Here is a 121,896-nt window from a genome sequence, read left to right as displayed (position 1 = left end):
CAGACTCTCATACACACAAGGGAACATCTCCAAATTCTGCTGTCCTGCTTAGTCTAAAATTAGTGAGTAAGCTGAGCTTTAACTCAAGTGAGCCCCCTCCCCTATAACCTGTGCTAAGCAGCTGTTCCTACCCTTGTCCAGCCCTTGGTCTGTGCAACTCCTCAACCCCCCCTACTCCCCCCCACCCCCCACAGGGTGTCCAATCCCGTTGGGGTACGGATCACATTTCGGTATAATTGCAAGACATAACCAGGCCGGGGGGTGATTGAAAAGTCTCACAACTGCTCCGACCCCCAGTGCTGGTCTCTGCTCTCCTGCCTCAGGTAAGAGAAGGGTGAAGGGGGCCTGAAATATACCCCTCAACCAAAGGAAATCACTTGGATGAAGGAGGGGAGACAGCACCTAAGACACTGCAATATTAGAGAGGCTCCATAGGGTCTCAGGAGCCACTCAGTAAACAGTGTGATAAATGATCTTTTTCTGATCAATATAGACAATTAGAATGTATTTTCTATATACTATTTTGGGAGTTAAAATGCAATGCAGAGATAACTGATGCTAGGATGATACACAGCTGCAACCAATGCCTGAGACAAAGCTATAGACAGTTGCCAAGGTCATGTTTGCAGACAAGTGTCACTCTCACAGCAAGCTGCAGCCTCATGGTCAGAGAACACAGATACAGAGCAGCAGTGTGACCCCTTATTGCTGTACTGTATTAGTAGGATTCGTCGTATAATCCTTTGGCAGATAGCTGTACAGAATTGCAGAGTGTACTGTAGGAATCCAGGCTGAGCCAAAGAATGGCAAGATCGGTGTCATTAACGTGACCCTGACTGGGCAAATCCAGCTACATTTCATCTGTCACCTGAACGTGCTGTCTAATACACGCCTTGTGTATATCTATCCATCTATCTATCCATCTATCTATCTATCTATCTATCTATCTATCTATCTATCTATCTATCTATCTATCTAATCTATCCATCTATCTATCTATCTATCCCAAACAATTATTTCAAATCTCTCTCTCTCTCTCTCTCTCTCTCTCTCTCTCTCTCTCTCTCTCTCTCTCTCTCTCTCTCTCTCTCTCTCTCTCTCTCTCTCTCTCATATTCATCTATATATCCCTATCAACTACTTCATAGCTATCTATCTATCTATCTATCTATCTATCTATCTATCTATCTATCTATCTTTCTTTCTCATATTTATCTACTATACCCCTATCAATTACTTCATATCTATCTGTCTGTCTATTCTCCAGTTTTCATGCCCTAATGACCTTATTATATTAGAACAGGAGGAAGATGTGTTTAAAGTAAACTAACTTGCTCTCATACCTAAATGGTCTGTGTTCATGTCATAAGCTCTTTACCACATACCCTGCTATCGGCAATGAGAAGTTGGAATATGTGATCCTTAATATGACTGTGTCTAAATGTTACCAATTTAATTTCTGTCTGTATATGTATAACACTGAATATATACACAGAAAGTTGGCTAATAACTGTTATCTTTGTGAGCATTAACAGTAAAATTCAGATATGTGATCAGGAGATAAATCCATCTTCCTATATTGAAGTTGAATCCAGCTGGTTCTGGTCTGTGTATTTCTTTGCATTACTTATAGGATAGCCATCAACGTACAGTACATGCTTTGCAGTTGCTATGTATTGCGGGAGGATGCCCTGAAAGGACACAGTGCAAGTGTGTAAATGTTAGCCTGCTAGTGATAGTATGTGTACAGTAGATTAGGGCTGGTGACATTCTTAGTCCTCACATTCTATATATATTGTTGTCTGAGAATTGTATTGTTAGCTGTTTTAGAGATTGACATATGGTGAACAGGTTGAATCTGAGTAGTTGGTGCCAGCTGTTAGCTGTGTTGGACGGGGAGGTGAGAGATGCCACAGTGAACATGTCTAAAGTGTTACCTTCTCTTCTACTCCTTATCTGGGAGATGTAGCAGAAAATGTGATTATACACAGGGATAACAATTATATAGTACCTTCATGGAACTTATATAGTAACCATCAGAGAACTACAGAGACTGGGGCTTAATTAAGTATTTGAAGGCCCCATAGCAAAAGTTTGTTAGGGCCCCTATGTACCACCATATGTTGGAAAATGTATATAACACATGTAACTATGACAAGGAAGATGGGCCCCCTCAGCTCTGGGCCCCATAGCAGCTGCACCCCTTACACCTATAGAAGTTACGCCCATGTACAGGGATAATTCTATATAATAATTTAAGAATCATCTCAATGTTTTGAAACTACGTAATATCTTTTGAAAAAATAATTCTGATTGGAATATCACGGCCTACATATTATCCCCATAATAACTCCACTCCCAGGTCCAAATCACCTTTAAAGGACATTCCCAGGCGTCCTAAAATAGACAAGAATGCCCAGTTGTCCCAGTCTCGTACCAAGCCGCCCCTCTTTGCCATCTCATGTAACATCTGAGTCATGCGCTCTCAAGCGCTGGGTTCCCAAGTTTTCCTTACAGGGTGGAAACTAAATTAAGCCATACAGTGGCATTATTACCCTCCTTGTCTTGTACTGTATTACATAAGTTTTAATGCAAGATTATAGTTATGAGAAAAAATAAAAATAAAAACTGGTCCCATTAAATTTAAAGTGGAGATTTGTATAAGAGCTATGCATATAACATGGGAGAGAGTGGTATTTGTGCAGTTTCTGGCTTGCAGATATTGTTGTTACTTGGAAGACTTTTATGTTAGATTGCTGATGTCAGATACTGTAACAGGAGGCATCAATGTGTGACACTTCTATCTTTACATTACACATAAATAAACTTACACACTATACAATTATTGAGCTGATCTGCCAATAATCAGATGATCGGCCTAATGTATTGGGGCATATTCAGTTGGGTGCGAGAATAGCAAAAAACCTGAATCTGCGAGGTTTTTCCTGCAGGTGTGGGATTTTTGCTATTCAAATAGGTGCAGATTTTTTCTTTTTTACGCTCCTGGAGATTTTTATTCACGTACCTCCAGAACAAGTGTGATTTTTCCTAAAGTCGTTAATTTTAGGAATAATCAGCAGGACTTGCTCTGGCACCCCGGCGGTACCCCCGAGGACTAATTAAGCAATTGGAAGTTTTCAATTATCTTAATTAGTCCGGGTCTTCTGCAGCAGGGTGAGTATGTCAGTGTGTGTGAGTGTTTGTTACTGTTTGTAAGTTGGTATGAGTGAATGTGTGTGCGACCCCCCAGTTTGTGTGCCCCCCCAGTGTCTTCCCCCCCTGGAATGGGTGCTGAGAGAACTACATCTCCAGCAGCTCTTGCCCCTCCCACCAGCCCCTGGAGCTTCCCAGCAGCCCGAGGGGCTCCCAGCAGCCCCCTCTCCAGCGATAGAGGGGAGGCCACCGGGAGCTGCGGAGACCAACGGAGACCCCCAGACAGGTAAGTGCAGAATTTATTATTTTTATGCAGCACAGGGTTTTCGGAGGTGAAAACCCTGTGTCCACTTTTTTTTAATTGGATAGCGTGGGTATCGAGAGCGCGCATTCCTGCGGTAATAAAAAATGTTACCTCTCTAAACCTTGCGCCTAATTGAATTTGCCCCATAGTGTGTATGAACGATCGTTTTAGCAGTTCACCGATAAAATGGTTAGAAACCATCCACAAACACATTCCTTTGATTATTCAATCTGTCGGGCAAGACTGAAAATCTTGGCCACAATGTTACCATATTGTACAGTGTGAGTGCCTTCTCAATAATCTGCCCATATTCCTTATGCTTTTTCGTGATTACCTCATCCTTGTGGGCGTACATATTCAAATTCAGTGTATAATTTTCCAGGTATTTCATTTAAATTGTATAGTGTGTAGCACAGATTTCAAGGCCCTGATTTTGCTGAAAAATCGTCCCAATTATTGGTTTGATTAAAAAACTGCAGTGTGTACCTAGCTTTGTGCTTGCTGCAGTCTCAGCATTTTTCCTATAGTCCTGTCATTCATAATCACACTCTCCTAAATATAGCCTATACATACTATTTGTCCTATTTTGCAGTAGCGCTGCTATTGAAATAACCCTGTGCTGCAATACACCCTATGTATGATCGCCGCTCACAGTGGCATACTGTATACTGTACTGATCTGAATGTCTGTGACTGAGTAATGCCCACTTCTAAGCAGGGTAGTAATAATGCATTGTAATAGAATATAGGCTCTCAAACTCAGTCCTCAGGACCCCAAGCAGTGCATGTTTCCAGGTCTCCTCACAGAGGACGAGATACATGACGAATCACACTCGCGATGAAATGCATTCCCCTAGTTATCGCATGCATGCCGGCATTGGTGATGCCGGTATGCCGATCACCTCAAAGGACCGCTCTGTCGGTAAGAGCGGCCCTTTGCGATGGAGGGACTTCCGGGTCTATGACCCAGAAGCCCCTTCGGCGTCCGTCTATGCATGCGCAGAAGGACGCATGCACTGCGTGGGGTGCTGGGAGGGATCCGATTGGATCCTTCCCACAGCACTCTGCAGAGAGAAGCCCATAGGCTTCTATAGGATAATGCCATCAGGAAGATGGCATTACCCACTGCAACCAATCGGCTTGGTGCATATGAGAATGCAGTTAAACTCGCATTTTCGGGGTTTGACTGCATTTCTCCCCTAGATGCATCCCGCCCAGAATCACAAGTGAGATAATTAGCTCCGGCTGTGGATCTTTTAAAATGTGTCAGTGAGTAATGAGTACACCTGTGCACCTGCTGGGTGACCTGTATAACGTGACCTGTGTGGGGTCCTGAGGCCCGAGATTGAGAACCTTAGAATATCTGTCTGCGATATGGCTAATAAGGCAAGACACATTGCTTCCAACCAGTTCTAACAGTCCTGTTTAATTCTGTTTCCCTCCAGCCGACCAAAAGCCACCATGTCTGACACAGAGGAAGTGTAAGTATGCCAAACAGCAGGGGTTGCATTTATAAATAATGAGGTTGTTGCTAGACAAATATGATTATGATAGACGTATGATTGATAGGAGTTGTAGTTCATAGGGAAGTCACATGTTGCATCATCCTACAATGTAAACATTTACAGTATTTATATGACACATGCAAAAGCATCTACACCTATATATACTGTGTCTATCTATCTATCTATCTATCTATCTATCTATATATATATATATATATATATATATGAAACAATTGTATATTAGTTCAGGCTTTGTACAAGACTTGATGGGAATTGTAGTTCTCCAAGGGGTACACAGAGGCCATTATCCTGCACTACTTGCTTATATGCACTAATCCAGCAGCATAGTGTCCATGGACATTATTCTTTAACATTGGCATCTATGTGAAACTATCCTTCTTTCCTAATAAAGCCAAAGTCATGATAACAGTAGACCAGACACAATACAAGTTGTATGGCACAGGTATGATGTCAGCCATAGCAGCAACTATCCACTAGTCACTTAGAAGGAGGTTTCTTCAGTAGGATGAGTATAATCTGCACACACATATACAGTATATACTCAGTCATGTCAAATATTTATAAAGATGGAGCAATACAATAGAAATGTGTATTGTGTAATTGAAATTGGCCATATATGAAATAACAGTGTCTTTTTATTCTCTTTCTCTTCCCTTTTTTGTTGCTGTTTTTGTATTATGTCATTCTTTGACTGTTCCATTCCCTATTGTTCCCACCTCCTTCTGTACTCTGTCTTTTCTCTGTACGCTCCAATCGTTCTTCCCGTCACCAGTGAACAGGTGGAGGGTGAGTATAGACCTACATGACAGTATGCACATTACATAGCCCTGGTAGCGTGCATCGGAGGTGTGGAAACTGTGGCTATGCCCAGATGATGTGCTATAGTCCCAGAAGAGGACGTATGATTGATAGGAGTTGTAGTTCATAGGGAAGTCACATGTTCCATCATCCTACAATGTAAACATGTTACACTCTTGCTGAAATTATTATAATGAAGTTATTGCCAGTTTGTACAAAGCATGATTATGCCCCAAAAGGCGCATTTTAGTATACACATCTATGCAAGTGAGCCCTTATTATGGGCTTTATATATTCTGTTTTATACTTCTACAGCTCTATTATTTGTCATAATAGATTCCCCACACTTAAAGAAAACCACTGCTGTAATAATGCAAACACTGCTTATATGTGATGAACTGGTAGCTTAGGTCACATCTGCTGCACCTGTACCTATAGCTTCAAACGGACAGCATGGGCGTTTATAGGCCCAGCCTAGCATTATTATCATTATTATCATTTATTTATAGTATTAGAATTAGTATAGTCTGCCATTAGTATAATACCTATAGCAGGAGGAGCACCACACATCTGAATAGCTGAATGCATTTATGTGTATACAAAATGTTTAAAGTAGAAGTGATATTTCCCACTGAGCATATCATAACGTGTTATTAACATTGTCTCTTACTCATTTGTATCTTCTATACTTGATGACAAATATTAAACCTATCTTCAATCTCCAGCCTCTTCCCAAATTCCAGCAGTGCATGTTTTAAGGATTTCCTAAACAGAGCACAAAGAAATCCTGAGCACAGTCTGCTTTTATGGGTGCCCTTGTATACTAAAATTGGAAAACACTATATATTCCCTCATTAATATTTAGATGTCTCAATCACTCCCCCTATGGAGAGAGAAGGGTCTTATTCCTTTATTCGCTTTAGAAGGAATACATAAGTAATTATATTCATTCGAAAAGTCAAAGTACATCAAGTGTCAATAAATGAACCAACACCAAGTATAGGTGTGAATTTTTTTAAGAATAGATATGACTAGATAATCTGTGCTCGAACAAGGATAACTGTAAACCCTGCTCTAACAGCACTTATTTCATTCCTGCACCTAAATTCCAGACTTTCCTTCTGTACTCAATTCCTTATTCTTCCCCCCTCTCTTGTGTGTTTTAGATAACTGGTTTGATTCCATCACCTGTTAACCAATTCCTTCTCTTCTTACCTTATTAATGTGTGCACTTTTATCTCCTTATTACTGATAAGCTTTCTCCAAGCAAGATCGCCAGTGTAGACGTATATTGCAGTTTAATCCACATCTGCATTATTCATATTTGTGTATTTAAAAATCAAAGCTTTGATCTGCATCATGCATCTCTAATATTAACAATGCATAACTCTCAATCCCACTAACAGGGTCTCTGGTAGCACTGCCACCTGCTGGCCAGTCTGTTCTATTTTATTTAACATTTTTTTACAGGACCTCCAAGGAAGCCACAGATTGTTATTGTCCATTTTATGGGATATATGTGTATCATGTCACTTTCAGTGATGCATATAATACTTTTATTTTTGTCAGAGTATTAACCTGCTACTTTACAATACACCACTCATGTAGATTTAGAGAGAGATGTGGTAAGAGGAATTAAAAGGCACCTATTATTTGGGAGATACTATTGATATCACAGAGACACTTACAGAAAGTATCCTCTTTAATTCCTCTTATGAAGCTAGAACTATACTCATTTACACGAGTTCATCTGTTTCCATGTTGTTTTGCTGCAAATAGATGGATAGCAATTCAGCCTCTAAAACAGGGACCTCCTGATAGATTTATGTTGTGAGGGGGCATTAATGTGCAGGTTCTATGTATACTGCATGTCTGCATAGCAGTGGATTCCTATGCAACCATGCACATATATTTCTTAAATTTGCCCAAATTAAATGACTGAGGCTGAAGCAATGGGAATTAGAGATGCTTGAATTATTAGAACAGCTTCAAACTGTTATCAAATTTGGACGGTTCGAGGGCCAGTTTGATTGTGGGTTTATCTGCCATAGCAGAATTCGCTGTTAGAGTTTGCAGCTAGCAATGAAATGTAATGAAATATTTTATTTTAACAACTTATTTCAATTAAGTCCTATATCTGACAAAGAAAAGTCAGCTTTCACAGGTGGTTGGGCGTCTCCCCATCTACCAATTCCCCCCGATCGGACACCTTAGACGATGGCTTTCCCACGTAAGGCATAGGGAAGCTTATCTAAGAAGGATTGTGGTGATACAGGTACTACTGCAAGCCTCTTATCACTATTACTATCTCAGGATGGAGATAGCAGGGGAACGTTACTGGAAAAAAATGCTTCCTTGAGTAAAACTTTTTTTTCCATTTTAATAATCTGAAAATTATTATTACTTCTATTATTATTGTTATTTTAAGCTATAGTTTAAATTTTGATTGTATTTATTTCGAAAGTGGCATTCGATATATGTAGAATGTTTAAGCTTAATTAATTAATTATTAATTAAGTTCATAGTTCACGTGCTCTGCTTCCATGAAAAATCATAAAAAAACCTAGGATGTAAACTTCAACAAGGGCAAACAATTTTCAAACAGACTCTAAAGCTGGGTAAACACTAGACAATCGTCAATCTTGCCGATGATCGGGGCGATTTAATTTCGCCCCAGACCATGCAAGATTGCTGATACACACTAGAAGATTTAACGTACGATGGAACGATCACTCATTCCACCTTCCTTTAAACTACACAGCCCCACATGCGATATCGTGTGATTGGCCGTGCAACACGGCTGATCACACAATATTGCATGCGACCAGTTAAAGTGCGCAATCGGGCATATATACTGCACGATTTACGTTTCAATTTTACTCAAAACGTAACATCTTCCAATTTATCGTGCAGTGTGTACAATGAACCAGTTTGCCTTTTTCCAGTCTACCGAGTTTTAGTTTAAAGCTCGAGAATTTACGAGTATAAAACATATTCAAGCATCTCTAGTGGGACTCGCAGTCTATGTTACTTGTCGCTTTTGTCCTTGTTTACTGTACATCACGTTTTCATTTTCTTTTATATCCACACACAAAAAAGAAGAATACGAAGAAGGTAAATGTATATACTCATCCTAATCTGCGCATAGCTGATAATCAACCCCTAATCTGTAACATGCTATTCCCGGATTGATGTCCCGGGTTTCTCTAATGTTTGCTAGCTCCTTCACTTAAAAAAAAAAATAAAGAAAAAAAATTAACACAGAACACTACTAGAACGTATCGGCAGTGACATTTTTACGTTCTCCAAACTCTGTTTTTCCTATTAACATTTTTAGGCTTCGCCCTCTGAAAAACATGGTTTTTAGCCATACTTGTGAGCGTGCTGTGTCTTTTACCTCATCAAATCCTCACTCCCACTTATTCGTTATAATAAAATCTATGGGTCAGTTCGAGACCCTACTTTCATACCACACCCACAAACAAGATTACAGTGTCATCCATATATAAGTAGATATAAATTAAATGGTACTGTGTCTGAGCACTAGCTAGAAATGTTAGCACCTGGGGCAAGAGGCAAAATTGATGCCTCCTACCCATTAACTATAATCAAATTAACCGGAAATATTCACTTCCACACACACCCATTCAGGTTTACAGCCTGGGTGGTTGCTGATATCACACAGTCCCAGTTATGGCCCTGATAGGTGGAGTATAGTGTTTGGTTAAGGTGTACACAGCTAGCATGCAGAATTCACCTTTCAAGTTTATCATGTACAAATATCGACAATGACAGCCCAATATCACAAGCTTGTACAAAGATTGATACTCCACAGCTGTATCATGAAGATGGTATTTCAAGCACAGCTTTCCTGTGATATGCCTAATCATAAAATAACACACATAGGAACACATTTGTTTGTGACAATGTTCTTAGAGAGATTGCACAAAGCCACATAACCAAAGGCTTCATTAAGGTTTACATATGTAGCCATTTTGTTGAAGCATTATGACATGCTATCTATTAACTTCTTAAGAACCAGAAACATCACCATGACTGGTTATTAGCATTTTGATATGCCTCATTCTCACAATAAATATCTCTGCTGTGTGGTTCAAAAACAGGTTTTCTTAAAATATCCATTCACTTCCATACTGACAATGTCTGAAAAAACCATTATGGGGTGAGTGGGACTGAGGAATTATACAGCATGATGATGTAAATCCAGTAATATTTTCCATAATACCATAATTGCCGTTTCATTCCAATAACGATAATTTTACATTAACCAGCTGAGACTGTTATATGTAGTTGCAGTAAGTCCAGGTCTACTGTGCATGTCAATTGTTGTCTGTCCATATGTTGTCATGTGTAAACCACTGACTTAAGTACATTCAAAACACCTGTGGTTGCGCTGGAAGGAATATTATTATTTTTTTTATTACTGTGAAGGTGGCTGGGATTACATGGACTATTGCAGGTTGTGTAGTTACTTTCTGTGCTGCAGATGTCACCGTAGGTCTGTGTGACTGCTAACGTGTTTTGCTTTGTCTGTCTTCTCGCTTCTCCACCCTGCACTTGTCGCAATATCAAAATATCTGGCAGAAGAAGCCCAAGAAGGTATGTTACTTAGGTCATTAGCTGGGGTAACCTTGGGCTGGGGGGTTGTGTGCACAGAACATTGTGGGTAAAGGTTGTGTTTCTTCTATACTTGTGTGTAGGGAGACTTTCATACATTGCAAAGTAACCTATATAGAGTTAGGAAAATCAAATATTAATTGTGAGAAGTCTACAATTATAGAATTAAGATAACTTGGGGGAATTCAATTATGACCAATGTGCCGTCAGAACAGTCTGGCCAAGACCCTCAATAACCAATATGTTTGTTCATATTTCTTTGCACCCCATAGAGAAAATGACCGAAGATTTCCTACGGTATAAAATGTAGCCAAACAAGTACAACTAACGCTAGTAAATAACATTATGGGTGACCACATTCTTTGGAAAATCTTTGCTGTTGCATACACAGCAGAGGCTGACGTTTTCTCAGCCAAAACACATTCATTTTGAGTATGCAACTTTGAATTCAGAAGGGATAGGCAGAATGCACCTCATTGATGTCCATAGCTTCTGGAGAATTAATCGGATGCATTCTCATAAGCTTTGGTTAAAAAAAAGTCTGCCTCCATTGTGTCTAGGCAGTAGATACACTTTTCAGCACGTTCAACAGGAATGAGGTCCTATCTGATGAGACTAAGGGGGAAATGTATCAAATTTTGGAGAGAGATAAGATGTAGAAGTTGCCCACACCAACCAGTCGGCTTCTAATTATCATTTTACAGACTATGCTAAAAAATTACAGAAGCTATTTGACTGCTATGGACAACTTCTCCAAGATTTTATAAATTCCTCCTAATCACTGAATAACAGGGACATTTATAGTTTCTCAATGTCCAAGTTCCCATGTGCTCTGTGGCTTAGCCCCCATGTGTCCTGTGCCATTTTGGCTTCTTGGCAGCAGAAAGAGGCTCGTCTAGCTTGTTTGGCTTGTTATCTCCTCCATGTTATAATTAATATTCCTCTCCCTAATGCTTTTCCTGCACAGTTGAAGAAACCCAAGAGGAAGGTATGTGATCTGTTTCTCACCCCACCTCCCCATAATCACATCTAAGGTGAATGCACCAGGCATCCCATTTCTACATGATCTGTCAGCATATTCACCTATATACATTTGAATCCAGTCACATTACCTAAGTGCTTGTGCTGATAATGCTTGCTTTGCGCACTAGTACATAGGGAATAAGAGTCTTATATAGCATTTGACAGTTGAGATGTGCTTGCTGGTCTATATGTGGGAGGTGCTGCATGGGGCACGCTTTGGATCCAAGACCATGTGACAGACCCAAAATTTTGCACTTTGTGGCTAGTACATACAAGATCCAGTAACATTAACTAGGCCTAATATGCACTTTCCTGTCATCGTAGACCTAGCCGAGTAATTTTACCTGTTGATTTCAGTGTCAAACACTTTACCAGCATTAGAAATGATGTACATGATATTATTATTATTACCAAATATTTTTATGAGTGCAGCCTGAAAATCTGCAGCTCAAATAAAGCTCTTTCTAAAGTTGACAAAAACATTGACAGTCTGCATCCTCTTATACTGCAAGTACCTATTATTGTGCCTTGGCTTTCATGTTTCCTCTCTCCTTCCTGCCTTGCCTTCTAATATGTCCTTCGCCCCCTACCCCATTCTGGCTGTTGCGTGACTGCTTGAACTATGCTGCCTTGCCAATGCTACCTACTTCAGAAGAAGAACAGCCTGAACAAGTAATGGAAGAGACAGTGCAAGAGGAGGAAGGTTATGAGGGGGCAGAGGAGGAAGGTAAGACTGTTAAGTGACCTTCCTCTGTTGGCGATAACCCACATAGGGCCTCCTAAAGTTCTGTCCGTCCCAAATCATGTGCACAGAACATCCAACCAGGATGTATAATAGATTTATTTATTTATTGCACAATAGATGTATAATAGATTTGGATGTATAATAGATTTATTTATCTGTTATCCTCTAACAGAAGACATATGAGAACCAAATAGTTTACAGTTCTGAGGCTTACCTACATAGCAACTATTTTCCCCGATTTACAGTGAAAAGTAACAAAAGTGATTTTTGTACACACGCAAATATGCGTCCATAAGGTTATGTTTCTGCATTTGAAATCTGACTTGCGCGTATTTTAAGATATCATATAGATAATGTCAACATGAAAGAACTGAAAGAAATTTATGCCTCTTAAAAGTTGTATCTTAAAAGTGTACATGTAAGTTAAAATTAGATGCTAGGGGGCACAGCTGGCTTGTACAGAAATGACATATGAACACCCCTGACCTGTCTTTCCTAGTTCTAGTTGGTACAAGTGTAGGATCCGCTCAACTGAGAATACAAGCCTAAGTTGTGCGCATGAACAAAGTTTACACAAGTCGCATTGTAAGTGGAGAAAAGAAACTGAACATCACATCAGGCCCTATGAGTGCGAGGAAGTTTTAAAGATAGTTCATCTGAGCTAAAAGACATGTAACGTGCTATGCCTCTGCTTGTTCGAATGCTGATTTTGCATGGCATCTGCATTTGTCACACTGGAACATTAAAAAATATAGGTTCTCTTATATAAACAGTGATCTCACTACAGGGAATTATAGCAAACCTGTGTATTACAAAAGTCACTGGTAAGATGTGTCTCAGGCAAAGGCAGTAACTTAAATTTGGATCATGGTGAGTACAGATTTAGTTTGCTGAGAAATCAGAGGAATGAAGGCTAAACTTTATTTTGCTCACAAGAAATAGTTTGTATTTAGTGTATGTAACTCACGTTGGGGAAAAAAACCAACTCGTTACCCCCTGGTAACAGTGTGATGCAACCAGAAGTTCTGTGCATGGGGAGCCTGCTGTTCCGGAATTTAAGGTTGATAAGGTGACGTCATCATGATTTCTCACACAGAACAGTGGGAGCTAAGTGATCTAACAATCTCTTTTCACTTACAGGCTACGGCGAAGAATACGATGGTATTTCAATTGCACATTTTTTTTCTCCTCATTTGCCTTGAAGTCTCTACCTTTTCTTATTAGATGTATCAGGCTGAGCCAAAGACCCATAAAGCAGTGATGAGCAAAAGATTATTTATCAGGGGTCTCATTAGCAGACCATGATCCTACAACGGACACTATACCATAGCAGAGATACTCCTGCTGACATATTGAGATCACAGCACCAACATAAAGTGTTATTAATGCCCAAACAGTTAACCTATAGCTGAATAGTCAATGAACGACACATCACAATCCATTCATGGGCTAACTTGTTATTATGGACCAAAGACCATAAATCACACATGAGATATCTGGGTTCCCTTTTGCCCATCACTGCCCTTAAGCAATCTGGGACTGCAAACATCATTTATTTACTCATGTTTTGAAACTAGCACTAAATCCTTCTCACAAAATTGAATTTAAAATGAATTGTTCCCACTGATACAACATATGGTTGCATCATTGGACATAAAATAATTAGCAATCCATATGACTGAGAAAAGATGTATGTCTGTTCCAGAACACATTATTGAAGTATTGGCTCAGCCTGTTTTCCATATTCTTTACTTATTTACTAAATACATTTTCCCTTATTTCTCATCCTACTTATGAATGAATTGTTGAAGAGATCTGCAGATCATTGGCACGTTCTTTATATGCCTCCTCCCTTCCCTCCTTTTCACCAACAGCCTAATCTCCTGTCTTCCATGGACCTGAAGCCTAATTTAGTAACTCCTAATGACCTACAGCATCTCTCTTTCTCCATGTCCCTCTTCTTCTCTTTCTTTGTCTCTGTTGACAATTTACAAAATACACTTCAGTCTTTCTTATTTACCTGAAATGACCTGAGCTAGTCAGAACATTGGTGAGAGGGTACAAAATATTGTATATAAAAACATCAAAAGAGATTTAAAGGGGATACCTTGCACAGATAACAATATGAGAAATAATAGCAAGCTATTCAGTATAGAGCTACAATTAGCCATTACAGTCAGGTATCACCTGTAATCTTAGTCATTCACCAACTTAGTCTGTTTATTACAATTTGAAGCTCTCTATGATGTGCTTTTATGTACATTACTACTCAACAGCCTTATTTTTACTTTTTCACTAGTGTTACATTCCCATCTTCACACCCGTCTATAATTTTACCAACAGCTTCACTTTCCCATTTACCTATACTGTCCTATCAACCTACAGCTTTGCTTTCATATTTACCTACAACCACATTTTTCCATCTTCCTACAGCTTCAATTTCCATCTATCTATAACTTTAGTTTCACTTTCCATTTGCTTACAACTGCACTTTCCAATCTGCTAACAACTTTTCTATCTACATACAGCTTCATGTTCCCATCTAAATGCATCTTATTTTCCTATTTGCCTTACATTCACTTTTCCATTTACCTCCAGCTTCACATTTCACTTCTCTATCTGCCAATAATGTCACTTTCTAATCTACCTATAACTTCACTTTCTATCTCCTTACCACGTTATCATCTATATGCCTGCAACTTCAGTTTCCCACTTATATGCCTGCAGCTTCACTTTCCAATCTATCTGCCTACAGCATCATTTTACAATTTACCTATATCATGTCTGTATCACTTTTCCATCTGCCTACAGCTTGTCCCATCTATCTACAGTGTCACTTACTATTTACCTATAGCTTCATCTTCTATGTTCTTACAGCTTCACTTTCTACAGTATCTGTTTTATTTTGCTCTTTTCTATTTGCCTACAACTTCACGTTCCTCAAAGTCTATAGCTTCACTTTTCTATTTTCCTAAAATGTTACTTTCCCATCTATATGCCTACGCAACTTTGATTTCCCACCTATATGTGCCTGCAGCTTCACTTTCCCATATATCTGCCTACAGCATTATTTTACAATTTACCTATAGCTTCCATTGTCTCTCTGTCTGTAGTTTCACTTTTCCATCTTCCTACAGCTTTTCCCATCTATCTACAGTGTCACTTACTATTTACCTATAACTTCATCTTCTATGTTCTACAGCTTCACTTTGTACAGTATCTGTTTTATTTTGCACTTTTCTATTTGCCTACAGCTTCACTTTCCTCAAAGTCTATAGCTTCACTTTTCTATTTGCCTAAAATGTTACTTTCCCATCTATATGCCTACACATCATTATCCTATATGCCTAAAGTGTCACTTTCCTACCTACCTACAGCTTTACATAATTTTTGCCTGCAAATGAACTTTCTCTTCTATAAATCTTAACTTCCCTATCAACCTCTAGGTTAATTTTCCATCTGCCTATAGCTTCACTTTTTATCTGCTGGTATCTTCCTACAACTCATCTCAACCTTTCCATCTGCCTACAGCTTCCGTCTAGCTACAAATTCAGTTTACTATATACCTATAGCTTTACTTTCCATCTGCCTGCAGCTTCACTCCTCTATATGTCTGCAGCTTTACTTTTCTATCTGCCTACAGTTTCACTTTCCTAGCTACGTATAGTTATACTTTCCCATCTTTCTGTCACTCATTTTCCTATTTACCTTCAGCTTCACTTTCCTGTATGCCTCATCTTTACTTTCCCATATGCTTACAGCTTCACTATCCAATCCACATATAGCTTAACTTCCTATCTGCTTACAGTTTCACTTTCCCATCTATCTATAGATTAACTTTTCTATCTTCCTGCCTTTTCAAATTCCCATCTACCTATAGTCTCACTTTCCTATCTAGCTTTAGCTTCACTTTCCCATCTATATACAACTTTTCTTCTGTCTAAAGCTTTTGTTTGCCCTTTTCTATCTGCCGACAGCTTCACTGTCCTATCAAGCTATAGATTCACCTTCATATTTTACCACAGCTTCACTTTCCCATCTACGTCCAGCAACACTCTTCTGCCTGCCTAAAGCTTATCTTTCTCATATGCCTAAAGCATCACTTTCCATCTTCCTACAGTTTCATTTCCTAATTTACCTGCATGTACACTTTACCTTATGCCTTCAGATCCATTTTTCCTTCTATAGCTTCACTTTCTCATTTTCTACAACTTCCTATCTACCTACAGCTTCATTTTTCCATCTACCTACAGCTTTACTTTCCCTCTGCCTAAAAGTTCCTATCTACCTACAGCTTCATCTTGCCATCTGCCTACAGCTTTACTTTCCCTCTACCTACAACTTCTGATCAAACTTCAGCTTCATCTTCCCATCTACCTAGAGCTTTCCTTTGCCCACTACCTGCAATTTCCGATCAAACTCCAGCTTCACTCTCCCATCTACCTGCAGCTTTACTTCTCCCTCTACCTACAACTTCCTATCTATCTACAGCTTCATTTTTCCATCTACCTACAACTTTACTTTCCCTCTGCCTAAAACTTCCAATCTACCTACAGCTTCATCTTCCCATCTACCTACAGCTTTACTTTCCCTCTACCTATAACTTCCTATATACCTACAACTTCATTTTCTCATCTACCTACAGCTTTACTTTCCCTCTACCTATAACTTCCTATCTACCTGCAGCTTCGTTTTCTCATCTACCTACAGCTTTACTTTTCCCTCTACCTACAACTTCCTATCTACCTACAACTTAATTTTCTCATCTACCTACAGCTTTACTTTCCCTATACCTATAACTTCCTATCTACCTACAACTTCATTTTCTCATATACCTACAGCTTTACTTTTCCCTCTACTTACAACTTCCTATCTACCTACAGCTTCATCTTCCCATCTATCTACAGCTTTACTTTCCCTCTACCTATAACTTCCTATCTACCTACAACTTAATTTTCTCATCTACCTACAGCTTTACTTTCCCTATACCTATAACTTCCTATCTACCTACAACTTCATTTTCTCATATACCTACAGCTTTACTTTTCCCTCTACTTACAACTTCCTACCTACCTACAGCTTCATCTTCCCATCTATCTACAGCTTTACTTTCCCTCTACCTATAACTTCCTATCTACCTACAACTTAATTTTCTCATCTACCTACAGCTTTACTTTCCCTCTGCCTAAAACTTCATATCCACCTACAGCTTCATCTTCCCATCTACATATAGCTTTACTTTCCCTATACCTACAACTTCCTATCTACCTACAGCTTCATCTTCCCATCTACCTACAGCTTTAATTTTCCCTCTGCCTAGAACGCCCTGTCTACCTACAGCTTGATTTTCCCATCTACCTACAGCTGTACTTTTCAATCTACTAACAACTTCCTATATAACTGCAGCTTAATTTTTCCATCTACCAACAGCTGTAGTTTTCCCTTTACCTACAATTTCCTATCTACCTACAGTTTAATTTTCCCATCTACCTACAGATTTACTTTTACTCTGCCTAAAACTTCCCATCTACCTACAGTTTTAATTTTCCCTCTGCCTAAAACTTCCGATCAAACTCCAGCTTCATTTTCCCATCCTATCTACAGCTTTACTTTTCCCTCTGCCTACAACTTCCTATCTACCTACACATTAATTTTCCCATCTACAGCTTTACTTTTCCTTCTACCTACAGATTAATTTTTTCATTTACCTACAGCTTTACTTTTCCTTCTGCCTACAACATCCTATCTACCTACAGCTTCATTTTCCCATCTACCTACAGCTTTACTTTTCAATCTACTAACAACTTCCTATCTAACTGCAGTTTAATTTTACCATCTACTCACAGATTCACTTTCTTATCTACCTATAGCTTCAGATTCTAACTGCACTTTTCTACCTTTCCACAACTTTAATTTCCTATCAATCTATATCTTTACCAACCCACTTGCCTACAGCTTCACTTTCCATCTATCTTCCTAAAGTTTCACTATGCCAGCTTCATTATGCCATATTCTTAAAGCATCACTTTCCCATCTACCTAGTTTCACTTTAGCTTCTTCTTGCAGATTAATTTTCCCTCCTATAAATCTACCAATAGCTTCAGTTTCTCTTTTACCTACAGCTTTATTTTCTATCTGCCTGTAGCTTCTCTTTACTATGCACATATAGCTTAATTTTTCTTTTTGCCAACAGATTTAATTTTAATTTTTCATCTCTCTACAGCTTAATGGATTTACTTTGCCATTGTTCTACATTTCCATAAGCCTTTAGCCTCACTTTCCCATTTACCTACACCTGCCTGAAGCTAATATTTGCACCTATCAACCTGCCTACAGATTCACATTCCTATCAAAGATACAGCTTCACCTTTTCATTTTCCCACAGCTTCACTTTTCTGTCTGCCTACAGCTTCCCTTTCCCATATACCTACAGAATTAATTTTCTATCTGCCTACAACTTCACTTTCCCATCAACCTACGGCATCACTTTTTTGTCTGCCTACAGCTTTACTTTCCTATATACCTACAGCATCACTTTTCTATCTGCCTACAGCTTCACTTTCCCATGTGCCTGCAGCATCACTTTTCTGTCTGCCTACAGCTTCACTTTCCCATCTACCTGCAGCATCACTTTACTGTCTGCCTAGAGCTTCACTTTCCCATCTACCTACAGCATCACTTTTCTGTCTGCCTACAGCTTCCCTTTCCCATCTACCTGCAGCATCACGTTCCTGTCTGCCTACAGCATCACTTTCCCATCTACCTACAGCATCACTTTTCTGTCTGCCTACAGCTTCACTTTCCCATCTGCCTGCAGCATCACTTTTCTGTCTGCCTAGAGCAGGGATGGGGAACCTCAGGCCCAGGGGCCATATAAGGCCCCAGAATCGTTTGGTGTGGCCCTCTGAGCTTTTCTCTGTTAGCCTCATCTGGCTAGAAGGGTGCCTAGAATGGCACCCTGCAGCCAGAATCTATGCAGTAGTGCCACTTGGGCGTCCTTAGGAAGCTTCAGATGGTCACACCACTGCCCTTACAGCTCCTTGGAGCATCCCCAGGATGCTCCGGGCATTGCTATATTCACCGGCATTTGTGGCTCCACCCCATGTGACATCACATGGAGGGGGCATGGCCTATACCGGGCCCACGAATGATGATATATATATCAAAATGGCCCTCAGCGGACAAAAGGTTTCCCATACATGGCCTAGAGCATCACTTTCCTATCTACCTGCAGCATCACTTTTCTGTCTGCCTGCAGCTTCACTATCCCATATACCAGCAGTATCACTTTCTGTCTGCCTAGAGCTTCACTTTCCTGTCTGCCTGCAGCATCACTTTACTATCTGCCTACAGCTTTCCTTTCCCATCTACCTACAGCATCAATTTACTGTCTGCCTACAGCTTCACTTTCCCATCTACCTACAGCAACAATTTACTGTCTGCCTACAGCTTCACTTTCCCATCTATCCACAGCATGATTTTACTGTCTACCTACAGCATAACATTTCTGTCTGCCTAGAGCTTCCCTTTCCCATCTACCTGCATCATCACTTTTCTGTCTGCCTAGAGCTTCCCTTTCCCATCTACCTGCAGCTTCACTTTTCTGTCTGCCTACAGCTTCACTTTCCCATCTACTTGCAGCATCACATTTCTGTCTGCATAGAGCTTCCCTTTCCCATCTACCTGCATCATCACTTTTCTGTCTGCCTAGAGCTTCCCTTTCCCATCTACCTGCATCATCACTTTTCTGTCTGCCCAGAGCTTCCCTTTCCCATCTACCTGCAGCTTCACTTTTCTGTCTACTTGCAGCATCACTTTTACAACCTGCCTACAGCTTCCCTTTCCCATCTACCTGAAGCATAACGTTCCTGTCTGCCTACAGCTTCCCTTTCCCATCTACCTGCAGCATCACTTTTCTGTCTACCTAGAGCTTAATTTTCCCATCTACCTGCAGCATCACTTTTCTGCCTGCCTACAGCTTAACTTTCCCATCTACCTGCAGCATCACTTTTCTATCTGCCTACAGCTTCACTTTCCCATCTATCTGCAGCATCACTTTTCTCCCTGCTTACAGCTTCAGTTTCCCATATACCTGCAGCATCACTTTTCTGCCTGCCTAGAGCTTCCCCTCCCACCTACCTGCAGTATCACTTTTCTGCCTGCCTAGAGCTTCACTTTCCCATCTAACTGCAGCATCACTTTTCTGTTTGCCTAGAGTTTCACTTTCTCATCTACCTGCAGCATCACCTTTCTCTCTGCCTACAGCTTCCCTTTCCCATCTACCTGCAGAATCACTTTTCTGTCTGCCTACAGCTTCATTTTCCCATCTCCCTGCAGCATCACTTTTCTGCCTGCGTACAGCTTCACTTTCTCATCTACCTGCAGTATCACTTTTCTGCCTGCCAACAGCCTCACTTTCCCATCTATCTGCAGCATCACTTTTCTGCGTGCCTACAGCTTCACTTTCTCATCTACCTGCAGCATCACTTTCCTGTCTGCCTACAGCTTCCCTTTCCCATCTACCTACAGCATCACTTTTCTGTCTGCCTACAGCTTCACTTTCCCATCTACCGACATCACTTTTCTGTCTGCCTACAGCTTCCCTTTCCCATCTACTGTACCTACAGTATCACTTTTCTGTCTGCCTACAGCTTCACTTTCCCATCTACCTACAGCATCATTTTCCTGTCTGCCTAAAGCTTCACTTTCCCATATACCTACAGCATCACTTTCCTGTCTGCCTACAGCTTCCCTTTCCCATCTACTGTACCTACAGCATCACTTTACTGTCTGCCTACAGCTTCCCTTTCCCATCTGCCTGCAGAATCACTTTACTGTCTGCCTACAGCTTTCCCATATACCTACAGCATCACTTTACTGTCTGCCTACAGCTTTCCTTTCCCATCTACCTACAGCATCACTTTACTGTCTGCCTACAGCTTCACATTACCATCTAACTATAGCATCACTTTACTGTCTGCCTACAGCTTCACTTTTCCATCTACCTACAGCATCACTTTACTGTCTGCCTACAGCTTCACATTACCATCTAACTATAGCATCACTTTACTGTCTGCCTACAGCTTCACTTTTCCATCTACCTACAGCATCAATTTACTGTCTGCCTACAGCTTCATATTCCCATCTGTCCACAGCATAACTTTTCTGTCTGCCTAGAGCTTCCCTTTCCCATTTACCTGCAGCATCACTATTCTGTCTGCCTAGAGCTTCACTTTCCTATCTACCTGCAGCATCACTTTTCTGCCTGCCTACAGCTTCACTTTCTCATCTACCTGCAGCATCACTTTTCTGTCTGCCTACAGCATCACTTTCACATCTACCTGAAGCATCACTCTCCTGTCTGCCTACAGCTTCATTTTCTCATCTACCTAAAGCATCACTTTCCTTCTGCCTAGAGTTTCACTTTCCCATCTACTTAAAGCATCAGTTTTAAGTCTGCCTACAGCTTCACTTTCCCATCTACCTACAGCATCACTTTCCTGTCTGCCTACAGCTTCACTTTCCCATCTACCTACAGCATCACTCTTCTGTCTGCCAAGAGCTTTCCTTTCCCATCTACCTACAGCATCACTTTTCTGTCTGCCTACAGCTTCCCTTTCCCATCTACCTGCAGCTTCACTTTTCTGTCTGCCTAGAACTTCCCTTTCCCATCTACCTACCGCATCACTTTTCTGTCTGCCTAGAGCTTCCCTTTCCCATCTACCTACAGCATCACTTTACTGTCTGCCTAAAGCTTCACTTTCCCATCTACCTACAGCATCACTTTTCTGTCTGCCTACAGCTTCCCTTTCCCATCTACTGTACCTACAGCATCACTTTACTGTCTACCTAGAGCTTCCCTTTCCCATCTACCTACAGCATCACTTTACTGTCTGCCTAAAGCTTCACTTTCCCATCTGTCTATAGCTTCACTTTCCCATCTACCTATGGCATCACTTTTTTCCTTGCCTACAGCTTTACCTTCCTACATACCTACAGCATCACTTTTCTGTCTGACTAGAGCTTCACTTTCCCATCTAGCTGCAGCATCACTTTTCCATCTGTCTACAGCTTCGCTTTCCCATATACCTGCAGCATCACTGTTCTGTCTGCCTACAGCTTCCCTTTCCCATCTACCTGCAGCATCACTGTTCTGTCTGCCTACAGCTTCCCTTTCCTGTCTACCTGCAGCATCACTTTTCTGTCTGCCTACAGCTTCCCTTTCCCAGCTACATACAACATCACTTTTCTGTCTGCCTACAGCTTCCCTTTCCCATCTACTTGCAGCATCACTTTTCAGTCTGCCTAGAGCTTCACCTTCCCATCTACCTGCAGCATCATTTTTCTGTCTGCCTAGAGTTTCACTTTGCAATCTTCCTAAAACATCAGATTTCTGTCTGCCTACAGCTTTACTTTCCAATCTACCTGCAGCATCACTTTCCCATCTGTCTACAGTTTCACTTTCCCATATACCAACAGCAACACTGTTCTGTCTGCAAACAGCTTCACTTTCCCATCTACCTACAGCATCACTCTTCTATCTGCCTAGAGCTTCCCTTTCCCATCTACCTGCAGCATCACTTTTCTGTCTGCCTAGAGCTTCCCTTTCCCATCTATCTACAGCATCACTTTACTGTCTGCGTAAAGCTTCACTTTCCCATCTACCTACAGAATCACTCTTCTGTCTGCCTACAGCTTCCCTTTCCCATCCACTGTACCTACAGCATCACTTTACTGTCTACCTAGAGCGTCCCTTTCCCATCTACCTACAGCATCACTTTACTGTCTGCCTAAAGCTTCACTTTCCCATCTACCTACAGCATCACTTTTCTCTCTGTCTACAGCTTCACTTTCCCATCTTCCTACGGCATCACTTTTTTGTCTGCCTACAGCTTTACTTTCCTATATACCTACAGCATCACTTTTCTGTCTGCCTAGAGCTTCACTTTCCCATCTAGCTGCAGCATCACTTTTCCATCTGTCTACGGCTTCGCTTTCCCATATACCTGCAGCATCAGTGTTCTGTCTGTCTGTCTACAGCTTCCTTTTCCCATCTTCCTGCAGCATCACTTTTCTGTCTGCCTATAGCTTCCCTTTCCCATTTAACTGCAGCATCACTGTTCTGTCTGCCTACAGCTTCCCTTTCACAGCAATATACAACTTCACTTTACTGTCTGCCTAAAGCTTCACTTTCCCATCTACCTACAGCATCACTTTTCTGTCTGCCTACAGCTTCCCTTTACCATCTACCTGCAGCAGCACTTTTCAGTCTGCCTAGAGCTTCACTTTCCCATATACCTGCAGCATCATTTTTCTGTCTGCCTAGAGATTCACTTGCCCATCTACCTGCAGCATGACTTTTCTGTCTGCCCAGAGCTTCACTTTCCCATCTAGCTGCAGCATCACTTTTCCATCTGTCTACTGATTCACTTTACCATATACCTGCAGCATCACTGTTCTGCCTGCCTGCAGCTTCCCTTTCCTATCTACCTGCAGTATCACTGTTCTGTCTCCCTACAGCTTCGCTTTCACATCTACCTGCAGCTTCACTTTTCTGTCTGTCTACAGCTTCCCTTTCCCATCTACCTACAGCATCACTTTTCTGTCTGCCTAGAGCTTCACTTTGCCATCTACATAAAGCATCAGTTTTCTGTCTGCCTACATCTTCATTTTCCCATCTACCTGCAGCATCACTTTCCCATCTGTCTACAGCTTCACTTTCCCATATACCAACAGCATCACTGTTCTGTCTGCCTACAGCTTCACTTTCCCATCTATCTGCAGCATCACTTTCCCATCTACCTGCAGCATCACTTTCCCATCTGTCTACAGCTTCACTTTCCCATATACCAACAGCATCACTGTTCTGTCTGCCTACAGTTTCACTTTCCCATCTACCTGCAGCATCTCTGTTCTGTCTGCTTAGAGCTTCCCTTTCCCATCTACCTACAGCATCACTTTACCATCTGCGTAAAGCTTCACTTTCCCATCTACCTACAGCATCACTCTTCTGTCTGCCTACAGCTTCCCTTTCCCATCTACTGTACCTACAGCATCACTTTACTGTCTACCTAGAGCATCCCTTTCCCATCAACCTACAGCATCACTTTTCTGTCTGTCTACAGCTTAACTTTCTCATCTACCTACGGCATCACTTTTTTGTCTACCTACAGCTTTACTTTCCTATATACCTACAGCATCACTTTTCTGTCTGCCTAGAGCTTCACTCTCCCATCTAGCTGCAGCATCACTTTTCCATCTGTCTACAGCTTCGCTTTCCCATATACCTGCAGCATCACTGTTCTGTCTGCCTACAGCTTCCTTTTCCCATCTACCTGCAGCATCACTGTTCTGTCTGCCTACAGCTTCACTTTCCCATCTACCTACAGCATCACTTTTCTGTCTGCCTACAGCTTCCCTTTCCCATCTACCTGCAGCATCACTTTTCAGTCTGCCTAGAGCTTCACTTTCCCATCTACCTGCAGTATCACTTTTCTGTCTGCCCAGAGCTTCGCTTTCACATATACCTGCAGCATCACTGTTCTGTCTGCCTACAGCTTCCCTTTCCCATCTACCTGCAGTATCACTGTTCTGTCTGTCTATAGCTTCCATTTCACATCTACCTGCAGCATCACTTTTCTGTCTGCCTAGAGCTTCACTTTGCCATCTACCTAAAGCATCACTTTTCTGTCTGCCTACAGCTTCACTTTCCTATCTACCTACAGCATCACTTTCCTGTCTGCCTACAGCTTCACTTTCCCATCTACCTACAGCATCACTTTACTGTCTACCTAAAGCTTCACTTTGCTTCTACCTAAAGCATCAGTTTTCTGTCTGCCTACATCTTCACTTTCCCATCTACCTGCAGCATCACTTTCCCATCTGTCTACAGCTTCACTTTCCCATATACCAACAGCATCACCGTTCTGTCTGCCTACAGATTCACTTTCCCATCTACCTGCAGCATCACTTTCACATCTGTCTACAGCTTCACTTTCCCATATACCAACAGCATCACTGTTCTGTAGGCCTACAGCTTCACTTTCCCATCTACCTGCAGCATCACTTTCCCATCTATCTATAGCTTCACTTTCCCATATACAAACAGCATCACTATTCTGTCTGCCTACAGCTTCACTTTCCCATCTACCTGCAGCATCACTGTTCTGTCTGCCTAGAGCTTCCCTTTCCCATCTACCTGCATCATCACTTTTCTGTCTGCCTAGATCTTCCCTTTCCCATCTACCTACAGCATCACTTTACTGTCTGTCTAGAGCTTCCCTTTCCCATCTACCTACAGCATCACTTTACTGTCTGCCTAAAGCTTCACTTTCCCATCTACCTTCAGCATCACTTTTATGTCTGCCTACAGCTTCCCTTTCCCATCTACATACAGCATTTACTGTCTGGGTAATGCTTCACTTTCCCATCTACCTACAGTATCACTTTTCTGTCTGTCTACAGCTTCACTTTCCCATCTAGCAGCAGCATCACTTTTCCATCTGTCTACAGCTTTGCTTTCCTATATACCTGCAGCATCACTGTTCTGTCTGCCTACAGCTTCCCTTTCCCATCTACCTACAGCATCACTTTACTGTCTACCTAGCGCTTCCCTTTCCCATCTACCTACAGCATTTACTGTCTGCCTAAAGCTTCACTTTCCCATCTGCCTACAGCATCACTTTTCTGTCTGTCTACAGCTTCACTTTCCCATCTACCTACGGCATCACTTTTTTGTCTGCCTACAGCTTTACTTTTCTATATACCTACAGCATCACTTTTCTGTCTGCCTAGAGCTTCACTTTCCCATCTAGCTGCAGCATCACTTTTCCATCTGTGAACAGTTTCACTTTCCCATATACCTGCAGCATCACTGTTCTGTCTGCATACAGCTTCCCTTTCCCATATACCTGCAGCATCACTGTTCTGTCTGCCTACAGCTTCCCTTTCCCATCTATCTGCAGCATCACTTTTCTATCTGCCTGCAGCTTCCCTTTTCCATCTACCTGCAGCATCACTGTTCTGTCTGCCTACAGCTTCCCTTTCCCAGCTACATACAACATCACTTTCATGTCTGCCTAGAGTTTTACTTTCCCATCTACCTACAACATCACTTTTTTGTCTGCCTACAGTTTCTCTTTCCCATCTATCCGCAGCATCACTTTTCAGTCTGCCTAGAGCTTCACTTTCCCATCTACCTGCAGCATCACTTTTCTGTCTGCCTAGAGCTTCACTTTGCCATCTACCTAAAGCATCACTTTTCTGTCTGCCTACAGCTTCACTTTCCTATCGACCTACAGCATCACTTTCCTGTCTGCCTACAGCTTCACTTTCCCATATACCTACAGCATCACTTTACTGTCTACCTTCAGCATCACTTTACTGTCAAAGCTTCACTTTGCCATCTACCTAAAGCATCCGTTTTCTGTCTGCCTACATCTTCACTTTCCAATCTACCTGCAGCATCACTTTCCCATAAGTCTACAGCTTCACTTTCCCATATACCAACAGCATCACTATTCTGTCTGCATACAGCTTCAGTTTCCCTTCTACCTGCAGCATCACTGTTCTGTCTGCCTAGAGCTTCCCTTTCCCATCTACCTGCAGCTTCACTTTTCTGTCTGCCTACAGCTTCCCTTTCCCTTCTACCAACAGCATCACTTTTCTGTCTGCCTAGAGCTTCCCTTTACCATCTACCTGCATCATCACTTTTCTGTCTGCCTAGAGCTTCCCTTTCCCATCTACCTACAGCATCACTTTACTGTCTGCCTAGAGCTTCCCTTTCCCATCTACCTACTGCATCTCTTTTATGTCTGCCTACAGCTTCCCTTTCCCATCTACATACAGCATTTACTGTCTGCCTAAAGCTTCACTTTCCCATCTACCTACAGCATCACTTTTCTGTCTGTCTACAGCTTCACTTTGCCATCTACCTACGGCATCACTTTTTTGTCTGCCTACAGCTTTACTTTTCTATATACCTACAGCATCACTTTTCTGTCTGCCTAGAGCTTCACTTTCCCATCTAGCTGCAGCATCACTTTTCCATCTGTGAACAGCTTCGCTTTCCCATATACCTGCAGCATCACTGTTCTGTCTGCCTACAGCTTCCCTTTCCCATCTATCTGCAGCATCACTTTTCTGTCTGCCTACAGCTTCCCTTTCCCATCTATCTGCAGCATCACTTTTCTGTCTGCCTGCAGCTTCCCTTTTCCATCTACCTTCAGCATCACTGTTCTGTCTGCCTACAGCTTCCCTTTCCCAGCTACATACTACATCACTTTCATGTCTGCCTAGAGTTTTACTCTCCCATCTACCTACAACATCACTTTTCTGTCTGCCTACAGCTTCTCTTTCCCATCTACCAGCAGCATCACTTTTCAGTCTGCCTAGAGCTTCACTTTCCCATCTTCCTGCAGCATCACTTTTCTGTCTGCCTAGAGTTTCACTTTGCCATCTACCTAAAGCATCACTTTTTTGTCTGCCTACAGCTTTACTTTTCTATATACCTACAGCATCACTTTTCTGTCTGCCTAGAGCTTCACTTTCCCATCTAGCTGCAGCATCACTTTTCCATCTGTCTACAGCTTCGCTTTCCCATATACCTGCAGCATCACTGTTCTGTCTGCCTACAGCTTCCCTTTCCCATCTACCTACAGCATCACTTTACTGTCTACCTAGAGCTTCCCTTTCCCATCTACCTACAGCATTTACTGTCTGCCTAAAGCTTCACTTTCCCATCTACCTACAGCATCACTTTTCTGTCTGTCTACAGCTTCACTTTCCCATCTACCTATGGCATCACTTTTTTGTCTGCCTTCAGCTTTACTCTTCTATATACCTACAGCATCACTTTTCTGTCTGCCTAGAGCTTCACTTTCCAATCTAGCTGCAGCATCACTTTTCCATCTTTGTACAGCTTTGCTTTTCCATATACCTGCAGCATCACTGTTCTGTCTGCCTATGGCTTCCCTTTCCCATATACCTGCAGCATCACTGTTCTTTCTGCCTACAGCTTCCCTTTCCCATCTATCTGCAGCATCACTTTTCTGTCTGGCTGCAGCTTCCCTTTTCCATCTACCTGCAGCATCACTGTTCTGTCTGCCTACTGCTTCCCTTTCCCAGCTACATACAACATCACTTTCATGTCTGCCTAGAGTTTTACTTTCCCATCTACCCACAACATCACTTTTCTGTCTGCCTACAGCTTCTCTTTCCCATCTACCTGCAGCATCACTTTTCAGTCTGCCTAGAGATTCACTTTCCCATCTACCTGCAGCATCACGTTTCTGTCTGCCTAGAGCTTCACTTTCCCATCTAGCTGCAGCATCTCTTTTCCATCTGTCTACTCCTTCGCTTTCCCATATACCTGCAGCATCACTGTTCTGTCTGCCTACAGCTTCCCTTTCCCATCTACCTGCAGCATCACTGTTCTCTCTGCCTACAGCTTCCCTTTCACATCTACCTGCAGCTTCACTTTTCTGTCTGCCTACAGCTTCCCTTTCCCAGCTACTTGCAACATCACTTTTCTATGTGCCTACAACTCCACTTTCCCATCTATAGAATGCATCACTCTCCATCTACATACATCTTCACCTTTTTACTTTTCTTTATGCCTACAACTTCTTTTTCTTATTAATCCATAGCTTAACATTTCCATTTCCCTAGAGGTTTACTTTTCCAACTACCTACAATCCCTCTTTTCCTGTCCTTCTGAACTAATTAGAGTACTATCTATCTATTCAGAACCTACTTTCCCTTTCATCTGTCTGTAGCTTCTCTTGACAACTTTTATTGCCCACCACTGATCTAGAACTTACTTCAACTGTCATCTTTACTACCTCATTGTTATAACTATTCTAATTAGAACTGACACTATTTGCCTATAGCTTGATGGGTACATCTAATTAGGCGCAGGGTTTACCACTTAGGGAAAAGCTACGGGTTTGATACTGTGTAGAGCTATTCAATTATTCAGCATGCGGTAAACTCTCGGATTACATGTGTTAATGCACAGATTCCATGTGAAATGCTGGAATCTATAGATTTCCCCTCACGTGAAGCCCCAAAGTCCATCTAATTTATATAGAACTAACATCCATTAATAACTGCACTGTCGCTGTATCTCAAACTTGCTAATAGTCCTTATTTGCAACAGAGTTCTGTGTTAAAGCATCCAAAAGGGATGTGGTCTCACCCCAAAAGTATGTGGCTTGGGAGTTTCTGGGCATGAGTTGGGGGTAAAGCAAAAAAGAAAAAAAAAGAGAGTAACTTTGCTCCTTGGTAAAACCATGCTGCACTGCAGGTGGGGCAGATTTAAAATGTACAGAGAGATTTAGATTTGGGTCCAAACTCAAATCTAAATTGCTGTGTAAAAATAAACCTGCCCAGTATTTGTGGGTTATATGCAAAAGCAGCCAGTAATTACCCTGCATACCAAAAAAAAAAAAAATATATATATATATATATATATATATATATATATATATATATTTGCACCCCCTACATTGCTACACGGTTTGTTTTAGATACAAAGTTACTTGTTTTTTTATTTTGCTCCCGACTCGTAATCAGCCCCAGATTGTGCAGATTCTGTATATGCAGATTCTGTCTGTCCTATTCTTTTTTCGATTTACGTACATCATCATATGCTCATAGCTTCACTGTCCATCACATTTTTCTATAAATTACTTCCTTCTCACCTGTCTATAGTTTCACTGTCCATTTTCTCTATCAATGACCTCTCTACAGTACTACTATTGTCAATCTCATCTTTTTAGAACTTGATTGCACTATCTTCATATAACTTGTGTTCACTTAATCTAAAGATTTAGCATGCCCTTTCCTCTCTATTACTACTGTCAATCTAATATTTTAAGAACTTATAATCTTATCAGCAGTACTACTGTCCATCTCATCTTACTAGAAGTTATTTATAATCTTGTCAGCAGTACTATTGTCCATCTCATCTTACTAGAAGTTACTTATAATCTTATCAGCAGTATTACTGTCCATCTCATCTCACTAGAAGTTACTTATAATCTTATCAGCAATACTACTGTCCTTTTCATCTCACTAGAAGTTACTTATAATCTTAGCAGTACTACTGTCCATCTCATCTTACTAGAAGTTACTTATAATCTTGTCAGCAGTACTACTGTCCATCTCATCTTACTAGAAGTTACTTATAATATTGTCAGCAGTACTACTGTCCATCTCATCTCACTAGAAGTTACTTATAATCTTATCAGCAGTACTACTGTCCATCTCATCTCACTAGAAGTTACTTATAATCTTATCAGCAATACTACTGTCCTTCTCATCTCACTAGAAGTTACTTATAATCTTATCAGCAGTACTACTGTCCATCTCATTTTACTAGAAGGTACTTATCATCTTATCAGCAGTACTACTGTCCATCTCTTCTATATAGAAGTGATTTATAATCTTACCAGCAGTACTACCGTCCATCTCATCTTACTAGAAGTAACTTGAGTCTGAGTCTGTGTAATTCTATATAGAACTTACTGTTCTTTCCACTGTTCATCAGTTTACTCCTAGCATTATCTGCCCATGTTCATCTAACTAACTTATATCTAAACTATTCCTCAATTCAACTGAGAACTTCATTCCTCTCTTATCTGCCTGTATTTTCTTTGTCATTATCATATATTTACAAAATACTTTCCCTCGTCTCTCCAGTACTTTCTCTCTCTTCTGCCTGTATCTCTTCTTTCCCGATAATGTGCATAGAACTTACTTCCTTATTTATTTGCTTATATAGCTTCATTGTCCAATACATGTATCTAGAACATACCCTCTCACCTGCACACATCTCATCTCTCCCCATAATGTGTATATAACCTACTTATCTGTCTATGGGGCCTATTTATCAATTAATATTTGCAGAATATCCCCCGAAAATACCCATTTTCAGGGGTACCTGCAAATATTAAGTATCCCCCGCATATATATGCAGAGGACCGCAGCTGATATCGGCTGGGGTCCCCCATTTTTCACTTCCAAATAAATTCTGAATATAAGAAATTATAATTATTGGGTCCTAGACCCAATAATTAATAAATATGCCCCTAAGTGCTTCTACCGCTTTATTGTCCAACACATCCATATCGAACTTACCCACTTACCTGCCTATATCTCCTCTGTCCCAGAAATGTCTATAGAACATACTTCCCTGCCCATATGCTTATATAGTTTCATTGTCCAACTCATTGATCTAGAAATTAGATGCTCACCTGTCTATGGGCCTGATACAGAGGTGGGCGCTGATGCGTTCTCTCTTATGTCTGTTGCCGGAGTCGTGGCTGCGATAATCTACAAATGCTACTTTCTGCTATCCCCTGGCGCGTTAGCCTGTGCCTGAATGAGCAAGCACTGAAACGCCAACTTTCAGTGTCTCTGCACATAGTAAGATGGACGGATATTGCACACACACCAGCATCGGCACACTAACACATGCACCATCGTCACTTGCACCAATCCTATGGCAGGTATAGTTTCTCCATGTGAACATGGCCTCTGCGGCTGTGCGTCTGATTACGCAGCCACTTTCACTGACACTCCCATATCACATGCTCGCAACACCCCCATAACACACCCATCAGACAGGCTTTTTTTGTTCACTTCAGACCACCTCCCAAGAACGCCCATCACTCTGCCGCTTGGTTTGTGATACCATCTGAGCCAATTGCAATAGCGCCTTTGTGTATACACTCAGGGTAGCACATGTGCCGCCTGAGTTTTCAGAATTTTTTTGCACATGCGCAGTAGCAAATAATCGCACAGCTAGGTGAACATCTGCATTGCATGCGGATCGCGTGCATCTCTCAATCAGGCACTTTATCTCTTGTCCCAAAATTGTGTATAGAACCTACTTCCCTGTTAATGTGCTTATTTAGTCTCAGCAGCCTACATCTCCTCTGCCCTAATAAGTATTTGTATAAATCTTACTTCCCAATTTATTCTATAAATGATGTCATCAGGCTGATGTGTCGAATACACATCTGGCTTAACATGTACAACGTTGGTCAGCGTTAAGATATAACTGTTATCACACTGACCATGCCCTGCTCAGTACCCGGACACACACGTGTGGTGCACATTAGTTGGCACGTGCACTGATCTGGTGCAGCAGGGATACAGTTATCACCTATCTATAAACTTCATCCATGTACAGTCTCTTTGTCCAGATCTCCTACCTAAAGCTTCACTGACCAGATAAACTACCTAGAACATTCATGAATGTCAACCGATGCTTTATCTCTCCTTGTCTCCACAATGTCTGTGTCTACCCCACTTTCTCCTCACCTTTACAATTTGCACTTTATCTCCCTCTGTCACATTCCATTTTGTCCCTAGATCAAGGAATGACCTGTTTTTCTGTATTAACGAATCATTTGATTGTCTGTGGGTTGATTTTTCCCTCTAACGTTTTGCACTCTGATCTGGTGGTTTAAGATATTGTCTGTCTGAAGTGAGAGCTCCTGAGAGCATTTCCTGGAATCGATTATTGATACAATAATCCAGACATCAATAATTGGAAACAAAATTATTTCTTTTGATCTAGATTCTTGTGTATATATCCTATAGCACGGATATATACTGTATATATGGGTTTGGTATGAAATGCCGACAGTCGGGATCCCGGCGGTCAGAATCCCGACACCAGGATCCCGACAGGGTTAACATACCGACACTTGTTGGTCTGTATGCTAACCCTTCCCCTCTCCCTACCCTAACCCTCCCTCTTTGGTGCCTAATCCTAACCTCCCCCCTAGTGCCTAATCCTAACTTCCCCCTCCCCGCACCCTAAACCTAACCCTCCCCCCTTAGTACCTAACCCTTGCCCCAACCATGCTATTTACCTTCGGCATCCCAAAAATATAATGTAAGAGTTGGCAATCCAGGCCGCCGGGATGCCGAATGCATCCCGTATATATATCTACTGTATCAAAGGAAAATATTTACAACACAAGTGTAAAAACTACCACATATTTATAATAGAAAAAAAAACAGCTGTTGCACTGAGATACAGTACTTCTCAAAGTCAGCCTGAATTATATGGGGTTCATGTATATGTGTGGTCTATAGTGTTATCTCCAGTTTAATTTCTACTTCTGTTATGCATTTCCTTCCCTACTTACCTCTCTCAATCAAATTTCCAAATTTTATAAAAGTTACAAAAAATTCTGTTAAATTCACAATTCTCTTTTCTCTTTTCTTCCTTTTCAATTTATAAATAAAGAGGAGAAGCCAAAACCCAAGTAAGTGAAAACACTTATGCTTACTCAGTGACACCCGAAGCTTGCACTCTCCCCCCTACACATGTCTAATGTGTCTAATGTCGCACACAGGCCATGATTAACCTGTGGCTAACACTTTACTGTTCCCTATGTCTTATGAAACTGCACAGTGATGGCTGTCTGTTATGTCACATTCTGCAGTGCCTTCACTTCAGTGTATTACAGTGTGTGGTATAGATAGGAAGCTGGGATCTCAAATTGAATGAGACATTAGGGCAAAAGTATAACACCTGACATCTATAGTTTAAATCTCCTACATTCTGTTTACATTGGGTCATCACACTGCTCCTGTAGTCTCTACCTACATTCACAACGCACTGCTCCTGTTGTCACTGCCTACATTCACAATGCACTGCTCCTGTAGTCACTGCCTACATTCACAACGCACTGCTCTTGTAGTCACTGCCTACATTCACAACGCACTGCTCCTGTAGTCACTGCCTACATTCACAATGCACTGCTCCTGTAGTCTCTACCTACATTCACAACGCACTGCTCCTGTAGTCACTGCCTACATTCACAACGCACTGCTCCTGTAGTCACTGCCTACATTCACAACGCACTGCTCCTGTAGTCACTGCCTACATTCACAACGCACTGCTCCTGTAGTCACTGCCTACATTCACAATGCACTGCTCCTGAAGTCACTGCCTACATTCACAACGCACTGCTCCTGTAGTCACTGCCTACATTCACAACGCACTGCTTCTGTAGTCACTGCCTACATTCACAACGCTCTGCTCCTGTAGTCTCTACCTACATTCATAACACACTGCTCCTGTAGTCTCTACCTACATTCATAACACACTGCTCCTGTAGTCTCTACCTACATTCATAACACATTGCTCCTGTAGTTACTACCTACATTCACAATACACTGATTCTGTGCTTACTACCTCCATCTACATCACACTGCTCCTGTAGTTACTACCTACATTCACAACGCACTGCTCCTGAAGTCACTGCCTACATTCACAACGCACTGCTCCTGTAGTCACTACCTACATTCATAACACATTGCTCCTGTAGTTACTACATACATTCACAACACACTGCTCCTGTAGTTTATTATTTATATCAGCAGGGCTCTGAGGGGGTTACCGCTGCTGCTGGTCTGGCCATGTCTGGCCACGTTCTGGCGTCTGTGCAATGAATATGTCAGACGCCGGGACAAGCGCATGCGCATAACACTGGCTTCTGGGGATTGCATTGGTTGCAGCCCCAAGAAGCTCTGTAGGGCTGCCCGAAAGGCAGAGCAGCAGCTTCCATTGGAAGCAGTTCCCTGCTAATCACAGCCCGGACTAGCAGTCCCAGGAGGAGGAGATACATCCCCCTGGGGCTGTCTGTCCTATACGTGACTGGCAAGTAGCACTTCCAATGGGAAGCCACCTCCAGTCACACTGAAGCCAGTGCAACTGGCTAAACAAAGCAGCAGATTTTACTGGGAGGGGCAGCAGCCCTTAGATAAAATCTGCCACTGGTCACTACCTACATTCACAACACCCTGCTCCTGTAGTCACTACATGCATGCACAACACCCTGCTCCTGTAGTCACTACATGCATGCACAACACCCTGCTCCTGTAGTCACTACATGCATGCACAACACCCTGCTCCTGTAGTCACTACATGCATGCACAACACCCTGCTCCTGTAGTCACTACATGCATGCACAACACCCTGCTCCTGTAGTCACTACATGCATGCACAACACCCTGCTCCTGTAGTCACTACATGCATGCACAACGCCCTGCTCCTGTAGTCACTACATGCATGCACAACGCCCTGCTCCTGTAGTCACTACATGCATGCACAACGCCCTGCTCCTGTAGTCACTACATGCATTCACAACGCCCTGCTCCTGTAGTCACTACATGCATTCACAACGCACTGCTTCTGTAGTCACTACATGCATTCACAACGCACTGCTTCTGTAGTCACTACATGCATTCACAACGCCCTGCACCTGTTGTCACTACATGCATTCACAACGCCCTGCTCCTGTATTCACTACATGCATTCACAACGCCCTGCTCCTGTAGTCACTACATGCATGCACAACACCCTGCCCCTGCAGTCACTACATACATTCACAACACCCTGCATCTGTAGTCACTACATGCATTCACACCCTGCTCCTGTAGTCACTACATGCATTCACACCCTGCTCCTGTAGTCACTACATGCATGCACAACACCCTGCTCCTGTAGTGACTACATGCATGCACAACACCCTGCTCCTGTAGTCACTACATGCATGCACAACACCCTGCTCCTGTAGTCACTACATGCATGCACAACACCCTGCTCCTGTAGTCACTACATGCATGCACAACACCCTGCTCCTGTAGTGACTACATGCATGCACAACACCCTGCTCCTGTAGTCACTACATGCATTCACAACTCCTGCTCCTGTAGCCACTACATGCATTCACAACGCCCTGCTCCTGTAGTCACTACATGCATTCACAACGCACTGCTCCTGTAGTCACTACATGCATTCACAACGCCCTGCTCCTGTAGTCACTACATGCATTCACAACGCCCTGCTTCTGTAGTCACTACATGCATTCACAACGCCCTGCACCTGTTGTCACTACATGCATTCACAACGCCCTGCTCCTGTAGTCACTACATGCATTCACAACGCCCTGCTCCTGTAGTCACTACATGCATTCACAACATCCTGCTCCTGTAGTCACTGCATACATTCACATCGCCCTGCTCCTGTAGTCACTGCATGCATTCACAACGCCCTGCTCCTGTAGTCACTGCATGCATTCACACCGCACTGCTCCTGTAGTCACTACTTGCATTCACAAGGCCCTGCTCCTGTAGTCACTACATGCATTCACAAAGCCCTGCTCCTGTAGTCACTACATGCATTCACAACGCCCTGCACCTGTTGTCACTACATGCATTCACAACGCCCTGCTCCTGTAGTCACTACATGCATTCACAACGCCCTGCTTCTGTAGTCACTACATGCATTCACAACGCCCTGCTCCTGTAGTCACTACATGCATTCACAACATCCTGCTCCTGTAGTCACTACATGCATGCACAACGCCTTGCTCCTGTAGTCACTACATGCATTCACAATGCCCTGCTCCTGTAGTCACTGCCTACATTCACAACGCCTTGCTCCTGTAGTCACTACATACATTCACAACACCCTGCTCCTGTAGTCACTACATGCATTCCCAACGCCCTGCTCCTGTAGTCACTACATGCATTCACAAGGGACGCTAGGATGAATCTTCAGTAATTATTATGTTTATGTTCCAGACTTACTGCACCTAAAATCCCAGAAGGAGATAAAGTTGACTTTGATGTAAGTACACTAACTGCTATAAGAAGCTTATACCTGATTACAGTGCTCAAACATCCCACCTGAAGGACACTTACATAAAATACACCCTACACAGTTGTCCTGGATCCATGTCCTGCCTTGTCCTGCATGAATAGTAAGCTTTGACCACCCAACTACTTACCATAATGAGAGGGAAGAATGATGTGGATTCATAACAAGACTGATCAATATGTGTAGATTATGCTATACATGAACCGGCTTGTACTGGCCCACTGTGGTACATGCAAAATCCCCAGTGGGTCCTGCTGCCTGAAGGCCCCATCCCTTCCTCTAATGTCAGGTTCCAGACTGTTCATTCAAATTGATACATTGTTACTCTATTAGAGGGTCAGTTGCATGGTCTCTAATGGCTGGCCAAGCCTCTGTGGGTACTGGCCACACCCCCTATTGTAGCTGACCAAACCGCTTAAGCATGGGATCTAACTACTGCATTCCCTCAATGGGGTCTTCATGCCTCAGTCTGATACTGTACATGAGTCCAGCATACTGTAAATAGGCGTGAATGGTGTTAAAAGTAAACTAAAGCTGAGTACACACTGGGCGATATATCGGCCATTCAATTGAACAGCCGATATATCGCGAGTGCATTGGTAGGTGTGTACCCCTAATATGTCTGTGAACTACGTCTTTCACAGACATATCACGTCGGCTGTGCAGCAAAGCAGATGGCCGATATATCCGCAGATCTGGCGCATCTGGCTGTGTGTAAGGGCGGTCCGCCGAACATCTGTACACTTGCTGCAGAGACTGACGTCACAGCTGGGCGGGCAAATTCAAATGCGACATCAGGACGAGATACGGAGTGTGTATACTTGCCTGAATCTGCCACTCGGTCAAGTTGACCCAGTGTGTACACAGCTTTACTCTAGTCTTAAAACAGCATTATATATTCATAATATTGCATTGTGTTTTATTTAAAGACTAAAAATCTTTATTTACTGCGCATAGTGGTATAAAGTAATCCCATCCAATACTTAAAGTATATCCGTGTTTGCTTTCTATTTAGACACAGGAGGCTTGTGTATAATTACACAAAAATAGGTTTAATCACATAGACATCTAAACAATATAAACATATAAATAAAATCACAATCAGTATAGCAGCATACTTCCTAGGAAACAATGTTAATCCTAGTGTAATGAAATTGCCATATAAAATTAGGATTGAATATGGAGCATTACATACAGAGCTGTTCAAACACCTTTTCTGTGTGGAAATAGACAATGTTCACAGCTCATTTGGTGCTTAATTGCTACAAGTGAATCTTTAAAACGTATAGTTGAAAGCAAGTAACAAATTTGTTGCAATTTCAATATTCTCACAGAGCAAGCCTGAAAAAATGCACTCCATAGCTGTTAGTGATGAACTTGTGTCCCAGTAATAATCACACTGATCCTGCAGCTTGTGTCTTATTTAGTAGTAATGAAAAATATTAAAGAAAAATGTTTTACATATGTAAAAAAGTTGTATGTAAGGTGCAGTTTTAGTAATATTAGCTCACTTTTAAAACAGATTTTTGCCTGTTGCTTTCCTGTGTTGCTTTAAGCATTAATTTAGTTTAAGTTTTCACATCTGTCATTTAATTTATTGTTTTATACAGACGCAACAACTCATAGTTAAACAGACTTGCTGTCTTATACCCCTTTTCCACCTAAATTCCGGGTCTGACCCGGAGTTGGAACAAAGTTCCTATCCGGATCAGACCCGGAATTTTGCCGGCGCCGACTCGGGATATTCCCAAGTCAGCGCCGCTCACACCGCAGTCGGGTCTGCATAGACCCGGCTTTTGCGGAGTGAAAGTGGTCGCTTGGAGATGACGTCATCTCCAAGCGCCACTGAAGCCGGACCAATCGGCCGGCTAGCAGCGCACTCCAGGTCATCGTGACCCGGAGTGCGCTGTTCTCACAGCAGGGTTTCACGGGCTACGCCCGTGTTAAACCCTGCTAGTTACCTGGGTTGGATTGCCGAGTCACTCGACCCGGCGATCCAACTCTCTCCCCTTTGACACCAGGGAGCTGCCCGGGTTAACCCTTCAAAAACCCGGGTTTTAGCTCCGGTGTAAAAGGGGTATGAGTATACTCTATTTTTTTACGGTATTTGTGTGGAGTACACTTTCTATGGCTTCTAACTAAACGTTATATTATTGCTGCTCTGTTCCTAGCCATTATAATCTCATTGTATAACAATAAGATACATAGCTGGTCTTTTCATACACATTATTTATGCTTCGTCTTCAGGATATTCAGAAGAAAAGACAGAACAAGGACTTAATTGAGTTGCAGTCTCTGATCGATCATCACTTTGAAGGCCGCAAGAAAGAGGAAGAAGAGATCATTGCATTGAAAGAAAGAATTGTAAGATGTAATCTTTGTTCTTTGTTTGACCTTTAGTTGTAAATAAAACAAATTAGTAACCAGTCAACTTTAGCAAATTGCTAGGCAAAGGAAAGGAACCAAAGCAAAGACACAGACAGAAGACTAGAAGTTGCCTATTTGCGCTATGTGCTTATATATGTCTGGAGTGCGTGTATATGTTCATAAGAGGTATTAATTCAAAGAGAAAGCCCAAAATAAAATCCAAAATTTTATCTATGTTCTGTAATTCTGTAGGAAAGTTTTAATATTTGTTTGATACACTTCAGTTATATTACAATGTTTATCAGTACCTAGATATCCCCACTAGGTGGCAGAGCTGTCATATTGTATGTAATGCTGAAATAACTTAATGATTGCTTTTTTGCAATAATTTCCCCATGACCACCATTTTATCCAGTTAAAATAGCAAATTACAGATTTATGGTATATTGTATTTTGGTTTAAGATTACTGTATTATCTTTATATTACCTGCAATTTTTGTTACTGGCAGCACAAACTCACTTGGAAAATGAGATTAGCATCAATTTATTACCAGTTATTTATAAAGCGCACACATATTCCGACGCGCTGTACAGAGAATATCTTACCATTCACATCTGTCCCTGCCCCAGTGGAGCTTACAATCAATATTCCCTACCACATGCTCACACACATACTATGGTCAATTTTATGGGGAGCCAATTAGCCTACCAGTATATTTTTGGAGAGTGGGAGGAAACCGGAATACCCGGAGGAAATCCACACAAGTACAGGGAGAATATACAAACTCCACACAGTTAGGGCTGTAGTGGGAACCGAACCCATGACCTCAGTGCTGTGAGGCAGTAACGCTAACCATTACACTCTCTGTGCTGCAATGATCCCTTTTACCCAACATAAATGCTCTGTACCAGTTAAGAAGCTGGCTTTATATCTTCGTGATTTGCAGAATATGGCTGCCTGTGCCGCTTAATATTCTATGTCAGGGGTAGGGAACTGTTGGCTTTAGTGTCACAAGTTGGCACTCAAAGATGCTTAGAGTGGTATCCGAGGGCCAGTCGCTCTCCTAATAGGTGTGCTGCTCCATCAACTTTTCTGGAGTCCTAGACTCTCTCCAAACTGAAGAACCTGCAGACCCAACAATGCCTGGGCCTCTGGCGAGTGAAACCTGCCACACTTAGTCCTGCATGTCTTCATCTGCATACTAAAATAAATAAATTACCAACCTATCCTGAACAATCTAACTTCAAAAAATTAAGGACTGGGAAGTCACTAACATGTTTAGTGCCCATCTATTGCTTTGTAAATGTTTGTATATGTATAATAGTGGTGGCTCTCCGGACATTTGGTTTGTAATGTTGAATGTCTGGCACCCAAAGAAGTTACCTACCCTTGTTCTATAGTAAGGTGTTTCTGAGACGATTAGTATAATGTACTTCTTAGCACTGTTTCACCTAAATAAGTGGTTGGTCCACTCCATTCTTTTCTCATCGCTCTATTTTACTGTAATCCTCAGGAAAAACGTAGAGCTGAGAGATCCGAGCAACAGAGGATCAGAGCAGAGAAAGATAAGGAGCGTCAGACCAGACTTGCTGTGAGTTCTGCCAGAGATGCGTTATCACTACATGATTCCCCGTCTATAGTAATGTCCATGTACTGCTCTATATTGTACAGTCATCTCCTGCAAAGCATGCACATACAGCACTAATCATCCCATTATTTATTATTACCAGTTATTTATGTAGCGCACATATATTCCGCAGCGCTTTACAGAGAATATCTTACCAGGCACATCTGTCCCTGCCCCAGTGGAGCTTACACTCTATATTACCTACCACATGCTCACAAACATACTCACTATGGTTAATTTTGTGGGGAGTATATTTTTGGAGTGTGGGAGGAAACCGGAGTACCCGGAAGAAACCCACGCAGGCACAGGGAGAATATACAAACTCCACACAGTTAGGGCCGTAGTGGGAAACGAACCCATGACCTCAGTGCTGTGAGGCAGTAACGCTAACCATTACACCGTCTGTGCTGCCCATCCCATCAACAGAACATACGATAATACCTCTACTGTGCACCACACATCCTCATAGTCCTTTCTCTGTACAGGAGGAGAAGGTAAGGAGAGAGGAGCAGGATCTCATGAGACGTGCTGAAGATGACATGAAGAAGAAGAAGGCTTTGTCCTCCATGGGGGCCACATACAGCAGCTACCTGGCCAAGGTAAGACAAAGGTCACTGTGTAATACCATGATATGGACCACTTTCTCTATTTCTGTCTATGCAACTCAGAAATGATAAGTTAGATTATTACAGAATGGGTACACTAAAGATGCCCCTTTCTATTAAATAGTGACAAATACCTTTCACAAATATACAGTAAAGAATTTTGTTAGCTTATTAGAATTGAACATATTTGGGATAAAGCTTTCCTCGTTTTTCCTGTGCACACCACACTTTGGTTTGGTTGGCCATCATTGCAGTTCATGTGGTCAACTAAATTATTACTAAATAGGATTTCATTAGACATAATCGAACATCTAGTTGGCCAATCGTCTTTGGTGAGTTTGGGGTTATCAGCCCAGCCAGGAATGATGTGTTTTGCGAGTCAAACTTTGGTTCTAATATATCTGTAGATAAATAGTCACAATTAAGCCCACTTACCAGAGCCAGAGCGTGGGCAGCATAAGACCATTTAAGGGGTTGGGTATGATATCCCGACACTTGGGATGCCAGCTGTCAGTGGCATCACGATGCTTACAATCCCGGCAGGGGTAAGTAGTGTTCCCCTGTCCTATTTACCCCCTAACCCTCCTTTCCTGCACCCTGATACTAACCCTCCCCACCCCGCACCCTAACCCTCCTGGGGAGTGCCTAAACCTAACCCTCTCCCCTTAGTGCCTAACCCTAACCTTCCCCCTCCCGCAGCCTAACCCTTACTCCTCCTGGGACTCCTAAACCTAACCCTCCCCCGGCCCCACTAGACCTACAATCAGGATGTCGGCTGTCGGGATTCCAGCGTCGGCATCTCCAGCCATGTCAGAAATACGTCGCTGGTCTTCCCATGCTGATCGGGTTTCTGGCGCCGGTATCCCGGCAGTTGGCAACCTGGGTGTCAGTATATTTACCGCATGGCAAATACCTCATCTTTTGCATATGGGATGGTTTTGCATAGCTATTTTCCTATGCACACAATGTCTTTTCATATTGGATAAAAATGGCATCATAGAGTTAGCTGCCGTTTTAGTGCTAGAAGTATCACCCTTTCATGACTTCAGTTTGTAACACTTTATGGTTCCTTAAATCCAGAGGCAGTTTACGAGAGGAGAGAGCCCATGTGCAGGCTCCATGCGGGCCCCCTCCTGTCTGGCAGCACAGTAGACTCTGGCTTTGTGCAAGAGTCTACTGCACATGCGCAGGTCTCCAGTAAATTCAGTAAATGCAGTACACGGTCATCCATGCATTTAAGAAATAAGTTCTGTCCTTTTTACTGTTGAGCGTCTCCATTTCCATAGGCCGACCAGAAGAGAGGCAAGAAGCAGACAGCCCGGGAGCAGAAGAAGAAGATTCTGGCAGATCGTCGCAAGCCCCTGAATGTAGACCACATGAATGAGGATAAACTCAGGTAAACATAGGGTTTTACACATAGGTGTTTACAGACTCCTTACAGCATCTTGTTAAGACTGGGTTCTTAAAAAAAAAAAACCACATTTTAAAAGTACATTATCTACAAAATTATGCATTTATTTTTCCTTTTTGTGAAAATAATGTCCGTAAATGGTGGGGGGGGGGGGGGGGGGGGTCCACAGCAGATATGTCCATAAAGTTTTATTTTAACCAAGAGTATTTTTCAACACATGAGACTGTGTACGGCATTGCAGAACATCTCATTCTCACCTATTGTTCTGTAATAGGGACAAGGCTAAGGAGATGTGGGACTGGCTGTACCAACTGGAGTCTGAGAAGTTTGAGATGGGAGAGAAGCTAAAGAAACAGAAATACGAGGTGAGCGCACTGTACACTATTATATTGCACATTACATATCATTAAAGCAGAAAATGTATTAACTCACCTTTTTTATAGTAAGAACCATACATTTATATAATATTGGTTGTAGCACTTAAAGTGGAATAGTCACTGACAGACAGTGGAGGCAGCCATTTTGTGGGCTGGACAAGTATTCATGAGAAACCATAGTGTACCAATACTCCAGGGACCAGTATCTCATGAACATTAGTCAGGTCTCATGAATATTAGTCAGGCTATGCCTTCTAGTAATATAATAGTCATCCTGGGCTACTGGTTAAGCCCACAAAATAAAGGCCTTCAGTGTATGAAGGTGATAGGTCCACTTTAAGCTAACAATGATCAACTCAATTAATCAGTTTCAGATTTTGTTACAGTATGTAAGTATCGATTTTATAGATTTGCCAGGTCGTCTGTGGTCATATCGGAGGTACAAATCATTCTGCTGGTACTGTCTTCAATATAAGGAGAAAATTAATGAAAAATGCTTTATTATTTCAAACATTTAATAAAAAAACAATCAACATTTTTTGTACTATTTTATTATTATTTTTTCTTCACATGTGCACATATTCTTAGAAACTAGCCTGACGGAGCGGTAATTTAAGCCTTATTGTTCCCATATAGTATTGTCAGGCACCTGAGTATCACTTAGCTGCCACAGAGATATATTAATAATAAACTGCGATGATAAGTATCCATTGCTGCTAAAAGTGGTGATAGACAACCAGGTATAGGTCCATAGATTGATAAATAAGTCCATAAGTAAGGTAAGAGCGGATTAGTTCTGTGACCCTATAAAGAGTTTTTCTACAGGACACCACATTAGTTTACTTCAAATATACATAGTATCTAAAGTAGGGAGAGTGTTAAACTGTATGTTAACACTAATTAGATTTTAGTGAAAAATACTTGTTTTGCAAAGACACATGTATTAAAGTGATACCAATAAAACATATTGGGAGGGCTGAATCAAGCAGCGCATTTTGCATGCCATGCATCTCGGTGTTAATAATGCCGGTATGCATGAAGAATATCACAAAGGACAGCTTTCCTGATAAGAGCCGTCCTTTGCGAGAGAGCGACTTCCGGGTTTATGACCCAGTAGTCCCTCAGCTCATGCGCAGAACACGGTGTGCTGCGAAGGATCCAATTGGATTCCTCTCACAGCGCTTTGCAGAAAGAAGCTCATAAGCTGCTTATGGGTAACGCCATCCAAAGATAATGGGATGGCATCCAAAGATGGCATTACCCATTGGGTCCAAGCTGCAGAAAGCTTTGCTCTCCGAAGCTTGGGGCATATCACAAATACAGTCAAACCCCCCAAAACTGCAAAACTCAGCAGAGAAGTGGTCGCTCAGCCCCAAATTCCTGGGCATGAGATTACAATGCGTGCATCAGTAATAGTTATTCTCAACTGAATGAAGCAAAGTTAATTATAATTAATAATGACCATTCTCAGCTTATTCATCAGTGACCATAAGTGAGATAACATCACATATTATCCAGTTAGTGCTCTCTATGTATTGATCTGTATTTGGCAGCTTATTAGTTTTATATATAATTTAATCACAAGTATACAGAGACCATGTTCAATGATTTGACGTTTCCAGTTCTTAACTGAAGTTTGCTTTATTCTGAATGTTTGTATATGGCATATGTGGACTTTTACTGAATATTCAATATACATCAGTGTGTTTATGAAAAACGCCACCATGTGTATTGTACATAGGCTATGCTTTCAGCATTCTGCACCATATATTTATATTTTGTACTTGTAGTTTATGCATTGATCATAGGTTGTAAAGTCAGGTTCACTATCAGGAATGGAAATGCTATTGATAAAATATTTAGGATTTTAATATTTAAAATATTTTAATATATATAATTATAAATATGGTAATTTATTAAAATCACAGTTGGAAAAAAAAACAGACCTATAAACCAGACTTTTTTATAATTATTACTGTATAAAATGAATACACCGTAAGATCATTTTAATTTCTTTTTCAATTCGTGATGTGAAATAAGTCTTCGGTTTTGCTCCAGTAAACCAACCATTGTTTTCTTCAGTTCCGTAGTAATTCTATTAGCATGAGTATGGAAACATTGATGTACATTTTATGATTCCTACAGAGTATATACTACACTAAAAGTATTAACTAACCCAACAACTCTTTTTTTTCTATTTTAGAACTACTTAAATAATAGATCAGTAAAATAACTATACTGGATTTCAAAAATTTTTATAAAATGGTTAGTAAACAACTATTAATAACTGATTTACTATAGTCTTACAAACTTTCTTCAAGGGCCATATATTATCACAAGCAAAAATTTCCTTTGAAATTAAAATAAAAATGGTCTTTTGGATTTAGGTTATTCCAGTTCATGTAATATTCCCCTCTTATAGGGGAATAGACGGTATATGCTAGGTACACAGCTGGGAGCTGAATATTAAAAATCACTAACAGATGAGTTAGTGCAGTAGTATTCCAAGAAACAACAGCTAACAAAACCTGTACAATCTACATGTACATTTACAATGTAGAAGAGCCATAGAGCTCACCACCAGTGTCTCCATTTCACATGATTATCTTGGTCTCTCTTAGATTACGACTGTTCACAGGAGAGTGGAAGAACTCTCTAAGTTGTAAGTAGAGACCTCCCTTCTGAAGGGAGCGAAGTCAGAATTGTCTGTTCAGGCGTGTGTCAGGGTAGGGACTGGTACGACTGGGCTTGGGGCTGAAGCAGAGCTGTACAGATATGGTATAGGGAAGACATGAAGGACACCAGGACTGCAAACATAATTGTTACATACAAGGTGACGGGATTGTATCTACTGAGAACAATTGCTTTTGGGATTTTCATGGCAGCAATGTGTAGAGAATGAATAGGGAGTGTGGCCTAGTAAAACCTTTTGTACAGTAACACTACACAATGAATGCAGTATGATAAAACTTGTTGTACAGTAATGCTACATAGTGAGTGAACAGTAGTAAAATTTCTTGTACAGCAACACTATACAGTGAGTGCAGTATAGTAAAACATCTTGTACAGTACTGCTACATAGTCAGTGTAGTCTAATAAAACTTCTTGCACAGTAAAACTACATAGTGAGTGCAGTCTAGTAAAACTCCTTGTACAGTAACGCTACATAGTAAGTGTAGTCGGGTAAACCTAGAGAGTGTAATCTAGTAAAATTTACTGTACAGTATCGCTACATAGTGAGTGTAGTCTAGTAAAACTTCTTGTACAGTAACGCTACATAGTGAGTGTAGTCTAGTAAAACTTCTTGTACAGTAACGCTACATAGTGAGTGTAGTCTAGTAAACCTAGAGAGTGTAATCTAGTAAAATTTACTGTACAGTATCACTACATAGTGAGTGTAGTCTAGTAAAACTTCTTGTACAGTAACGCTACATAGTGAGTGTAGTCTAGTAAACCTAGAGAGTGTAATCTAGTAAAATTTACTGTACAGTAATGCTACATAGTGAGTGCAGTCTAGTAAAACTTCTTGTACAGTAACGCTACATAGTGAGTGTAGTGTAGAAAACCTAGAGAGTGTAATCTAGTAAAATTTACTGTACAGTAATGCTACATAGTGAGTGCAGTCTAGTAAAACTTCTTGTACAGTAACGCTACATAGTGAGTGCAGTCTAGTAAAACTTCTTGTACAGTAACGCTACATAGTGAGTGTAGTGTAGAAAACCTAGAGAGTGTAATCTAGTAAAATTTACTGCACAGTATCACTAAATAGTGAGTGTAGTCTAGTAAAACTTCTTGTACAGTTACCCCACATTTTAAGTGCAGTCTAGTAAAACTTCTTGAACCTTAACTCTACATAGTGAGTGCAATCTAGTAAAAGATCTGAAAACAGGATTTGTAAAATTATAAAATAATAATAAAGCTGGAAGAGTGAAAATGTGATAAAAATGGAGTCACCTATAAAAGAACACAGCAGTTAGTCAATAGTAATATGTACAATGAACACATTAACACTAAATATCATTCAGTGGAACATACTTTGTCAAGACTTACATTTGTAGAAGATGCTTTATCATACACACCATATGGAATGATGATTTGCGCTCTTGGTGTTCTCAAAGTCATAAGGGTTTTATATTGGTAACCCAAGGGGTAAGTACCTCTGCTCCAGACGCCATCCCGGGTGTTATAAAAAGGTAGGTAGCTTTGTACCTGGGCAAATGCCCAGGATATGTGTGTGTATGGCACATGCCCAGGATATGTGTGTGTATGTCACCGAACACAGTAAAGACACGCCGCCCACTCATTTCTTTCACACGTGGATCGTTACTATGGTAAGAGGTAGCCAGGTAACATGATTCCTATATGCATTCTGCGGTCCCTCAGGATGTGAGGGTGGTGGAGGTAAGAAGCTAAGGAGTCAACAGCATAAATGGGCTGTGTGTTGTTTTAACAGGTTACAACCCTCAGGAACCGTATCGATCAGCTCCAGAAACAGTGAGTAGTTCTAGCTTTCCAAACTCCCTTCTGATCCCAGCCTGCACCAATCCACTCCTCTAAACCTTAGCCAAAAAAGGCCTTTCTTAGAATATTTTCAGATTCAAATATTCTAAACCATTGAAAGACTTTCTATAATTAAAGTGAAATGAGACTTCACATTACTACCTCTGTAAGTCCTTAATATCAATGTTGCATGCTTTAGAGAAGTCTGACCAAGCGTCTCCAGAAGGAGATATTTCCAAAAACAAACTTTCCCCAACAACGATGATCACAACAGCCAGTAAAGCCTCTCTCACCTGGATATAACACTTACCCTTAACTCTATTCAATTTAACCTTGCCATGGTTGTCCATCAAATGATCTTTGCCAATGTTCTTGACCGACTATCAGACACACATTAGTTATTACCCTTTATTTACATAGCTGCTGCATATTACACATGGCTTTACACAGACTACTTAATGATTTTGCGAACTTCCATGCACTCCAGAATCTCTTCCACACCTCATCAACGTGTACCAGAAGTCTTCACACAATAGAGGCAGCCATTTTGTGGTCTGAATGACTAGTTATGAGAATACAACATTCCTACACAGGCTGCATTCTCATGAATATTGGTTCAGTCCACCAAATGACTGTTTCAGCTGTATGTGAGCAACACGTGTGCCCCCAAAACAAAAAAGACTACTACCTTATTAAATCAGTGACATAACTGTTGATAACTGATCACACGCATCAAAGGTTTCTACACATAGATCAATATAAGAAAACATCACATAAACACAATTTCTAATGATCATTCCTAAGATGTGTGTTATGGAAGGAAACACTATATTCTCTATAGGATAACTTTGAACTAATATACTTCCTGAAACTCCATTCCAAACGATTTTACCATTCCATACTCCAGATTTCTGTGTGACTTCTAGGTTCCCTGTCTCTGAGCACTGTAATGTTATCTCAGATTCAAAATGTGTGTTGGTACTGGATCCTTATCTCTACCCCAAACCTCCCCACTATCCCCTAGGTACGTTCTACCTATAATCCTAACCGAGCAGTCAAGCATTTTGCGTAACACCTATTTTAGGAATACATCTGTGATCTCACACTACAGCTGAATAACCTGGCCTAACGATGTAAGCGTAACCGGGTGCTGCACGCTAAGGCTTACCGTGCTATGGGGCATATGTATCAAAACTTGATGTGAGTATTAATTGTGAAATATATATATCACCAACCAATCAGCTCCAAACTATCATTTCTTAAACACAGCCTGCAAAATGTAAGTTAGAAGCTGATTGGTTGATGATATATATCTCACAATGGTATCTCACATCAAGTTTTGATACATATTCCCCTATGTGTTTATAACCTACCTACGATATAGTGTGATATCACAGGCGTAGTGAGATATATATCGCTGGCCTTGAGAGATATCACAGGCTGAACAGGTCACTACTGTTTCACTGGATATCTCCAGCCTACCATAATATCTCCATTATAAGCCTGAACGATAACAAGTAAGTAATCTGACTACTGCTAACCTCTGGCTCTCATCCTGGTATGCCAGGTATAGTATAAGTAAGGAATGCACTGCAGCTCTGTCACCGCCTGTTCTTGTCACAGTACATGTTACAGGTATGCCAGTGTTCTGACTTTCCGGGAACCACTGTAATACTGTGCTATAAAGGTCTTTAGGACAGTGCTGACAGAGTGTTAGCAGTAGGTGTCTGATATAATCATGCATGGTAATCAGAGGGAAGTACAGCATGTGGGAGAATAGTACAGTCTCTCCCAAACTAACATGAGGACATGGTAAGTGACAGTGCCTTGTGTGATGCTTGTGTGTGGGGGTAAGGAGGGGACACATACTTTATGTACTAGCTTTCTCTTCCTCCACTTAGCTCTCTCTCTCTCTTTCCATCTGTTCTGAATTATTTGATCCTACCCATATGTTATTTTTCACGTCTTCATATTTCATATCTCATATTCCATATCTTATCATTTCTGCATCTGGCTTTCCTCTCTCCTCTGTCTGGATTCTCTCTGTGTCTCGTCTGCTGACCTTTGTCATTTTTTTCCCCCTTAACAGCAGCAAGAAGGCAGCCGGAGGCAAAGGCAAAGTTGGGGGCCGCTGGAAGTAAGCTCCCCCACATACAAGACCTGGTCCTGACTGAGAGCAGCCCCCCTCCACCGACCTCCTCTCACCATCCCCCGTCCTGCAGGAAGCTGGCTACACCGAGTGTCTCACGAGATAGTTGTCCTGTCTTATCCCGCGGGTCACCTTTTTCTCTGTCTGGACTGCTCCGTGTTATCTCTTCTCTTTTGTAAATAAAGTGTGACGCTTCTTACCCTAATAACATTCCTTGTACGTGTCACAAACAGCTCAAAGAAGAATGACAGAAATATCACCTATCTCCAAATAAATAATGAGGCTTTAATTGTTCATCACGGGCACATTGTACTTTACATGTTCATATGCACAAAGATTGGAAGCAGTGAAGTACAGTGCATGTCTGCCGCTACCTCGGAAATGTGGTTGGGTTATATCTGGAGATCTCACAATTTTAAGAGGTATATTGGTCACCTTCTCACCGACAGCCATTTAATGGGATGAACTAACATTCATGAGATTGCACTCCATCAATATACCAGGGACCAGGTGCATCACTGACATATGATCATAATTATCTATTCTCCTGGAATGTCCGGGAGAGCCATGCATTTCGAGGAATCCTCTCGGACTCCTGGGGGAACAGGTGACTCCCACTATTCACAGCTAATCATGGCCCCGCTCTATGATTTGCTGTGATTCCTGCTATTGCACACATTGATGGGGTTATAATGACGCAATCACATCACCCCACCCCCTGCACTTGCCATAGTCATCTCGCTCCGGGAAGAAGGGGGATATTTGTATAAGGCATTGCATCAGGGATGAGGAACCTCTGGCCTGGGGGCCATATAAGGCCTGCGGAATCATTTGGTCTGGCCCTCTGAGCTTTTTTCTGCTAGCCTCATATGGCTATCATGGTGCCTAGAATGACACCCTGCAGCCAGAATGTAGCAGTGCCATTTTGAGCATCCTTAGGACGCTTCAGACAGTCACACTGCTGCCCTTAAAACTCCCCGAAGCATCCTCAGGATGCTCCGGGCATTGCTGTAATCACCACCAACAGTGGCCCCACCCCGTGTGACGTCACATGGAAGAGGGTGTGGCCTGCATCGAGCCCGCAAACGTTATATATAGCAAAATGGCCATCGGCAGAAAAAATGTTCCCCACCCCTGCATTACATAGTAATCACTTTACACTGAAACACCTCCAAATGAGAGAGGTTTATAAAGCTGTCAGCACATTGTTTATGAATGACCAGCTGTATTCTGTAGCAATATACATGGCAAAATAAACCAGCAAGGTTAGAAGCCAATTTCAATATGAAACTAAAACACAAATGTTTATCAATACTTTTCTTTTGGTCGGTTGAAGAAGTTGATACCCCCAGTTGAATCGCATTGTTTAAGGTTGTAGCCTGGGAAGCTTAGCGGCAGCAAGATGTACTTAGCCCAAGATGACATCACATACTTCAATGTGAGCATTATCTGTTCAGCTCACATTCACTAAAGGCCCCCATACATCTGCAATGTATTGGGGCAATTCCCCGATCCCCAGACACTGGGGTTGGGGCTTCAGTGAAACCAACATGTTGGATTTCCCAGATTTAGCAATCCTGACCAAAATATGATCGGGATCAGCAAATCGGGAAGAATTTCACCCATTTCCTGACGGATCAGCGATAATCAATAGCAGCAGATCTGCATTTCCGACCTGCGGATCAGTGGTTCTGGTCCGACTGGGGAATCGGGAAAATGACCGGTAAATGTATGGGGGCCTTTATGCAGTATGATGCTTTCTTAATCTAAATGCACACTGTTCCTGACAAGACACCCAGCTCATCATGTGAAGTAATCCAATTCATGACCTTTAACTCTCCATAACACAATTGTAAATGTAAACTCCTTAATGCTAAGCAACTCGCTGCTTTATATAAAAGTACTATGAATAGCATTCACAAATGTAACAAAAGATTCAGGATTTGAACATTTATGAGATTAGATATTATGATGAGGGAGACATTTTTCCTACATGCACGACTTCATAAAACTATTAAAAACATTGCATTCAGCCTATATTAGTTTGAAAATCCTGATAAAAGGACCAGTGAGATACATAACAAGTTTACACAAACCAAAGAATATTAAACACCTAAAACTGTCTGAAGACCACCATATTGGCTAAAATCCATTTATATATTTTGATGGTTTAGGCCAGTGATTCCAACTCCAGGCCTCATGTACCCCCTATTGGAGATGTTACTCAGGACTTCTATCTATGGGAACGTGTTGGATAATTACTGGCCCAGCATGATTAAAGAAATCCAGAAAACATGACCTGCTGGAGGTACTTGAATACTGGAGTTTAGACATATCATGGTATGGGAAGTTTTACATATGGTTTGTTGTTACAATAGTACTTGTTTAAGCTCATGCTCAAATCAATTATTTAGATGTAGGGACTGTTTGAAGTTGATCTGAAGACAAAAAATATAATTTGCAAATTGTATTTTATAATTGCATCAAAACTCAATGAGGTATATTTACTAAAGTGCAGGTTTTTAGAAGTGGAGATGTTGCCCATAGCAACCAATCAGATTGTAGCAATTATCTTCTAGAAGGTGCTAGATAAATGTTAAGTAGAATATGATTAGTTGCTATGGGCAACATCTCCACTTCAAAAAACCTGCACTTTAATAAATATACCTCAGTGTGTGTTACATTTTTAGCAATCTTTTAGTCTAGTAATCATCAGACCTGGATTTATGAAAAGACCATAGAGTTTACCAGTCAGTAGAATGTCCCTTGTTTGATAATTTTACCACTTCTTATGGCTGCTGACATAAAAAAAAAAAAATCATTGATCACTTTAACCTATATACAAACATTTATTTTTATTATACAGATTACATTTCATAAAAGTTGGGCCCATGGAGCTTTTGGGCAAGTGGGGGAATGTGTGTGGCGTTCAGCAAAAGCATTTGCAGATGGCAAAAAAGTTCAACCTGTTGAAACTGCCATGCACTGTGCCAAGCTCATTAATTTAGTCAGAACCTGCATAGGACAGACCTTTGTTTTAGCTTTGCAGATTATTCACATATATGCTGTATTCTTTAAGCATGGCTTTCTGTAGCTTCTTACAATGGCCGTACTATCTATAGGCAGGCTGAAGTGGTTATCTGAAGGACGAAAATTTTGGGAGACCTTCTTAATGCCCATATTCCTACTATTATAATTTTATTTAAATATATCAATATAATGTGAATAACTAATGCATGCAGCTTAGTATACACTAAAATGAATGATTGGTTTGATTTCTAAAAAGAATGAGAAGACCACTATTTTAGTTGCTAGCTAAGGCAGCAAATAGTTATTATAAGTGTTCAAAGGGGATTAGATCTGTATACAATTCCCACTTTAAAGCTGCCTATACACAGTGCGATATAGCAGCCGATCCGACGGATTGGTACGATACCGCTGCTATATTGTACCGTGTGTGGGCATGATATCGGCCAGTGCGCGCTCCCGTGGGATCGTACATCGTACCTCCAGATCTTACATGCTGCACATCAGATCTGGGGATGCGATGTTTGATCCCTTGCAGCGCTAAGCGGGTGGTGTAGGGTGGTGTCAGCACATCGGCCAGTCAGCCACCTGATTGCTCCGTGTATGGGGACCGCCCAAAATGTCAGCCGTCGGATCGCAGGTCATGGCCCAAGGTGCATATCGCACCATGTATGGGCACCTTAAGGCAGAAAATATTGTCTGAAAGAAAAAAATCCGCAGTACCACTTGTTTGCAGCAGGTGGCAGTGTATGAAGCTCAGAGGTTCCCAAACAGTCCAGGTTTTAAGGATATCCATACTTGATCACAGGTGACATAATTAGTACCTCAGTTAATTTGATTTAACCACCTGTGTTCAACCATGGATATCTCTAAAACCTGAACTGTTGGGGAGCCTTGAGGACTGCGTTTGGGAACCTCTGGTGTAGCTAAAGACTGTACTATCTATGGGCCTGAATCATAGATAGACACAGTAGGTGCATCTTTGGATGCAGCTACTGTGCTACAATATGCTAATGCTTGCAGGAGGCGTCTGAAGGTAAAAGACGCCTCCAGCCGGCATCATAGATCTGAGTGCTGCTTCCGGCACATGTGCAGACCCACAAAAATAGAAGTACCAACTATGCAGCCACTTATCGGCTGATCGGCCTCAATTTTGGATAGTGTGTACCCAAAATAAAAAGGATCATTGTGAAACAATATGTACAATAAAATGCAAGCACACCATACATAACTGCATTAAAAAACGCACCTGTCTTGCACCCTAGTGCAGATGTGGATATGCTGACAAAACAGATCATATTGTGGCTGGCATGCGGACTATACACTAGTGTAACCATGCCCTGACACTCACATTGCTCATTGTGAAAAGGGTCTTTTACTGGAATCAGTATGCATGACCGCCGGCCGCATCCCCCCACAATCCTCCCTTAGTGGTGCCTAACCCTAACTCCCCTCTAAGTTCCTAAACCTAACCCCCCTGTCCCCACAGCCTAAACCTAAGTCTCCCGGGGGGTGCCTAACCCTAACCTCCCCTTCCCCTAACTCTCCCGGGGGGTGTCTAACCCTAAGTTCTCCCCGGGAGCCCGTAAACTAAAACCCTACAGCTGTCCGCATCCCACTGCACGGCTTACCTTCGTTTGGTATGCAGGGCGTCGGGCTCCCGGCGTAGGAATAATTATAGGCTTCGGGATTTTTACGCCTATCATTAGACACTTGCCGGGATTAGACAGTCGGGAAGCTGGGGGTCGGCATTTCGACCGTCGGCTTCCTGACTGCATCCCCTTTTACTGTATGTATTATTTTCCATATTAGAGAAAACTGGTTTATCTTCTTCTCTGACTGATATTGCTAGTTGCTAAGATACATATGTGATCACTGCCTTGGACTCCTATATTTACAATGTAGTTAACTATCTGAAACTCAAACATGTTCACATCTCCTCCTGGCACCATTCTGGCAGCTATAGTGCTTGCCTCTGACAGTAGCAGTTTGAAAGTCAGTTGATCCTTCACATAAAAGAAGAATGTTTAGAGAGCATTGAGTCAATAAGAAGTGGCGGATGGATGTATACCCAGGGGCTGGCGCTACTGTTGGCGAAGTCTGGTAGTCGCCTGGAACCATATTTTAGCGGCACCTAAAACTCTGAGCAAATGACATCATGTCACTTCTTTCGGGTTTTCTGGCGATCATGCACTGCCGGCAACCCATGTGACTTGTAGATGGTTTTCCTCAGCTGGCATTTAAGTTGTTGAACATCATTGTCCACAGCCCTAGGACAAATGCCTGTGTGTAGCAGCCCAGGTGGGAAAGCACTTTAGGAGATAACTGTCCTAGGTGGTAGTGTAGCTTTAGAAGGGTTTTCTACTAATCATATATTTCTTGTAAATCTTCTCCTTTTATATAACATTGGTGAGGGTCCCTTCCACCTAACAATCACATTCAGGGCTGACCTGAAGCAATACTTATTGAAGTGCTCTGCCACTTACTAGCTGGTTTTCATTGAGATCCTCTATGTCACACACAGGGAGCCATGCAGTACTGATCAACATATATAAAAGTGTCCTGATAAATGTAGCCACTGGTCGCAGTGTGATAGCCCGCCATAGCGAGGTATAACTCAAAGAGCTGTATCATGCACATGTACAGTCGCAGCCGCAGAGGAGTCAGTGCTGCAGCAAAGGCTGCAATTGCTTAGCAACCAGGACTCAGCTAACACAAGGAAGAGCAGCTGCAGGACTCAGGAGGGAGGTCACTTGCTGCCGGCGGGAAATGAGAGGGCCCGAGACAGAAAGTATTTAAGAGGAGGAAATCGGTTAAGCAGGAGGAGTTGGTGTGAGGTACCTGTGAAGCAGAGGATCCGTGGCTAGCAATTTCCATCAACTATCGATGGTTTTGCAACCATCTATGGTCAATGGCAAGTGGGTATTTACATCGATTGTATGGCACTGATGCCGCACCATCATTGGTTGTGCCCGATGTTAAGAAAATATCAGTGGTGGCTAACCATGGATGGTTTTCTGATGGTTTAAAACAGGGAGGGGGGACCTCAGGCCCGGGGGCAGTATAAGGCCCCCGAAATCATTTGGTATGGCCCTCAGAGCTTTTTTATGCTAGCCTCATCTAGCTAGCATGGTGCCTAGAATGTCACCCTGCAGCAGTGCCACCTGGAGCGTCCTTAAGGTGCCTGCACACTTAGCGATATTTTACATGATTTGCCCGATTCTGACGCATCGTGACGGCAAATCATGTAAAACATGCCCAATCGCGATGCCGATGCGCATCGCGCAGGTCGTACATCGCATCTTCAGATCTGCCGTGCTGTAGGGCAGATCTGACCATCTCAGTCACAATGCCCTGGAATAGTTAGGAGGCACGATAGATCGTTTGTCACATTGGACAGTTTTTAATACCAAATCATGCCCGCGACTGCCGGGAAGCTGCTGGGGAGAGTTCAAGGAGAAATCGAACACAATGTCGGATCGTGAGCACATCGCCAAGTGTGTAGGCACCTTTAGGGCGCTACAGACAGTCACACCACTGTCCTTACAGCTCCCCGGAGCATCCTCAGGATGCTCTAGACATTGCTGTTATCACTGGCGATTGTGGCCACACACCCTTGTGACATCACACGGAGGGGGCGTGGTTTGCACCGGGCCCGCAAATAATGTTGTATATATCAAAATGGCCCTCGGCAGAAAAAAAGTTCCCCACCCCTGGTTTAAAACCATCCACTATCGATGGTAGAGCCATCATCAATAACCATCACTATCTATGGCTGCTGGCTGTGCTGAGGGAAGAAATAGCCAATTCCTGTGGAAACAGAGAAGGGATTTGAAGAAAGAAAACCCTCTGTGACTTGTGATAGGAGAAGCCAACCCAGGCAGGGCCCACCCTTTCTTTGTACCATATAATAGCTCTTATCCCCCCACAAAAACCCAGTAAACTCCCAACCTGCATGGTAAATAAGTGGAAGAAGGAAAAGCCCATCAGCGTCCAGCCAGAATTTATTAATAAGGGACAAGCTACTGTAGCTTAAGCTGGGTACACATTGGACAATATGTCGGCCGATCCAACGGATTGGTCCGACATATCGTCAGAATCACCTAATGTGTATGCTCTATGTCAGCCCATGCGTGCTCCTGTTTGGTCGCCAGTCGCATTGTCAGGTCGGCCCTACATGCAGCTCAATCTGACAATTCGACTGAGGTCCCCATGCAGCAAAATGCGGCTGGTGCCAACATAACGTTTGTAATGTGTACTGGACGCCCCAAAATATGTAGGCCCATGCGGTCGTCCGTCACATCACTGGGTACACACATTAAGTGTGTACCCAACTTATGACCTCATTTTGCACTCCCTCAGCTAAATAGTATTGTCTAACTATGGAGTGAAAACTCTAAAAGCATAAACCGTACTGGAGTTTTATTTACCCCAACTTATAAAAGCTACTTTTACTATATAGTTATTTGTTACTGGAAGTTTTCCCTAACTAGTTTTACCACCACTTTTCGCGTTCCTACTTGGATCATCAGAGCCAAAGGACCAACATGTGGCATGGTAACAAATGGACCTGGGTCTAGTTTCTATAAAACTGTGCATCACCACTATAGAGAAATGGCCACTCATCTGACAGTGAGAAGTGAGTACTATTACTGAAATTGGTTCCAGTTTAAGTGTTACATACTTAATGTTAATGATTAAGACAACATATTGTTAGAACATACTAAAGTATAAATGTTAGGATGGTATACTAATATAATAATCATGCTAAGCACTACTTTATATTAGGGATGAGCGGGTTCGGTTCCCTGAGAACCGAACCCACCCGAACTTCGGGGATCCGGGGCGATCCGAGCCCAAGCTCGGATCTCCCTGTCTGCCCCGGATCCCTCTCCCGAGGCAAAACCTCGAGATCTGCTGTCGGATCTCGAGGTTTTGCCTCGAGCGGCCATTTTAAAAAAAATGCCTTTGCCTTTAATGGGCAAAGTGCTGATTGGCTGACAGAGCCGTCTGTCACGGCTCTCAGCCAATCAGCATTATGGTGCTCATTTGCATGTAGCACGGACTCGTGAGATCCGTGCTACATGCATCTGTGTGATTGACAGTGACACAGAGCACAGATGGGTCAGTGAGACCCGTCTGTGCTGCTGTGTATTTCAATGACACAGATGCACGCACGGACCAGGAGATCCGTGCTACTTGCATCTGTGTCATTGACACAGAGCACTAACGGGTCCGTGAGACCCGTCTGTGCTGCTGTGGTAAAAAAAAAAAAAAAAACCTGTGTAAAAAGAGAAAAAAATGGCGTGCCCCCCCCCCAAAAAAAGAGCAACCAGCCCCGGGCATTAGTGACCCAGTGCTGGGTGTGCTTAAATACAGGGGACAAACGACATAGGGGTCCCCTGTACTTAAACACAACCAGCACCGGGCTAGTCAGAACCAGAGCTGGTTGCCAAAATACGGGGGACAAACGACGTAGGGGTCCCCCGTATTCTGCGCAACCAGCTCTGGGCTCTGATCCGGTCCTGGTTCTGGAAATACAGGGGAAAAAAATGAGTAGGGTTCCCCTGTATGTTCCAGAACCAGCACTGGACTTTTTCTAGCGGGGGGCTGATGCCACAGCCAGGGGAGCCCTTTCACCGGGCCCCCCAGCCGCAGCATCAGCCCTGACCGCTAGTCAGCCCAGGCCGGGGATCCCTGGAGAGCTGGGGACCCCCCCAATAAAGGGGTCACCCTCTCCAGGGCTCCCCAGGCCCATGCTGATAGCCCGGGGCTATCCCCGCCACCCCTGGTGGCGGTGGGTGGCGGGTTGATTGTGTGGTGTGGTGTAAATAAAGAATATCAAACATTGTCTTTACAAGTAGAACTGCAAGTCCCAGCTAGCCTGCCCCGCATGCTGGTACTTGGAGAACCACAAGTACCAGCATGCAGGGCATTAAGGGCCCACTAGTACCTGTAGTTCACCTGTAAAAAAATGTTTAAAAAAAACACAGGACACACACACCGTGACAGTATAAGTTTATTAAACATACATACACACACACACACACACATGTACACATACTCACCTATGTAACCTGTAGCATCGGTCCACTTGTCCGGTAAAGTATCCATAGGGGACCTGTGAAAAAAAACATACTCACCATCTCCTATGCGAGGTTCTGTCCTCTTCGTTCCAAAGTAGGCATCCCCGGACTTGGCAAAAAAAAAAAAACGAAAACGCGATCCACGAACTTAGTACCGTTCTATAGAACGGTACTTCCCGAATGAGAGCTTAGCGGCGGGGTATCACCATGGAAACCCCGCTGCTAAGCGTTCATTGGCTGAGAGAGGCCATCTCCCGTCTCTCTCAGCCAATGAACGGCTCCCTCCATTGTAGTCAATGCTGGGAGCCGCAAGGTTATTAAAGTTTACCCTGCGGTTCCCACCATTGACTACAATGGAGGGAGCCGTTCATTGGCTGAGAGACGGGAGATGACCTCTCTCAGCCAATGAACGCTTAGCAGCGGGGTTTCCATGGTGATACCCCGCCGCTAAGCTCTCATTCGGGAAGTACCGTTCTATAGAACGGTACTAAGTTCGTGGATCGCGTTTTCGTTTTTTTTTTTTGCCAAGTCCGGGGATGCCTACTTTGGAACGAAGAGGACAGAACCTCGCATAGGAGATGGTGAGTATGTTTTTTTTCACAGGTCCCCTAGGGATACTTTACCGGACAAGTGGACCGATGCTACAGGTTACATAGGTGAGTATGTGTACATGTGTGTGTGTGTATGTATGTTTAATAAACTTATACTGTCACGGTGTGTGTGTCCTGTGTTTTTTTAAACATTTTTTTTACAGGTGAACTACAGGTACTAGTGGGCCCTTAATGCCCTGCATGCTGGTACTTGTGGTTCTCCAAGTACCAGCATGCGGGGCAGGCTAGCTGGGACTTGCAGTTCTACTTGTAAAGACAATGTTTGATATTCTTTATTTACACCACACCACACAATCAACCCGCCACCCACCGCCACCAGGGGTGGCGGGGATAGCCCCGGGCTATCAGCCTGGGCCTGGGGTGCCCTGGAGAGGGTGACCCCTTTATTGGGGGGGTCCCCAGCTCTCCAGGGATCCCCGGCCTGGGCTGACTAGCGGTCAGGGTTGATGCTGCGGCTGGGGGGCCCGGTGAAAGGGCTCCCCTGGCTGTGGCATCAGCCTCCCGCTAGAAAAAGTCCAGTGCTGGTTCTGGAACATACAGGGGAACCCTACTCATTTTTTGTCCCCTATATTTCCAGAACCAGGACCGGATCAGAGCCCAGAGCTGGTTGCGCAGAATACAGGGGACCCCTACGTCGTTTGTCCCCCGTATTTTGGCAACCAGCGCTGGTTCTGACTAGCCCGGTGCTGGTTGTGCTTAAGTACAGGGGACCCCTACGTCGTTTGTCCCCTGTATTTAAGCACACCCAGCACTGGGTTACTAATGCCCGGGGCTGGTTGCTCTTTTTTGGGGGGGGTGCACGCCATTTTTTTCTTTTTTTACACAGGTTTTTTTTTTTTTTTTTACCACAGCAGCACAGACGGGTCTCACGGACCTGTCATTGCTCTGTGCCAATCACACAGATGCATGTAGCACGGATCTCCCGGGTTCGTGCTACATGCAAATGGGCACCATAACGCTGATTGGCTTCCTGTCTGCCACTGCAGTGCCACTCCTAGATGGGCCACGTGTTTGTGCCGCCCCCTTGTGTCGCTTAGCATAGTCATCCAGCTTCCTCGGTACAACCTTTTGGCCTAAAAACAATATTGTGAGGTGTGAGGTGTTCAGAATAGAGTGGAAATGAGTGGAAATTAATGTTATTGGGGTTATTAATAGCGTAGGAACAAAAAAAGGCCCATTTATGTGATTTTAGCGTTTTTTTTTTATTTTTTAAGAAAAAATCCAGATCCAAAACACAAAACCCAGAACCCAAAACACGGAAGGGTGGTTTTGGCAAAACCAATCCAGATCCAAAACACGAAGAAAGATCCAGATCCAAAACCAAAACACAAAACACGAAAAGTGTCCGGTGCACACCCCTACTTTATATATATATATAATATTTTGATAAATTGTAATAATTCTTATATCTTTAAAAAAGTACACCAGATGAGGGACCACCAACAGTAATATGTGGATGGAAGGAGATTTACTACAAATGTATTTATAATAGAAATCCCCTTTAAAGTACAATAAAATGCAACAAGCATAATATTCTTGTCATACATGTTCATATAATGTTAAGGTGCCCATACAAGGTGCGATATGCACCTTGCACTGCAACCTGCAATTTGATGGGCGACATATCTGGCGATCCCCACACACGGAGAGATCGGGTGGCCGACCACCCGATATGCCAGCACCCACTCCCCCACAATATACAACCCCACAGGAGCGCGCACTGGCCGATATCATGCCCACACATGATACGATATAGCAGCGATATCATACCAATCCGTCAGATCGGCTGCTATATCGCACAGTGGACCTGATTCAGACCCGATTGCAAGCGCTGAACGCTCGCAACCGGGTCGATGGTGGCCCATGAGAACGCCTGCCGTTTGGGGGCGGCCCCACTGACATCACAAATAATGTCAGTGGAGAGCTTCCGGCTCTGTTAGAGCCGAAAGCTCTCTGGGGCTTGCGATGAACGAGATCCTACCACAAGGGTCTCGTCGCAAGCCCGATGGTTGCGATGGTCTTGACCATCGCGACAATCATCATGGCCGCTCGCTATGGCTGTGGGTGGTTACTCACAGCTATGCGAGCGGCCAAGAGGCCGCTCCAAAAAAAAAAAAGCCTGGCCCCGATTCAGAGCAAGCGCTCTGTCAGAGTGAGCGGCTCTGAATCAGGCCCAGTGTATGGGCACCTTAACAGACACTGAACCAGAGTGCTTACATCCCAGAGTGCACAGTTACCCTCACCCACAATGAGGAGCCCAAAAGCACTGTACTCTACGTTGTTCCACTTTCTCAGACTATTAGCATCCACCTGAAATACTACAAAGCCTAACCACATTGCTGGTGCACCAGGATCAGTGATTAGCTGATATATGCTGCTCCATACCTACTGTATGAGGTAACTATTCTTATTCACAACCTCAGCAGAGTGTAAAAACATGATTATTGCAGTTATAAGCTAGTGACACATTGTGCACAATATCACCATTTTAAATATTATTAAAATTCCAAATGTTGGGGTATTTTCTGTTGCTAAGAGTGTGCAGCTAAAAATGAAATACACATTTATTTAGTTACTTGATGGTAATGCATCCTGCTAAGGCACATTTATAAATGTCAGAAAATGTAGACCCAAATAGGTCTGTGTGTAAATATGCCTACGTAATGCTCTTCAAGAATTACGTTCACTTTACAGTCTTTGGGGCTATCCTGCAAGAACAACCTGTGCCTAGTTTTGTGGGTTTGCTGATCCACCTGAAATGCTGCACGATGGAAGAGTGACAAATATCCCTTCATCGCCCAACCTTCTAATGATCATCAGCCATTATTCAGTTTAACAACACTCCTTTCTGGTTCCAGCCTCATTAATGTCATACATTATCATGAGAGTGAGATGACATCACTACTCCTAACAACATGTAACTTACAAGTTTAAAGCCTTTTTCTACAACATTGGTCGAATTGCGTCAAGTAATCCACTTTTTTCACAGAAGTTTATCTATAAAGTGCAAACTCTACATACAATTACAAGTATAGGAAGAGACTGGCGGGGCAGGTGCCCCCTCTGTACTCCTTTCCATCACCCAGGACACGTCACGATAAATGGATCCTCTTCACATTGTGTTGGTGCAAAAGCACAATAAGAGCACTCATGCCACTGATCCATACAGAATAACGAATAAGAAATATTAAAAAATGTCTGGCGCTATAAAGCATAGAGATTCCACACAATATTAATACAAATAAAAAAATTTACATTTCAAATGACATATAAAAGACCAATGGTAATATCATAGGAATAGATTGTTAATGATAAATAATTGTGACGTCCGCTCAAGCTTGCTTGGAGTTCCAAAGACCAAAAGATTTATTCGCACAAAGAAATAGAGTACCGCCCCTTACACTGCGCATACGTGGTTGTCACAACACAAAGCTTCAATTCTGAATGCACTAACTTCCAACAGTCACTGCAGTACAATTTATAAGATCACATTCAAATAGTCCTTAGGGAATAAAATCATTGGGTACAGGCAGGGATCTGTATATACTCGATGTCGGATAGGTTAGTTCTTTCTTCTTTCTGTGGGCAGCCGGATCTTCATTAGCCAGAGGGCAACGCCAAAACTATCCCATTCTGGAATTTCTTTGCCTTCAGTATCAGGGGAGAGGGGGAAATGTTTTATGTTCAGGTTAAGCACATTACATTGCTTAACTGCAAATAAAAGGGATCTCAAACATTATACCAATAATATTACATTTATGTTTACAACAGAGATGCAGTATTTACCTATTATACACTACAAATTAAATGCTGATTAAAATAAGAGTAAACATCAATATACAATTATGTAACATTATAAATATACTTAAAAGTATATTTAAAATAAGAACTTTATATTAATGATATTCCATAACCACACGGTGTGATGGTTTCTGCAGGGTCACCAAAGTTATCCTATTGGAATACAGAACAGAACAAGCCCAAGGAATGGTGCAATATTATGAATCACAATAGCATACAATCAGATCTCATACAATCAGATTGACCAATCATTAATTTGTAACCAATATACAGTAAGTAAATGCCTTCACCCAAGATATCTATCTTTAACAAGATAATCAGTACATCATAATTAGAACAATGCCCAAGGTATATTGAGGAATGTCCGTAAGGAATCAAGTAAATAGATTCATAATAAAAATCGACATGTATATAGCAATGGTAAACACTTTGCCCCTCATTCAGAGCCGTACGCTCTGAGCAGAGCGCACGATCTGAATGAGGGCCGGGCTCCATTTTCATGGAGTGTCCTCCTGGACGCTGGTATAGCTGTGGGTCACCACCCACAGGCTATACGAGCGTGCTTTGTGATGGCCGCGATGGTCGAGACGATCGCGACCATCAAAATTGCGAGCCGGAGCCTGCGGTTGAGGTTTTCAACCGCAAGCTCCGGAGTGATTTTGGCTCTATCAGAGCCAAAATCACTCCCACTGACATCACTAGTGATGTCAGTGGGCCGGCTTCTGACGGGAGGCGTTCCCGTGGGAACGCCCCCGTCAGGGAGGCACGCCCCCGGCACGCCCACCAAAGGGGGCGTGCTGTCAATCAACATTGACAGCACGCCCCCTTTGATCGGACACAACGAGCGAAGGACTTTCCTTCGCTCGTCGCGTCTGGCGCATGCGCACGACGGAGCTCCCTCCGTCGTGCGCATGCTCAGTGCATAACATCGACCCACTTGCGAGCGGACAGCCGCTCGCGAGTGGGTCTGAATCAGGCCCTTTATTTCCTAAAAGCATAGGTAGGAATGTCCTTTATCCAGATATTATAGGAGAAAATAGAAAAGGACTGTCTCTGAACGTTTAAGTGTTAATGGTGAATACACAATAATATCGATCCTCCTATAAGAAGTTTAGTTTGAACCTCCAATAGCGGCTGGATGCAGTAATACTTCATATAGTGCTTTAATAAGGATGCAAACAGTGGAGGGCTCCTGCTGGAGATTTTACTCACTACTGCAGGCCTGGCCAACCTGTGGCTCTCCAGCTGTTGTGAAACTACAAGTCCCAGCATGCCTTGCAACAGTTTTAGCATTCCCTAATAGCAAAACTAATAGCAGGGCATGCTGGGACTTGTAGTTTCACAACAGCTGGGGAGCCACAGGTTGGCCAGGCCTGCACTATTGTATGCAAGTCCCAGATGTAACTAGATCTAAGGAGAGTTTCAGATTCACTGTGAAACTGTATCCATCCGGTCTGTAAAACCGGCATGTAGAACGGAGAGAGGGTTTGGTCTCTGTGGAAATCCCTGCAGCACTCAATATTCAGCCCTGTTATGTGTGAAAAGTTGATGTAGAAAAGCCGTATCACAGCCCAGCGGCAGAATGGTAATACAGGGGTTCAAGCAGAAGCGGATAGCGGACACCCAAAAAGCCAGGCAGAGTGCCTAACACCTGTCACTTCAACGCGTTTCTCCTTACTAGAAGGCTTTTTCAAGAGCAGGTATGTATGAGCAGTGGCTCTTAAATAGGAGTTTCCATAGAAGAAGAGCAGGTGCATTCAATAGCTCATTTTAATTAGCTTAAAGCGCACATATCTATTTATAACGGCACACATAGTGAATATACAATTAAATACAAGCATAGTTAATTTAAATATAACTACAACAGTATCAAACTATAATATGGTAGCCGATATACAGATAATCCAAAAGGAATGTTTGTTATCTATGAAAAGAAAAATGACAAGAATACTGATGTGCTACAAACCAATACTAAAAATAATAAAATAAAACTAAAAGTAAACATAAGGTTCTCAGCTACAAGGAGAAATTATGAATATAATGTTAATGAAATATACAAAGAGTAACTATAAGATGGAATAACCTATTACAAAAAGTGTAAAGTCTTAATTTTATATGAACAAAAATTTGACATTTTAACTATTCTTGATGGTTATATTCCTATACATATAATGGGTTATACGGATTAATATATTTATAATTATTTATAAGTCAGCAATCCATTCCCAAATCCATAGTAATTAAACATTCAGTGCTTATAAAAAAGACACCTGATATACAGAGGATAAAAAAGCCAAAGAGAGGAAATAGCATATAATAATGAGAGATAACAAAAAGAGATTTAATATAATTTTTATTTCCATTCATGTTTTTATTTAAATTATTACTATTAGCATTATTATTAGTATTTAATTCTACTTATATTTTAATCCCTATAAGTATTTGTATCTAGTTAATAACAAGCGCAAATACTTCGTCTCACTCAGCCCCATTGGTTTAAGAGTTTCCATTTTAAGGATCCATGCCGCTTCTTGTCTGCTAAGCAGCTTATAACGATCTCCACAGCATCATGTATTCACAACCTGTACAACCTCCACACCATACACAGACCTTTGGGGTTCTTATGACATTCTACAAAGTGTCTGGATACACTAGGATTCATGACTCCCTTCATAATATTTCTTCTGTGCTCCAGAAATCTAATTTTAAGAGGACGTGTAGTTCTCCCGATATAATAACACTTGCATGAACACCACAATAAGTATATTACATAGCACAAATTACAATTAAAGTAGGATGTGATCTTAAATTCTTTCCCAGTTTCTACAGCAAATACTGATTTGGTCTTATTAATAGCATAAGTGAAAGTCGTGCATTTAGTGCTATTACACTTATAGAACAGACAAAGGTCCTGTCTGAACAATGGCCCTCATTCAGAACCGGTCGCAAGCGCTGAGCGCTCGCAACCGGGTCGATGTTTAGGCCTTGCGCACGTGCAGCGGCCGCACTGCGCGTGCACAAGCCCCGGAGCGAGAGAGAAATTCTCTCGCTCTGGAGCGCACTACAAAAGGGGCGGCTGTCGATGTTGATCGACAGCTCAACCCGTTTTGTAGGCGTGGCAGGGGGGGGTTTCACAAATGGAGGCGCTCCTTAAGGAACGCCTGCCGTTTTGTGGGCTCGCCGCACTGACATCAGCAGTGATGTCAGTGGGGAGCTTCCTGCTTGATCAGAGCAGGAAGCTCCCGGGGGCTTGCGGTTGCCGAGACCCAACCTTAGGGTCTCGTCGCAAGCCCCGATGGTCGCGATGGTTTTGACCATCACGACCATCAACCTGGTTGGTCGCTAAAGCTGTGGGTGGTAACCCACAGCTTAGCTAGCGACCAGGAGGCCGCACTTGAACAGTCAAGCGGCCGCCCTCATTCGGAGCGAGCGCTCGCTTCTTGTGACCGCCTCTGAATGAGGGCCAATGTCTTTTTTTCATGTTCTTTCTGAACAGAGTAGAACTCTTAAAAAAAACTAACATTTCTAGCCTTTCTAAAAACAATTCACGTTTTTTTCTCTAAATTTTGATTAAGTATGGGATATGTAAGTTAGATATTGTCATTCATTCTAATAATAGCAGCAATTTTCAGTGCAACAACATTGTATTTAGAGTTAAATGATAATCCAGGGTCAGTATTGGCCTTCACCCTACTCCCAGTAATACCCCTTTTACACCAGAGCAAAAACCTGAGTTATTGCTGGGTCTACCCGGGTCACAGCTCAGTGTAAAAGAGTCCCTGAAAAATAATCTGGGTCAAGTGACCATGCAATCCAACCCAGGTAGCTACCAGGGTCGGACCCAGGATGGACCTGGGTAATAATGCAGTGTAAACGGCACAACCCGGGTTATCAGACCTGGGTCATGCCTAAAATTAGCCGATTAGTGGTTGTGAAGCAGTCACCTACCATTTTTTATGGCCTCACAAGTTTAGCAGGGCAGACCCAGGTTCAGTGTGAACGGGGCTGACCTGAGACTAACCCAGATCGATGGTGCTGTATAAAGGGGGTCTGACCTGGGTTAGAACCATGTCTGTAAACCAAGGTCTGACCCGGGTTTTTGGTGGAAAAGAGGTATTAGTAATTTACATCTATTAGTTGAAATAGTATCCTCTAATGCCTGATCTAGGATATCCTGGGGAACCTCTCGCTCTTTGAATGCTTCTATTTGTTCAGACGCTTGTTTCATAAAAGTTGCTTCCGAGGGGCAATTTCTATGGAGCCGAAACAACTGGCTCTTCAGTACATTAGTCAGCCATCTATTATGATGGTTGCTAGAATATGAAATGAAGCTTAGAGCATTGACCGTTTTTTTTTTTTATAGTTCGATGTACAGATAACTCCCTCTATAACCTCCAATAGTTACAAGATCAAGATAAGTGATGTGTGACAGATCGGGAGTGGCTGTGAAGATTAAACCAAAACTGTTTGTGTTAAGATAATTAACTAAATTAAAGACGAAAAAAACCATCACCATCACAAATAAAAAAACAGCTTACTGAGCATTTCAAATAGGATGAAAAAGTGCAGGGGTGCTGCGGGGACTGCAAATTGCAGTGAATAGTTACAGGTTGTTGGAAATGGACGTTGAAGGAAAATACATTTCAGATGCACCCACTCACAGGAGCATGGCATAGCACCCAGCAGCTGGGACTAAAGTATTCACTACTGTATGAGGATGGCAGGAGCTGCATTTTTAGAAGGATGTATTTAGATGCTAAAATGCAACACACAACAATTAAAGTGCTACAACTTTATTTTGTACATCTCCCAAGTAAATAGCACATAAATCTGTCAGGAGATAGATGACTGAAATACTTAATTTTGACATAACATCAGGTCATCTTAAACAGACACATTCTGTAGCACATATCCTAACCCAGTGGTTCTCAAACTCTGTCCTCAGGACCCCACATAGGTCACGTTTTCCAGGTCTCCCAGCAGGTGAACAAGTGTATTCATTACTCACTGACACATTTTAAAAGATCCACAGGTGCAGCTAGTTTCACTTGTTATTCTGTCAGGAGACCTGCAAAACATGCACTGTTTGGGGTCCCGAGGACCGAGTTTGAGAACCTGCGTCCTAACCCACTGCTCCATGCTCCTTCCTCACATCTACCCCAGCTGTGTTGCCCGTCTGTCTGCCCCTCTCCTTTAGAATGTAAGCTCTCACGAGCAGGGCCCTCGTCCCTCACGTGCTTCTCGTATCCCTACTTATAGTATCATTTACTCCTAACTCCCCAATTGACACCCAACATTTGGTTGCTGAGGCCCTTCTGCTTGTGTTATGCAGCTATGTGTCTAAACCATGTCCTTGTCCTGCATTGTTTTATATTACTATTAACGGTTTCTCTTGTGTGCTCATTTATGTACTGTGTAAGGCGCTGCAGAACCTTTTTGGCGCCATATAAATAAAGGATAATAATAATAAAAGGAGTAAGGAAAGCCAGGATGAGACACTGGAGATATATTTACTAAAGGTAAATTTTGATCGAGGTTGTTGTTTTGGGGCTAAATCAAACATTAACAGACAATTTTTGATTTGATTTCTCTTAAGCACTATTAGTAAGTGTGCGATTTAGTCCCAGAAACATAACATCGATGTTGATCTATTTTCAGCAATTTTAAATCAAAGTCTACCTTTAGTAAATATACCCCCTAGGACTGTGTATTTATAGGAAATAATTTTGTATCCACTTACATGTTGCAGATGTGTGTGACGCAGGTGATCACAGCAGTTTCAGATGTTTTTTTTTTTATTAATAAATTATTATTATTGAAGAGAACAACATTAAATGTTGACCAGAAATGTAAATCACAAGTAATCTTATAAATGTAATAAAACTAGGAAGAGGGGAAGGAAAGCAAAAGTGAGGGAGGGGAACAGGAACAAATAGAAGCATATATGATACAGAAGCAAAGAAATACACACATTACAGGGAGAATAAAGCTTATTCATTATACCTGTACAATAAATTATTTAGTCTATAAATTAGAAGAGGTACTTGTTGAAGCAAGGTCGTTAGAATAAGGGTCATACCAGTGAACCCATTTAATCAATGTAGAAGAAATGGACAGATAATCTTTAAAGCAGGGGTGGGGAACCTTTTTCTGCCGAGGGCCAGTTTGATACATATAACATTATTCGCAGGCCGGATGCAGACCATGCCCCTCTGTGTGGCATCATGGATTACAGCAATGCCTGGAGCATACTGAGGATGCTCCGAGGAGCTGTAAGGACAGCGGTGTGACCGTCTGAAGCTTCCTATGGACGCTCCAAGCGGCATTGCTGCATAGATTTTGGCTACAGGGTGCCATTCTAGGCACCCTGCTAGCCAGATGAGGCTAGCAGAAAAAAGCTCTGAAGGCCAGACCAAATGATCCCGGGGGCTTTATATGGTTCCCCGTCCCTGCTTTAAAGCCATGAGTTTCCATTTCAAAGCTATGCTGAATGTTGGAAATCATTTTAGATATGAGAGAGGGGTCTGTTCTCTTCCAGTAAAGCTGCTCTTGTAGCTTTGAGAATAGGACCAATTACATATTTAGTATGGGATTGGCTGAGGAAGGGAAATGATGCAGGAGAGCTATTATAGGAAGACGAGGGAGAGATACTGTATAACCTGAGGGATTAAATCAAAGACTCTGATCCACAAGGGCTGAATTACTTGGCATGACCAGAAAGAATACATCAGAGAACCAACCAACTCGCAGTCTCTCCAGCAGAATTTAGATGCCTCGGGCCACATTTTGTGTAGCCTATCTGGAGTGTGGTTTAATCCATGTAAAAGTTTGAACATCATGTCAGAATGGTTAATATATTTTAAAAACATTCATAAACAGCGACACCAAGTCTTCATCAGTAAAAGAGATCCGAAGATCTTCCCATCTATAATCAACCTTTATTTTATAACAATAGCATTCAAGTGCAAAGTTTGCAATGCAACACGGAGACCAGACATCGGTCTTAAAAGCTAAATCACAGTTGTGGTTCTGGGTAAATTTTTATCCAAAATATTTGCTTTATAGGTGTACTTCTCTAACCAGCACTAATAGATCCAGTATGACATTGACCTATTATTAACATATGTGCAGTTACCAATATATCAATGTCACATTTGTGCTGTTTGGTGGGGGGGAGGGAAGAGGACTTCTTCTACACATGTACTGTTCAGTGAGCCTACAACCAAAATTCAGGTCAGCATTGCTGTGTTAATATATACTGTATTATTCTGCACCATTATGGAAAGCGACAGGAGACAGAGAAGACAATTATGTAGTAAATATTTTATTGTTAAAGATAAAAGAGAAGAAACAGGCCACATTTCTCACCAGGCCTGTGGTGTATTCATACAGAATAAAACAAGATAAACACTCAAGTACAGTTTATCCCTTAAACATTTTGTCTTTTTCACAAATGATACAAATAAAAAATGTCAGTTGCATTGTGCAGAAGTGATTAACTCAACAAAACAGAAAGGTCGCCCTCTGCTGTCATCCCGGAGATATTACACAAAATATGATTGAAGGGGAAAGGATTTTATTGGTTGCCTAGCTGTTGAGTGCATACTACTTATACAGTATCTGTTGCGGCATTTACATTTGAATAGAAAATCTACTCAGATTGAATAAAATGATCAGTCACTGTTTATCAAAGACAATCCATGAAAACATGATTTTAATATGGAGCCCAAAATTAAACCTGCATTTACTTCCAAAGTAAGATGCATAGTTTTTTTATTTTTCCCAATGCAATGATGACAACTCTTATTTAGTGAGTCACATACAGCATTAGAGAGCTGCAGTCCCATACACACAGCAGAGGAAGCCATTTTGTTGGCTAAACCAATACTTTAAATTATTGTTTTAATTTATTTATACAGAGAGTCTTCAGTGGAAGAACACCAGGGGACACCCAAGCAAAAGGCAGAAAGAAAGAGGGCCCTGGTCAGGACTGAATCCATGGCCTTTGGGCAATTCTAGCAAGGGGCAGTTAAGAGAGTAGGGGTCCCATGTGCAACTTCTGTGCGGGCCCCCTCATCTCCAGCAGCGCAGTAGGCTCTAGCTTTCTGCCAGTCTACTGCACATGCACAAGTCTCCGGGAACATGGTGCCTGCGCTATGTTCCCGAAGACATCTCTACAACGCATGCACAGATCTCCAGGAAAATGTCTGCCGCATCATTTTCCTGGTGATTTCTGTTTGCAGCACTGGCCTACACAGGACTCCGGTGAGGTAAGTATAATTATATGGGTGATCCATTACAGATACACCAATGAGTCTAGCCACTCAGGGCCGGATTAAGGGGAGGGCGACAGGGGCGGTCATCTCGGGGCCCCCACACACAGAAGGGCCCCACAACTAGAGCACACAGGGAGGGTTATAAGTACCTAGAAACCCCCCTGACGGACCAATTCCACCTACAGTCGCCGAAATTGGGGTGGAGCCAACATGACAAGCCCCACCCCATATGACCCGCGAATCACGGCACGAGGGGGCGTGGCCTAATGAACTGATCAGCAGCTGCATAGAATGTAAGTGTATATGTACTGTTTTATCATTTACATATGTGTATGTATACATGTGTGTTATACAGTATGTTAGTGTGTATATACTGTGTATGTTTGTATGTATGTGTTAATTTGTATATAGCTGCTAGTGTGTGTACTGTATACTGTATATGTGTTAGTGTGTATGTAAAATAAAATATGTTTGCTACATATATATTATATGTGTATACGCGCGTGTTTAACGTGTGGTGGGGGAGGGGGGGTAGGCTCCGTGTGGCTTGGTGGGGGCCCCCACAAGCCTTAATCCGGCCCTGTAGCCACTGTGCTGTGGCCTAAAAATTCAGACAGAACCAATGCCAAAGTGTTTAATGTGCGATAGGTACGCAGCAATGTCACTAGTTCCTAACTAATTGATAGCTACATTTTTTGAACTAAGGATCAGACCACAAAATACCTGCCTCCGCTATGGATAATTTCACATGTCATTTATTGGTACCTACATCCAGGCACTATTGCTAAGAACGAGCAATTTATAAACCCCATAGCACCATTACTATCTGTTATAAAGTACTGCACTCTATAGTACATTTCCTAGTATTGTAATTTAATTTAAAAAAAAAAAAAAGAACCCTACATAATATAATTATTTTGAATGAATAAATGATACTTCCCCTTTGGACCTGGATGCTGTAAAGTTTCACCCAACACAAAAGTGATTTCACTTACCTTAAAAAATATACGTTAAAAAAAAATAAAAAATCCAACTACTAACATTTTTACAAAAAGATAAACAGAAACTAACATTAAATAAATAATAATAGAAAACAAAGCTTTCGGATTTGCTTTTCAGTCTAATCTAGCCCATAATTTATCACATTTAGGAAAGTTCATAGAATGGAACAATAAAAGTTGAAATGGACAGACGCCTGGCAGGATTTATTGTATGTTAGTATACAGAGCGGTATTTTTAACAGACACGTTTTAATGGGATGGTTGTGACAACAACTCGTCTATGTCCACCTTAAGACTTGTTGTAGACAAACGCAGTGCCTGGAGCAGTGTGCGGTTCGAAATATTATTCCTGTATTTTGACTTTATATGATTTAAGTCAGAAAACGCCTTTTCGCAAATATAGGTGCTGCCAAACATGGAGGCAATTTTCATTCCTAGATCCTTTAAATTAGGGTATCTATCTCTAGGAAGAAGTTTAAAGAATGGGATGCCCGTCTCTGCTCTGGATGTAAGAAATAAGTCTGCCTGCAGTTCGCAGAGCTCCATTTGGTAATGTGTATCTGCAGAAATGATATCAATAGTCAGCGGGTTATTGAACAATCTGAGACTTGGGTTCAGATCATTAAATTCCTGAAACCGTCTATTGAAGTTCTCAATAAGAGTTTCAATCTTTGGGATAAATCTGTTAAAGTCTAAGATGGTTCCACTTTCTTTGATTTCATGAAAAAGTTCACTGCAGCACTCAAAATTGACCAGCTCGTTCCTTAATAAATTTAATTTCAGCAGCATCAGTTTGTTTCTGAATGCAGAAATATGCTTGTAGAGCTGGCTGACGTTTTGTTCCTTCTCTTGCAAGTTTTTGTTCAGTAAATTTAAGCTCTGTGTGATGTCTGTGAGGAAGGCGAGAGAGCAGAGAAAGTCTGTGTCAGAAAGACGTTTCTCCAAGGCAGGGTCAGATTTTATTTCCGCTAGAAACAAGTAAATCTCCCTCCGAAGTCTGAAGAAGGTATAGAGATAATTCCCCTTGCTTAACCATCGGACACTTCTGTTCTGAGGTAACTCACAACTGGCCGCTTCAAGCTCTCCCAACAAAGCCTTAAATCTCCTACGGGTTACACCGCATTTCTTGTCTTTGATCAGATTGGTAATTTTTATTACAACCTCCATGACGTCGGACATTTTTAATAAGGTACCCACCAAACCTTCCTCGTGCACGATGCAGTGAAATATCAAACAGCCGATGCCATCCCTCTTTAGCAAGCCTGCAAGGCCGGTGTTTTTCAGGACTGTAGAGTTGGCACTATCAGTAATAATGCTTATACACCTATCAAATCCACCGTATTCACCCAGGGCCGTTTTCACTTCATTATAAATGTCTTCATCTTTTCCAGCTCCTTGCAGCGGTGTCAAATGTAATAACTCCTCTGATATATTAAAATCCTCGTCCACTGTACGGATACAGATAATGAGCTGGTTGGTACCAGTTATGTCTGTGTTCTCGTCTACAGCAATCGAGAAATAGGTGCAGTTCTTAACTGCTTCGTGAACTTTCTGTATAACATAATGATCCATGACCGAAATGCGTCGGGCGACGGTTTGATGGGAGAGCGATACAGACTCAAAGCTCTTTGCCATTTCTTCATTGCCAAAGGCACGGGCCATTTTGACAGCGCACTCCTTAATGAATGCTCCGTCGCTGAAGGCTTTTTTCCTTTTCACGATTTCCTCGCAGATAAGGAATGATGCCTTGATAGCCGCCTTTTCTGTGTTTAGAGCTGGTTCCGGTACAGGGGCTTGGCTATTCAGTTTGCTTTTTAAGTCCTTTATTACTGCTATCCTTAAATCTCCGGTATATTTGGAGAACTGGAATTCATGCTGAGACATGTAGTGCCGCTTTACATTGTATTCCTTGCAGACAGACAATATCTGGAAACACACCAAGCACTGAGGTTTATTTTTGGTTTTCACAAACAAATAATCCATCTCCCAACGTTCCTTAAACATACGATTCTCACTGTCCACCTTCCGATGCTTGGGGGTGCTCATTTTTGGTGTACAGTGAGCAGGAGAAACCTGTAAAATAAAACAGAATTAAGAGCAGTTCGTAAGAACTGGAAAATTTGACAACTGAACAAACTCAATATATATAACTTCATAGACACAATAGATAGAACTGGCTCCATTTATTTTTATTTTTTTTGCAGTTCCGCTACTCTCAAAAGTCAGCTCGCCAATAATGGGAGAAAAGGAATGATGGCTAAATAGAATTTTTATTAAATTTATGTTTGTCTAACAATCCGGAAGTGACATAACTACTATCCATAAATTCTATATAACAGAGTGAAGAATGTAGGTCATGCACATGCATGTTGTAAGCAGCATAACCTGGAAATGTATTTCCACAAATAGCAGAAAAAGACATTCAGAATATAGTATTACACCTTCCGAGAAACACGTTTCTGTAAGTACTACAATTCATTGACTTCTACCAAGTTGTCATGACCATACCCACCTGGGCATGTGTGGCATGTGGCTGTGAAAGGGTTAATAATAATAAAACCATCTGGTCCATCTAAAAATAGTAAAAAACAAAATACACTGCTACCACCAAGACTAAGGCTGGGTACACACTAGACAATGTGTACCCAGCCCGACATCTGCAGTTACGGGACCGGGCATCGGCATGCACTTTCCAATGCGGGCAGCGAAGGCCATGCTGCATTCAGCAGCATGGCCCTCGCGCTAACTACATCCCGTCGGATCTGCATGTAGGGCAGGGATGGGTAACCTCAGGCCCGGGTGGCCGTATAAGGCCCACGGAATCATTTTGATTGGCCCTCTGAGCTTTTTACTGCTCGCCTCATCTGGCTAGCGTACAATTCCGATGTTATGGGTCTACGCAGGACAGGTCCTGCGTGAACGCTTGCTTTTGCTCATCAGCCGCGTTTGGGTCTGGCAACCATGACCGTTGTACAAAACGCAGGGGTGTTGCCCCCGTTTTGTAGGCATGCTAAACCCAGGGTCTGCATCTTCGGAAGCAGACTTCCTGGACCTGTCAGATGGGTTCTGGCAGCCAGGCTGAGTAAGCTTCAGCTTACGCAGACTGTCCCAAGGGCAGCAACCTTCGCGACCGATGCCCCTATGCAGCGTCTACAGACATAGGTGAAACTAGACATTTGAAAATGGGTGGCCCTAGTTTTAATCCCAGAACATGTTTTACCTTGACCCTTACCACTCTGTGTTGTGACCATTGGTAAGCAGTAATGCCTCGCGTCACGCCCCCGTTTCATCACTCTGGGGGCATGTCCCTCACTCCCGAAGATTCTGGGCTGTCCTGCACAAAGTTGCTAAACCCGGCTAAAATCCTGGCCGCAGTGCGAAAAGTGCAGTTGGCCCTAATGTGTTTAGGTTTGTGTGCATGTGGTGGGAAACACAGATCGTAAGCTCTGCTGGAGCAGGGACTGATGTGAATGCCCAAATATTCTCTGTAAAGCTCTGCAGAATATGTGTGCTGTATAAATAACTATTTGAAGTATTTCTATGTACAGTACTTCTATGATAGAAATACGTTCACTTCAAATTCCAAAAGCTTTAAAAAAATAAAAAAAAAAAGCACAAAACCACAAAAAGATATAAAAAAAAACATCATCTACTTTCAAAACATTATATATCAAAAGAAGATTGGGGTGCACTCACCAGTTTGTAGAATAAAAATCCTTTATTGAAGCATATCAGTAATAAACAAGCAGCGATGTTTTGGTCCCCATAGGACCATTGTCAAGGTCCTTTTGGACTCAAACGTTGGGGTTTGTTTGATAAATACTATGACCAGGAGTGCTCTCTCCATGTTCATATATTGTGTAGTAGCACCCCAGAGATGTCAGTGCTGTGAGTGTGTATAACAATTAGATAGATATAGAGTCCACTTGCGGCAGCACTCAGCTCTATAATAAATGGCACAGAGGCAGGGTCAATTTCCAACATTTGATGCATCGTCATCGGGGGATATTATAGACCTGAGTGCCGCCGCAAGTGGACTTTCTGTTTGATAACTTCGAGAAGGGTACCAGGGAGCCACTGGCATGTTAATGGGCGTGCTGCCTAATTATATATATATATATATATATATATATATATATAGCGTAAACAGAAGGAGGTGGCACTCCAGTCTAATAACTAGTATAGCAAATGGTGTTTTGTTTAAACGTTTTGGGGTCCAGCACCCCTTCTACAGATGTGTAATGATGAAGGGGTGCTGGAACCCGAAACGTTGAAACAAAGCACCATTTGCTATGCTAGTTATTAGACTTGGAGTGCCATATTATTTATATATTATTTATATATTATATATATATATTAGACCACCACAGCATGCCCAGGTATATAGTGAAAGGATGGCACTCAGGGTCTCCACAGCATTTCTAATAAGTAACAGGCACAGCCAGGATATATGGTCAACGTCTCAGAGCGTTGGCTCTATTATCAAGACATAAATCCACATCGGAATTAGACCCACTGTTTATTTAAAGTCTAACTTATTTTTATACTGAGATTTTCATGCAGCGGCAATAATGCTATAAAGATTTAAGTCTGCAATATATTAATAAAGTGATTACTGTAACAAAAAAAAAAAGTTAATACTTAAAATATATAGCACAATTGGGATAAAAAATAGGACAAGTAATTCTTAAATCATTATTCATAAACATAATAAAATTATTCATTTCGAACAGCTATTTGAAGACAACGAGAAGATGCAGTTTGCAGGAATTTTTATATATTTATATCCTTATCCTTAATATGCAGCCTCGCATTTTGAAAAGTTACTTGCACCTCAGACAAGTAGTTAGTAAATGTAACTGATCTAAAGTCCCCCCCACACACACAATACGATTTTGTAAACGATAGTGACGTTTTCAACCAATTGGAACGACATATCGTTTAAAAAGTGCCGTGTGTAGGCACAAAAATTATGCGTGCTCCCGCTGGTCGTTGATCGTCGTAGCTGATCTCTTGAACATGCAGAAAGATCTCGACCGGTCTTTCACGATTTGGCACACGTCGTTCCGTGTGTAAGCACGATGAACGATATCATGGACAACGAACGATTTGTCATCACTTTTCCTGGCCACTCCCCTCCACCATTTTGTATCAGCCGACAGAGAGACAGAAGGTGCATCGTGAGGTTGTTTGCTGCCGAATGATATATATCGTAAACGATTTGCAGTCGTTAACGACCCATCTATATAATGTGATTGTTTGTAAAAGCGTTCCATGTGTATACACGCTAACGAGATTGGATCGTTACCTACATCGTACTGTGGACCTCATTCAGAGCCGCTCGCAAGCAGGTCGATGGTGAGGCCCTGCGCACGCGCAGTGGCCGCGGTGCGCGTGCGCTAGCTCCGGAGCGAGTGACAAATTCACTTGTTCCAGGGCTCGCTACAAAAAGTGCGGCTGTCGATGTTGATCGACAGCTCGCCCCGTTTTGTAGGCGGGGAGGGGAGGTGGCCGGACAAACGGAACCTGCCGTTTGTAGGTGGCCCTACTGACATCAGCAGTGATGTCAGTAGGTAGCTTCCAGCTATGTTAGAGCAGGAAGCTACCTGGGGCTTGCGGGAGACAAGACCCGACCCCAAGGGTCTCGTCGCAAGCCCCGATGATCTCGACCACCGCGACCATCACCTGGTCACTCGCTAAAGCTGTGGGTGGTCACCCACAGCTTAGCGAGCGACCAGGAGGCCGGATTTTAAAGAGGAAGCGGCCACCCTCCTTCAGAGCAAGCGCTCGCATTTTGCGAGCGGCTCTGAATGAGGTCCTGTGTGTACCCAACTTAAGGTCTCGTACACGGTGCGATATGCATCTTACAATCCGACGGCTGACATATCGAGCAGACCCCACACACGGAGCGCTGCATGGGATCATACATCGCTCCCCCAGATCAACTGAACATGCAGAAAGATCTGGAGGAGCGACGTAGGATCCCACACTGGTCGATATTATACCCACACACGGAACGATATAGCAGCGATATCGTTCCAATCCTTCTGATCGGCTGCTATATCGCACCGTGTATGGGGGCCTTTACATATATAGATACTTACTATAGGCACAGACTAGATCTGCAGGGCCCGATACAGTGCACATACAGATATACACCAGCACAGCATGCACTACTGTCTATACACCAGAATAATGATAAATGTCCCTATGTGTGTACTTGGAGAGATAATGAGCAGTGCACGCACAGAGACTATATATAAAGCAGAATGTGTATGTAAATATACAGTCTATCACTGAGACACCACCTGGGAGAGGTAATGGGATATATACCTCCTTAGTCTCCATGACTGCTGGAATATCATCCATGGATGTCGCTTACCGAGAGCCGGAACCCCTACGCCGAGGCTGAGCCCCGGGCCGGGCTCTGTGCAGGAAGTAGTGCGGCCGCGGGTGGGCGAGGTTACCCGGCCCGGGATCAGAGCTACGTGGGCCTCCTAGCCTGCAGGTGTCGCTGTTGTGTCAGCACCGGAACAGCGGCTAGTAGTAATGGTATATTCCCTGTGCGGGCGGTAAGGAGGACACGGTGCCGGGGAGAAGATGGCGAGCAAGGTGATGTGAGTACAGGACAGGGCTGTGTCCTCTGACTGGCACTCTGCTATCACACCCTTCTTCCCTGCTGTGTGGCTGCATTACATGCTTCATTATTCTCCACCAGTCAGCCAGGGCGAGCTCAGAACAGAAGGCTATCCCGGAGCATGCCTGCCATTCTCTAGCTCTCTTGGAACGGAACGACAGGATATGTCACGACAGCCACTTGTTGTGAGTGGGGTGGGCAACAAGCGTCTCTCCAGCTGCTGCTGAACTACAATTCCTAGCATGCCTTACAACAGTTTTAGTATGGCCAAATAGCAAAACTGTAGCAAGGCATGCTGGGATGTGTAGTTCTTGAACAGTTGGAGGACCGCTTATTGACCACCAGGTCATATCGGGGCTACTGTCAGAGACTGTGGGGTGCTTATACACAAATGCACATTTCTGAAATAAGATAAAAGTCTTAAATCCAAAATGCAAATATAAAACCAAGTGTAACATACACAGTCAGTTGCAGGAAAGTGTTATTCTGCAATTTATGGGTGACAACACAATTGAGCAGTACACTATGGGGTCAATTCAATTAGACGCACTGTACGAGCAATGAGCTGTAGTCACCGCATTTGAACACCAGCAACTGCATCCCAAATTGGCTGTACATCACCCCTACATTGTGCATAAATTATGCCATTTAACCAGGGAGCTAGAAAGACACTACAAGGTCGCACCTAATGAAACTTTGAGGAGGGAATGCAGTGGTGGTCTAGGTGAGGATGTGTGACTGTTACCTTACCACATGCTCCTCGCATGAATATCTGACCTCTCATCTACAAGTGCCCTTTGCGCGCCCATCCGACCTCCCCACAGGCCCCTTGCGCGCCCATCCGACCTCCCCACAGGCCCCTTGCGCGCCCAACCGACCTCCCCACAGGCCCCTTGCGCGCCCAACCGACCTCCCCACAGGCCCCTTGCGCGCCCAACCGACCTCCCCACAGGCCCCTTGCGCGCCCAACCGACCTCCCCACAGGCCCCTTGCGCGCCCAACCGACCTCCCCACAGGCCCCTTGCGCGACCATCCGCACAGATCTCGCCTCCCCACAGGCCCCTTGCAGCTTGCACGCATATCTGACCTCCCCACATGACCATTATAAATTCATCACATGCCATCATGACCTGAGTAGTGCTAATGAATTCCAAGTCTACAAGATGATGTGGGAAAGGGGACTGGCAGCTGAACATGGCAGGAGCTTCAATAATACAAAGTGTTATATACACTGTAGAACAATTATATGAAAAGATAGGCTAGGGGTTATTTTTGCGAAATACTGTGAGGCATCAGTGTCCATTTTGCACATGCATCCCCTAGAAAAACAAAAAATTAAGAACACTTAGCCTACAAGCAAACCCTTCATTGCCGCTCAGTTACACCTATTCAGCCACAAGTGAAGACGCGACTGAGATGCCCGAAGTTGCTCAAGCTCAGCTCCGACACATGCACAGTGCTACAAATCTCAAGATCAGTCCTCAACACAGAATTGTGTGCAACTGCGAATCAACCTAATAAAGGTGGGGTACATGTTAAACGACTTGCAAACAATGCAATGTCGTCAACGACTTCCCCTGAACTCCTGGACTAACGATATAGTGCATACACTACGATATATCATTCGTCGTTAACTATTTCCAAATCGTTAGATCGTTAACGATATATATCGTTTTGCTTCCCAAAACACCTGACGACCATCTTAAAGATTTCTGCTAAATTTAAATAGGGGGCTATACTACGAAACACAGATGCATGCACAGATCAGTGAGATCCATCCATGCATCTGTGTAAAAGCTTGTAAATTGTTAAAGTAAAAATGACGTGGGGTCCCCCCCTAAAAGTACAACCAACCCCTGACTTTTCAGAGCCAGTCCTGGTTGTCTAAATACAGGTGGACAAAAGATGTAGGGGTCCCCTGTATTTAGCACAACCAGCACTGGGCTCAGTGAGCCGGTCCTGGTTTTGGAAATACAAGGGACAAAATGAGTAAGGGTCCCCTGTATTTTCCATAATCAGCACCAGTCTCTTTCTCGCGGGGGTGTAATGTCACAGCCAGGGGAACCGTTTCACCGGGTACCCTGGCTAAAGCATTACACTTTACCACTAGTCAGCTCAGGCCGGGGATCCCTGGGAAGATCAGGATCCCCCTTTAAAGGGCTTTCCCCGGCACCCCCGGCTGGTGGGTGCCGGGTTGGTTGTGTAAAGTGTGGTGTGTAAGACAGATTAACTACAGGTCCCTGCAAGCCTCCCCCGCATGCTGGTACTTGGAGAACTACAAGTACCAGCATGCGAGGCATTAAGGGCCTGCTGGTACCAGTAGTTCACCTGCAAAAGAAATATTAAAATAAACACAAGACACGCACCCCGTCCCAGGATAATTTTATTAAAACATACATGCTCACTGAGCCCAGTGCTGGTTGTGCTAACTACAGGGGACCACTAAGTCTTTTGTCCCCCGTATTTACACAACCAGGACTGGCTCTGAAAAGTCTGATGCTGGTTGTGCTTTTAGGGGGGACCCCACGTCTTTTTAATTTACACTTTACAAGCTTTTTACACAGATGCATGCATGGATCTCACTGATCGATGCATGCATCTGTGTCTGAAGCAGGTTTGGAAGGGGAGTGTCTATGGGACAGCCGCATCGTGCAAGTCTGAATGACATATCGTTTGTCGTTCGGTAGTTCATATACACTGCACGATAAGAGGGCAATCGTTAATGAGATTGACAGATCTTCCTGCATGTACAAAAGATCTGAGGGTGCGACCAACGACCCACGGGAACACTCATCGGGATCGTGATAGAGTGTACACACTGGACGATATGAACGGTTTGTCGTAACGATGCATCGGAATAGGCCAAATTGTTAAAGATTTCATCTAGTGTGCAGGGGCCTCAAGTGAGCTCTTGCTATAAGGGTCAATAACCATGATGACACAGTTCCAAAAAAAGTTCCAAATAGCTGAATGACCAGCACAGCACTCATTGAACAGTAGAGCTGAATGCGCATCAGCAGGGTTTAAAAATTATCAACGTCTTTACCAAAGTGGATGGGAGGAGGGGCGATGATACTCAATGACATGCACAGTAAAGCCCCTTTGGGCTTTCGGTTCAATCACAGTAGGTCAAATTGGTCACAAGTTCACATGCGGCACACCTCATTCATGCTTAGCATAGCAGGCGGGGTGGATAACACTAACCGTAAGGCTCGTCTTACCTGCTGAACAGCCGCATGGAAATTAAGTTACAAAACGGTTTAATTTGTGGATGTTTTCATTTGATCGTCAGTCTCAATCCTCAAGTGGGCAGTTATTATATGTAAAAAGATAGACTGCTTAAATCGCCAGATACAATAGTTATGTATATGTTCTTAAGAACAGTAGATATGATGCACAGTTGCTAGATTATTTGTACTTTTTTTTACTTTTATTGATAAATCTGATATGTGTGACTGGAGTGAATGACGCCACAGGAAAGTGCTGCAGGGGTGACAGTGTATGAAGCAGAAAGCGGTGTCTCAGGATAGTGGGAGATGTCTGTCTAGCACAGTGGTGTCAACCTCTGACCTTCCAGCTGCAGTATAACTACACATACCGGCATGCACTGCTACAGTTTTGCTACTGGGGCATGCTAAAACTGTGGCAGAGCATGTTGGGATATGTAGTCCACAGCAGCTGGATGCCATGAGTTTGATCCCCCTGGTCTAGCAACACTAAGAGTAATGAGGGAGGAGGGGCTTCTCATCTCTAGTACACAACTGTGGAGACCATTTATATAATAGATTACCCCTCCCCTGTAGAAATGATAAGATATGTGGCATTAATCTTTCTTTATTACTTTAGATATCCACTTTACCAGTTAGGAAATCCACAGCTGCGTGTATTTAGAACCAACTTCTTTATGACCCTGGTGAGACCTGGTAAAGAGCAACCCCCAGACACTGTGCAATTCCGTATACCTATTGAGTAAGTTATACATCTACTTATAACCTAGTTTTCTTTAGTAAGTAATTACAATACTTTCTAATCCAGAGGTTCCCCAACTCCACCACTACTGTCTAGGTTTTAAGGATATCCATGCTTTGAGCACAGGTGACTTAATTAACACCTTATTCAATTTGATTTAACCATCTGGGCTCAAGCATAGATATCCTTAAAACCTGGCCTGTAATTGTGGAGTTTTGGGACCTCTGGTCTCACCCATTTTACTTTGTTCAAGAAAGCAATAAATATTATTGTGGAATCTGGGAAATTGTAATATGAGGAATAGTTCAAGTAAAGTAACTATAAACACCTCAAGGCAATTTGCAATTGATCATGTTGGATTATTATGTTAGCAATTTGTTCTAGAATATAAATTGTCTATACATCTAGAACTGTTGAGGTTCTGGCTACAGGAGGAAACAAGATGGCCGCTTGAGGGCATGTTGCGCATGCCCAGCCGCGTCCATTCCTCCCATGGGCCTTTGCGGAGCAGAGCCGTGACTGACACGGCTCCGCCTCCATAGGACCAGGCACATGGCAGTAATGTGGACTGCACATAAGTGCAGTCCACACTACACTGCCAGGAACAAACACACAGCCGCTGGCGCCGGCAGCAGTGTGTTTGTTTTAGCAGCCGATGAGTGTCAGACAGACTCTCATCGGCTGCTGCGTCCACTGCCGGAGCCGGGCTTCCGGCTCCCGCAGTGGCTGATGGGAGAGACGTCATGACATCTCTCCCATCATGCAGAGTGGGCCGGCGCGGGAGGATGCTGGATGGAGGAGCGGACGCAGGGGCGGGGAATAAGGTAAGTGGAATTTTTTTTTTCGTGTGTGTCTTTCGGGCACTGTTGGAAGGGGGGACGACTGGGGGCACTGCTGGAAGGGGAGGGACTACAACTAGGGGCGCTGCTGGAGGGGGGACTACTACTAGGCACTGCTGGAGGGGGAACTGCTACTAGGGGCACTGCTGGAGGGGGAACTGCTACTAGGGGCACTGCTGGAGGGGGAACTGCTACTAGGGGCACTGCTGGAGGGGGAACTGCTACTAGGGGCACTGCTGGAGGGGGAACTGCTACTAGGGGCACTGCTGGAGGGGGAACTGCTACTAGGGGCACTGCTGGAGGGGGAACTGCTACTAGGGGCACTGCTGGAGGGGGAACTGCTACTAGGGGCACTGCTGGAGGGGGAACTGCTACTAGGGGCACTGCTGGAGGGGGAACTGCTACTAGGGGCACTGCTGGAGGGGGAACTGCTACTAGGGGCACTGCTGGAGAGGGAACTGCTACTAGGGGCACTGCTGGAGAGGGGACTACTACCGGGGGCACTGCTGGGGATGGACTACTACTAGGGGCACTGCTGGGGATGGACTACTACTAGGGGTACTGCTGGATGGGGACTACTACTACTAGGGGCACTGCTGGATGGGGACTACTACTACTAGGGGCACTGCTGGAGGGGGAACTGCTACTAGGGGCACTGCTGGAGAGGGAACTGCTACTAGGGGCACTGCTGGAGAGGGAACTGCTACTAGGGGCACTGCTGGAGAGGGAACTGCTACTAGGGGCACTGCTGGAGAGGGGACTACTACTAGGGGCACTGTTAGGGGATGGACTACTACTAGCGGCACTGCTGGATGGGGGGGACTACTACTACTAGGGGCACTGCTGGAGAGGGGACTACTACTAGGGGCACTGTTAGGGGGGGACTACTACCAGGGGCACTGCTGGGGATGGACTACTACTAGGGGCACTGCTGGATGGGGGGGACTACTACTACTAGGGGCACTGCTGGAGGGGGGACTACTACTAGGGGCACTGTTAGGGGGGGGACTGCTACCAGGGCCACTGCTGGGGAGGGTCTACTACTAGGGGCACTGCCCCTAGCATATGTATGTATGTATGTATGTATGTATGTGTGTGTGTGTGTGTGTATACATACATACATACATACATACATTCAGCCCGACACTCTGGATACATTTACTGGTAATCTTGAGGGTGCCCTCCTAGCATAATAAACAAGTTCCTATACCGAGCTGAATAGCACCTCAGGAAAAAAACAGGCAGCACTCCTCAGTAGTTGTAACAAAGTGATATTTTGTCACAAATCACATAGGTTCTGTTGATGTTTCAAGACCCATTGGTTTTTATCATCATGACTTGTCCTGATGAAAAGACAGATGGTCTTAAAACGTCGACAGCACCTACTGAGGAGGGCTACCTGTTTTTTTTCCTGAGGGGCTAATCAGCTCGGTATGGGAAGTTGTTAGGGGGCACCATTAAAAATTTTGCCTAGGGCACCAAATGGGCTAGGGCCGGCTCTGGTTAAACCTATTTGTGCTGTAAAATTGTTATCTTGAGGGGGTGGTGTAGGGGGAGGGCTGTATATCCCTAATTTTGCTAAGATATCCACTTGGATATATGGTATATACACTTTATACATGTGTTTTGACAGTACAGTGCTTAGTATCTGGGTAATTTTTTGTTGTATGAAATACTGGGTAATGTGGTGTAAAATTAGGTCATTGAGCCCATTGAGATGCGTTAGGCACAGTTAAGAAAATTTTAAGATCAGGTATCATAAATTGGGGGTTTGCCTGCTATTTACATCTTGAGATGGTTACTAATGAAAGATTTCTTGCTACTAGCATGGTAATGAGAGATTACAGCAAGTCCTTATGCTGGGATTAGTGAATCTGATAACCTACGGACTTGGGCTATGCAGTGCAACGCTGTCTAGTACTGTACTGTAACATACAGACATGGGCTATTCAGTGCAACGCTGCCTAGTATCGTACTGTAACATACAGACATGGGCTATTCAGTGCAACGCTGCCTAGTACCATACTGTAATATACAGAAATGGGTTATTCAGTGCAACGCTGCCTGGTACCATACTGTAACATATAGACATGGGTTATTCAGTGCAACGCTGCCTGGTACCATAATGTAACATACAGTCAAGGGCTATTCAATGCAAAGCTGCCTAGTACCATACTGTAACATACAGACGAGGACTATTCAGTGCAACGCTGTCTAGTACTACAGTATACTGTGACATACAGTCAAAGGCTATTCAATGCAAAGCTGCCTAGTGCCGGTGCGAAAAGTCAATGCATCGGGCCCTGCGAAAAAGTATCACCTATGAATAGGTGGCGAGAAAAAGTGCAGAATTGGGATTATGGGGTGCAAACTTCCAAAAACCACCTGTGTCAAAATTGTTTAAGAATTACAACGGTATTTGGGTGCATAAAAAGTTTGAGGACAAACTTCTGAACTAGTGAAATAGACTCGGGGGGGGAATCCCCAAGTATGCCCCAGGTGTTTTTTTGATTGCAGGTTGTTGTGCAGGTGGATTTTTCACGTATTTTAAAAGTTCACTTTAGCCACTTAAAAATATGCTTCCACCCATTTTCAGGTACCCCAAATTTGATGGGACTACTTATAACTTCCTAAATGCTATTCTTCACCACTTTTTAAAAGACGCAAAATTAAAGCTATTGAGACCATTATAACAACCCAAATACCTTCAGCAGGGCTATTCGGGGGTACCCATAGTGAACCCCCATGTCAGAGCATCTTTCGAGGGGTGTCAGGCTGATTTCTCCAAAAATGACAGCACTTTTCGCCTGTTTCAGGTTCGCCGCCTTCCGTTTTTGCCGATTTGGAATTGAATACATGGGGGGATACGCGGACACGAGCGCAATACTTTATCCCCCTGAAAAGCATCGATGTGGGCGAAAAGTCCGGCGACTGACTTTTCGCTCCTAACTGAATATGCCCCATAGTCTTAAATTATTTGCAAATCCCTCCAGATACATTTGTGTATGTAAGTATTATAAGATATAACAGGGCAGGGTGTATTATGTAAGTATTATAAGATATAACAGGGCAGGGTGTATTATATTTTATCTATATATTCCAAGCACTGTTATTATAATTTTGTGCTCGCTGATGTATACTTGTGGATTGCTAAATATAATAAATATCATTGTACTCTCTCTATGCACAGGATGACCAAGTTTGATGTTCAGAATTATCTGCAGAGTATATACAGTGTGCCGGTGGCTGCTGTGCGTTCCCGCATCCAGTATGGTGAGTCATAGAACACATCAATAGGCGAAGGCTCAGTCAAGCCATTCTTTTACTGATACAAACCCTGTCTACTTCAGGCAGCAACCGGAAAAGAAACCATCTGAGACAAAGGGTGAAGCGCCCGGATTACAAGGTAGCCTACGTACAGTTGGTGAGTTTCGTTTTGTCTTTTTGCACAGTGTTCAAGATGGCGGTTGCAACACTGAGTGGGGTCGCACACAGCTTTGCCCCTGAGAAGCCATGGCCACAGCCATTGTCCACGTGTTGATTATCCATGGGTCCTCCTCGTTATCCTGAAAGTCTTGGGTCTGTCCCATGAGGTTGTTGATCATTTTTGTGATGCCATCTCTCCAAAGGCTGCTTGTCTGCTCCCAACAGTCAACAACACATGTTTGGTGACTCAGATGTTCTGATCTTTGAAAATGAGGGTTGTATTGTAATGCAATATGTGTTTATAACAGACATCATTCCTGGATTGAGTTAGAAATGTCTCTGATTCAGAGCTTTAATATTTCCTGTGATGTGCCTGTGATCTCGATATTGCTTTAACCATCTCAGTGTGTGCTGTTTCTTTGTTGTCTGCATCATACTCATGCAATGAAACTTTTACACCAGTCTGGCTGCGTTTCGCTCTGTCTCTTGTCTTCGCCACATTCAGGGCCTTGTGGTAGTATTGTTCTCTAGTACACACTGCATTCTCTCAGCCCACAGCGTACACTGTGATGTAACGCCATTCCTCTTCATATATAAGTCATCTCTGGCTGATATGCGCCTCTTAGGAAGTTGTGCTGTGCTGACATCTAGCTCCCTTTCTACAGGGCGAAGGACAAACTTTCCAGTTCCCTGACCTCTTTCCAGAGAAAGATGCCTCTGCCGAATCGGGTTCCTTTGAAGACCTGCAAGAAAAATTTTTGGAGACCGAGAAACAGCGTCTTCACAGTGACCCACGTAGGGGTGGACTTAATGACTGGTTTGGACTTTAATGCCCTCATTTATAAAACCTAACTTGATTTGGTGCTGCTTCACTCCAGTACTATAGTACATGATATCTGAAGACCAGTTTTTCCATACTGAAGTTTTCCTATAAGATCCATTTCTGTTCCGCAATGGACAAACAATCTTGAGGGCAGTCTTATGCTAATTTATTACAGCAAATATTGTATTTCTGGATGTGAACAAGATCAGTGCTTTGGAGAGATTGTACAGTCCGCTCATTTACAAATCCATTTATAATAATGTTGCTTTTTGTGTGTTATTTTTTTTATCTGATTACTACTGATTTACTACCAGTAAACATAATTTAAGTAACACATGGGCTATTGTTTTATATGCTTGGCGATCACTAAGAAACTATTAAAACAGTAATGTATTCTTGTCCTTTATTATACTGTACCTTGGCAGAAGTGGAATATTAAATGCTAGCTGCCACAGGTCAGATCTGTGTATACTGTGTATCTCCAGCTACTGATGAACTACAGCTCCTATCATTCTCAGACTCGGATTGGCAGGTAATACTGCAGTTGTATTTGAGCAGCAGCTTTAGAGTATTTAGGCTGTGACACATTCCATGTGCTAAATGTTCTCTGCCCCCCCCCCCCCTCTTCCTAGAGTTCTTCTGTACTAACATCCGAGCCACAAGTACCACTAAGCATAGGAATGACATGTTTCAGATATGCAGTATGGGAGGAACATGCATTGCATTACAGCAGTGGTTTCCAGACTGTGTCCTCAAGGCAGGTTTTAAGGATTACTTTGCTTAAGCACAGGTCACTTAATTAGTATTTCAGTCAGTTGGATTATACTGCTATTCAAAAGCATGGATATCCTTTAAACCTGAAATACAAGGGTGCCTTAAGGACTGAGGGCCCGATTCAGCAAGGATTGCAATTCCGCACACAATTGGACGATCGTTGCGTTCTGCGTATGCATCGCTGTGTGTGAACACTCCACTGCGATCGGGACTGCGTTTGCAGAGTGATTGACAGGAAGTAGCGTTTAGGGGTGGTGACAGGGCGGTGGTCTGCAAAACGCAGGCGTTCCAGTGCGTTTGAACGCTGTCGCAGGGCATGCATAAATTATCCACTGCAATGCCGTGCGCAGCTCGAGTACTCAGTGCATGCGATGAGGTTAGCAGTTTCTGATTAAGTTCAGATCTTGTGCAAGTGTGCATGAGACTGCGATGGTACTCGATGTTACCGATGGTTTCGCAGTCTTGCCAAGTATTATGGATGTGTGTAAGGTAAGGTGGGCCTCCTTCTGTTGCGCTGGGACGCCATAGCAATCGCAGTGGATTAGCATATCATCGCAGTGAAACTGCGTGCGTAATCTCTATTGCAATCGCAGGTTGCGATCCGTACTGAATCAGGCCCTGAGTTTGGGAAACCCATACTGTAGCCATATGTGCAAAAAATTGGTTCATCATGAAGACCAAGGAACAATTAAAGCAAACAATGTTATTTAAAAGCAGAGGGATAATACAAGAAGATTTCAAAGAATCTTCGTCTGTCATTTATCATCAAACTGTCAAATCTATCATAAAGTAAGGGAGAGAATCCAGCACAAGTGTGAATTTGTCTTGACCAGGCCATCTTCCAAAACAGCATCTGTGCGACAAGGTCATGGATAGGGAGGCCACAAAACCATCTGTGACAACTTCAAGTTACAGTTTCTATGTCTGAGATGGGAGAAACGGTATATGGGACCACAATAGCCCACACATCACACAAATCTGCGTTCTATGCAAGGGAAACCATTGTTGAAGAATATCTGCAGTAAATCTCCTAGAGTTTGCCAAAAAGCATGTGGGTGACCATCTTTAACTTTTTGGCTTCAGTGATGAATTCTATGATTGGTGCAAACCTATATTGTACATCTTCCCAGGAAAATGATGCCTACCATGAAGCATGATGGGATCAAATCTACAGGACACCTAGACCATGAGAGATGATTTACCCAAAGCATGCAGCAAAAGCCCTGGGGCCTGATCCCAAGTTGCTTGCATGTAAACATAAACACTTTCTGTGTTTGGAAATAAATAGGTTTTCCGACCGTATTCAGGGATGGACACATCTATACGACCGCAGCGCTTCCAAACTATCCACTGGTGAAAGTAATTGTCATTATCATGGGGATGCATTTGCATCAGTCCCTATCCCTTGTGCGGGAGATCTGACTGAAGTCAGTTCTCTGCATGCACTAACTACTGAGCACCACTTATTTTCGTCCACAACAAATTTCTCCGTGTGAACATCCTGTTACACCCACTCAATCGTAAGTGGAGTTTCTACTGAGATCTGTGTGGCTCTGAAACGGCCGGAATTGATGAAGTTACGTATTCAGACTTCGGTGCGTCCTCAGTTTGCTGCTGACCGGGAGATTCATACGCAGATGAAATGTGTGCGACTTTGAATGAGGCTCTTAATGTTCTGGTATTGCATAGTCACAGCCCTCAATCCCATTGAACATTTCCAGAATGATTTGAACTTCTGATTACCAAAAGCCTTACCAGCCTCACATTGGGAACCGTAAGCTTTTACTTTGTATTCAGGTTAGGTTACTTCCCTCTTTATTACTGCCTACTAGAATCTCATAGTATAGATGTAATATGTCATCACTCTGAGGAGGAGATCTAGGAGGTAGCTCTGTTTTTAAAACTGCTCATCTCAAAATTACATAATGTCATAGTCTTCACATCACAGTAATTGTTTAATAGTGAGAGGATCACACCCAACAATACAATTTGGGAGTAGTAACGGAGTTATGGTACAGATTAATGCTGGGTACACACTGGACGATATATTGACCGTTCAATTGAAAATAAATAAATATATAGTGAGTACTCCCAATATGTCTGTGAACAACGTAATTCACAGACATATCTTGTCGACTGTGTAGCACAGCCGATGTCCGATATATATGCAGCTATATTGGCGTATCTGGCTGTGTGTACAGGCGGTTCGCCGACCGCCCGTACATTTGCTGCGGGGACTGATGTCACAGCTGGGTGAGCAAATTTAAATGCCTGCCCAGCTGTGATGTCAGGACGACATGTCGAGCAGCCAATTGGTAAGTGTATACTTGCCTGAATCAGTCGGTGCGATGACCAGTCATCCGTCAAGTCGACCTGGTGTATACCCAGATTAAAACAATGACGTTCTAGTGAATTCTCAGCTCTACCATCTGATTAAGTAGCATCAATCTAAAAGCTAAAGTAAACTGCAATACAGTACAACTATACACAGATTTCTTAATCGGAACATTTGATAAATACAAAATAAAAATACAGTTCTAGTGGCTTTTTAAAGGTATATCTAAATTTACCACTAGATGGCTCACTTGCTTTCAGTCTAAGTAAGCGGATAATTCCTTTATGCTGATTACATTCTGTTTTAAGTTGTTGGTGAAGGGGAGAATTCTAATATTGTAACAAAAGTATTTTCTGGTATTTATTCTTTATTAAGTAATATTTATTAGTTTATTAAGTATGCTCCAATTGCAGTTTATTTTTAGGGGAACTATATGTTTCTTCCCAGACTTGAGACCTTGCACTTTAAATTAGGTCACACCTCATATTCTGCCACTGGTGAAGGTTTAGACTCTTTGTAGAACAAAATGCCTGAAATGTGCCTTTATCAGATATTAAGTTCTTAATTTACCTCCCAAACGCTATCTATCCTTCACTGCACAAGGGGGTAGAGGAGTAAACCTGTAAAATCAGCCCTCGTCTACAATTGCTGTTTTTTGGGGGTTGTTTTCAAGTGACATCAGGTGAGAACCATAAAAATGGTTTCAAAGAGAATAAAATAAAAAATAACCCGCAGCCTGTTTCTCCCGTATCATCAATGACTTCAACATTCCTTTGACTCCCCTAATCTGTTCCATATTATTCTGCTCACTTCCATCCAAACCATTATTTACTCACACACCTAATTACACCGCTGCAATAAAAAGTGGACCCCTTCAGACTTTAATCATCTCTTTTAAATCCTGACTTGACTTCAGGATTCTCTTTAGACACAGTTGACTACAACTTTGTTGGATTCCATCACCTCCCTCGCGCAACTGATTTTTTGACCCCGTAAAAGTTTAAAAGCGTCCCTTTATGTTTCTATGGCTGAAATGTAGCCTTGTGGATGTGGAACGGACAGAATTAATTTCTACAAGCACTAAAGTCACCTCTCGCATGTGCTAACTAGGGGGGGATGAAGAGCAAACTTATAAAAACCGCTCTTGATAAAATGTATTTCACCTCGGGAAGCTTTGGAAGGGAAGTTAAATACACAAGAAACGCACACGGCCTGATTAAAAGGTGGGCGCAGTGTTCATGTCAGCATATGTGTCCCGATTGCTGCTCAGAGAGGTGCGGCGCGGTCTGAAAATTTTAGTGGGCATTCCTGGAAGGATGCGGGGGTGGCAAAGCCAATGCGGGCATTTAGCTGAAAAAGGAGGCCGTACTGGACGGAGAAACTGCACCTGCAATAGGATTGGTGCAAGTTTTGATGGTGCCTCTAAATGCGCACAGTGCTGGAAATCCACTGTCCTAAGACGCTGCCAGTGGGGAGTGTTAGTTGTTTGAAAATAAGTTGCGGCATTAGCATAAAGATGAAGGCGCGACTGAGTCACATGACACGCCCTGTCCACCCCTCTATCAGGCCCACAGTCTGACTTTCCTTTACTTCACTGTCTGCGAGGTCCTTTTTGCTCCTTTGGAGATGTTTCAAGCAGAGTAATGAGTAGAGAAGTTGTCCATAGCAACCAATCGGCTTTGGGATAACATTTATCAAGTACATTCTATAAAATAACAGAAGCTGATTTGTTGTGATGGCTAAAGTTCTCCACTCCTCCTTACACTCTCTGGTATATCTCACATCATACTACTCTGTATATTATATTTTGCCCATAGTGGGTCCTACTCACACCCTGTTGGGGGCCCAGCATGGGCTGGAGAGATGTGATAGATTTATTATCTGCGTCTTTACTCACCATACTCCACGCTGACTCTTGCTCCTGCCCCCTTTTATACTCTCCTTTCCTTCCCATCCCTTTCTTACCCCTCCCTTGTACCCCCAGATGTGCATTACATTGTTCCTATAACAGCAGAACCCAGCTGGAATAGACTGCTAAACTTGTTTACTGGAAAAAGTATTATTCATATTTGGAATTAATTTGGTTTCTTTGAATATGTTGCATTTTGCATATAAAAGTTTGTGTGTTGAGTCTCTGTGTGGGCCCGCTGTGGGCCATCGGTTCGTTTTCTTGCTGTGTTTGCGGCCTGGGGGAGGGCTGAGCGAAGTCTTATGATCTGCAAACTTGTCTCCTGTCCCCTTTTCCCCAGTCTTTTTTTTTTTTTCCTCTCCCTTAATTTTTGATTGTAAATCCTTATGTCGTTTTGGATAACACTTTGTATTTAGTTGTGTACTTGAGCGTCAGCATTGTATTAGCATAATAAAAAAAACTTTATTTAAAATAAAAGGAAATATTCCATTATGTATTAACTGCTATTTGAATCAAGATTCTTCGCTTCGGGATGCTGTGCAATGTTATTAACCTGTTGTATCTTGTTTTGTCTTATCACAAAATGTATTGCTGTTCGCACCACATCCTGGTCCTTTTAGGGCATCATCATTACCAGCAAAAAAAAAAAAAAACAATCTGAGCAGGGAGGAGGTTTGATTTACAGGCATCTGGTATGTATAGAGACCCAGGTCATTCTAGGACGCCACTTTGAGGTGTTAAATCCTCTATATATTCTACCTAATAGATCATAACTAGAACATTGTTTGTCTGAAAGCAAGGATAATGTGTAAAACACTGTATGTGTTTTTATATCATAGAACAGTAAATTGAGACTTTAGTATGTAAAATAAGCTATGACTAAATATTAGTTAAGAAGCTCTTTTAGTCTCTCTATTAGTATAAGGTGAAGAGTACACTGTGATTGGTCAACTAAAATTGTTGTACAGTCTCCATTCACTCACAACATAACTGCTATTTACTTGTCATTCTTCCCTTGACTCTCACTGTATAGAATCAGATTAAACCAAGGAAATCACTACTGTATTTTCCAGGTCTCCCTGCGGCTCCAAATTGAAATAACAAGCAGGGCTGCCCTTAATTTTCTGGTGACACAGTGTGTGTGCTGGGGGGGTTGGCAATGATTATATGTGTGGTTTGATGGAGGGGTGTGGGGCACACAGCCTGCTCCAGATCCGGTTGCCTAGTATTAAACCATATGGATTCAATTTGACATTTTTATTATTATTTTTACAGGACTGGTAACAAACCAGCCAGGGGGAAAGACCAGAAAATAGTTTGAGGAGGAAATCTGCATGAGCGGGTGGGGAGTGGGCCTGAGTGTCCTTATCGTTTAAGGGGATTTATAAATTCTGTAGCATTTCATTTTCATGGGATTTTTATTTAGTTCAAAGGATATCATGAAAAAAAAAAATGTTTTATGCATTTACTTAGCGGGAAAGGCTGAGAACACAGACGTTCCAGGTCATTAAGAGAGAGAGACATCTAGCATTTTATTTCTGCAACACTTTGGGGCATTTTTTGTTAATTAACAGGTTTTAGACCTGATAAGTATAATTTTGCGGCAATAAGAAATCCGTCCCAGAGATGTGTTAGAAGTTAAGTGTTTCCTAATGTGATCACTTAATGTCTCCTTCTGGGCCCCGCTGTGCATGTGCAAGTGGCCATTGCCGGGGAGGGAACAGCAAGATCCCTTTCCTGATAACTATTACAGAGTGTAGCTACCCGGGGGTCAAGCTCCTAATGATTAACATTTCAGAGATGGTAAATTTGACATTTAAACAACCCCCATAGAAACATATTTGTTTAGCTCCAACTATCTATGCCAGGGTTTCTCAACCCCAGTATCCCTTACAGGTCATGATTTCTGGATTGCATTATGATGATGGGTACACACTGACAGATACATTGGGCGATCAACTGATCGACCAATATATCTGCTGCCGGCCGACCAGTGTGTACCCGCGATATGTTGGTGAACGTCGTCGTTCACCGACATATCGCTGCACAGCCGACGGACATATGTCTGCAGACACACAGATATGTCTGCACGTACACACACAGCAGCAGCCGCGAGGAGGGGGGTGGGACACACCCCCGACACGCCCACCGGCCGCAGGGACCTGAGGGCACAATCAGATGATGGCCGTACAGTGTGTATGAACAACCATCATCTGCAGATATACAGTATCTGTCAGGTGTGTACTCACCTTAAATCATGCAGAGGTGAATTCCTCTATTTGACAAGTTCAGTAATTATCCTAAGTGTTCTTACAGAGGTAAATTCTCGTATGTCTCTGCCTTTCGGATTATAGATTGTAAGCTACATTGAGGTGGAAGTTATGCCAATGATTACATTTTCTCTATAAAGAGATGAAAAAAAAAATAAAAAAAAATAATATATATTTATATATATATAAAATAATATAAATTTTTAGGTATTTAATAATAAATAAGGAGGGGTATTTCAGGACCACAGGTGATAAGCTCTGATCTATAAGCCAATAAGTGATCAGAAGTGATGCCATTTCTATGGTGCTCGCTGTATTCAGCAGAGTGACAAGTGGCAAGGCATTAACGCTGTGGGAGAGAATGCTATAGTTACAACAATAACATTGCAAGATCATTTATTCCAACCTTACGAGTCATTAACTAATATGTAAATTATAGCTACCAATCAGCAATAAGCTTTGAATGACACTGTATGAAAGCAAATACCGTATTGGCCGTTTTGAGTACTGCACTCTTTCAGTATGATTTAAATGTTTCCCAATGAATATATGAATCTGAACATTTATTAGCTCTTGAATCATTACAAATCATTTTTTTATTGGAATGAGCTATTTTTATAGTTTATTATTTTTTCACAAGAGATGTGACTTTCTTTGCGTAGCATATTGCAATATATTTTTATTTAACCCTAATATATTTGGGGAAATTATGGTTTGTTTCTTTTTAAGATTTTGCAACTGTTTAACCCCTTTCCTGGTAACACAGCAAATTAAATCTACCCAACTGGCCAAAAAAGTATTTTCTTTAAAATGTTTATATATAGATATTATTTATTTATTTTTTAAACACCGCCAACAATTCTCAGAAAATAGCTAAACATAGGTTATCATAATAAAATCTGCACTTGAATATGATAATTGTCTAGTGTTGTCCATCTTTAATTAAACACATAATAAAGTAGCCCAACAAGCCATTTTGAAAACTAGGAACCTATCACATCGAGGTGATAACCAGTTAATAACTACATCTAAGGTGTCATGTCGTTTGAAAGAGGGCATTCTCCTCTTTCAAATGTGGGTGCACCCAAGTCTATTGAAGACAGTATAGGGGAGATCAAGTGTAAATCATCCTCAGCATTTTTGCACTAAAGTGATTAAACATAATGTACAAGTCTATTGGTGTACCAAAACATTTAGGGGTCTATTTACTAAGCAGTGTTAGGAGACAGAGTGAAAAGTGATAAGGTACCGGCCAATCAGCTCCCAACTGCCATCTCACAGGCTGTGTTTGAAAAATGAGAGTTGGGAGCTGATTGGCTGGCACCTTATCACTTTCTTGTCACTTTTCACTCTGTCTCCTAACACTGCTTAGTAAATAGACCCCTAAATCATCTGGTTCTCCAGAGTATAATAACACCAAATATGTGCATTTCATTTTTTTAGGGAGTTACGCAGATACAATTATGTTTGTTAATGGTTAATGAAGCTCATCTCATGCTGTACCGCTGGAATGAAATGTAACATTTATATTGCAGACATTTAAGGAAGGATTCATCTTGGCAAGTTTTTTAATGAGCAGTTAAATCATAGATGTACAACAAGTCTTTCACATTGTTTAATTGAATCCAGGATAATGAAATTATTATATGCGTGTAATTCTGAACGAGCTGAATGTCGTCCTCATCTGAAAAGCCTGTTGTTATATTATTTTGTTTGCCCTCCTTGTCGGAGCTCATTGCTTGTTATGGTATTGTCTGGTTAATTTTGTCCACTATTGCCCTTAATGTTACCTACCTCATATGAATTATTAAAAGCATTAAAAAAAAATAAAACTATTCCAGTAATGGTAAAATCTTTCTAATCTTTAGTGTAGTCCTGCAGCATAAATCTATTGGAAAACCAATCCAACGGTGAACATGAGGATCCAATTAATAAAATACATGAATGTAACAAATTTTGTCAACATTGTTGGAATATAGTAAGAGCTATGGGGTAAGTATACATAAACTGCACTGGAGGGACAGTAGCCCAAGTTTTGACCATGTACACTCTATTGTAGAACCTTGTTTGTTGTCCATATTATGAAGTTATACATGTACTGGTCACAACGTCTATACATAACTGCAGCACTTGTCATTTTGGGATTATCATTAAAATTGGGAACCGTCTAGCGTGCCCATGCCATCATATGGTAATGATGAAAAGCTCCCAGGGTGAAACAAAATACACCCCGCTCATACCCCATCCTTAAGGTTAGGCAATGTCTCTTTACCACCTTCAGCTCCCTCCTCTGCCCTGCACCTCCTTCCCATCCCCATCCTTCATATCCTTTGTATTCACTACTGACTTTTCTTCCAAAAGTTCTACTTTCTGTCAGGACATTTCCTTCCAAAATCTTTCTTTTCCTTTTACCTTTTCGTGCTGTTTTTTCCTCTTCCTCCAAAATTGATGGCGAAGTCTGTTCTCTCCTCCCATCTCCTCTGCTCCCCTTCTCTCAGTACTTGCTCTAACCTGGCTCACCTCTGCCTAACTTGTCTCTCTCCTCTCTGGCACTGAATTCTCCTCCTTTACATACACCTCTGGTGTAAATTCAACACTGCATCAACCTGATTCTAAAAATAACCCTCTCTAACTACCACTTGCCTTCAAACGTGTGGAACCTCTTGTCTTTCAATGCCTGTCCACCCTCCTATCTTCCCACTCTATCCTTGACCTTTTTTGACCAGTTTGGCTCTGACCCAGCCGTCTAGCCATCACAGTTTGGCCCTTGACAAAGTCGCTCAGATCCTTTACACTTGTCCATTTTTCCTACTTCCAACACAGCAACTTTAAGAACTAACTGTTCACTTGCTGCCTAATATATCCCACCCCTTGACAGGTGCCATTGTCACGAGATAATAAATGTAATTCACTTCACCTGTCTGATTTCATTTTATGGCTGATTGTGATGATCCAATGCTTTAAGTGAATGGTTTTAGGAAACATGTAGAACTACACTGTTGGAGCCTTTAGGGCTGGTCCTCATGGACCCCTAACAGTTCATGTCTTCCACATCACCCGTGAGTCTTTAGAATGTATCAATTAGGTATGAGTCCTCGGCAGCATCCTCCGCTCTTTTGCTGGCAGCAAGCCAAGAGGGGGCACGGGTACTTATTGGGCTTGTTGGAGGGGCCCTGGTCTGTTGCTGCCCCCCCTCCCTCTTATCTGTCACACTGATAATGACACCCCTTCCCCCTGATTTGCACCTGCCTGAGGGGCTCCCAGTGCTTGAAATAGGTTTTCTCTTTTTTTTTATAAGGGGGCATGGCCACGTCACCTGCAATTAGGCCATGCCCCCAATAGTAACGGGGCTGGGCCAGCTCTCTACGGCCCTGCATGACACTTTCACTCGGTGGGCACACAGCAATGGCTGGAGCGCTTTGCTGAAGCTGGAAAGGCTGCTGCTGAAGCCCCATTCTTAAGGTGGGTACACACCTTACAGATGTACCTGCAGATGATGGTTGTTCATACACGCCGAACAGCCATCATCTGCTTGTGCCCTCGGCGGCTGAGGGGCGGGTCCTCACGGCTGCCGCTGTGTGTGTACGGGTGAACGCCGACGTTCACTAACATATCGCGGGTACACACTGGCTGACGAGCAGCAGATATATTGGCTGTTCAATTGATCGGCCAATGTATCTGTCAGTGTGGACCCATTCTTAGTTTACTGCTGTTATATATGAATTGATGACAGAAACTCTTTAGCAAGAGCTGAAGGGTTTATGTCTCGTTGTTAAATGGGGCACTTAATGAAAAGACCTGTGTGCCAGCTAGGTGGTCTGGATAAACTTGAACTGTCAGGCATCCTCGAGAACCAAGTTTGGTTACCTTGCTATATAGGGCAACTCCATGGATGAAAGCAGTGCCGTAACTAAATGTGTGCGACCGGTGCCACTGCCCAGGCTTCAAGTCTGAGATAGTGGCACCATTGTTGCCCCAGTGGCACCTGTATTTGGTTTGCAGGTTGCCTGGAATGGCACCCTGCAGCCTGGACTCTGCTTCTTGCTCCTGGCCCCCCCCATCTGTGACATAATGAAGTCACGTGCTGGGGGCAGTGGGGCTGGCTCAGAGTGCAGAAGTGCCCAGCTGAAATCCTGGATGGAAGAATCCATCTATAATGTCTCTTGCCTAGATTTTCTTTTGGGTAGAATTATGTACAGTTGTGCTAGTGGTTTGGCTTCAATTCACATGGACGCTGATTCTGGACATTTATACCTATTTTACCTTAATTTGCTTATATTCTTGTACATTGTTTTTTCTTCGGTCGCTTTTGTTTATATTATTATTTTTTGTAATAAATGAATGTAATGTAGCAGTTGTCACCAAGGGTGATTTTTTTTTTTTGTACAGTGTTTACAATTTGGGACCAATTTACAGAAATGCACAAATTATATTTCAAGTCCTCTTCTTACAGGTAATAGCTTATGGCAAACTTTTATACTTTTCATATCAGAAATAAATACCATGTTCTCAGCACATCTCCTAGATGAATTGAAGTGTACGTATACATTTAGACAGTGGTTCTCAAACTCCGCCCTTAGGACCCCAAACAGTTCATGTTTTCCAGGTCTCTTCACAGAATTGCAAGTGAAATAATTAGCTCCATCTGTGAATCTTTTAAAATGTGTCAGTAAGTAATGAATAAGCCTGCATACCTGCTAGCTTAAGGGGCCCATACACATAACGTCAGACTGTGCGATCCTGCGTTCGGATTGGAAACGCCGATCCACTGGGCGGAAATGCTGACCAGCGACCATGGATTTTCTGCGATCTGTCAGAGGATCAGTGAAATTCTCCATGTTAAATTTCACTAATCGGCAAATCAGTCAAATCCAACATGTTGGATTTTCACCGATCCTGCAAACCGCCATCTCCGGAACGCAGGAACGCTGCAATCCGTTGCTGGTGTATGGGGGCCATAAGGCTTACCATACTATCTTTTTAAACCGGGACAACCATGAATTACACAGATTCTGCGGCTGGCTGACTTCAAGCCTGTATTTCACCTGGTTTTAATCAGCCACAGAACCTGTGTATTTCAACAGTGCTCTGATTTAAAGGGACTGTATGGTAAGCCTATGCTAGGTGACTTGGAAAATGTGAACTGTGTCGTGTCCTGAGGACCGAGTTTGAAAACTAATGCATTTAGCTATTGATCACTTACAGTCGGCTCTCTGTTTGTGGAGTATGGTTTAAACAGCTGGATTACCACCCCTGACCAGTAGGTGTCCTTCTAAGTGTATGCATTTAGATGTTGTATAATCTGATAAAGGACAAGGTTATTGAGTTTTGCTAACGTATGTTTTTATTTATATAGAACCAATCTATGCAATATTTTACAGACATCGTGTACAGATATAGTACACAGAAATAGGGTACACATAAGGAGAATGGCATTGGTTTTAAACAAACATTGAGAAAAACAAACATTGGCATTTCAGCAATAACTTAAATAACATGCAAGAGAAACCTCATTCTCCCACAATAAACCCAGTTCCTCTTTGTCTGGTATTTCTATACATACACACTTTTTTTTTATTAAATGGTTTCCTTTACAATACTAGTTTCTCTTATGATGAAAGGTTACCCTGTGTTAACTTCTGCAAGACCCCCAGCTACTCTCACAGCTTGCTGCTCAGCCATTTTTGCAGACCACTGTAGATTTTTGTTTGTTTTTGTATAGCGCTAACACAGTCCACTGAGAGATAAATACATTATGGGGCTTATTCACTAATTGATGCTTTTACAATCCATGTTTTTCCACAGGATGTAAAGCGCCAATTATTCCTAAAGGCAGTAGATGCCTTGCTAAAAATCAGCACTTTAATATTACTTAACAAAAGTCACCGAAAATAGACATTTTGCACTTCATTAAATAAACCCCCCTTGTCTAAAGCCCCCATACATCAGCAATCTGAAAACCCCAATTGAACAATTTCAAGATTTATTCCACGATTTTAGGATTTCCCAATCTAGCAATCTGCGCCCATACATTACAGGTCTTTTTCAGTGATTTGCAGATCGATTGCAGCAAACACAGTATCTGCCAATCTTGAAAGGCCCATCATTTTCTAGTAAAGGCCCCCATACATCAGCAATCTGAAAACTACAATTGAACAATTTGAAGATTTATTGCCCGATTTTAGGATTTCCCAATCTAGCAATCTGCGCCCATACACTACAGATCTGTTTCAGTGATTTGCAGATCGATTGCAGCAAACACAGATCTGCCAATCTTGAAAGTCCCATCATTTTACTGGTAACGGTCTGCAAATCTGCTGATCATCACCATACACTAGCAATCTACAGCCCCAATCCCCAATCCAAGGCTCCACTGCGAAAGACTACGCAGGCCCATTGCAGAGGGATTGACCGGAAGAAAGTGTTTTGGAGTGATGACGGGGGGTAGGGGGTGGTTTTCGGAGAAACGCAGGCATGTCAGTAGGTTTCAATGCCGTCACAGGGGCGTGCATAAATTAGCCACTGCGACGGCATACGCAGCTTGAGTACTCACTGCGTGCGACAAGATTACCAATTTCTGAGTAAGGTCAGACCTGCTGTAATTGTGTGTAAGGGGCAGGTGTTACTTGATGTTCCTGATGTATACGCAGGATTGCAAAGTTTTCCGGATGTGCGAAAGTGGTAGTGGGTGTCTATAGTAGCATTACAATTGCAGTCATTAGCATATTTTTCCAATGGACCTGCGTGCGTAATCGCAGCTGTGATGGCAATAGCGATCCGTAATGAGTCAGGCCCCTGGTATGGAGTGCATCTCTTCGCATTCCTTACCAACCTCCGGGAGCGAGGCAAGTCATGCTTCTACTGTGCAGCACTGCTCATATCAGTGGCTAGCACACAGACTGGAGTGCACTAGAGGCAATGGAGGAGTTAGGGAACTGACGCCTGGAGGTTAGACTCCATTGTTTTAGGTACTTCCACCAGTACAGTCTAGCAAACTGTCTAGTGATACTCAGTCACACTGTCAGTGAGGGATGCAATCAGGAAGCCGGCTGACATTATACCGACAGCCGACTTCCCGACTGTCATATCCCGGCGAGGGTGAAATGACCGGCGTCTAGATGTAGATGCCGCTCATTTCACCGGCGCCCGGCATCCCGATCGAAGAGATGCCAGGCGCCGTGAGTGGACAGCCGCGGGGGTGGGAGGGTTAGGTTTAGGACTCCCAGGGGGGACTTAGGGATAGGCACCCCTGGGAGGTTACGGTTATGCTAGGGGGAGGGAGGGTTAGGCATTCCCCCGGGGGACTTAGGTTTAGGCAGCGGGGAAGGGGGGATTAGGGTTAGGCACCCCTAAGGGAGGGCTAGGGTTAGGGGGGTAGGTTAGGTTAGTTCATACTTACCTGGGGACGATCGGAATTTCCAGCGCTGTCGGGCTGCCGGGATCTCTTCAACTGTCTGCTTGACGCTGCCGGGAATCGAACTGCCGGCCATGCGGCTGGCGGTATTACATACTGAGTCCGTCAGTGAGATGCATTATGTGCCAAAAATGCAAGCATAGAATGTGCCCCCAAAAATGTGCATTGTGTGTAGCTGGCAGATCTCGGTGACGGTAGCCTATGCACCATTATTATGTCAGGAGAAAACAATAGTATATGCATCTGATTTATGTCAGGAAATGTGGCTTGACTGTGGTAGTAGTACATGCTAAATTTATTGTCCAAATTGGCTAACAAGAAGGTATGGCTGTAATAGCTGTGTCTCTTGCTGATCACCCTTCTCACAGCAGTAAATGAGAAAGTAGATGGGGCTTGATGACACTTATTGGGGGCGTTTCAATAGTTTTTACCCACGGCTGTGACTAAGGGACACCCAACAGAGTAATTCAATTGTTGCTCCGTTTGGGTGCGAATGCCATGGGCGGACACATATCTGCTCGCACCCTCCTGAGGCAGTGAGCAGAAATGTGTGAAAGGTCCTGTTTTTTTGCTGTTTGGGTGCGCTAATCAGGACTTTAGACTGGTTTAGCCATTTTACGCTATTTGGGCGCGAAAAGGCCCCAAAACAATTGCATATTGCCCCTCGATCTCCCGTTACTTTAGATAGATCGATCACAATAAAACAATTGAATCCCCCCATTGAGTATTTTAGGCACCCTCCTAACTTTTGGTGCCTTGGGCAACAACCTGGGTTCGCTTATGAAGTTACTCTTATCCTATTAGCATGTTTGGAAGGTTGGACTTTGATGTGATGTTTACTCTTTCGCACAAATGTGTGCCTGCAGATTTTGTCCTCTTGCATTTCTAGTTTGTGGAGGTGTCTCTGAAGCCCATAAAATAGATGCTTACCTTGAAGTGTGCTTGGGTGGACCATATAGGCGCACTTGTGAAAAATCCAAGCGGTTTGTGTGCATACCATTCAATTCATAAATTAGTTCTATTATGCCTATTAATGTAAGTCTGTAGTCTGGGAAAGTCATTCCAATGGGAAAAAAACATAGTAGCCCTGGGAAAACTATGGCCCTCAGGAGCTCATTCAGACCCGATCGCTAGATGCGTACGCTCGCACCCAGCGTATGCAAATCCGGCACACTCCCAGCAAGGCAGGCGATCGCAAGGCATAAGCACGCCCACTATGTCCTGGCATGCGATCACTTTGTGTATGCAGACGCCCAGCAGCCTGTCTTAAGACACCCACTTGCGCACGTCATCTCCAGGAAGTGCATGAAACCATTGGTACATTGAACACCATCGGATGCGATTGCAGCGCTTGAGGTTGACTATACCCTGCCGCAAGCACTGCGATCCCTTCAGTGTGAAATACAACCAGGTGACGTGTACTATGACGCTGCCTGTTAATTATGCATGCCTATTAAACGATATTAAGATGCTCAGGCACGTCTGCGTTCGAACCTCCACTCCCCGGTTTCTAGGGGCCTGCCCCTGTCACCACCCACAAACGGCTTCTCCTGTCACTCTGCTGGGCTGTCTATGCGCAGCCAGCGAACGCTTCTCGATCTCTTGCACTGGTTCGCGCACGCGCATTGCTATATGTACGCATGCGCTGAAAGCGATAATCGGCCAGCTACGAGCGAATGCATCCTAGCGAGCGGGTCTGAATCAGTTTCTTAGTGCAAAGCTGATGCTACATTGTATCCTCCGTATAGTGCTTTTAATAAACAGCACAAATTATAAGCATTAGTAATCGCAGCAGAACGGTCAGTGTAAAATGATACCCCCCCAGGAAATTATCTTACAAGTTGCTAGTCTATGATATCACACTTTAGGAAATACTTTCTCGGGAATAGCTTCTGACTATGCATGTCTTTTGCTAACTATGTCATCTCTAATCATAATGCATGAATGTGCCCTTGTTATGGCAGGCACAGTTGCTATGATTGGCACATTTCTGTGTAACTATAATATTTGATAGTGAGTGAATAGGTCAGAGGACACCAGATGCTCTTTTCATGTTTTTTCCTTCCCCAATTTTAGTCTGGGGTCTTCCATGTGTTTCCTCGCCTTTTCTGGTCTCACTTCCCTGAGTAGCACTAGATAACTGTGTTTTAGGGGTCGGGACACACTGCTGTTGGGATCAGTGGTTTCCATGCCTGGTTGCAGAGTAATGCCTATTTTCAGTGTGAGGTCATTACTGCCAGGGCTGGTGTAAGGTTTCCTGGTACCCTAGGCAAAATGTCAGCAGACTGCCCCCCTTCCACCCCCAATCCAGTGTACAGCCACACTCCCTTGTTCCAAACACTGTAATATAAGGAAATTATGTGCTGTTACTACCTCACGTTATGCCTGAGCTGGGTGGGTCCTCTCCTGTGCTGCTGTATTACCAAAGCCGGCACTCTGACTGTCTACGCCAGTGTTGTCGAACTTGGGCCCTTCAGCTTTTGTGGGACTACATATCCCAGCATACCCTGCCACAGTTTTAGCATGCCCTAATAGCAAAACTGTGGCACAGCATACTGGGATGTGTAGTTCCACTGCAGCTGGAGGGCCCGAGTTTGACACTACTGGTCTACGCCCTGGCAATCTCCCCCATCAGTCCCCTCTTCCAGTTTCACTGCTAGTTGCTCCCGGAGCTGGATTAAGGCTTTGGGAGGCCCGGGGCACTTAAGACTGGGGGGCCCTAGAGAGCACCTTTTGGGACACAGGGATCATGTTCTCATGCACAAGCCTTTGGTGCACACAGGAAAAGGATGCATGGCCACACATCACACCCCTATTTTATGTCACACTGGAGGGGTGTAACTAACTTCCGCAGCCTCGAAGACCTCCTTACCTCTACCCCCAGAATGCAGGACAGCCCCGCCAAAATGAGAGTGGTTGAGGGGGTATGCATACATACTGAAAAGTGGGATGTATCAAGCATGGCCTTTTGTATGTGATACGTCCCAACACTTACCGTATGCAGTGCCGTTTATTAATGCCGTACGCATGAAGATTTGCGATTGTTTACGCAAAGGACAGAGTCCTACTGCACATGCGTGGCCGGGGGACCCTGGGAGGGATCCTATTGGATCTTTTTCGGGAAGGTATAGCCTTCTATAGGCAACGCCATCTATAGAAGGCATTGCCTATCGGGTACGAGCTCTGGAAGTTTTGCTTTCCGGAGCTTAATACATACTGTATGAGGAGTGTGGTCAAACATCTGAAAACAGCAATTTTCAGTTTTGACCACATATTGTCCTTAGTACATCTTATCCATAGTCACTCACATATACAAGGAGGGGGGGAGCGGGTACTAATTACTCGGGCCTGGGCTTGCTGGCGGGGCCCGGGTGTGGAACCGCTCCCCCTCCCTCTTACGTCACAACAGCCAGCACACGCTGCTGTGTGCTGGGCTGCATTGGGAGACTGCTCGCATCTGCCGGAGCAGTCTCCTATGCCTATGGGGGGCGCGATCACACTGATCGTGCCCCCATTGGCTGTGCGCCGGACTGAGGGGCGCTGCAAAATGTTTTATTTCTTTCTAAGGGGGTGTGGCCACACATCCCGTGATTAGGCCACGCCCCCTGTCTCCTGGGCCCGGCACGCGGCCCTGCACATATACACATACATAGGAAAGGTTCCTGGACTGCACAGCCTGAATATATATAATGGGAGGTGCTACCTGATGAGACTAATTGCAGGCACAGAAACAGACAAATCTCAGGTGCACACCTCCAAATTACTGATAATATATAAATGCAATAAAATTTTGCAATCAATAGAGGATTTTAGCATAATCATGGCCAAGGTTATGGGCCTACCCTCCATATCCAGGTAACCTCTTTAGGGTAGTATGGTAAATGAGCCTATACTCTGGCACAGAACTGCTGCCAGGAACTTCCTTAAATAGGCAGAGCTTATTTTTGGTGCCTACAGTGATGTCACCTAATTAGTGTGCATGGCCCTTTAAATTTAACACAGGTCGGCGCGCGCGCCCGTAGGGAGCCGCGGCTGCCTGCATCAGACTGAGGGAGAGAGAGAGACTAGCGGGCGAAGCCAGTGAGTGACGCACCCCGCGCTTCCCCTCCGCAGACCAGCGCCGTCGAACCCGGTAAGCGAGTGGCGTAGTCCGGCGCGCTGTGACAACCAGCAATCTTCTTCCTTATTCCTAGTGGATCCATGTGCTTGCCATAAGTGGGGTTACAGTGAAGAAGGTCAAGCTTGAAGCTGATACCTGTGGGCTGGCTATAAGGAGGCTAATATCATACTGTAATTATGTTCCCTTGTGTTTTATACTTTAACTATATGAATAGATATTTGCCTGGGGTTTGAAAATATGTCCCATGTCCTGGAGGCAGGTGATAGTCTGAAGGTAGTCCATTAAGAGCTAACTTGGTATGGATAACTTTGGTGGGTAACCATGGATAGACTCTCTGTCGTTTGTGTGAGTAAATTGCCTGTGAATATGGTGATATCCCACTGTACCCTTTCATGTACCCTTTCATGATGGCTCCCTATCTGCTTTCTCTCCTCTGCTGCTCATACCCTTCCATCCTCTCAGGTTTGTCATTACAGACAGTGATTACTCCTCCCCTCTTGCTGCTCCTCCTCCATTCCTCCAGCTCCTCCCCTTCTTCCTCTGCCCATGGGTCAGCCCTCCTTACAACATTGAGTACATGCAAGACTCAGACAGACAAAGGAGTCTGCCTCCCTAAGCATTCAAGTCCTATAGAGCAAGTAACTGTGGTAGTGGTGATGGTGAGCCATTACTGAAATATAGTGGGATGTATTAATATAATGGCTGAGAGCCATGGCATACATATTGTCCAGGGTCCCCAGATCATCATAATTCACTATTTAGGTTTACTGGTGCAAAACTATGGATTTTTCTGGTGTGCTTCGTAAATTACCTCCTCCATTGTATATGTTTTTGTTCAAAAGGGGAGCTGTGGGCTGTAGTGAAAGTAGTCAGAATTCTGGTATTATGCCACAAAGTTTTGTTTTTAATCAACCAGTCCTACATCATCAGATGTGGGTCATTGAAGTAAACTGTGTTATCATTGGCTGAAAGGGTATTGAATGCCAATATGTATGCCATGGCTCTCAGCCATTACATCAATGACTTAAAAAGTCAACTAAAGTTAATTTCTGGAAAAGCCCCATAGAAATATCAGGCACTGATGGTATAGGTTGCTTCATGTTATCATATCAACTTTGTCCTTGACCTGAATGTAGAAATAGGTTCTTCCCTGTACACTTGCCAATAGCATGGTAAACTTATTGTATGCTAGTCAACAGAATGTTTTGCGTTCTTGACATCAGAACAGGCCTGCATTTAACCCTAAACAACAAATCGGTCTCTGTGTTGTATACTAGCCACTAGAATGGGCATTAGTTTGTATACAAGCCAATGATTTGCATGTTAATTTTACACTAATTATCAGTTGCCAGAATGGATTCTGTAACATGTACATGAATGATGCCCGCCCAACAACCTCCACACCACCAGTGATCCAACATCAAAGGAAATATAGTGTGAAAAACGGGAGACTACAAGGTAACAATGTATTTTCCACGATTTTAACACAAATAGATAACAAGAGTTTTCCCTAATTTGGGTTCCTGTTCCAGGGTCTCATTGCTTATTGCATTTATCAACTCTTCAGAAGATATTGAATTTACAAATAAGGAATTAATTGATGAGTCTACCATGAGGGTTATGTAATAGGTTCAAACTTCACAGAGCCTTCTGTTTTTTGCAGCTAAATTTAAAGAAGCAATCCGTTATAAGGCAGAGCCAGCTTTATAACTGATGCTTCTTTAAATTAAGCCGCAATCTTGCATAAAAACAGAAGGCTCCGTGAAGTCGAAGCCTACTACATAACCCCCCAAGAATTGCCTGGAGCAGAGGTTCCCAAACGCGGTCCTCAAGTCTCCCCAACAGTTCAGGTTTTAGAGATTTGCATGGTTGAGCCCAGGTGACTTAATTAGTACCTCAGTCAATTTGATTTAACCACCTGTGTTCAAACATGAATATCCCTAAAACCTGAACTGTTGGGGAGACTTGAGGGCCGCGTTTGGGAACCTCTGGCCTGGAGGTTGACTACGGTGTATTAGTTCAAGCTACTGGGAGGTAAGTTGAATGAATGACTGTCAATTCAGTATCTTAAAAATATTGCTTAATAATACTCATAAGTATTTCAACATTCGTCATGATTGGGTGTGTTCCCCACTGTCAAATGTCCAGCAATAATCTCCCTATTCTGCTGCTTGCCTCTTCAAATAGGCAGTGGGTATTGCCTTCGTCTCTGCAATTTCATTACAGATTTCTATTTTATCAAACAGCAGAAGAAGTAAAAAGAGCATTACTGGACACAAATTGTGCCACTGGGCTTATTATTAACTGGGAACCCACTGGATCTGTAGGTATGATGTACTTCAGAAGGACCATGGAATGTGCCACTGGACTCTTACTGACACCTTGGGACCCTCTGGATGAGGAGATACAATCATCAAGAACAAGAACTGCACACCGTGACTTATTGACGTTGGGAGACCCATCATATCTGGAAGAAGGCTGGATTCTGGTTAAATTATATTCTTTATTATTGTTTAACTTAATGAACTACACCGACAACTTAATTTTTGATTTTGCGTTGAGCAATGCTTTAAGAAGTTGGAAGATTCAAATATGGAAACTAATCAGAGAAATAGGTTGATAAGGTTCAATGGTCAACATCAATAGAAGTTTTTGTAATATCGGAAGTATCTGAGGGAAGAAATTGTATCAGTTCTCTTCCGGATACATTTATTTTATTTTAGAAATGAATCCATTAAGATCTCTCAGCTAAATCATTATTAATACTAGAATAGTTATGAGAAGGGCTGAGAGTTCGGTGTCCTTGTTATTAAAGAGATAGTGAAATCAAGGAAAGTGTATCAGCTGGTGGGGCAAGGTACATGACCAATGATAAGTAGGAAATACATCATGCCAGTACAGTTAATGAACTATTAGACCTTAAATTTATGTTGTTCCAATATAAAAAGATGACTTAAAATATTCACTAATATACACACTCAGTGAGCACTTTATTAAGTACACCTTGCTTGGCCACTTTTTTAGGTAACCTGCTTCTTAATGCAAATATTTTGTAACCATACAGACATAGGGCCTGATTCTGCAGGGATCGTAATTGCAAAGTTGCATGCAGGCATCGGATGATCTGTTTACCATCGGCCGGCTGCGGTGACCCATGGGGTTCCTCAGCCGGCCACCACACTTTAGAGGAAGAGGCCAGGAAGTCTCCGTCGGCCGACGGAGATCCTGGCTCCTTCCCTCCCCCGCAACGGCGGCGACACTCCTCCGTTTCAGGAAACAGAGGGCATTGCCGCCACCTCCCCGCCCCCAAACGCCAGCAGACTGTCAATCACTGACAGTCTGCTGCAAGTTTACGTGCGGGCTCACAGACCGATTCTGCACATGTACAGAATGGGTCTGGCGCCTGCGCACATTCCTGGACAGCGAGAATCTGCGTTCAGCAGTGCACTAGCATGCACTGCTTAATTAGGCCAATAGTCAAGAGGTTCAGCTTTTGTTTAGACCAAACACCAGAATGGCAATAAAAAATATCATTTAAGTAGCTGATCATGGATTGATGATTTTGTCAGACAGGTTGGTTTGAATATCTCTGAAACTGTTGATCTCCTGGAATTTTCATGCACAACAGTCTCTAAGGAGTTTACATAGAACAATGCAGAACACTAAAAATCATCCAGTGAGCGGCAGTACTGTGGACGAAATGCCTTGTAATTAAGAGACATCGTGAACAAATGGCCAGGCTGATACAAGCTGACAGTAATTGAAATAACCAGGCATTACAACAGTGGTATGCACAATAGCAAATCTGACTGCACAGCATTTTAAATGTTGAAGTGGTTGGGCTACAGCAGCAAAAGACCACACCACGCTTCACTCATGTCAACTAAGGACAGGAAACTGAGGCTATAGTGGACACTGGTTCAACAAAAGTGGACAGATGAAGATTAGAAAAACATTGCTGATCTGACGCATCTCCACTTCTGTTGTATAGAATAAGGTGTAAATAACAATTAATAGGTCCATCCTGCCCTGTTTCAATAGTGGGTGCTAGTGGTGGTGTAATAGTGTGATGATTGGTTTCTTGGCACACATTAGGCCCCTTAATATAATGTACATTGTTTAATGTCACAGCCTACCTGAGTATTGCTGATGACCATGGGCTTGATTTAATAGGTAGTAAAAAGGGGATGCAGTCAGGAAGCTGAAGGTCGAAATGCCGACCGCTGGCTTCCCGTCTGTCTTATCCCGGCAGGGGTGTAATGACAGGCGTCAATATCCTGACGCCTGTCATTTATCTACGCCGGGAGCCCAATGCCCGGCATACTGTTCGAAGGTAAGCTGGGCACCGGCCACGAACAGCCGGGGGGGGTTAGGTTAGGGACTCCTGGGTAGGATCTAGGATTAGGCACCCCCCTAGGAATGTTAGGTTTAGTCTAGGGGAAGGGGAAGTTAGGGTTAGGCACCCCCCCGGGAGACTTAGGTTTAGACTGTGGGGAAGGGGGGGGGTTAGGTTAATGGCACTTACAGGGGGGGTTAGGGTTAGGCACTTGGGGGGGAGGTTAGAGTTAGGCACCCCTAAGGGAGGGCCGGGAAGGGTGTTAGGTTAGTAATAGTTAATATACTTACCTGTCGGGATCTTCACTGCCGGTCTTCCGCCGTCGGGATTAGAACATGCGTCCGGCGTTATTCCATACCAATCCCGTAAAAAGAGTGGGTAGGTATATTCTAATTGCTGCTTCCAATAGCAAACCATGACGTGTCACAAAGCACACAGCATCTGTAGCTGGTTCCACGAACTTGATAATGAGTTCAGTGTACTCCAGTGACCTCCACAATCACCAGATCTCAATCCAGTACAGTATCTTCGGGATGTGGTGTAAGTGCAGGTTTGCAGCATGGAAGTGCAGCCAGGAAATCTGCAGCAACCGCAGGATGCTATCATGTCACAATGGACCAGAATCTCCAATAAACTTTCCCAGCACCTTGTTGGATCCATGCCACAAAGATTTAGGGGGGGATCCTACCCTGTAATAGATAAGAGCACCTAATAAAGTTGCCACTGATTCTATATGTAACGGTTGTCAAATTCTGGCAGAATCTAGACTTATCTGCTTGGCACACAGCAGAGATCATGTTCATATGCACCCACATTGACTAGTTGCATAAAGGGATATAAGACTTGTTTTTAGCAAGGTACTTTTCTCATATGGACTTTGTATAGGTCACTGATTTTCACTTATCCTTACTCCCTCCACCCTTTAACCAGTAAAATGCCTCTGCTCACATAGTCACTGCACACATCACAGCCCATTTACTGATCAATAATGTTTTCATTTTATTTTTGTGAATTCAGGACTGAGGAGCTGATTCAGACCCAGATGCTAAGAAGCGTTCGCTCGTACCCTGCATATGCAAATCCAGCGCACGCCCATCAAGACAGGCGATCGCACTGCAAGGCATTTGCACGCCCTCTATGTCTTGGCGTGCACGTCATCTCCTGGAAGTGCATGAAAACATTGGTACATTGGATGCGATCGCAGCGCTTGAGGTAGACTATGCCTAGCCGCAAGCACTGTGATCACTTCAGTGTGAAATACAACCAGGTGACATGTACTATGACGCTGCCTGTTAATTATGCACGCCTCTTAAACGGCGTTATTTGGGTCAGGCATGCCTGCGTTCACATCTACACTCCCTTCGTTGCTCGTTGCCAGCCCCTTTTACCTCCCACAAACTGCTTCTCCTGTCACTCACTTTGGTGGGCTGTCTTTGCTCAGCGAGCGAACGCTTCCAGATCTTTCGCAGTGGTACGCACACTGCAATGCATACTCATGCGCACAATGTGAATCATCGGCAATTATGAGTGAACGCTTCTTAGCGTTCCGGTCTGAATCAGCTCCTGAGGGCCCGATTCAGAGATGGACGCTAATCGAGTTTCACACAATCTGCCAATGTTTGCAGATATGCGCAGGAGCCGTACTGCTCATGCATGGGCGTAGAGAGCCGGGAAGGGGGCGTGGCCTAATATCAGGGGGAAATCTGCAGCAGAGCTGTGTGCTGGGGAGAGGGTCGCTGTGAGCCCCTCAGCCTGGCACAAATCCAGAGGGGCAGCGCGATCAGTGTGATCTCTGACCCCCTCAGGCAGAGGATATAGCAGCGATCAGTCTCCCACTGCAGTCCAACACACAACAGCGTGTGCTGGACTGCTGGGAGGTAAGACGGATGGGGTGGCATCGTAACCGGGCCCCTCCCACTAGCTTGGGCCTGGGTACTTAGTACCTGCTCCTCCCCCCTCTTTGCGCCCCTGTGCATATGTGCAGATCTGCTCCTGCGATGTCGCTCGCAGTGCTCCAAAACCCACAGCATGACTGACATGCTGCTGGTATTTGGGGGAAAAGACAGGCAGCGTTCCAGTAATTGGCAGATCCTTGGACGCAGCATCACTCGCTCCGGCAGCAGGATTTCACCAGACATACTGAGTAAACTGAGGGTTACTCAGATGTTCGATGTTCACACAGTTGATCCGATGCTGCATCTTCAGACTCAGCAGCAGATCACAGAAGCCAGCAGTGGGTGTCTACATAAGACGCCTCCTGCAGCTTTTGCATAATTTCGTACAAATTTGTACTGTGCACACCCACATAAAGAATCCACATGTGAATGCAGATCATGTAGACCACACACTGCAAGGTTTTCTTTGTGTAATTGTGAACGGATGCAGAGCTGCACTAGACGCATATTACGCTTGTCAATGACCAATCACTTGTGGATGCCTGCGGGCTGGTGCATTACACATGGGTGATGAGGGGCGTCAGCACTAGCCAACTGCTTTTGATTGGTTGATTGAGAATTCACCTTTGAAACATTGTTGTGCCTATATTATATGTTTTTGTTGGTGTATTTTTTTGCTACTTTTATTTGTATGCAAAAAGGAATATATCAGCTGGATTTTACCGAATAGTGAATGTGATTTCACTAAAAAAAAAAAAGAATGTGAAAAAACTTTTCTTGTGCTTATGACTTGTATGTGCATACGCATACTGGTGTCTATTTATGTTTGGTGCAAACCTGGCACATATGCTGCTGATACAGAGCAGGTTACAGTAAATAAGTCATTTTTACATACTGCTCTATAGAGATTATGGGGTCTATTTGCTAAGCATTGGATGGAGATAAAGTGAACTGAGATAAAGTACCAGCCAATGAGCTCCTAACTGCCATGTTACAGGCTTAGGAGCTGGTTGGTTGGTACTTTATCTCCATCCAAGGCTTAGTAAATCGACACCTAATTGTTTAACACATATGTGGTCATCTCAGTGTTTCTAATTCCTGATGTTTTTTTACTTTTAAAAGCGTTTTTCAGTGTTAACAGATAAGTATACCATAAAAAAAGAGAAATTCCTTGTAATGTTGTTTTTATCTTGTTTACAGAATCCTAAGGGAGGAAAGAAGAGAAAGTCCCAAGGAACATATTGCCACAGAGGAAAGGAGAGTGTGCCAGGAGTCAGGGTTTCAGAAGAGGGTGTCAGAGGATAAGGTGAAAGAGAAGAGAGAGGAGGGTGTCAGAGGATAAGGTGAAAGAGAAGAGAGAGGAGAGTGTCAGAGGATAAGGTGAAAGAGAAGAGAGAGGAGGGTGTCAGAGAATAAGGTGAAAGAGAAGAGAGAGGAGGGTGTCAGAGGATAAGGTGAAAGAGAAGAGAGAGGAGGGTGTCAGAGAATAATGTGAAAGAGAAGAGAGAGGAGGGTGTCAGAGAATAAGGTGAAAGAGAAGAGAGAGGAGGGTGTCAGAGGATAAGGTGAAAGAGAAGAGAGAGGAGGGTGTTAGGATAAGGTGAAAGAGAAGAGAGAGGAGAGTTTCAGAGGAAGGTGAAAGAGAATAGAGAGGAGGGTGTCGAAGGATAAGGTGAAAGAGAAGAGAGAGGATAAGGTGAAAGAGGAGACAGAGGAGGGTTTCAGAGGATAAGATGAAAGAGGAGAAAGAGGAGGGTGTCAGAGGATAAGGTGAAAGAGAAAAGAGAGGAGGGTGTCGAAGGATAAGGTGGAAGAGGAGAGAGAGGTGGGTTTCAGAGCAGAGGAGAGAGAGGAAGGTGTCAGAGATTAAGGTGGAAGAGGAAAGAGAGGAGGGTTTCAGGGGAGAGGAAGGTGGAAGAGGAGAGAGAAGAGAGTGTCAGAGGAGAGGAAGGTGGAAGAGGAGAAAGAGGAGGGTGTCAGAGGATAAGGTGAAAGAGAAAAGAGAGGAGGGCGTCAGAGGAAAGGAAAGTGGAAGAGGAGAGAGAGGAGGGTGTCAGAGAATAAGGTGGAAGAGGAGAGGGTGTCAGAGGAGGATGTCAGAGGATAAGGTAGAAGAGGAGAGAGAGGAGGGTGTCAGAGGATAAGGTGTAAGAGGAGAGGGTGTCAGAGGGAAGGGAGAAGAGAGGAATGTATGTGTCAGGGGAGAAGAGAAGAGAGAGGAAGATGTCAGAGGATAAGGTGAAAGAGAGGAGAGTGTCAGAGGATAAGGTGAAAGAGGAGAGAGAGGAGAGTTTCAGAGTAAGGTGAAAGAGAAAAGAGAGGAGGGTGTCGAAGGATAAGGTGGAAGAGGAGAGAGAGGAGGGTTTCAGAGGAGAGGAGAGAGAGGAAGGTGTCAGAGATTAAGGTGGAAGAGGAAAGAGGAGGGTGTCAGAGGAGGATGTCAGAGGATAAGGTGGAAGAGGAGAGAGAGGAGGGTGTCAGAGGATAAGGTGGAAGAGGAGAGAGAGGAGGGTGTCAGAGGATAAGGTGGAAGAGGAGAGAGAGGAGGGTGTCAGAGGATAAGGTGGAAGAGGAGAGAGAGGAGGGTGTCAGAGGAAAGGAAAGTGGAAGAGGAGAGAGAGGTGGGTGTCAGAGAATAAGGTGGAAGAGGAGATAGAGGAGGGTGTCAGAGGAGAAAGTGGAAGATGTCTGAGGAGAGAGAGAGAGGAGGGTGTCGGAGGATAAGGTGTAAGAGGAGAGGAGAGGGTGTCAGAGGGAAGGGAGAAGAGAAGAGAGGAATGTATGTGTCAGGGGATAAGGGAGAAGAGAAGAGAGAGGAAGATGTCAGAGGATAAGGTGGAATAGGAGAAGAGAGAGAGGAAGGTGCCAGAGCATAAGGTGGAAGAGGAGAGAGTTGAGGGTTTTAGAGGATAAGTGGAAGAGAGGAATGTATGTGTCAGAGGATAAGGTGGAAGAGGAGAGAGAGAGGAGGGTGTCAGAGGATAAGGTGGAAGAGTAGAGAGAGGAGGGTGTCAGAGGATAAGGTGGAAGAGGAGAGAGAGAGGGGTGTCAGAAGGAAGGGAGAAGAGAGAGGAATGTATGTGTCAGAGGATAAGGTGGAAGAGGAGAGAGAGAGAAGAAGGTGCCAGAGCATAAGGTGGAAGAGGAGAGAGTTGAGGGTTTTAGAGGATAAGTGGAAGATGGGAGAGACAAAGGTGTTTAAAAGAGGAGAGAGAAGAGGATGTCAGAGGGAAGGGAGAAGAGAAGAGAAAGGAATGTATGTGTCAGAGAATAAGCTGGAAGAGGAGAGAGAGAGGGGTGTCAGAGGACCCTCTTCTATCCCATGCCTACTTGATGCACTTCTCTGTTATAATGGAGACGCTCACCTGGTTTCTGTGTAAGTGATGGAGAGTGGGGAATGTCTCACTATAATGCCTAGTTTGGTTGGGGGGGCGGTTTAAAATCAAAATCCAGAATTAAAAAATAGTATAGGTAGGACTTGCTATCCTGTATTGGGGTGGTCACATTTAGCTGACACTGTTTTTTATATAGTTGAAAAGCAGAGGCAGCGACACTCGAAGAGTTAATTTCATCAGTTTATTTTATCAATAGATACATGTGCTCATTGTATAGCCGACGTTTTCAGAGCCTAGCTGGCCTTTCTGTCAAGGCGAGCAATACAGGCAAAACAATACAGTTGACTGTAGAACTATAAGTTCTCTAACAAGTCTCTGATCCGAGCAAGTGCGTATGTAGCATCAGTCACAGGTCACTTAATGTTAGCGGTGCTGAGTGAGTCTATGGTCGCACAGAATGGCAGCGGAAAATGAGATACCCAAGCCAAGTTTAATGTGTACGCGATCGCAGACACAGGATTTGACTCCCCCGAAAGGGTAACGATACGCCAGCATTTGTAGGAGAAGCTGTGTATTGTAGCTGGAACATATTGGCCTATTCTTCTGGAACATGCGAGAGACTAAAAAATTTATGGGAGTTCTCCATGACTCCTGGGCGACCAGGGAACCTACCCAGACCCGCACACTTTCCTAGTGACATAGGCAGGGTAGGGACTTGATGACCTGATTCCCTGCAAAATAATGACATAATCATGGTCTCACCCCCAGCGATTTAAGGCAGCATTACACCATGGGGAGCATAGTCATGACGAATCGCCCCGCTATGCCTCCTACAATTACCACTTGAACCTATCCTGTGCGATCTGTTTGCAGATCCCATTTGCCTCTACACTACAGCCTGGAGTTTCCACATTCACAAGACTACTAGTATTTTACTGCTGCTATGACCTTTACTTTCCCATTTCAAATCCTTGTCTGCTGCCATTAGCGAGATTACAATGGGAAGGAGGCATAAAGGGACATGTGGCCTTTGATCTTAAAGCTGATAGTACCCAATTCCAAGCTATGTTACCTTAATTAGAATTACTGTGCAGGCACCATGGGCAGTGAAATGTTCTGCCCACCTAGTTAGTTAAAAAAAAAGTTGCCTTTATGAGTCATTCAGCTCCATTATTATCCATTTAGGACACTTTCAGGGGTACATTTCTAAAGTGACAGTTTTTAGAAGTGACATGTAGAAGAGATGTTGCCCATAGCAACCAATCAGATTCAACTTAACATTTAACTAGCACCTTCTAGAAGATAATAGCTAGAATCTGATTGGTTGTTATGGGCAACATCTCTTCTAAAACTCACTGCTAAAAACTCTCACTTAAGTAAATTTACCCGAGAGTCCATTATTTTCAATATCATAATATTGTTTGTTCCAAAAGGCAATATATTTCATTTAATAAATTCTTCATTAAATATATTGCTGCTGACACTCCATTGGACACATTATGCTTTTTATTTTTTTAATTAAAAAAACAAAACAAAATCATATGTACATATAAATTGCAGATTTACAGATGTGTCCTCAGTAACCAATCCTCAAATCACAGTATATAGCCCCATTTTTCCAACAATGTGACTAAGCCGCACCATGTGTTTGGTCATTCAGTATTTTATTACCGAATTTGCGCCTGTATCGCACTGCTAATGTGATAAATGCACAAAGCACAGAATGCGTACCCTGTACACAACTACTGGATTGCCGTGCTATAACAGTGCAATAAAGAGGTTAATCTGATAAAGAGGCAAGAGCCCATGCCTGGTATGACTGAGCTGCACCATAAGCCCTGGCACTCGACGTTGTGCAAATTTACACTCCATGGTTACAGGAAAAGTACAAATTCAAAGGTTCCAGTACACTATGAGTCTGTTTGTGTAGTACGATGCGAAAGACACTGGGTGTGATTCAGAGGTGGGCACTATTGCAGCCGTGACTGCGCCTTTATGCTAATGCCGCAGCCGATGCGATTCGTACAGAGATGCTCGCATCAACTGCGGAGCCAATTCGCAGCTGTGCGTATTAAGACGTACTATCGGTCGCGCCATCGGAGATTGCATCAGCATTATGGAGGCGCAGAATCTCCATCTAAACTTGGCTGCTGGAATCAGTGCAACTGCGGCAAAAGCTGTCATCATTGACTGCGACATGCCCGCTTCTGGCTAGCCACCCTCCTGTTACCACCCAGAAACGCCCACTGAAATTTCCTCTCTCTGCATCATAATTTGTTCTGCAGCCTCCGGCGGTAACCATTGGAGTGCATGGGCAGTGCGAGTCGGATGCAGACTGAAAACATGGGCCGCTTGTGTCCGATATCGCCACAGTGTCCAACTCTGAATCAGGCCCACTATGAGTTGCAAAAAAGTTGCAAAAGTCTGAAACTAGCTATCCCTGTCACACGTCTATGTTGCGCCCTGTGCCTCACGCCACATAATACATAAACGCTAGGTGAATGAGGAGTACACATCTGTACGCCCATATGCTGGTTTTGATCTAAGGATGCATCCACCTCTACACCAGCAGCATGTGTGCCAGGCGGATATCAGGCAGCGTACACCCAGATACACTTACAGTACCAGGCCATGAGCGCAGGAAAAGATTTTTTAACATTTGTTTTGACACATTTGCAATTAGGTTTCTTTTAAATAAATATAAAAACAACATTATTATAAATAGCAGGTATAATCTTCCTTCTCGTGTATGATTAAATAGCTAAAACGTAATCCTAACATACACTCTTAAAATCATACAGTATAATATAGGCACAATCAATGAACCAAGCACCAGTCATCGTTAGAGGTAAATCCTGCAATCAGCCAATCAGAACTGGCTAGCTAGTGCTGGCGACCGTCAGCACATCATCACTGTGTACTTGCACAGCCCTCAGGCACTCATAACTGATACATCTACTGACAGTCATATCGTCTTCTCCGTGCGCGAATATCTCTCCAAGCATAAGGAGATGCAAGTACCAAATCTGGCGGGAAACCCCGAAAAATCTGGCCGCTCTCTATGCAAGTGATGCGATTTGTGCTGAATTATGTCATTGTAGCTCCGCCCCCTGTTTTAAAATGCTGGTCATCTTGGCATTGTATAGCGGGGCAGGGATACAGTTGCACCACCCACCATTGCCGCCGCCACGCCCCCTGCTGTGCTTACCTGGCTGGGGGCAGCCTGATAGTGGGTACAGAATGGGATGTAGACGTACACTTTTTGGGCATGTGCAGCAGAATGTTGCTTATTGGCGTACGCCCAACTCAGCCCCTGAGATTCTTATTAGTGCTCTAAGCTTTGGAGATGTTTATCTGGGCTCTATGTGGTGTCAAATAACAGATAAATATATTCTACAATAAGAAGAGAAGAATAATTAAATCGATAAATGATGATCATTTGGCTAAAGTGCATCTTGTGTAATTTATTACATAGTAATGATTGCTCCATTCAATTCAAAGAATTTGCCCTTGTGAAGGGGTTACAGTTTGATTTGCAGCATGCAGACCACAGAGTACACAATTTGGTGATAAGGGGGTCAGCTGGCTTCCTAATCTCATTTCAGGAACATGGTGTGTTCAGAGATTTTACTACAGCAGAGATATGTGAGAAAAGACTAGTGGGACAGAAGGCAGTGACACTGTGACAAACGGATCATTCAGTGTGATAGAATATCCAGCCCATCTATGCTCTTGGAGGTGTACCACTGCTAGAGCACCCCCAATCCCACCTCTGTCTTAAGGTGCATACACACACAACGATTTTTTTTGAACGATTATCGATAAACTATTGATTATCGTTCATCGTTGAAAAAATCGTTCACTTTCTAAGTTAAAACGATGAACGATTATCGTTCATGCGCGTTCACGTTTGTAGTTCAGTCAGACTGACCAACTCAACGATTTTCATTAAGGGAATATGCAAAAACAGTTTGTAGTTCTAAAAAATCGTTCATTACATTTAGTAAATGAACGATTTTAGTAAACGATTTTCGTTCATTTTTCCCTTGAAAAAATGAACGAATATCGTTTACTAAAATCGTTCATTTACTAAATCGTTGTGTGCGTATGCAGAATTAGAACTGCTCTTAATCCCATTACAGTTTTACAAAGTGATATAAAGGACTATTGGACCATAAAGAATATATTACCTTATACCGCTTAACTATTTTAAAAAGCTTGACTTCTAAATTTCTGGAGACATCACAACACAGAAAAGTCATGTATGCAGTTTAGTAATACAAGATCTAAAAAATGCAATTAGTAGTGAGGATTTATATATGAACAATCCTATATCATTGCACAAGATGATACTGAAGATTAAACAAATGCAACAGTAGAACATAATATTCAGATTTGATTTATTACAAGATTAGATGCTTCATCCAAGAGAGAGATTGATGTGTGGATTAGTACGGATTCTGTGTAAGCCAGTGCCGTATGGAACGTGTCAGTCACACATTGTGACTGACATGTAGGACATGCAGGTACTTTGTGTGAACTGCAATCTCTGCCAGATTACACAATAAGTAAACCGTGCATGACATTTTCCAAAGCAAAGGCATAGAGTGAAATTATCAGAATTCCACTGTCAAAAACGCAACTAAGGCCTACTTGGCAGCGACGTCACTTCATGAATATTTAAAGTTGCTTTTGCCTTGCTCATTTAATAATTCATTATATAAGATAAGGTGGGTCACAGAAATTTTAGATACACTGAAGTCAGAAAACTGTAGTAGAGACATAATTTGGGGTATAATGCAATAATCATTGAGTTACAAAAATAATTTACATTTAAAGTGGACTAGTCAGCACCTTGAGCTATTTTGGGGAAAAGCACTTTAGAAATAAAATTATTATTAATACTAGGGAGACCAATCCCGGGTCACTTTTTAATCCTGGGATTGTTCAATGGGGCAGGCGAGCGAGGCTGAAGAGGTGAGCGAGGCTGAAGGGGCAGGCCGGCGTGGGGCTGTGCAGCGTGACCTCTGACATAACTGCACGCTGTGCACAGCCGGGGGCCGGTGAAGCTGGGCAGCGTCTGAGCGAGTGCGAGAACTGCT

The 121,896-nt window shown here is 43.1% G+C and overlaps 3 protein-coding genes across 8 annotated transcripts; 2 read left to right on the top strand and 1 right to left on the bottom strand.

Moving 5' to 3' along the window:
• The first annotated feature begins 219 nt into the window (after window positions 1-219).
• On the top strand, window positions 220-50,120 carry TNNT3 (troponin T3, fast skeletal type). Of its 4 annotated transcripts, XM_088458131.1 has the most exons (14): window positions 220-323; window positions 4,901-4,936; window positions 5,754-5,767; window positions 10,385-10,399; window positions 11,385-11,405; window positions 33,451-33,469; window positions 36,798-36,843; window positions 39,121-39,237; window positions 40,755-40,832; window positions 41,354-41,467; window positions 42,760-42,869; window positions 43,159-43,249; window positions 47,715-47,755; window positions 49,851-50,120. In XM_088458131.1, exons 2-14 carry the CDS (start codon window positions 4,917-4,919, stop codon window positions 49,900-49,902), a joined length of 738 nt encoding a protein of 245 aa, XP_088314257.1. In that variant the 5' UTR covers window positions 220-323; window positions 4,901-4,916; the 3' UTR covers window positions 49,903-50,120. The 4 variants fall into 4 exon arrangements, with proteins under 4 accessions (XP_088314257.1, XP_088314256.1, XP_088314258.1 ...); XM_088458130.1 differs by lacking the exons at window positions 220-323; window positions 4,901-4,936; window positions 5,754-5,767; window positions 10,385-10,399; window positions 11,385-11,405 and adding exons at window positions 12,101-12,167; window positions 13,326-13,346; XM_088458132.1 differs by lacking the exons at window positions 220-323; window positions 4,901-4,936; window positions 5,754-5,767; window positions 10,385-10,399; window positions 11,385-11,405 and adding an exon at window positions 12,101-12,167.
• A 20,623-nt stretch (window positions 50,121-70,743) lies between these two features.
• LOC148474830 (general transcription factor II-I repeat domain-containing protein 2B-like) lies at window positions 70,744-79,384 on the bottom strand. Of its 2 annotated transcripts, none has more exons than XM_088458136.1 (2): window positions 79,046-79,384; window positions 70,744-74,785 (listed from the first exon to the last, which is right to left on the bottom strand). In XM_088458136.1, the coding sequence occupies exons 1-2, from the start codon at window positions 79,079-79,081 to the stop codon at window positions 72,962-72,964; spliced, it is 1,860 nt and encodes a 619-aa protein (XP_088314262.1). In that variant the 5' UTR covers window positions 79,082-79,384; the 3' UTR covers window positions 70,744-72,961. The 2 variants fall into 2 exon arrangements, with proteins under 2 accessions (XP_088314262.1, XP_088314263.1); XM_088458137.1 differs by having other exon boundaries at window positions 79,095-79,384.
• MRPL23 (mitochondrial ribosomal protein L23) lies at window positions 79,074-88,768 on the top strand. 2 transcript variants are annotated; one of them, XM_088458138.1, is made up of 5 exons: window positions 79,074-79,329; window positions 83,196-83,318; window positions 87,348-87,430; window positions 87,508-87,581; window positions 88,249-88,766. In XM_088458138.1, the coding sequence occupies exons 1-5, from the start codon at window positions 79,313-79,315 to the stop codon at window positions 88,411-88,413; spliced, it is 462 nt and encodes a 153-aa protein (XP_088314264.1). In that variant the 5' UTR covers window positions 79,074-79,312; the 3' UTR covers window positions 88,414-88,766. The 2 variants fall into 2 exon arrangements, with proteins under 2 accessions (XP_088314264.1, XP_088314265.1); XM_088458139.1 differs by having other exon boundaries at window positions 79,075-79,324; window positions 88,249-88,768.
• Window positions 88,769-121,896: the final 33,128 nt, after the last annotated feature.

The sequence above is a fragment of the Taudactylus pleione genome, unplaced genomic scaffold (genome assembly GCF_031769625.1).
Source record: "Taudactylus pleione unplaced genomic scaffold, aTauple2 ptg000810l, whole genome shotgun sequence".
In the NCBI taxonomy this organism is placed as follows: domain Eukaryota; kingdom Metazoa; phylum Chordata; class Amphibia; order Anura; family Myobatrachidae; genus Taudactylus; species Taudactylus pleione.
Note: the sequence above shows the minus strand (reverse complement) of the source record. Positions and strands in the feature narration are given on the sequence as shown.

Excerpts from the sequence above, each read along its gene's own strand:
- TNNT3 (XM_088458130.1), top strand. The coding sequence starts at position 12,116 with ATGGAAGAGACAGTGCAAGAGGAGGAAGGTTATGAGGGGGCAGAGGAG. Across the intron at positions 40,833-41,353 it reads AGCGTCAGACCAGACTTGCT|GAGGAGAAGGTAAGGAGAGA; the intron begins GTGAGTTCTGCC and ends TTCTCTGTACAG. Across the intron at positions 43,250-47,714 it reads TAAAGAAACAGAAATACGAG|GTTACAACCCTCAGGAACCG; the intron begins GTGAGCGCACTG and ends TTGTTTTAACAG.
- MRPL23 (XM_088458138.1), top strand. Across the intron at positions 87,431-87,507 it reads GCGTTCCCGCATCCAGTATG|GCAGCAACCGGAAAAGAAAC; the intron begins GTGAGTCATAGA and ends TGTCTACTTCAG. Across the intron at positions 87,582-88,248 it reads AGGTAGCCTACGTACAGTTG|GGCGAAGGACAAACTTTCCA; the intron begins GTGAGTTTCGTT and ends CCCTTTCTACAG.
- LOC148474830 (XM_088458136.1), bottom strand. The coding sequence starts at position 79,081 with ATGGATGATATTCCAGCAGTCATGGAGACTAAGGAG. Across the intron at positions 74,786-79,045 it reads CAGTCATGGAGACTAAGGAG|GTTTCTCCTGCTCACTGTAC; the intron begins GTATATATCCCA and ends TTTATTTTACAG.